General features: G+C 52.1%; 1 protein-coding gene and 1 long non-coding RNA gene across 3 annotated transcripts; one reads left to right on the top strand and one right to left on the bottom strand.

The window, feature by feature from the left end:
- Positions 1 to 24,614: 24,614 nt before the first annotated feature.
- Positions 24,615 to 26,156, bottom strand: LOC113611686 (uncharacterized). Its single transcript, XR_003429553.1, has 2 exons — positions 26,006 to 26,156; positions 24,615 to 25,262 (listed from the first exon to the last, which is right to left on the bottom strand). It is a non-coding gene; the product is annotated as an uncharacterized LOC113611686 (long non-coding RNA).
- Positions 26,157 to 47,796: 21,640 nt separating this feature from the next.
- UMODL1 (uromodulin like 1) lies at positions 47,797 to 108,574 on the top strand. Of its 2 annotated transcripts, XM_027090913.1 has the most exons (22): positions 47,797 to 47,872; positions 51,333 to 51,575; positions 58,631 to 58,792; positions 59,561 to 59,682; positions 62,334 to 62,520; positions 64,197 to 64,337; positions 70,226 to 70,480; positions 73,290 to 73,402; positions 74,817 to 75,036; positions 80,367 to 80,504; positions 81,601 to 81,846; positions 81,976 to 82,194; positions 83,276 to 83,533; positions 85,101 to 85,213; positions 87,756 to 87,969; positions 90,571 to 90,708; positions 92,251 to 92,570; positions 100,236 to 100,381; positions 100,876 to 101,112; positions 101,369 to 101,528; positions 103,320 to 103,404; positions 108,393 to 108,574. In XM_027090913.1, exons 1-22 carry the CDS (start codon positions 47,797 to 47,799, stop codon positions 108,572 to 108,574), a joined length of 3,975 nt encoding a protein of 1,324 aa, XP_026946714.1. The 2 variants fall into 2 exon arrangements, with proteins under 2 accessions (XP_026946714.1, XP_026946633.1); XM_027090832.1 differs by having other exon boundaries at positions 81,601 to 82,194.
- The last annotated feature ends 19,108 nt before the right edge of the window (positions 108,575 to 127,682 follow it).

The following is a 127,682-nucleotide window of genomic DNA, read 5'->3' as shown; positions in this document are numbered from 1 at the left end:
CAGTTGCCACCGATAGTAACTGAATCACGTCAGCACCTCAACGCCAGTTCCTAGCAGCCCTTTTGCCTTCGGCAAGATTGAGAGAGGACTCTGTGTGTGTGTGTGTATGTGTGTGTGTGTGTGTGTGTGTGTGTGTTTTCAATAGCAGTTGTAATTCTGGGTATTTGATTATGAACCGTGCAACAAGAACATGGATTTAGGGCTTCCCTGGTGGCACAGTGGTTGAGAGTCCGCCTGTCGATGCAGGGGACACGGGTTCGTGCCCCGGTCCGGGAGGATCCCACATGCCGCGGAGCGGCTGGGCCCGTGAGCCATGGCCGCTGAGCCTGCGCGTCCAGAGCCTGTGCTCCGCAACGGGAGAGGCCACAGCAGTGAGAGGCCCGCGTACCGCAAAAAAAAAAAAAAAGGAAAAAAGAACATGGATTTAGATGGGTTTTCTCGTGTGCCCTTCCATAAGCTGCTCTCATGAAAGATGGGGAGGAATGCAGTTCTTTTAATAGCTGCACCGTGGGAGTCCTTTGGTAAAGGAAGATGGATCTAGGTCCCTAGGCCGTGGAGCAGGGTGAAAAATGGCGGCCGCTGCTGCACAAATGTCTTCCCTCAATCGTGATCAGACCCACACGGCTCCCCTGCCCTTTAGAATGACCACTGCCGTCTACACCCCAGGAAGGTGAGGTTCGTAAAGGCCAGGCCGTGGAGCAATAGAGGTCAGGACCAGGGCAGACAGCAAAGGCTGAGACCTGCAGATAAGCCGCTCCGAAAATATTTCAGATCTGGGGAAGCATGGTTAACTGGTCGGCCCTTATCTTCTTTCTCTTCTAACGGGGAGGGGTAACCCAGGGCCCAGAGCTGAGGTTAGGTGGTCGGGGCAGGGAGAAAGGCGTGTGCAGCCGGGAGACCTAGAAGGAAGCAGGAAGCTGAGGGGCCTGCAGCCCACGGCCTGTGCTTGATGAGCTACTTTTTCTGTGAAGAGTGAGGCGTGTGAGGAAGCGGATCGGATCCACCCCTCGGCCATCTCTCCTTTTCACCCTCCCCGCCTTCAGTATTATGATTTACGTGCCCGCCGTGCCCCAGGCTCTTGGACTGCAAAGATGAATACCAGGTGGTCCCTGCCCTCAAGGAACTGGCATCCTCTCTGGGGAAATAGATGTGAACTGTCAGTCCAGGTGTAAACGCTACGAGACCCGTGTGTGCTCAGAGCTGTGGAGCCCGAGGCAGGCGGTTCCGCCTCTCCCGGGGACCCAGATGCAGGGCGGGCCTGAGGCAGGAGGTAGCCCTGCCAGCCTCTGTCCTCTCTGTGCCACAATGAGAGCTCTGGAATCAATCAGCCACCCGCTTCCCGTAAATGGCCACGAAGCAAGGCGTTCCAGCTTCATCCCTGAGGGAGCTGACAGGCATTCTGGATCTCTAGACCAAGACACCAGATTGTGGGAGAAAAACGAACTCAGCAAAGGGTATTGGTGGGGCGGCCCTTCCCAAACAGCAGTTTGTTCTGGGTACCTACGAGCGGAATGGGGGTGTCTCACTAGGACATTCACAAATGGCTAACTTTGTCCCATTTGGACCTCCAGCTTTGTGTGTTTCCGTGCACAGAGTGAACAGAGGGCTAAAAACGCTGACTAAATTGATCTGACCCTGAAGCCATTTTTTTTTTATGATTTTTTTTTTTTTTTTTTTTTCATGGTGCGCGGGCCTCTCACTGTTGCGGTCTCTCCCGTTGCGGAGCATAGGCTCCGGACGCGCAGGCTCAGCGGCCATGGCTCGCGGGCCCAGCTGCTCCACGGCATGTGGGATCCTCCCGGACCGGGGCACGAACCCACGTCCCCTGCATCGGCAGGCGGACTCTCAACCACTGCGCCACCAGGGAAGCCCTGACCCTGAAGCCATTTTTAAAAGATCAGAGATGCCACTGTTTTTTGTTTCTTTCTTTTTTCCTTTTTAAAAAAAATCTTGGAGACTTTAAAGCTTTGCCCCTTTTCTTTTAGTAAGAGTCAGCGTCGTTGACCCTGGTCCAGAACGTGAGTCACCCTACTGAAAAAAGCAATACAAACGTGCATTTAAATTTGATTTTGAAAGTACTTACTGTACTTAATCACCTCCAAGATGCCTTTTGATGTTTGTCATGTTTTATGCTATACATTTGACACATTTAAGCGTCTTTAATAGTTCCCCCCCAATTAATATTAAAATAGCAACTATAGAACTAGACTTGATAAAACATTATAGAACTTGGAGTGTGCTTACGAAGCATTCGTAAAAACTGGGTCAAATGATTTGATCTGCTTCCTCCATTAGACAGAATCCCCCCCTCAGTATATGACTCTATTGGTTTGGTACCCTGTCTGGTTCTCTGTGAAATGACTACTTCTGAAAATACATACCCTGTCCCTTTTATGCTTGTTTGCTTTCTTAACAAGGTAGGCAAATCATTGCCAATGTTTCAACACTTCGAACGTTGATAGTTGAGGCTGACCCATGACCGAAAACCACAGTGATGTCATCTGAGGTTTTACCAAGCCTGCGTATTTAATTCACTTGATGTATCACTGGCTATGATACGTCTAGGATTCTCAGAGGATGCTTGGCAACATTCCCAAGAAGTTTTGACTTATAAAAATCGACTAAATTAAAAAAATAAAGTATTCAGAGTATGTGATAGGGAGGTAAGCGTGGAAAAACGTTTGGGCATCCCTCTGAAATCTGATTTCCATTTCAGGTTTAGTCCTCCCCTTGCACTCAATGGACTGGAGTGATTGATTTCGTCCTGATGGCGTGCTTACTGAGATACTCTCACCACTGTATCATCAGCAGTGTAATAATTATTCTAAAATTAAGTGCTCTGATCTTTCTCCTGGGCTTGAAGTTAGCTCATCAGAGTTCTGAATTAAAACTAAAATCCCCTCCCAGTGCTGCAAGAAAGGGGACCTCAGTGTTTTCATTGCCTTTTAGTGCCTGCTAGAGTCAGTGGCCTATCTTGGGCTCAGGTACCAAAAAAATTTAAGTGGCCACCAAGACAATCATACTATAGTATACTATAAGCCATCAGTTGTTTTAGCAGGTCTAAGCTAACTTTCAGGAGAGAATTGCTCAGGTAATGTTTTTAGCAGGGTCCAATCTGTATAAAACGGTAAAGAGATAATAAGCAAAAATTATACCATTGATGCCTCATGGGACATATTATAAAAACAAAATGTCACCAAGCATAGCTGAGCTGTTGTGGAGATGTTACTGAAACTGACAGGGCTGCACGTCTGCAACTTGGTGTCAACCGCACAATAAATGAAGAAGCTTCCCGCCGCTGAGAAACTAGGGTTTAATTCTGCAATTAGGAACGATGAACCTACTGTCACTGATCACAGTGAAAGAAAACTTGAGCTGCGGTGATTTTAATAGGCATGGCTGGTCTGGCTCAGACACAACTGCAAGAAATGCAGGGTGTTGATGTTTTTTCTTTTTATTAAGGAGGGCGCCAAGAGGCAGAGTAGGCGGTGCTGAGAGTGTGGTGGTGGCATTGATCAGTCCTGGGTTCAAATGCCAGCTCTTCAACTGAATAACTGGGTGGCCCTGGGCAAGTTATTAGTACGTAACCTCGGCAACCTGCAGTCCTCATCCTTCAGACGGGAGCGTTGGCAATCCACACCTCCGCGGGTTATGTATGAGGATTAAATGAGACACGTGTGAGGATTAAATGAGATAATGAAGGTCCTCCTTAGCGCTGCCTAGCATACAGTAAGCATTCAACGAGAATTAGGTATTGTTGTTGTCATTTCTACTCCTTCCTTAAAGAACTACGTAAAGCTATTCCAGGGAAAAATAACTAGATCTAGAATAAGTGCAGATAAAAGTGTTCCTGGAGGAGATGGTGAGAATGACGAGCAAGATGCATGGGGTGAAACAGAATCAGCCTGGGGTGATCCTGAATATAAGATTTAAAAACAATGATGGGGCTTCCCTGGCGGCGCAGTGGTTGAGAGTCCGCCTGCCGATGCAGGGGACGCGGGTTCGTGCCCCGGTCCGGGAGGATCCCACATGCCGCGGAGCGGCTGGGCCCGTGAGCCGTGGCTGCTGAAGCCCGCGTGCCTAGAGCCCGTGCTCCGCAACAAGAGAAGCCACTGCAGTGTCGCAAAATACGACACAAATGAACTTATCTACGAAACAGAAACAGACTCACAGACATAGAGAACAGACAAGGAGGAGGTGGGGTGAGGGAGGGGTGGAGTGGGAATTTGGGATTAGCAGATGCAAACTATTATACACAGAATGGATAAAGAACAAGGTCCCACTGTAGAGCACAGGGAGCTATATTCAATATCCTGTGACAAACCATAGTGGAAAAGAATATGGAAAAGAATATATATATGTATGTATAACTGAATCACTTTGCTGTACACCAGAAACTTACACATTATAAATCAACTATACTTCCATAAAAAATAAATTAAAAAAAGAAAACAATGACGCATATTAACAAAAAAGGTCACGAAATAAAGACAGAATCCCTCATGTGATACGACAGGTGTCATAATAAATTGATAGAAGTAATGTGCTCAAAATTGCACATATTACCATTTGAAAATAATAATGGCAATACAAAAGCCAGGGAAATCTATAAATTGGCACATACAGAAAAATGCGAGGAAATTCCATACAAATCTATAATATTTTAAAAGTAGGACCTTAGGAGACGTTGCTAAGTAAAGACGTATTAAGTTTGGGCGAGGGGGGGGAAGTTCCCGGATGTGCTCTGAGCAAAGCCCTGTTAGGGACGCCCGGTGCAGGATCTGAAGAGAAGGTCAGCACCGCGGCGGTGCCTGGCTCCTGCGGTACAGCTTGGAGTGTGAAGCGACCCATGGCAGGTGGGGCGGGTCTGATCCGTGGCACTGGGATGCTTCGCTCCTCTGATGCTTTCCCAAGGTAACCCTGATGCACACCAGCTCAAAATTATTTTTGGTGGTGAAATTTGTTACCGAATTATAGCAATTATAAACTTGACCACGGAGTTGTAATGACAGGGGAAATAGACATTCATTGATAATCAGGAAATTCTAAATTAACTTTCAGGGCAAAGGCCACCTTTGGGTGTTGCTTCTCTGGCCCTCCCAACAAGCAACACCTGGGGGCCTGGGACACTCCTCTCGTGAAGAAATGTGGGATTACATGCCTGTCACCAGGCTGAGGTTCAGAGCTCTGCAAGGGCAGAGCCCACGTCTTCCTCAGCATGCTTGTCTCTCAGCGTGAAGACGCGAGGCAGGTGGGTGCCGGCCCCAGGGGGGCTCCATTGACAGTGGATGGAATGGGGTTCCCTTTTACAGAGCAGCAGAGACTTTCTGGGCTTCTCTCTGAGTCTCCTTCCGACCACCCCAGGGCACTCATGATAATTACATGTCCTGCCCCCTGCCATTAGGGGGCATCAGTTATGGCTGATGGGTTATGAGCAAAAGTGACGTTTCTCACCAACAGCTTTTATTTATTTTTTATTTATTTATTTTTGGCTGCGTTGGGTCTTCATTGCTGCACGCGGGCTTTCTTTTTAGTTGCAGCGAGCAGGGGTTACTCTTCTTTGCGGTGCGCAGGCTTCTCATTGAAGTGGCTTCTCTTGTTGCGGAGCACGGGTTCTAGGTGCGCGGGCATCAGTAGTTGTGGTGCACGGGCTCAGGAGTTGTGGCTCGTGGGCTCTAGAGCACAGGCTCAGGAGTTGTGGCGCACGGGCTTAGTTGCTCTGCAACATGTGGGATCTTCCCAGACCAGGGCTTGAACCCGTGTTCCCTGCATTGGCAGGCGGATTCTGAACCACTGTGCCACCAGGGAAGCCCTCACCAACAGCTTTATCCAGGTGTTCAGTGAGTAAGTTTACTGAGCATGGGCCAAGGGGCGGGGGTGCTTGTGCTGCTGGTGGGGTGCAGAGATGCACAAGGCTCAGGCCCCGTCTTGAAGGAGCTCAACTTGCCAATGGCGTGCATGAGGTCATCAACATGAAATACAGCATGATCAGGACACTTGGAAGGTGTCTGTGTCCCCATTTCTGTTCACAGCCCTCTCCCTGGGTGTTCCTCAGTTCACTCCAGTCTTCCTGAGTCTCCATCACTTGCCAAGGTCACCGGTGACCTCCACGGGACCAAACCCAACGGTCACTTACTTGTCTTCTTTCTTCCTCCATCCCTCCCTCCCTCTCTCTCTCTCCCTTTCTTTCTTTCTGTCTGTCTTTTCCTCTTTCTTTCTTTTTCTTTTCTTTCTTTCTTTATCTTTCTTTCTTTCTCTTTCTTTCTTTCTTTTCTTTCTTTTCTTTTCTTTCTTTTTCTTCCTTCCTTCCTTCTTTCTTTCTTTCTTTCTTTCTTTCTTTCTTTCTTTCTTTCTTTCTGTCTTTCTGTCTTTCTGTCTTTCTTTCTCTCTTGCTTTCTTCTGTACCTACTTCATGCTGGGCACTCTTCTAGCCCTTAGGACAGATCAATAGGAAAAGCAAAGCTCCTGCCCTCACAGAGTCCACACTGCACTAACGTGGGCCCAGCTGGTGCCCACGAGGCTGAGGGCTGAGCATGGACAGGTGCGGGCTCTGTGAGCCCATGCCTTCCCTTGGGTGACAAGGACAGAGTGAGAGATTTTACCATCGGGAGAGACATGCCCAGCTGGTGAGCCTGGGTGTTCTGCAGAGGACTGGAGGGGAGGAGAGGGAAGAGCCTGGAAGCTGTGGGTCTTCTGCAATGTTTGCGATGGGAAATGGAAAGGGCCTGAAATAAGACAGCAGGCATGGTCACTGATGCAAACATCCAGCGGGGTGGTTCTAGGGCACTGTGACTCCCTGGGTTTGCCGGGTGGAGAGGGAGGGAGGTGTTCCCTAGGGCCCAGTCCAGACCTCTGCTCCCCCTTTTCCACTTCCTTCTCATGCCCTCGTGCATGCTATTAGCTCTACCCTGGCCATTGCCCCACAGCCTGGCATCCCTGCCTGTTGAATCTTTGCTGCATTAATCTATCCCGGATTAATTACTAACACTCCCAAACGTGGCAGAGTGTATCCAGTAAGTAGCTTTTGTCTCGGATGGGAAGGGATTCAACTGTATTACACATATGCTAAGAAGGGGTTAGTCATCTGTCGATGGTGCTTTTGAAACCCATTCTGGAGGCACGAGCCCTGCCATGGTCTGGGTGGGCAGCTTCCCAGAGCACGCAGAAGTCCAGGAGATGCACTTTGAACGCACGAATCAGCAGCTCATGGGACATGTGACTTTTTAAAATGGAGAGCGACTGCGTGAAGTCGTGTGCATGCTGGGAACTCAAGGTAGGTTTCCTTGCGTGGTAGATACAGGCCTTCACCTGACAATGTCAGCGGATGCACCCACTTGGGTTTGAGGAAAGATGCAGCCGGAGGACCAGAGAACCAAGCCGGGGCCTGCAAAAGGGGTGCAGCAGAGCGGGCTGGCAACCAGGCAGATGGATTTAGGGCCTTGGGGATAAGCAGGCGGGAGCCAGGCTCTAGCACCCTGGGATTGGGAGCTGGTTCACCCAGGGATGGAGAAGTCCCTCCAGGGTCATCAGCCATTGCGGGGAAGGGGCTCCAGGGACAGGGCAGGCTGAAGCCTTCACACCAGCATCATACACAGGACGGATTACGATGACAAAGTGCAGTCGCCCTGCAGGTGGTCGGAGGAAAGTTATGGCACAGTAGGTACCACGAGGTCTGGCTGGGCTGGGGAAGGGCGGGGTGTTGTTGCCAGGCAACGGGTCCCTGTGTCCTCCGCCTCCCCACCCCCAAGCTGGGTCCCACGCATTCACACATGCCCAGCACTGCGTGGGATGTCCACAGCAGGCCCAAGATCACAGTCCCACTTGCAGTGACCCTACAAGAACTCTGAGAGGCTGCCCCCAGCAGAGCGGCCCCAAGCTATTTGTCTCTCTGGGTCCAGAGGAGGTGAGGAATCATCTGGCAAGAGAACCAGGAACGTATGTTCTATGTATGAATAGAACCTAAAGCGGGGTGGAACTCAACAGTGGCAGTTAGGGATGTCCTGCCATCTCTGGACCTTAGCAAGGCACACGAGGCTGGGCTGTTGCAGCTCAGCCTGTCTCTCCAGCCCTTTGAAGCCTGCAGGTGGGCCAAGATGCCATCAGGTAGAGCTAACTTCAGCTCAGGGAGCTCACACAGCTTCTCCCTCCTCCTCCCTGCAATGTCCTTCTCCCACCTCATGCTTAGCCAGCTCCTTGCAATCCTCCCAGCCTCAACCTGGTGTCACCTCCTCTGGGGAGCCCTCCTTGACCTCTGCACAGAGCTAAGTAGTTTTTCCTCGCTGTTCCATTGGGATTCAGGTGCATTCGGGGCCCAGCACCTATCACTTGGAGGCAATCGCAGGTACCTTCTCACCTGTCCCCGCACCTTTTCTCTCTGCTTGCAGCCCCAGGGTTTAGCATCCTGCCTGGCACGGAGAGGAGCGTCATGCTCTTGGAGACCAGATGAGGCGTGAAGATCAAGGAGGAGGAGTGGGGGATGAGGGTGGAAAGGAAGATGCGGCCAGCGGTTGGGGGTGGCACAATTGGACTAACGTGGGGGGAGCAGATGGGACTTGGGAGATGGTCATAAGCTCTAATGGCGGTGGGCAGGGCCAGGTCGGGCTGGGTCTCGCAGTCAGAGATGTAGGGGGTGGGGCCTGGTCACGTGCACAAGGCAGCTGAGAGCAGGAGGCCTGGAGCAGGGATGGGACGGAGTAGGGAGCTGTTGGGTGGAGGCGGAGCTGAAGGTGGGAGGGCGGGGCTGGGGCGCGAGGCGGAGGGGAAGGGCTGAATGTGTGCAGTCAGGTCTGACCCAGAGTTTTTGACGGTTCTGGTGGTGACGGCACCTAGTAGCTCCTCACTGAATAGTTGCCCGGTGAAGGCACTCACGTCCCTCCTGACACGGCCGACTCACTTTCAAGTCTAGGCGTTGTGCTGCCCGCAAAGTGTCTCATTAGGAATAACCCTGGAGCTTCGTATGGAGACCACGGTGCTGCAGAGAGCGTGCTTCCAGCTCCAGAGGCTCAGCTGCGGCGACAGAAGAGGCCCACATGCTGGACCACTTAGTGCTGAAGAAGGAGGCTCTGGGTCCAAACTGAGTCACATCCCCACCCTGCCAGGGATGAGCTGTGTGACCTTGAGTGAGTTACTTAACCTCTCTGTGCCTTGGTCTCCCCCTAGGTTGTTGAAGGGTTGAGTTAGTGAGTCTCAAGTGTTAGACAGTGGACAGGTGCCCAGCATGATGTAAACCTCTAAGAGTATGAGTTACTTGTTTCAGAATTTGTTTCCTGTTCAGCTCACTGCTAGTGCTGGCTCTCAGGGCATAGCCTTGTTCTGTGCCATTTTACGTGTACTCATTCTATACATCACAGACCGTGTGGCTTAAACAAGAGAACTTTGTGCTCTCACAGTTCTGGGGGCCACAAGTCCCAAATCAAGGAGTCAGCAGGGCCATGCTTCCTCTGCGGACTCTACGGGAGGGTCCTTCCCGCCTCTCCCAGCTTCTGTGGGTGCCGCACTCCATGGCCCTCCTTGGCTTGTAGACACAGCACTCCAATCTCTGCCCCATTGTCACACGGCCTCCCTGTGTGTCCTCTGTGTCTTTATCTCTCTCTCCTTATGACCCCAGCCATTAGATTACAGACCAGCTCATCCACAATGACCACATTTTAACTTGATGACATCTGCAAAGACCCTGTTTCCAAAGAAGGCCACAGTCACGGATATTGGGGTCAGGACTTCAGCGTATCTTTAGGGGGACACGATTCACCCCACCACACTGCCTTTTGTGGAAACTTCTAAAAATGATGGGGACACTATTTTCACTCTAGACACTTGAAATAGCAGATTTTTAAAAATGGATTTCACAAATGAGCATTGGGCAACCACTGAAGTATGTGTTAGAGCAGGTGCTGGCGGCTCCTATGTGAGGTTTCATTAATAGCTGGGGAGAGTACAGGAATTAACCCACCTGTGTGTGCACAGAAACTTCTTATATTTTGACTTTACGGGATTTACTCATTCATTTGTTCATTCAATGAATATTTATTGCATTCCTTTGCATTCTAGAGTCTACGAAACGTAACACGGGATAGGAGGCCCTGGTCCTCAGCACCATCACCTGCTGGGAATTGCTGGTCAGCTTCAAGCAGTGGGGAGCCCTTTCCCCTGTGTATCACTGCACAGTTCCTCTAACTCTGGTCCAGCTTTTTCCGGCTTCAACTTGTCCTGAGCTTCCTTCTCCTCTAAACGTCCCATTTTCCATTCCGAACCAAGCTGGTTTCCCACTCCCTGCTCCCTGTACCCAGGAGGGAGACACACGTGATCTGAGCTTCTGTCTGTGTCTTGCGGGCAGCTGGGTCTGGCAGATGGACCCCTGCCGTGGGTGGACAGGACAGCCACTTTCAACATTGTTCTTCAGACGTACTCACCACTGTGATTATACAAGCTACGCATGCGCACGGTGACCCAGGTACTGGTGGAATTCAGAATCTTCGTGAAGGGAAACTTACAGGTTTTGCACAGCAAAGGAGACTGTAAACAAAATGAAACGACAACCTACAGACTGGGAGAAAATATTTGCAAACGATGCGACCATCAAGGGCTTAATTTCCAAAACATACAAACAGCTCGTAGAACTCAATAATTTAAAAAAAAACAAAACCCAGTCGAAAAATGGGCAGAAGACCTAAATAGACATTTCTCCAAAGGAGTCATACAGACGGCCAAGAGGCATATGAAAAGGCGCTCAGTATCACTAATCGTTAGAGAAACGCAAATCAAAAGTACAATGGGTACCACCTCACACCGGTCAGAAAGGCCATCAGCAAAAAGTCTATAAGTAATAAACGCCAGAGGGGGCGTGGAGAGAAGGGAGCCCTTGTGCACCGTTGGTGGGAACGTGAAGTGGTGCAGCCACGGTGGAGAACAGTATGGCGGTTCCTCAAAAAACTAAAAATACAGTCACCATATGATCCAGCAATCTCACCGCTGGGCGTATATCCACAGAAAACTCTAATTTGAAAAGATACATGCACCCCAGTGTTCATAGCAGCACTATTTACAGTAGCCAAGACATGGAAGCAACCTAAATGTCCATTGACAGATGAATGGATAAAGAAGATGTGGTCTATATATATATACACACACACAAACACACAATGAAATGTTAGCCATAAAAAAGAATGAAATAATGCCATTTGCAGCAACATGGATGGACATAGAGCTTATCATACAAGTAAGTCAGAGAGAGACAAATATCATATGATAGCCCACTTATACGTGGAATCTAAAATATGACACAAGTGAACTTACCTATGAAGCAGAAATGGACAGACATAGAAAACAAAGTTATGGTTGCCAAAGGGGAAGGGTAGGAGGAGGGATAAATTAGGAGTTTGGGATTAGCAGAGCCAAACTACTATATAAAAAACAGATAAACAACAAGGACCTACTGTACAGCACAGGGAAATATATTCAATATCCTGAAAAAAAGAAAAAAAAATCTCTGTGAAGGAAAGAATAGCCAACGTCATGTGAATAATGAAGTGTCAGCCGTTTAAAAATCTCAAACAAGTGCCGTTTTACAAGAAAAATAATAAATGTAGTGTGTTAGGGTTCCCCACAGAAGCATCACCAATAATCAGCAGGGTAACAGGGTGTGTGTGTGTGTGTCTGCGTATCTATATATCTGTTGTATATTGAGAGGGAGGGAAATATTTATTTTAAGGAATTATTTTACACAATTATGGGGGCTGGTAAATCCAAAATCTGTAGGGTGGGCGGGCAGACTGGGGACTCAGGGAAGAGTTGGAGTTTGAGCCCAAAGTCCGTTTTTGGCAGAATTCCTTCTTCTTTGGGGGACGTCAGTCTGTTTTGTCTTCAGCTGATTGGATGAGACCACCCCCCAATACAGAGGGCAACCTGTTTTAGTCAAAGTCTACCGATTCAATATGAATCTCGCCTAAAAAATCACCTTCACAGAAACATCTAAAATCATGTTTGACCAAAATCTGGGTACAGCAGCCTAGGCAAGTTAACACATAAAATTAACCATCACATATGACTCATCTAGTTTTTCATTTAGTTTTATGTTTTGAAAATGAGTTAAGGTCTTGTAAACCTCCCAGTTAAAATGAACAATGCAAGAATGCGAATAGAGAAGCCTCACCATTGAAGAGAATGACACGTGGGTTTCTCAGACCTTGGACGCGACGTCTGTGCAGGACGGATGCGCGGCCGTAACTGTGCGTCATCAACAGACACTTCGCTTCATTCCCACCTGTGTACAAATGATCAGGCATATATGCCACTCACGCCCTCTTCACTTACCTTTGCATTTTCCGTTATTGCTTTTTTCTCTGATGAGGATGAAAATACAATGGAATTAATGATAGTTAATGACAACATGGCAATTCATAAGCATGGCAATGGCCTGGAGTACCACAGGTGTCAATGACGGGCCGGTGCACTGGACACATCTGTCACAGGCTGGCTGGATGCCTGACGGACGTGAATCAGGAAGTGCTGGGGGCTGTTGAATCATTCCTGGGCGCGGGAGCCATCCTGTGAACTGTAGAAGGTTGAGCAGAATCCCTGGCCCCGCACCCATGAGATGTCAGTAGCCCTAAATCCATCTGCCTGGTTGCCAGCCCGCTCCGCTGCACCCCTTTTGCAGGCCCCGGCTTGGTTCTCTGGTCCTCCGACTGCATCTTTCCTCAAACCCAAGTGGGTGCATTCGCTGACATTGTCAGGTGAAGGCCTGTATCTACCACGCAAGGAAACCTACCTTGATTTCCCAGCATGCACACGACTTCATGCAGTTGCTCTCCATTTTAAAGTCACATGTCCCATGAGCTGCTGATTCGTGCGTTCAAAGTGCATCTCCTGGACTTCTGCGTGCTCTGGGAAGCTGCCCACCCAGACCATGGCAGGGCTCGTGCCTCCAGAATGGGTTTCAAAAGCACCATCGACAGATGACTAACCCCTTCTTAGCATATGTGTATGCGGTTCCAGAGGTCCAGCCACGCCCTTCCCGTCTAGAGCCTTAAGGTGGCCTTGCTACAGGGCTCCTGTGAACTTCACTGCCAGAAGAACTTGGTTCAAACCAGCTGAAATCGGCCACCCCTGAGGGCCCAGCAGGCTTCAGGTCCAGGGGATTCTACATGCAACAGCTGCATGGTCCACACTTTCTTTCCCACTCAGGAGAGCATGTGAACACAGAATTGGAGAGGCACTTTACTGAACCATCCCTACAGCGTCCACGAGAGGACTTCATGTGCTCACAAATGACCCACGTGCCCAGGGACTGGGATCTTTACCCCGAGGAGCCTTCCCAGATTGGCCGCATGTGTCCTACAGAACCTCAGGGATGCTCAGGGCATCCTAAAGGTGACATGAAGGAAAGTGATTAGAACTGACAGGTTGAGATGCCTCCCACCCCACCCCTCATTAGCAGCCGGAATAAGAAAATGCAGCTTCTGTTTCTAAAAATGGGCTGAGCGGACTCCAGACAAGAGACAGACCCCAAATGAACACGTGAAGAGCTGCTCAACATCATTAGTCATTAGGGAAACGAAACTTAACATCATAATGAGATGCCCTACACACCTATTGGAATGGGTAACATTTTAAAGGCCCGCAGTATCAGGTGTCAGCAAGGCTGTGGGGGTGTGGGACTCACACACAGCGGGTGGGAACGTGCAGTGTTCCAGCCCCTTTGGAAGACAGTTTAGCAGCTTCTTCTGCAGTTAAACATATGCTGTCCCCCGTGAGCCATCTGTGTCACTCCCAGGTGTTTACCCACGAGAGGAGAAAACATCTAGCAACTTTATCACCCAAACTGGAAACAACCCACATGGCCATCACCTGGCACTTGATAAAGCAGCAGTGTCACCTCCATACAACGGAACACTCCCTCCTCAGCAGTAAACGGTTACCGAGACAGGAACATGACGACCTCAAAAGCATTGTGCTACGTGAAAGAAGCCAGACACTAAAAGCTACGTACTGTATGGTTCTATTTATGCGACATTCTGGAAAAGGCAAAAATATAGGAACGTAAGTCAGGAGTGCTGAGGCGGGGAGGTGATTGACAGGGAAGGGACAGGAGGGAACTTCTTGGGGTGATGGGAAAGCTCTATATCTTGACGGAGAAGAGCTGTACACCTGCAAGTGATGAACGCTTTTATTGAGATATAATTGATATATAACATCGTATTCGTTTCAGGTATACAACATAATGGTTTGATATAGATATATATCACTAAATGAGTAAATTTTATCCTATGTACATTTTACCTCGATAAAATCCATCTTAAAGAGAAAAACATAAAGAATGCCAAACAAGCTCTCCTTCAAAAGTGTGAAGACTCAAGTTCACAGGGTCCTGACGTCTTTTGAAATCGTGCCGTTGAAGGGGGGCACATTTTGCCGCCCCAAAATATGCCACTTTCTCGTGATTATTTTGGGCTAAATGCAATCAAACCCCCAGCAGATTCAGGAAAATTTCTCTACCTCCCCCTCTGCCTGCTTACCTTGCAGAGGGGGAAGGTACCAGGAAGAGAGCGCTCACCAGGGATGCCTTTTTACCTGAGAAACTTATCTGCATAACAGGGCAACCTTTGTTTTCCGAACATCTCCTCTGCCTTCCTTGTGGAGGCCCCTCCTCCCCTTCTTGTCCCCAGACCCCACCCCTTTCCTTAGCTCAAGACGTTATACAAGCTTCAGTTACCTGGCTGCCCATACGTAAGTCATTTTCTTTGCTTGTTTCTCCCGTGAATCTCTCTCATGTGGATTTAATGATCAGACCAGCCAAAGAACCTAGAAGGGCAGAAGGGAAAACTTTCTTGCCCTGTACTCTACTCCCCTGAGAAGCCTAGAGGAAGACAGAGTTTCAGAGCAATCTTTCCTGACTCTTTTCGTTTCTGGGTTTTAGGTCTGGGGCATGAGCCCCCTGATCTGTTTAAACAGAAGACGTAGGAAGGTTTTCTGGGACTGTGCTGGCGTCCGTCACACAAGGATTCTTCCTCCGACTCTTTGCTGAACCTTCAGTACAGACACTTAATTTTTCCATAAACAAGGATGTTAGGAGAGGATATCTTTGGCAAGCGTTGCTTCGGGAGACTTGTCTCCTTTGGATATTTCTATACACAGAAATGTGAATGGTGAGATCACTCGTTTGAGCGAATACTTTTGAACCGAAGAGTCAAAACCGATGCTATGATGTTTATATACCTTGCAGGGAAACATTAGCTGGAAACTGCATCTGTTGGGAGCCCACGTTCAACCCTGAACCTGAGAATGGGGAAAGCGACGTGGTGGTGACTGTGCTGGGCGGGGCTCTGTCTTCCTCCGCCAAGCCTTTGTCCACTGGCTTCTGTCTGCCCCAGGCTGGCCGCACGTGGGAAGAGATGCCCATCCCTTGGTTCCCTGGCACGGCTTACGAGCGGGCCAAGCAGCGGGCGCTGAAGGTCAGCCTGGGAGCCTCGGGCCTGTTCTCGGGAGAGCTCAGGTTGTGGGCCTGCCCCCCTGTACTGGCCCAGACCCCGCTCCTGCCACCTTTGGGATTTTTCCTTGGGAGGTGCAGCCAGGCTGTCCTCCTGGGTCAGGTCAGGAGACGCTGTCCTGGGGCTGGTCGTCCGCCTCTCTCTGAGGGCTTGAGCAAGTCGAGTCCGGGCAGAAGTGGCAGGTCTCAGCCCGGCCTCCAGACCTCAGCTGTGGCCTCTGGACCAGCTTCCTCCAGACGCCTGCACGTGGGGACCCAAGGCAGTGGCGCCTTTCCTGGATGCGAATACAGTGATACGCGGCGTCTGGCCACTGTTCCTTGCGCACAGTTCCCGCCTATGTGGGCGTTCCTGGGTTCCTGTCCACACAGCCCCTCCACAGCCCACGGCCTCACCCCGAGGACCCCATGCTGGGGGAGGCCCGAGATGGAGAGTTTGCAGGGGAGACCTGGGCCTCTGAGAAGCTGATCTGCTGCTGCAGGCCCTTGAGAGCACACGGTCCTGGGCCACGGTCCATCCGGGGTTGCATGAAGGTGGCCTCTCCAGGTTGTCAACTGGGTGTCCTATGGGTTCAGCCGCTGCTACTTTTTAAAAAAAATTTAAAGACATTTGGGGAATTCCCTGGTGACCCAGCGGTTAGGGCTCCGCGCCTTCATTGATGAGGGCTCGGGTTCAATCCCTGGTCAGGGAACTAAGGTCCCACGAGCCACGTGGCATGGCCAAAAATAAATAAATAAATTAAAAATAAATAAATAACTAAGAGATTTTTCTGGAATGGTTTTAAGCTCACAGCGATATTGAGAGATTTCCCATATACCCCCTTTCCCCACACAGGCACAGCCTCCTCCATTCCTGCCACCCTCCACCAGATAGTACATTTGTCACCACCGATGAGCCTGTATTGACACATCATTATCATCCGAAGTTCATGGTTTACGTTAGGGGTCCCTCAGTGTTGTACATTCCATGGGTGAGGACACGTGTGGGAGGACATGTATCCGCCCTAACAGTATTGTACTGAGTAGTGTCACCACCCTGCAAATGCTCTGAGCTCTCCCTGTTCACCCCTCTCTCCTCCCCAGCCCCTGGCAACTTCTGATCTCTTTTTAAAAGAGCACCTTAGCTGGAAATCACTTGAAATTGACAGAAAATTGCAAGTATGGGAAGAGTACAAAGAATGTCCATCTACCTTTGACCCCGTTTGCTTGAGCCTTTGCTCTCCCCCTTTACATACATACATAGATATGGAGCTGAATCATGCATCACGAGCCTTACTCCAGAATATGCCCTCACGTAAGCACCGGGTTAGATTCTCAGTGAGAGTTCACTGGGAAGCTCCTATCCCACCGGAAGACATGCCCTCTCCTTCTCCATTCTGCCTTTCTTCCAGAAACCTTGTCCTACCCCCACCTACCTTTTCTGGGGTCTGCTCGAGTTCCCTGTTCTGTGCCTCTGACGTCTTGCTATCAGATGGCCCACCCTCAGCCTGTAGTCCTGCAGAACTGCCCTGTACAGTTGTGCAGTCTGTGCACTGCATAAAGGCTCCAGGTGAAGGGGGCCACCTTCACTCTGCTCGTGGGCTGGATGCCCATGGAGTTGCATCTGCCCTGAGCAGTGGCTTTTTAAAATCCACACAAAAGCATCACATAGGCCAGGAGAGGTAGGTAAACAAAAGTGTTCTAGAAGGTGGGAGTGATCCACAGTGTCCAATGCTGCTTGCAGAGTCAAGAAAGAGGCCAACTGGAAAACAGTATGGAGGTTTCTCAAAAACTGAAAATAGAACTATCATATGACCCAGCAATTCCACTCCTGAGTATATATCCGAAAAAAAACCCCCCCAAAACCCCAAAACACTAATTCGAAAAATACATGCACCTTGACGTTCATAGCATTATTTATAATTGCCAAGATATGGAAGCAACCTAAATGTCCATTGACAGATGAGTGGATAAAGAAGATGGAATACTACTCAGCCATAAAAAGGATGAAAATTTGCCATTTGTAGCAACATGGATAGACTTGGAGGGCATTATGCTAAGTGAAATAAATCAGACAGAGAAAGACAAATACTGTATGTTATCACTTACATGTCGACTCTAAAAAATTCAACAAACTGGTGAATATAACAAAAAAGAAGCAGACTTACAGAGGTAGAGAACAAATGAGTGGGGAGGAGGGGGAGGGGCAATATGGGGGGAGGGGAGGGACAAATTTGGAGTGCAAGACAGGATCAAGGATGTAGTGTACAACATGGGGAATAGAGCCAATGCTTCTTAGTAACTCTAAGTGGAAAGTAACCTTTAAAAATTGTGTATAAAATTTTTTTAATTAAAAAGAAAGAAAGAGGCCGATCGAGGATTGAGCTCTGCATTGAGCAACAGTGACATCACTGGTGACCTTGAGATTTGCTTGGGGGGAGTAGTAGAGGTGACAGCCTGATTAAAGTTGGTTCAAGAATGCAGGCAAGGAATTAGGACAGCAAGAGTGTGTGTGTGTGTGTGTGTGTGTGTGTGTGTGTGTGTGTGTGTGTTGAGCGGGGCTGGGGAACAGAGGAAGCAGCGTGGTGTCCAGACGGCATGTGAAGGTCAAGGGTTCTGTGGTTTTACATATGGGAAAGAGTCTAACTGCTGGGTGATTATTTTTAAATGAAACAATACACGAGAAAGCACTTAGGACCGTGCTTGGCACATATAAAAGTTCAATCGGTGTGAGCTGTGATTGTTGTAACCACACTGGCAGAAACGTTGGCGGCTTCCTGGTTGCATCGGGGAACTCGGAGCCCTGAGCATCCCGCCTTCAACACCCGTCTCTGCTCCCTAACAGCGGGAGGGACATCTCCCCTTCGCCCACAGCCGCGGAGATGGCTTTTAGCCTTGAAGAGAGAAATCTTTGTCTTTCCATGGCTGGACGGGGACTAGGGGAGGCCAGAGTCCCAGAACCAGAGGCAGGTGAGTGTCTGACAGGCAGGCTGAGATGCCGAATGGGGGAGTGATGTCTGGTCCTGACTCAGGGATGAAACAGTCTCCTGGCAAGACTAGGAGAAGAGGCCATCCCCCATTGACTTGTGCAGGTTTCGGTCAAGAGTCCAAGTATTTCGAGAAAGCGTCCCCATGATCCTAGCTCATCAACCTCCTCCCCGTCTCCACCCCACCCTCGTGTCATCAGTTCCTGGGTGTACGGAGCGACCATGAACTCCAAACACATGGTGACATCATCTCATACTCATCCAGGAGCGACCATGAACTCCAAACACACGGTGACATCACCTCATACTCATCCAGGTTGAAGATGTCCCTAACGACATTCTCCATCCTCCACATGCTTCCAGACGTGATGAACGCCCTGGGTACCAGGCTGCGCGATGCACGACTACGGGCATTAATTTTGTCTCTTTTTTTCACTGTGAAACATCTTTTACCATTTTAACTGTGCAGGCTTAAAAAATTTCTTTTTCATATAATAATTGTCTGAGCTCAGAAGAGCCAACAGTGTTACTCATTGTCACCAGAACCCAGATGGTATTTTTATTCTGTGCTCAAATTGGCTTCTGCGTTTCTTTCCAGGCCCTGTAAGCGCCTTAAAATTTCCATTTATCGGGTCAAGCTGTTCTTTAATCAACCAGAAAGTGCAGGACACACATATGACTTTGTCTCTTTCTAGCTGAGACAAAGGAAGATTTTTTTAAAAAGCATATATCAACGTATATCTATTTTAAGAAGAGGAAAGAAATGAGTTTGCTTCTAATACAGGCATCCCTGGGTATCCTCAGGGGATTCGTTCCTGGACTTTCCTTTGATACCCAAAGCCGAGGTTGCTCAAGTCCCTTACAGTTGGCCGTCGGAATCCGTGGGTTCCGCATCTGCAGAGGCAGAGGGCCAGCTATACTTCCATCATAGCTCACACTTAATAAAGAGCGGTTTGCAGATGGCGGAGGAAGACGGAAGGTAAGCTGAGTCTGGCTCAACCTATGTAGAGCGCGTGTCTCGCCCTTCCCCGTGGGCAGGGCAGGGACAGGGCCCTGAGGAACATGGCGGCTTTGGACTCCTGGATTAGAAAGACACAGTTGCATCCGCGAGGATGGTTCTCAAATCAGTTCCTCTTGGTTCCCAAGAAAAAGTCGTAGGACTCCGGAGACGGACAGGGGCCTGGGGGTCTCTAGGTCCAGCTGCTCACCTTTTAGGTGGGAGCCAAGCAGTCCAGCCCGGGGACAGCTTCAGAACCAGAACTCAGACTTTTGACTCTAGGGCTCTCTCTCCAAGGGTAGGAAAGGCTGCAGAGAGCCACTGCCTGACTCCAGACTGCTGGGGAAAGTCCTCTTCCATCCTGCGATGAAACATCAGCGTCAGGTTAAAGCTGGGCCTCTCATCGGAAGGTGAACTTGGTGGCGGAGGCCACAGTGCTGGGGTCCAGGACTGGGCCGACCTGCTCCTGCACTTGGCTTTCCCTTTCCCAGCTCTGGTTGTCTTTGCAGACACTGGTGGTGGTACCACCTGGCCCCAAAGTCGTGGAGTGTGGGATGTTCTCCCTCAGCCTGCAATACGGCTGCCATCCATTTCCTTCCCAGCATTTGCAACGCATAAACGGTGGCGTGATTCTGTTGCCCACCTTCGATTTCAGGTCTCCTGGGCCTGCACAGGTGAGCTGTGTTCCTATCCCTGTAAACTTGGAGTCCACCTACGGGACTGGCTTTGCATTAAAAGCAAACAAACAAACAAACAAACAAACAAATGGTCAAGATGCCGTCAAAATGCAGCAGACCTGGGCTTCCCTGGCGGCGCAGTGGTAGAGAGTCCGCCTGCCGACGCAGGGGACTTGGGGTCGTGCCGCGGTCCGGGAAGATCCCACATGCCGCGGAGCGGCTGGGCCCGTGAGCCACGGCCGCTGAGCCTGCGCATCCGGAGCCTGTGCTCTGCAACGGGAGAGGCCACAACAGTGAGAGGCCCGCGTACGGCAAAAAAAAAAAAAAAAAAAAAAAAAAATGCAGCAGACCCAGGGCTCTGGATGATCTGAGAGGCCTCAAGGAACGGAAGATTAGTACTTATTTCAGGATAAATGGTCCAAAATGAGAGCTCCTGCACTCACCTAGGAAAACGACAGGGTCCCTAAAATTAGTCCATTTGTTTTTCCAGAAACGCCAAAAGCCTGGTTGTGGAACACAATCACCTTTTGAGGCATTGAAGCTCTGCTCCTTAGAGCTTCCAGGAACCAATCATCTGCAATAGATATTAATGTCTCTCTGCTCTGGTGAAACACAGATGAGTAGGAGAAATAACCTGAGGAAATACTGACGTGTAGGTCCACTAAATTATTAGCAGGGTCTTAAATAGAGAATGGTGACTGGAGTCCTGCTTTGAGGGGTGTTATGGGCTGAATTGCGTCCCCTGAAAATTCATGTGTTGAAAGTCTTTATCCCCAGTATCTCAGAATGTGACCTTACTGGAAATAAGGTATTTAAAGAGGTGATTAAGTTGAAATGAGGTCATCAGGGTGGGCCCTAATCCAATCTGACTCGTGTCCTTATAAGAAGAGGAGATTAGGACACAGACATGTACAGAGGGAGAACAGTGTGAGGACACGGGGAGATGATGATATCTACAAGCCGGGGAGAGAGGCCTCAGAGGAACCAACCCTGCTGGTACCTTGTTCTGGGATTTCCAACCTCCAGAAGCATGAGAGAATGACCTCCTCCTGTTGAAGTCACCCAGTCTGCAGTATTCTGCTGCGGCAGCTGCAGCTGATGGATGGGGTGGGGAGGACAGTCTGAAGTGTCTGACTTAAGTTAAGGCTCCCACCAATGCTGCAAGCTCCAAGCCCAGGGTCACCTGCACAAAGTAACTGCTGATAAACACCTGGTCACTACCGATTAGTCAACAGATGGGGCCATGGATGCAGAAACTCCATCAATGCAAAAAAAAAAAAAATGTAGGTTAAATCTTGCCACGCCTCTCTCCGTCTGCTCGAGCTTTTATCAACCTCCTTATACACCTAGGAAAACGACGCCAGCATCATCTGCAACTTAGATCCTCTTCACATGTTTCCTATGGACGTAAAGGAGAGACCGGCAGTGACCATCACATTTACATCTTTTCAGCAGGGTAACAGGCATCTGTGAGAGATTGCTGGTACCCACCCCCACATCCACCCTCCCTCCCCTTCCTTCTAAGTGATTTTATTTGAGGTGGCAATGTGCTTAGCTAAAGGACTGCCTTTTCCAGCCTTTTCCAGCCTCCAGGCCCTCATGTGATATTCTGCCAAAGAGATGTCCATAGAAAAGTGGGAATTCTGGTAAGTCTCCTCCAAAGGGAAGAGGCACTTCTCTCACATCCCCCTGCTTCTTTCTTTCCACTCCCTGGAATGTGGATGCCACGGCTGGAGGTCCAGCAGCCATCTTGTTCCATGAGTTGACTCTGGCAAGGGAAGCCACGTGTGGCAGGACAGAAAAACAGAAGCAGCACAGGGGTCTGTTGACTTCATGAAGCTGCCGTATCTGCCCTGGAATGTTTGCTTTCAGACTTCTTTTACGGAAGAGTATTAAACCTTTGTGCATTTAAGACACTGTTGTCAGGTCTTTGCTATATTCAACTGAACTGAATCCTAACATTTTCCATGGACCAAGATCAAATGAAGACTCCTGGGTACAAAGACATTAAAAAAGTACATGAACATACATTTGGTGACTAGAAATTCCGCCTTCTTTTCTGCTACCCCCCAGGAGCCTGAGAATCCTTGAGTTAAACGGGGCTGGTAAACTCAGGAAAGTGGGGTGTCCTCCTGGTTCCCGCATTTACCACTTTTCTTTCGGTCCACAATGGAGATGGAAGCCCCAGGAAACTGGTGCGTCAGCAACTCTGAAGCCCCACTCGCCCCCCAGAGGAAGCCCTTTGGAACCGGGGCAGATGCGCCATGAAGCAGGGAGAACGCAGAGCTGCCGCTGGTGGAGCCGTGAAGAGCTTTTTCCTTTCCTTTGTTTTCTTTTCTTGGCTTTCACTCGATCTGAATCCATGTTAGCATTTCCATGTGTTTTCTCTGTAAAATGAGTGACTTTGGAAGTCGGTTGGAGCTTTGCAGTTTGGAAAAATAAGTTGGGGGAAGGAAGGGTGAGACCTGGGTCAGACCAGTCCTGGGAGTGGCCCAGCTCCAGAGCCCTCGGTGCCCACTGCCTGTCCCCTAGGCAGGTGCAAGCTGGGGTGGTGGTGTGGGGTGTGGAAGAGACCCCAAAGGCATCCCAGAAGGTCAGCACAGGGGGCCAAGTTCCCTGTGGCCAAGGTGCAGGGGCTCACCCCGGGCAACAAAGGGACTCTGGCCCAGCTATGAGTAGAGTGGCTACTAGGCCACAATTAAGGGCAGGACCAGAGCCCACTGGGCACTCAGTAACTGCAGCTGATTGATGGAAGGTATCTGTGGTTGAATGGGATGACTAATTTCAAAATAGCAACCAGACCAGGCGCAGCTGGTCTTTTCATACGCGAAGACACTCTCCTTCCCCGTGTCTAAGGGGTTAGATTTCTTCCAGATGCTGTGAGCGCCTGGAGGCTGACTTAATCCAGAGGCTGCTCTCATCTAGCCACGCCCCAGGGGCAAGGGTTTAAAAGGCGAGGGCCTAGGAGGTAGTCCTTGGCCTCAGGCTTTCTTTCGGGGGGTCTCTGCCCAGCTGAGGCTCAGCCCTGGGGGGCTGACTCCATCTCCGGCTGTCCCATCCACCCCATAATAAGTTAGCTCCCGCAGCATGTCCCAGCTGATCCAGGCGAGATGCTCTCTGGCTGTCTGGGCTTCCCAGGACTGGCCTAACCTGATAGGCAGGTGCTGTGCCTTCGTGGGAGTGGCTCACCTTGAACCTGCCCCTCCAGGAGGGTGGCTTGAGGTCCGCCGCCCTCACCCAGCCCCATCCTCGCTCCTGGCTGCGGACCCTCCCTGCTTGGCCTTTGGTTTGAAGCTCATTTTAAAACGTAGCGTCCCGCGAATGACCAGATGGCACGGTCTGCAGACTTTAAATATTTTTACAATTGTGAATAGCTGGTGACTGGCCTGCCGGGCCGCCTTTAGAAGGAGGATGGAACCTCCCTTGCCCTAGCAGCAGCGTGCAGCCTCATCTCAGCAGTGATCAGACTCACCCTGGGAGCTTTCCGGAAGCCTGATGCTAGGCTACACCCCAGACCGATCTTCACTGCGGGCTGCGGACCCGGCTGGGCAGTGGTACAGGGCACAGTTGGGGGCAGGTGGGCATTGAGGCAGCTTCCCTGCTGTCAGTTCACCAAGCCTTCCCCTCCAGGGCCCCGTCTGTGGACTGGGGTGTGCAGCCAGGAGACCTGGGCTGATCTGGGTTCTGCGTGCAAGCTTGGTCCTCTCACCTCCACCTGGGGATGTCAGGAGTCCCCCTCTACAGGTTTACTGTGAAGACCAAGTGTGAGAGCAGCTGCGTGGCCACGTGGAGTGCAGCATAGATGCCGCTTCCGGGTGGAAAGCAGACGGCCCTGGAGAGTGAGGTCTCCAGCCCGGCTCCTACTCCCTCCCCTGGTCTCAGTGTTTTCACAGATTCTCCAGGCTCCTCACAGCACTTAATTTTTTCTTCTAAGGATTCTCCCTATTTTCTCTCTCCGGGTCTCTTCATTTCACGTTAATTTCCCCACCTGCCTCTCACCCACTGGAGATGCTGTAACAGGTGTCTTCAGATTTCTCCTTCCACGGCCTTTTTTTCCCCATGGACATTTCACATTTCCTGAACTTTCAGGGCCTTCCCCCTAATCTGTCCTCCTGTTTAGGTGAAGTTGCTGGTTCCTTTCAATTACCCCTGTTTTTTCCACTCTTTCCTTCCAGGGTGTTCTATAGTCACCAGAACCTCTCTTCCCCCAGTTCCAAACCTCTGGCTACTTTGACTTTGGTGTCCTCCCCGCATGGTTCTGTCCGTGGGGCTGAAACACCCTCCATGTAGCCGTGCCCTGGTCGGGTCAGCTCAGTGAATGGTCCTCAGGACCCACTGCCCACTTTCCCTTCCTTTCTTCGTAACCTGAGGGGACCTTTGGGGGCCCAGACAGACAAGTCAACACCGCACGTGTGTGTGCATGTGTGTGCACGTGCGTGCATGAGTGCACGGGGATGTGTCGGTAATTTGCACACAGTGAGCTGCTTCTCCCCTTTCGTCTGCCAGTGTTTTATTCCCAGTGGGCCAACGGCTTTCGGGTAAGATTCCCACCAATTTCCCAGTGAGAACAGAGGAAGTAATATGTCGATTTCAGTGGGATTTGATCCAGGTGAAGAAAGTGCAGTGAGCAGTTTACATTACTCTGCAGGGACAGGTTTTGCTCCAAGAATATTATAATGATAGTGTTTGGGTGTGGACAGCAACATACGTCATGATGTCTTAATCAAGGTAATGAAAACCGATTCCTGATTTACAGCTGCTAGCACTCATGCATAGCCGAAGTCCAGGGCACGAGGCGACCGGAGCCTAACGACTGTGGTTTAGGTGAGACGGCCATGGCCCTGTGGACGCCACCGTCCTCTCCCGAGCTTCCTGTGGGCCGCTGGGCTGGAGGTGACAGCGAGTGGGCCGAATGGTCTCACCCCAGGAGCCCCAGAGGTCACGGTTAGGCCCCCCAGGAAGAGGGGACCTGCTGAAAATCCTTAAACAGGATGTAACACCATCAAGCGGCAGAACGTGGGCTCTGTACATCCTCAGGCCATACAGTAAAGCAAGGCAGTGCCGGCCATGAATTCCGAGAGATGACTGAAAGCCTTGGGGTGCTTCACAGGGAACTGGGGGGGGGTCCTCATGGCTCCTGCCTAGGGAGACAGAGAAGGGGCCCCAAAGTCACCAGCCTAGAGTTGGTGGGACAAAGGTGCCCTTGCTGCTGCCAACAAACACAATTCTTCTGTGAGCAAGTAGATCTCAACAAGCGGGGGCTGCAGCCTTCTTCACAACAGCCAGAGGTGGAAACAACCCACGTGCTCATCGACAGACGACTCGGGAAACAAGGGTGCTCTAGCCATACGGTGGAGTATTATTCAGCCATGAAAAAGAACAAAGAACCAATGCCTGCAACAGCATGGCTGCAACTTGAAAACATTCTGCTAAGTCAAAAAAGCCAGGCACAAGAGGCCACATTTTGTCTTATCCTGTTTATATGAAATGTCCGGAATAAGCAAATCCACAGGCACAGAAATTAGATGAGTTGTTGCCTAGGGCTGGAGGGGGAGGGGGAAGGGGGGAGAATTGGGGAGGTGATAGCTGATGGGTTTCTTCTTAGGGTGATGAAAAGTATTCTAAAAAGGACTTTGGTGATGATTGCACAACCCTGTGCATATACTAAAAATGCTTGAATTTTACACTCTAAATGGGCGAATTCTATGGCATATGAATTGTATCGCAATAAAGCTATTACAAGAGAAAGGAAAAAAAGAAACAAAAGTGGGTCAGCAGCTGTGGACTGTCCGGGTCTCACCTACTACTTCTGTGGACAGCTGTGGACTGGCCAGGAGCCCTCCTACTTCTTGGATCTGCCAACGGAACAATACGTTGACCTCACCTGTTAAATTCTCGTGCTGTCATTTGGTCTCCAGACATTCAGCCACGATGCCCAATTACAACAGCTCTTCCCAGTGCAAGTGGTGGGAAAAGAGGCCCAACTCACCGGGAGCAGATCAAAGGTCTGTGAGCAGAGCTGCCGCCAGGGACCTGGGCATTGCACAACCGAATGAATAAATGAACGACAGGAGCAGAAGCAGATGCAACATTTTGGCGTCAAGGTTGGTTAGGGACACGAATCTACATGCCAACAAGCTGCGTCTTGAGCTGGCGTGAAGCTTTGTCAATCGCTGCAGTTCTTGGCGTGGGTCTCATTCTTTCCATTCAGAGCCATGTGGTCTGGATCTCAGAGGATGGGAACGGGCGTGATAGCTCGACAAGCTGGTAGGATTCTAAAGTCTTCCTCAAATGAGATACTACTCGTTTCACAGCAACATTTGGAGAGATGACGGCCAGTAGGGTGAGATGACCTTGAAGAGTGTGCCTCCGGAATCCTGCCTCTATCCAAGGTGGAAAACCCAGGCTGCCTGCTGGCTAACCCGCAGTGCCGTTTCTCAGTTCTGCACGGCTCCCTCCTACCTTCCCCTTCCTTCGCTCAGGTCTGGGCTTCCCCCTCCTGGAGGCTCTGCGCTGGCTGTGATGACTCGGTTCCCCTTGGGTTTGCCCGCCACGCCTCCTCTCATTCTCCAATATGGGAGCTGGGTGCAAGCTTCCCGTTGCTTTCTCTCTCCTGCTCGCTTGAGGACAAGGGCGCAGGGGCCCGCATCCCAATCCTCAGAACCCGTGAATATATTTCCTTACACGGCAAAGGGGACTTGGCGTGTGTGATTCAGTTAAGAATCTTCAGAGGGGAAGAATATTCTGGATCATCCAGGTGGGTCCTACGTGTGATCACAAGGGCCTTAACAAGGGACAGAGGGAGGCGGGGGGTGGGGCGGTCAGAGAAGATGTGACCGAGCAGAGAACAGGGAGGAGAGAAGATGCTGTGTCGCTGGCACAGATGGGAGGAGGGGTCAAGCCAAAGATGCACGTGGACCCCAGAAGCTGGAAAGGGCAAGGACATGAAGTTTCTCCTCCAGTTCTGGAAGGAATGCAGCCCCACCGATACCTTGTTTTTAAACTTCTGACCTCCAGATCGTGAAGGTCATACATTTGTGCTGTTCTAAACACCGTTTGTGGTCGTTGTCATAGCAGCCACAGGAAGCTGATACACGAGCTCTACTACTGGCCGAGGCAGGGAAACAGGCACGCTGAACCAAACAGGGAGTTGTCAGAGATCCTACAAGTTACTGGTTGTGGTGGACGCAGGCCTTCCCCAGTAGGAACGGGCTCAGGTCCGTTTCTCCACGGCTTCTTCTCTGACTCTCCTGTTAAAGCTCATCCAGGAGTTTCCCAGTTCTTGCAGGGGCGTCACTCTTGCCCAACCCTGGCCAGATTGGAGCTTGGGCCAGGGGACCCAAACTTGACCCCTGTCCAGCTTGGACTGGGGTGGCCTCACCACCTCTTCGGAGGGGATTCTCAGACTTGCCCTCACCTGTGCTGAGCATGACGATCCGGGCCCCATCCTGAGACTCTGGGTTGCCCCACGCCTTCCTGGGACATCACAGCTCTAGTCGCTGGGGACTCGCCTGGCCCTCTGGAATTTGTTACCTGCGTTTCTGGCTGGGAGTGTGCTCGCGGGCTGGATAAGGAGCCCATTTCCTCAGCTAAGGCTCAGCTTTGCCATCCCTGTCCTAAGCTGATGTCTAGGCCAAGCCTCCCTCCCCGGCCCATGGGTGACAGAACAGGAACCAAGCTTTCGGGTCCGGCTGCCTGAGAGCTCTAGCCCCCACATCCCCCAGCGGACTCCTGTCCCATCTTGCTTCGGAGCTGACGATCTCGGTTCTTGTTTCCACTTGATGGAAGCTCTGGGTTCTCAGCTGATTTGAACACTCCAGTCTCATGAGCGCTGGACGCAGCCCCTGGCTCAGAGGACTAGCCACATCGACCTGAAATGCAGTTTGACACCCTTGTACCATTCACCAGATACGGCGTTGCCTACATCCTTGGCACTAGGGCTGGGGAGTCTGCAGTTATTTTGGCCTCCAGGGAGTTTCCAGTCTTGGGGAGAAGACAGATGATTACCAAATGTGAAATGTTACAATTTTTTTTTTGGGGGGGGGTCATGCCGCTCAGCTTGTGGGAACTTAGTTCCCCGACCAGGGGTGAAGCACCGGCCCTCGGCAGTGAGAGCTGGAGTCCTAACCACTGGACTGCCGGGAATTGCCTGAAATTCTACAAATCTTGAATTCCGTTGTGATAAGGGGTATGATGAGAAAGTCCAGCTTGTTATAACTGGAGCTCCTCTGGCCTCAGAGCCAGACGAAGCATCTGTAAGTGACGTTTAGGCCAAGAGTTGAAACTTGTGAGGCACTGAAGGGTAGTGTGTGTAGGGGGGCAGGTGGTGGATTCCAGACATGTTTGAAAGGAACAGCAGTCCTTTAGTCACTCGCTTATTCACTTGGGGACTTACTCTGGAGCACCTGGACCCCAGGCTGGAGGACAGAGAGTTTGGTGCCTGGAGCGGCCGTGTGCGGCGTGGACCACAGGGCAGTGGACGTTGGAAGTGGCCACTCACATCCGGAGTGGAGGGAAGGTAGTAGTCTGGGTCAGAGTGACAACAGGGGGAGCAGAGCCGGACGAGAAGAGGACTCAGGAGGTCAATTTTCCCTGGACCGGAGGCTGATGGAGAGTGGGGGATGAGGGCGGGGGAGGGTCACGGTGACCCCGTCTCCGGCATGAACAACCATGGGTTGTGGGATCCTTTAAGGAGGAAGCAGGTGCAAAGAGACGAGCTGTGGGGCTGGGACCGGGCCTCCGCCGTGGACACAGGTACAGCCAGCAGAGCCGGGATGCGGGTGGGAAGAGGGGGATGCGATCAACAAGACGGCAGGAGGAAGTGCCCAGATTCTTCAAGCTCCCACACAAACGAGAGTGCTACAGTTTGCAGAGGACAGAACCAAGGATTGTCCCTCCAGCTGGAAGCTGTCGGCACCCCAGCCACTTTGCAGGGTCCCCTCCCCCAGAAAAAGCCCCAGCTGCTCCGTGGGAACAGCATCCGTGACGTTCTCTGGCCTCAGGTGTGAGTCTGCCCTGCTCATGGGACGGGCTGAAGGACGGGGAGGCGAGGTCCAGGAGCGACCCCCAAGCAACAGGGATGGAAGTTGGAGAAAAGCCTCGGCTCTCGCTTTCCTCATTGGGACAGTTCTGCCGTGTGTTCTGCCTGGTTTCTCCGCGCAGCCCCAGAGGGACCAGCTCTCTCAGGTCCCCGACCTCCCTCACCCGCTGTGCTTCCTACCACCACCCAAACCAGCTATTTGCACGCCGATCCTCGTCCTGGGGTTTGTTAGGAGGGAAGTGAAATTCAGGCGTTAATGAAAGTTCTTATGTACTATGGTCAATTATGTTCATTTACTTGGAACATTGATAAGGGTGTGTTATGTCCATTTAATTGAAAAACAAATAAGGGCACGTTTATGTTTTAGAAAGAGAAAATATTATTCTAAGAGTAATGCTCTGTGATACGTTTCATTCCGTTGCAACGAGTCCAATTTATTCATCGTGATCTTTGGATAATAACAAAACATCTGGAGTTAGGTTTTTCTGACATTTAGAAACTTGCTTCTAAATTAATTTGTCCTACAAAATCGATGCATAGCTGCCAGCTGCCATCCTACTCTGATTAAGCATGAGGGGAAGGAGGGGTTCAGCCCAGCAGGGTGTATTTGGGGCAAGGTGACCTTCCTAACCAGTCTGGAATCACACCGTGGAGGAACCATCGGGTGCACTGGGCCTGAACCGGAGGTCAGCTCTGATCTTCCCGCCGCAAACACAACTTTTCCCTCAATTACACCCAGCTGGTCTCTCCTGCACAGTGAGATCTGAAACAGATAAAAACACTGATTCACTTTGTTATAAAGCAGAAATTAACACACCATTGTAAAGCAATTATACCCCAATAAAGATGTTAAAAAAAAAAAGAAAGATAGACCCAATAAAAAACTCATCTACAGAATTTATAATGAGATCACAATTATAACCGCTTTCTCATCTTAATGAGAAAAAAGTATGTAACATACAAAGAAAATCAAAGATTGATATAAAAATATAATACTAGATAAATGATATGACAGCAAAAAAAAAAAAAACACGGCGGGAGCTTCAAATGTCAGGTGGCAGGTGCCTGCAAGCATCCCGTACTCTTGAGCCCGCGGCTGGGAAGCCATTGTGACGGGCCTCAGAGGTTTTTTAATTGACAGCAGCGGTGAATCAAGAGGGTAGATGCTTTGCTGTGACCCACACCAGAGCCAAGGATGGGCAGAGACTCTAGTCCTCGTCAACCTTCCTTCTAATGCTCGTAGAAGGAAACGTAGCAGCTGGATGGCGCTAGTTCAGTTCTGCTGCTGTAGTTGTTCACTGGTGCAGCCTCGCCCGGCCGGCCCTGGCAGTGGCAGGTGGGTCCCTGCCAGCCCCTCACAGCCATCTGTGTTGCCTGAGGATGAGGCAGGAGCTCCCCCCACAAGGAGTCCCAGGTGGCCTGCGTGGGGTGGCAGTAGGGCCAGGGGACGACAGGTTCTAAAAAGCGACGTAATATTTCAGAGCATCTGTTTACCCGTTTGTTAGGGACGTGCTCTCTTGATCCTGATGAGGACTTGGGGGCCAGGCATTAGTCTCATCCTCATTTTACCCACGAGGAAGCAGAGACTCAGAATAGTTAGCTGTAGCCAACCGGGTGGTAGACAGTGAAGCTGGGCCCCGTCAGACCTTTGACCTTAAGGCCTGGCTCAGGCTCTGTTGGTGACAGTGGCTCTTCTTGGGACAGTTGTGCGTGCACGGGAGTGTAGGTGCCCTGCGGCCCCATAGTTTTATCTATGAGCTCTTGTCCTGTCCCTAAGAACGAAGGGCATCATTTGTCAGACGGCTGACAAAGGCCACGTGTAGCTTTGGGACCCCACTGCCATTTGGTTAAAAGCTCAGACATATGAGACCCATTTAACTCATTCCTCTAGGCAGGTACTCCAGCCCATCTCTCATATCCTGTTCCACTGCCCTCCCCACCCAGCCTGCCTCATCTTGTGGGGAGGTTCTTCTGGGCATCTGATTCCAGCTTCGGCTCACCTCAGATACCCCCTGTGCTGTGGCTTTGATCCCCAGAATAGGCTTTTCCAAGATCTGACAGTCCCCTGCATTGGAGGTGTCCATGAAGAAGCTGGACCTCCCAAATTCCATCATCACACGGATTCTGGGTACCTGCTGTGGTCTGAATGTTTGTGTCCCCGCCCCCCAAATTCATGTGTCAACATCTTAATGCCTGATGTGATGGTGTTAGAAGGTGGGGCCTTTGCGAGTTGATTAGGTCATGAGGGTGGAGCCCTCATGAATGGGATTGGTGCCCTTATAAAATGGACCCCAGAGAGCTCCCTGCTCCTTCTACCATGTGAGGCCCTAGTAAGAAGCCACCATCTACGAACCAGGAAGAGAGACCTCACCAGACACAGAGTCCTCTGGTGCCTGGGTCTTGGACTTCCAGCCTCCAGAACTGTGAGAAATGAACGTCTGTTTTTTATTAGCTGCCCGGTCTCCGGTGTTTTGTTTTAGTAGCCTGAGCTGACTAAGACAGTACCTATTTATATTTGCAACCTGGGCCCCTTCTTGGTGGGAAGAAGAGGAAAGACGCTGATTGCACAAGTTGACAATCTGTTGCATAAAATGGTGCTATTTTCTCATTCCCTCTTTCTGACTCTACGGGGCTCCTCTTGGTTACGAGGCGTGGAATTTGTGTGAAGGCGTCTGAGCCCAGCCTTTCTCTGGCTCAGCCTCTGGCGTTCATTGCCCTTGTGAGCCACTGTCCCCAGCCTCAGCCCCACCTGGTGCCTCTGGTTCTGCTCTGCTCAGTTCTGGTCTCTGTCTCGTCAGCCGGTGACCACGGGGCAGGAGGGCACAGACCCCTCTCCTTTCCACATAGGGCAGTCTCCAGGCTTCCCTGGGCCCTCTGAGGTCTTGACCGTGCCTGTTTCATGGCTTGTGGGTGCACAGGCCCCCCAGGGGGCTGGGTGGGCAGGGGCAGTGGGAGGGGGCTGTGGACGGAGGGAAGGTAATGCCCCGGAGGCAGAAATTCAGCCTTGACCCCTCAGTCCTCTAGGCGCTGGGACTGGCCAATCAGTCACATGCCAACTGCACTTAGACCCTGCAGCTAAATCTTGTGAGGGAGATTAACACCTAAATGATGTGTGTCTCCGTGTGTGTGTGAGTGTGTGGCACTGCTATGAATTTTCCCACCTTAAGACTTTCAAGACCCACAGATCCCAAGTGGCCTAGTTTTCACCACCCTTCCCCTCCCCAAACCTCGCCCGCCCCCTACTCCTACCTTGGTAAAGTCCCCGTGGTCCCTGGAGTACACTGACGAGTGCCGGTGTCTGTCAGGGTGCAGGATGAACCTTGGGCACCTCGTAGGAGCACAGACCCGAACAGGTGGAAGGACGGAGAATTCAAATCTGCTTTGTCGGTGCTGAAAATGGGATTCAAATACACACAATTCCTTCTATTCCTGGAATCCCTGGCAGAAATGGTAGCACAGGTACAATAACGATTTGTTTGAACGCAGACTTTCCCCCTGTGGTTCTGCATTTCTGCATGTGATCTGGGCTAAGATAGCCCCTATCTCTCCTGGAACACCGCCAAAGGGAGGCACGCATGGGGGAGGTTGTCTGCTCAACGTGTGGCCATGGACACTCAGGGCGGAGTAAGCAGGTGGGCGAGAGTCACCTCCAGCAGCTGTGAGTGAATGAATACAGGAGCCCCTGGTTTCCATGAGGATCAGAAGTGGCCCTTTCCACGAGTGGGGGAGGGAAGGTAATGGATAAATAAGCCGGAAGACAGCAAGTAGCATTGGAAGTGTTTGCTTTCTACGCAGAACTTGACTGTATTTAGGGAATGCTGCCCATCCCTGCCCTAGCGTCCCAGAGGGTTCACAGGTGGCTTTGTTATCGCGGTCGCCAGACCTGTTAGTAGGTGAGCGGACTGTTTTATTCCTACACGACCACGACAGTCTCCATGTCCACCTTTGCCTAAACGGCGCAGAGACCGGCCACGCAGCGGGTCTGGGAGCCTTGGGAGTTTCCTGCTGGCTCCGCTGAACCAAGGCTGGTCTCTACTCAGCGTCCGCCCTATCTGCCCTCCAGAGACGGGACGTGTGACTCAGGGAGAAACCTCTGCTTCCCCCATTCAGCCTCATTTTAGGACAAGGGTCATCATCTGTGACTCGTCCTCTCTCTGGGCCCCAAAGTGCAGAAGAAAAAGCCCGGCCATTTCAGCAGACTCTGCTGCAGGACAGGGCCAGGGGATCAGGGCTTTTGAAATTTGTGCTTAAAACAGTAAGGCAGGATTTAGAAATTGGAAACTGACTATTTCATGTTTCGTTGAAGCAGGATGGAATCTTTGATGCAGTATTTACTCAAAAACTGTCTCAGTGGAAACAAAGAGTCTGGTTTAACAGAGGCTGTGCTGGGGGGAAGTGGGGGGAGGAATTTTGGGAAACCAAAATTGAGTTTCAGCGTCTCTAGTCCAAACATCTGGGGAGCCGTTGGTTTCCACGTCTGTTGGGGAACCTGATGACCTCACTGTGCTGAATCCAGTGTGCCCTTGCAGCAGGATGGGCTGTGCACTGGGGGAGAAATGCTCGCCATTTCTTATGTATAAGGGAAGGTACCCACTGTGCATGTCGGAAGTTAGGAGGCGTTAAGTAAAGCATATAGCGAGCTGTAAGTTCTAGACCTTCAGAATTTTGTGGCCAAAAGGAATTTAAGATTCTGATGTCATCACCTCGGCACTTTATTTTCTGAGTAGCGTGCCCTGTGTCTTGGAGACGAAGTCGCCTCGCTCCAGCGTTAGGTCATCACCGCCATGCCCAGAGGGAAGCCAGGTGTGAGCTCACTGGCTTCAGCTGTGGCAGATTTAGAGCCCAGCTGCGGACCACTGAGTGGAGGACCCTCCATCCCCGACGCTTTACTGCTCTTACTGGTTCCAGCCGATACTTTCTGGCACATGAGGCGCGGGGTTGGGAGGAGGTGAGGGCCAGGGGACGGAGCTGTACAAGCACACAGGGTGGTGGTGGCTGCCCCCATCCTGCGGGAGCTCAGGAAAACCACCTGATCGTTTTCTTCCCTCCACGGTAACAAGGGGGCTGGGGTCAGGCTGCTCTGGCAACTTGCTTGAGGGCATCCAACTGACCTCGTCTGTAACTGCCCGTTAGCTGCTTGTCCGATGCCAGGGACAGGCCAGTGGGAAGCCGTGGGAGTCTGTGCCTGAACCTCGGCGTTCACACCTGCAGCTGAGTTCATTGCTCCTGGGCAGACGCCCTTGATTAAAACTCCGTCACCTTTTTTTCTTTCCTTTCTTCCCCATAGCAAAGCATCCTCTAAACCAGTTGCTTCTCGAATATTCATGCACACGCGAGTCACCTGGAGGGCTTCTAAAACTGCAGATTCTGATGTAGCTGTTGTGGGTCAGCCTGGGTCAGCGTGACTAATAAGCTCCCTGTGATGCCACTGCCACTGGTCGGGGGACCACGCTTTGAGTAGCCCAGCCCGAAATCTCCTTGGACCTCAAGAGACTTCTAGACCTGCTCCTGATACGGTTTCCTCTATAGCATATCGGGTGCTGGGAACCCACGGGTACTTCTCCACGATTCTGACAGGTCTGACATGTCAGCATATAGACATAACCCCCCTGGCCCGGCTCAAGAAGTGAACATGAGTGGACAGAGACTTTCTATTGGCGAGAAGTGAGGGAAAGATGGACTTATCCGTCAGCTAGGAGGGCATGGATGGGAGACCCTGAGGTTGGGAGAAGAGAAAGCCGTGGGTGGCCTGAGACTTGGAAGGCAGAGGAGCCCTTGCACGGAGGGCAGAGGACAGCAGGGTCCATCTCGAAAAGGAAGAGGATGGACTGCGTAGGGGAGCCGAGTGGGGCCTGGACGCCTGCAAAGAGACCTGGGGGGCCCTGTGAGTGGGCGGCCAGGGACTCACCTGTTGGAACACCAAGTGCAGCCTGGTGATGGATTCAGGCCGAACTCAAGCCTGGGCCTCGAGAACCAGGCAGAGACGACCCTGCTTCCTCAGAGCCCTGAGGAGCCTCGGTTCGAACGGTCACCACAGGGCCTGGGGCAGGCTGGTGGCACACGGCAGGTTCTCAGTCAAAGCATCTTGAACGAATGGAGTGGAAACGGGGCAGGACTGTGAAAAGTGCGGGTCCCATCAGCTCAGGAAGCTGGCTCAGACCACCTGGGGGGCGAGTGTGTGGCTCAGGACTGGTTTTCCTCCTGCTGGCGCTCTGTCCCCAAGCAGGGTCGCTGTAGGACTGGGAGAGGATGCACACTCAGGGTCTGCATCTCTGGAGGAGAAATCAGGGGCTTGATGCAGCCCTTGGGGGCTATCAGCTGTGGGATCCAGGGAACCTACCACGGCTTTGGGGGCTCGGACTGTACTGGGCTCTGACCCAGGCAGTGGCCCAGCTGGGCATCGCTCTCCGCATACTTGGGTCAGAGCTGCCACTTGGATGGCCCAGGACACTGCCCCTTCCGGAGCCTTTGTTGACTTGGGGGCTGGGTGTCCCCGTCACAGAGAGGGGGTGGTCTGCTCTGGTGGAAGTGCATGGGGCTGGGAGCAAGGCCAGGCCTGAGGGCCCCAAGAGGGCCCTGGAGGAGGAACTCGCATTGGGCCCCCGTCCCTTCGACCCTCCCTCCGCTCCCTAGGTGCGTGGCCTGCACATCTCCGCTCATCATGGTCACCGAGGTCCCTGCAAAGCCCAGCTGACAGCAGTCCATGAAGCCTTATTCTAGGCTTTTGACTCGGTAAGTGCCCTTTGAACCCCCTCACGCCTGCGAAGGCCAGGCAGCTGCCTTGGCTTGGAGGAGTCCTCAGGACAGATGGCCCAGGCAGGTCCCGCCTGGCGAGAAACCGCCTTTCTGCTTTCCCAGGTCAACCCTAAGGGATCTAGGCGGTGCGTTGCCATCGTAATGATTTATAAACTTCTCATTGTGATATATAATTTCAGCCTTAGAAAAAAGCTGCAAGAATAGGGCAAGACATTCCTGTACTTTCAACTGGTTCACCAGTTGGTAGAATTCTGCTCCATTCTCTCTAGTTTAATCTCTATGTATATATCTGTTCTTATATATATAGTATAATCTCTCTATATCTTTTCATATGTATGGTATAATGTCCGTCTATGCCTAGATATCTTTTCTTAGATATTTATAGTATAATCTGTCTCTCTATATTTCCTTTTATATATATTGATATGTACAGAATAGTCTGTTGTATATACTTTTCATATATATATATAGTGTAACCTGTCTATCTTTTTATATATATATGCGGATATGTGTATTGATATATATGTTATAACCTCTGTGCTATAGTCTGAATGTTTTTTGTCCTCCCAAAATTCATCTGTTGAAATTTAATCACTAATGTGATAGTATTAGGAGGTGGGGCCTTTGGGAGGTGATGAAGTCATGAGGATGGAGCCCTCATGGATGGGATCAGTGCCCATTCTTCTAAAAAAGAGTATTTCCAAGAGGATAAATCGGATGATCAAAAGGCCATTTTATTTCTAGTTTATAAAAATTGAGAAAAGGAGAATTCGAAATTATTGTGCATTGCTGGGTTTCAGCTCTGCAGGGCCCAGGGGGGTGTGGCAAGGTCCCTCAGTAGACAGATGGATGTGAGGTCCTGCATGGTTTTCAGTCTGGTTTAGACGCCTTTGCCTGTGCACGGCCAGACCTATCCTGGGGGGTCCTGCACCCCCTACCTGGCCACTCGCCTTTCTCGGGTGCTTAGTGACACAATGCCGTTCTCCTCTTGGCTCGTAGGCCAGGGGAGAGGAGATACCTCAGCCTGGAAGCAGAGTCAGAGCTTGATTTCGGAATCCTTCCCTCGATCCTCTGCTCCCACCACTGCCTGACCAACAGTTTCTCTGTCTAATTTTCTCAGAATAGTTTGTGAAAACTTGAGGGCAAACCACTTAAAAATTCTGCACCAGTTCTGTGTCCAGAGGCATCATCTATTGTGAGCAAAGGTATCTCAGCAGGAAAATCATTCCCTTCCTCGTGGTTTGCCTCTGAGCATGCATTAAAACAGGCATCTACATGGACATATATACGCTACCAAATGTAAAACCAATAGCTAGTGGGAAGCAGCCGCACAGCACAGGGAGATCAGCTCGGGGCTTTGTGACCACCTAGAAGGGTGGGATAGGGAGGGTGGGAGGGAGACACAAGAGGGAGGGGATATGGGGATGTATGTATATGTATAGCTGATTCACTTTGTTATACAGCAGAAACTAACACACCATTGTAAAGCAATTATACTCCAATAAAGATGTTAAAAAAGGGCTTCCCTAGTGGCGCAGTGGTTGAGAGTCCGCCTGCCGATGCAGGAGACACGGGTTCGTGTCCCGGTCCGGGAAGATCCCACATGCCGCGGAGCGGCTGGGCCCGTGAGCCATGGCCGCTGAGCCTGTGCGTCCGGAGCCTGTGCTCCACAACGGGAGAGGCCACAACAGTGAGAGGCCCGCGTACCGTAAAAAAAAAGGACAGGCTCATTGGATTCAGGGCCCACCCTGATCCAGCATGACCTCATTCTCTGTCTTTACCTTAATTCCATCTGCAAAGACCCTATTTCCAAAAGAGTCGCATTCTGAGGTGCTGAGTGGACACGAAATTTTTTGGGAGGGATACTGTTCTACCCACTACATCTACCACCTTTGGTTGTCATCTTTGCCTTCTCAAGTGCCCCCCACTTGTTCTTTTCCCTTCCAACACTGTTGAGATCCAAGAGACGGTTGCCCCCAAGACATTGCACGTATCATTTCTCCCTAATTTGTTCAGCAGATTCCCCGGGTGTCGTGCTGGAAACGCTGCGTTGTCTGTTTCCTTCTGGGATGGAAAACGGCTCTCCACGGCCCCACCAGTCAGCGAGACATTCCAGGCCGGTCTTTCCGTTTGGGCTTTCTCATCTGTCTGTCTCTTATTTATGCAAGCCCCAAACCACCGAACGCTGTGGGGCAAACACTCATTCCTTTACTCTGCAAATGCTGGGCTTGGAATTCCAGGCCCTCCCTCCCCCAGAAAGGCCTCAGCAAAGCACTGGGACACTGGTGGACTTTCTTCACATACTTTGAGGTTTTCAGAAAGGGTATGTTTTCCTTAACATCACTTCCAGTGTATCTCTTAAGAACAACAAGAAGAAAACCTCCTAACTTTCGGAAAATAGAAAAGAAGTTACTCATCTGGAAGGAAGTTCCAGAACTTCCATTCCAGTTCCAGTTTTGTAATGGGTTCCAGTTTAAGAACCCATTACCAAACCCTCAGGGTGATTGTGCTGGCCTGGCTGTCCAGCCCTTAGGAAGGCATCGTCCAGCCTCAGGGCTGAGCGTCCAGCAGAGATTTCGGCGTTACGCTGTGCGTCTCTTCCAGGTTCAAATACCGGCCAAGATTTTCCAGAGGGTCTTCTTTGTCCTATGGGGCGATACTCAGAGTCTTTTCTTGGTCAGTGATTTGTGAAGTGGTCTGATTTAAAGGGAGCCTCCCCCCTATGAGAATTTTAAACACGTAATAACATTAAATTTAGATATATTTCTAAGACCACACGCACGATCGGGCATCAGTTTCTCATCTGGGAAGGTCCTCCTCTCACTCTTGGACTCCTTCTCCAGGAGATGAGTGAAGAAAGCTGCCATGATCGTTCCCCCTTTGTAATCCCCGTGGAAAGGGGACCCAACCAACCGAGCCCGATCGCCAGAATGCAGCACTTTCCTGAAGGTCTGAACACCAGGGTGGCCTGGATTACGCTGGGGGGCAAGGCTGTGGTTCTGTTAGAGTGTGTTGACCCGAAAATAAGGTACCCTCAAGGCAGAGGGTGGGGGAAGCTGGCCATGGGGACCTCTGTTCCGTGTGCTTGTCTTGGTGATCCGCTAATGTGCATGTGGGTGAACCCAAGGCCATTCACTTAGTAAGAACTTATTGAGCACCTACTGTATGCCAGGCACTGGGCTGGGTACCAGGAGGAGGTGGTCTTAGCCATGATCCCTCCCGTTGGTTTGCCCCCCGTCCATCAGGAGAGGAGACCTTTATTCACATGGATATAAGGGACAAAGGGGCCAAAAACTTCAGAAGGAAGAGAGATGGGAGGGGGGAGGGCAGGAGGTTACAAGGAGGAATTAGTATTTGAGCTGGTGTTGATTGGACCAATATTTGTTTCCTTGTTGGTCCAACCCTGACCTGATGGCCCTGGTGTCCTTCCCAAGCCCCAGGCCAGGCCCCAGTTGTGATGCCTGACCTTGCCCTCCAGCCCCAGGCTGGCTTGGACCCTGGACCCAGTTCCTGCTGGCTCAGCCTCCGTTTGTGCCTTGGTCCTGTGGTCTCTTCAGGGTCCCTCCCCATCCCAAGGTGGCCCTGGGCATTGTCCTTTGGGGATCAGGAGTTTGTGGCCCAGGGCCAGCCCTGCCACCACTGGTGGACCTTCCCGAGGCCGGCCAGCTGACCCCTGCCCTGGCTCCCTGTCTGTGGCACCCGTGTGCCCACGATCCATGCTGTCCTGGCTGCCACAGTGTCACCTGCTTGCCCTAACCCTGACCGGCTACTGACGTCGCCAGGCTGAGTACCCACACCTGCACCACTAGTGGGGCAGCTTCCCCAGCACAGCCAACTCCCATCGGGTCCACCTCCAGGCCAGGCCTTCACTGCCTGCCTGTGTGTCCCCAGACTGTCCCCAGACCACCAGTGGCAAGGAGTCTATGTGTCCAGTGGGTCTCACGCATAGACGTGACTGCAGCTGACATTGCACTGCCCTTTCCTGCCCAAGGTCATCCCTGTTCTCCACCTTCACGAGGGGCTAGCAGGGACAAGAGCCTTGATGAAACATTGGTCACATACTAGGGTCTCTAGCTCATAGGGCCACCCGTGAGGAGGTGCATTGTCCCTGTGCCTTCCAAGGCTGTTCAGAAAGTAGTGGTGACGGAGAGATGGAGCCAGACCCATGGGGCCCGAAAGCCCAGGGCAAGCTCTTCCTCCCTGGCGGCCGGTGGGTCCCTCTCGCTCTGTATCATGCGCCTCAGAGCTGAGTGCCTGTTCACCCCCAGCTGAAGCCACCCCCTCGTGAAGGGAGCCTTGCCCTGCAGCTGTAATCTCAGACGCAGAGGCTGGAGGCGTGCAGGGGGTGCTCCTGGGTGCGACCCTGGTGGGGTGCACGGGGTGTGGTGCTGGAGCCCCAGCTGCCTCTGCAGGTTCACCAGCGCGAGCGTTTCCTTGTCACAGTGCTCTAGATTCGGCATTCCAGGGCTTAACAGCCCTCATTATCTGACCCACATACCTCCTGCCGAAACTGACGTCGACCTCCTGTGACTTGGCCCTGAGTGACACCGAGGCCCTGTCACATACTCCGTGGAGGTCAGCACCTTGCTCCCAGGTGGAGGTGACACCGGGATGCTTTCCCTGGCACTCTGCCTCAATACCCACTTCAAGAGAGGCACGGCCCTCGGATGCCACGCTGTCCTGGGCTGTGGCCTGAAAGACGGCATGATGTGACGGGCTGGGGCCGCATCTGGCCTCTCTGAGCCCCGGGGCCCTCCCCTCCACCAGTTCCTTGGAGGAACCTAGCTCCCGGCCCCAGAGCCTCTGCAGCCAGTCCTCAACCTCCCGGTCTCAGCTTTCTCCACGGGCCCCGTTGTCAGGACATAATTAATTGTGAAATTATATTTAATGTCAGACTTCTCCACTGTATTTTGTGGGATATCTAGGGCCACCGTAACAAGGCACCACAAACTGGGGGGCTTAAAGCAACAGAAATTTGTTCTCTCACAGCCCAGGAGCCGGAAGTCCAGAATCGAGGAGTCGGCAGGGCTGTGTCCCCTTCTGCGGTGGCCGGCGGTCCCCAGTGTCCCTTGACCTGCAGCTGCCCCCACCCTCGGTCTCCGTCGTCACACGGCCTCTGTGAGTATCCAAATTTCCCTCCTCGGAAGACAGCGAGCAGATTGCATTTAGGGTCCACCCTAAGCCAGGATAACCTCATCACAACTAAATTACAACTGCAAAGACCTCTTTTCCCATGTACTGGGGGTAGGGCTTGAACATATCTTTTTTGGGGATGCGATTTAACCCACAGCAGACTTGAGGGCTTTCTGGATCCGGGTCAGCCCTGTCCACTGCTGAGTCCCCAGGTGGCCCTGGAAGGCACCACGGGGACGTGTGTGGAATGAATGGACGGACAGGCAGAGAGCTGATTGTAAACAGTTTGCGGATGAAAAGGACGGACATCCCAGAGGAGCCTGATTTGTGCAGGCAAGCTCCCTCTCTCTTCCTCTCCTTTCTTGTATGTTTGATTCTTCTCAAATGTGAACTCTCAGTATCAAAGCCTCCCCTCCTCCTTTCTCACTTCCTGTTTCCTACCCCTCCTTGGAGCTGTTTCAGAATCAAACCGTCAGGGCTGGACGTGCCCACGGGAGCAAGACCTGCAACGACGCTTTCTCCTGGGCTCTGGCCCCGCACTTGTCCCCAGCAGCTTCCTGTGTCACCTTGGAAACAGCTGGCTCTTGTTGTGATGTGGACCCGCCTTGCTCCCTTGGACACCAGGCAACCCCTTCTCGTGTCCTCTTGTTTCCACTTGTCTGCAGGCAAAATCCCACCCAGGGTGCCTCGTGAGGCCCCCCAGACTGTGATCTTGGGGGCTTTCTCTTCCCCCAAGAGGCTCTGAGCTCATCTCTGACCTCATCTCAGAAAACCAGCAAGACCCGTAGTGCTGGGCGGCTGCCGTCAACAACACTGTTGCTAGCTTCTCGTTGCACTTAGACAGCTAGGACCACAGACGGCATGACTTAAACAACAGACACTTACTTTCTCACAGTCCTGGAGGCCGGCAGTCCACCATCAGGGTCCAGCAGGGGAGGTGTCTGGTGAGGGCTCTTCTTAGCTTGGAGACTGCTCCCTTCTCGCTGTGTCCTCGCGTGGCAGAAAGAGAGAGAGGAAGAGGGCTCTGGGGTCTCCTCTGATAACGGTGCTAACCCTATCAGATCAGGGCCCCATCCTTTCGACCTCATTTAACCTTAATGATATACTTCCTTCCTTCAGATAGAGCCACAGTGGGCTTCAACCTGTGAATTTTGAGGAGACAAACATTTAGTCCACAACATGCATGCCAGTTTTTTCAGGATGAATCTCCCTTTTCCTTGTGAAGCACAAAGAGAAATGCTGTCGTGTACGACTGGCTGAGGCCATGACAGGCAGAGAGGCAGAGAGGGCTAGGCCTGGGCTGGGGCCCCGGATGCCCTGATGCTGGGGGCTGGGTGTTCTTATGCAGCTCTGCTAAGGTCCCAGTGCTGAATCCTAGGACCATCCAGCAGGATAAAGGCCTCAGGACGAAAACAGCACTCTCTGAAAACCACTCACTGTAGGCAGTACGAGAGACAGGCAATGTGAGAGAATTTCCAAGTGAAAGTGAGGGAAGGTTGCAAAGAAACCAGGCAGGGCCAGTGCCGGGTATGGACAACAAAGTGTGGGCCGCTAGTGAGTCGTCTCTGCAGGGGAATCACCAGATGTGGCTGAGACAATACAGCCCAAGCCCGCGCACGGCTCCCTTGCACCAGAGGATGGAAAAGGTGCTTTCCTAGTGGGATGAAGGCGTTATAGACCCGTTTGATCGCGGCTGGCAGAGCGCGACAGCGGGCTGGGCTGTCAGCGGGAAATGCCCAGCGATGAGACTTAACAGTCACCTCTGGAGACATTTCCGGAAGCTGCAGAAAGCCCCCATGCCTGGGAGGCACAGAACCCGGCTGTGTTATTTTAGGTTGATGCCTACACTTCCTGAAAGAATGAATGTACCTGTCGCTCACAGACCCCACGTGTATCAAATGTCTCTCATTGTTCACCCCAAATAAACTCTGCTGGAAGAGGGGTGGGGCTCGTGGGGGTGAATAAGAGGGGAGGTGGGCAGAGGGCAGGGGGCGGAGGGAAGAGTGCCAGCTGGGGGTTCACAGGAAAGGTGGGTGAGGCTACGCCGCTGGTGTGTGAGTGTCCTGGGGGGACTGGGGCGCCCTACAGCAACTGAACATTATTTTCTCACAGTCCTGGAGGCCAGTTGTCTGAAACCAAGGTGTCAGCGGCATGGTTCCTTCTGAAGGCTCAGACGGAGACTCCTTCCTCGTCTCTTCCAGTTTCTGGTGTAGCCGCCAACGCTTGGCGTCCCTCAGCTTGTGGACGCATCACTCCAGTCTCTGTCTTGGTTACATCTGCAAAGACTCTATTCCCAAATAAATTCAGATTCACGGGACCGGGGTTTAGGACTTGGACATATCTTTTGACATACATTCAGCCCATTACATGCAGTCACCTTGTCCAAGGGCATCTCATTTCCGTTTCCTCGTTGGCAAACCATGCTGGATCTGGACCGGACAAGAGGTTGTCCACCTTGCTGCCCCTTGAACGCCCCCCGCCCCACACCAGGTGCTTTAAAGAAAGAGGGTCCTGCCCCTCCCCCAGAGGTCCTAAGCTCTTTCCTCAGCTAGGGTGGGGACTGGTATTTCTTAATGAGATTCCCAGTAGTTGACAAACTTATCGTGGTTTTCATGGGACTTTCCTGGAGTTCGCAGTGAAAGTCCCACATCCTGAGAAGTACCTTAACCCCGGCAAACCAGGACGGTGTGTTACTCCATCCCTAGGGCAGGCAGGGGTGAAAGCCACCGGAATCGACCCCTCTGAGGAGGGGCAGTGAGGCAGCCACCGGGGACGTCACCCCACCTGCCACTTGCTTACTCCTTCCCTCCGCCTCAGTGATGACTTTGCCCAAATCAGAGGGTGTAGCACACCTGCCTCCAGGTGCTGCAGTTAAAACTGGATGTCCATTTAGAGGCAGCCGGCGGGAGCAGAACGTGCTCAAGCTTTTGTGTGCCCCTGAGGGACCTGAGCCCCTGGGGACCCACCCCGAACAGCCTGAGAAGTTTGGGGCGAGGCTAGCAGGCTCCTGCACTTCCATTAAGCCCGTCCGCAGTATTTGGATGTGGGTGGTCCTCACCGCGCCCCGGGAAACATGGCTTTAGGTAATCGGTGTGACAGAGGGCAACCTGGACTGGGTCAGAAGCTGGGCCCGATTGCCTAGGGTGTCTTCCAAATACAGCATTTTTATAACTTCATCATGGCCATCCATCATGGCTAGTGTCCCTGGAAATACCCACTTAGAGACGGGGGCGCCTCCCCACCTCCAGCATGGCCTCACCAACCGGCAACTAGCAGAGCAGTCTCCAGACTCCACGCTGTCCCCGTCCAGAGCCCCCCAGCTCCCCTGTGCCCCGCAGCAGTTCTCACCTCCATCCCCACACCTCTGCCACCCAAGCCTCTTCTGTGCATCCTCCCCTGCCCCCCACCCTGGGCCAGGTAAGGCAGGCCCTGCACGGCCCCTCCTGCCCGCCCCTCTTGGATGGTGGTCGCCAGGGCTGCGCAGGGAACAGGATTCCAGGCAGCAGGCTGTGAGCAAGGCTGCCCACACCGTCCCTGGCCAGACAATATCTGGAGCCCCTCAATGGCCCTGCACGTCTGTCCCTTGGGACACAATGCCACATCCCAGGATGGCGCTGCGCACGTGTACATCTTGGCCTGCAGGGTAACGACAGATGTGATTTTGTAGTGGAGTCTGTTGAACCACTGTTCATAGGACCACAGAACTCAGAACCAGAGATGAGAAAGGCCCTTTGGAGGTCACCTAGTTCAATCTCGTCCTCTTCCAGAGGAGGAAGTGGGCAGAGTTTGGCCCAGACTCTGTCACCAACGGCAGGGAGCATAGGGCGGGTCCGTGGAGACACCGGTTCCAGGGTCGGGGAGCTCAACCTCATCCTGCATGTTTGTGTGTGTGTGTGAGAGTGCAAAGGTGTGTGTCTGTACGTACACATGCACATGTGAGCATCTGATTGCACAAGCCTGCAAGTGTTGTGAGTCTGTCTACACACAGGTGTGAGTTCACAGATACATTCACGTGTGCGTGTGAGAGTGTAGATGTGTGTGAGCGATTGTGCATAGGTGAGTGAGTGTGTGAGTGTGCACATATGACTGCAGCCATGTGTGAGTGTGTGTATACATATAAGTGTGAGTGTGAATGTGTCTGCACACATCAGTGTGAGTTTGTGAGTGTCAATGAGTGTGTGTGTATCTTTGGGTTTAGCCCGGCACACTGCTGGCTTCCCCCAGTTCCCCAGTTCTTGGACACGGTGTAGGCAAGATGCTGGATTTTCTGCCCCAAAAGAGGGACCTGGGGGCTCTTTGCTGGATGGACCTGTGACCAGACACACCCAGACATGACGTCCTGAAGGGACATCCTTCTCCCCACTGGTTAGAGTGGACGGTTATTTCTCCTCAAAGCATTTGCATGGAAAAGTCAAATGTGGAAAATCCCTGTGGCCGTCATGCAGAAAAAATACGCTGGAGGGAAACACCTCTCTGTGGATGAACTAGAAACAACCCGCACGCTTACCCTTTCTATGCCCGTAGGATATGAACGGGAGGGTGAGAGAGGACAGAGCTAGGAATAGGCTGCCAATTTTGAGGGTTTATTTTTTTAATTCATATGAGTTTCGATATAAAGAGAAAGCATGATGTGACAACATTTTGTGGACACTTTCCAAACAGCAGGAAGTGCCCAGCTGGTAAAATGTCTTGACTTTGCTCCCCTGTCTTGGAGCTGTGGCCTGACAGGGAGTGGAGTGGACTGTGAAGGATGTGCGCTTCGGGGCTGAACCCCACTCATGGGCTGTGTGGCCCCTCAGACCCTCTGTTTCTTTATCTGTACAACGGGGATAGGGAACCTACTTTGCAGGGTGTTTCTGAAGATGAGAAAAAATGGTGCATGCACAGGGCCAATTTTGAGCTTTAAAATATAACATTATCTTTGATTCCACCTTCATATTTTATAGAAGTGCTCATATGCTATAGTAGCAAAAGCCCTAAGAGATGACAGCATACTGTAATACAGATTCATCTCACATTTTAAATGTTCATATTTCCCTTAATTATAATACTTTTCTGATTTATTCTGTTAGAGCGAGTTAAATTTTATTTTTTTTGAATATTATATTATAGCTTTAACATGTTTTCTTTTCTTATTGACACTTTTTTTTTTAACCTCCTTTACAGCAGCAGAGTTTATGAGTCAATCCTGTAGTACTGTTATTCTATAAAGGGTGCTGTCTCCCAGGAGACTTGCATTAAGCCCCTTAGCTGCGTGATTATTTCCAGCTCCTTTTTTTGTCTTCTTGTCCTGGCATCTGTGATCTAGTCATTAACCAGGCAAATGCAGCAGTTAATCATCTCAGAAATTAATCTCCCGAGAATAAAAGCCGTACTGATGTCCTTTGGGAGTTAGGCTAGAAGGACCCTCCTGGCAGAACTGTTTTTTTATTTTGAACACAAGGGAATTATCCTTCTGAAACATGTAGCCAAGGTGGATCTCTGTTACCCTACTTGAAAGTTTTCTCAGTAGAACTAATGAGACCTTCATCTAATGTTAATAATTGTGCCTAGTCTAATGTTAAAAATTGTACCAAGCAATGAAAGACAGCCCAACGGAGGAATAAGGACGTGTCATCAACTAGGAAGTTTTTTTTTTTTTTTTTTTTTGCGGTTCGCGGGCCTCTCACTGTTGTGGCCTCTCCTGTTGCGGAGCACAGGCTCCGGACGCGCAGGCTCAGCGGCCGTGGCTCACGGGCCCAGCCGCTCCGCGGCATGTGGGTTCTTCCCGGACCGGGGCACGAACCCGTGTCCCCTGCATCGGCAGGCGGACTCTCAACCACTGGGCCACCAGGGAAGCCCAACTAGGAAGTATTTGATACGAAATTTAAAAACCCAGTTCACACAACACACGATGGTTATGGAAATAAAACATAAATCAGCTATCATTCTGTCATCCCTCACCGTGGTGTAGTCCTCTGGTCCTTTCTGGGTTGGGCCCAATTTTACAGAATCATAGAGTTGTTGTCTTTTGGGGACAGAGCTGTATGAGGTGCTGTTCTGATTTCACATGATGAGGTGCCGTTTCCACGCCGCTGAACGTCTTCATGGGGAGCACATCTGGCTGATGCTACATCCAGATGCTCTATAACAACTTACTCTCCCCTCCTCCCCCAAAGGCTCACTTCCACGCTTTGCTGGTTTAAATTCTAGCAAGTAATAAACATCTGAGACTGCAGCTTCATGGCCCTCAGACCAAGCCTCGGGAAGGGATCACTGGGTCATAGGAACGTTTTTACGGCTTTTGATCTGTTTTGTCCAATTGTGTGAAGGATGCTTTTCTGAATCTGATGCACCACTTTGATTTGCTGGTGTTTTCTGCTGCCAGTTTGGGACGATAAGGTAAGAGAATACTTTGGACTTGATGGAGGGAGTCAGATTCGGGTCTGAAATGTGTTTTCTGCGTAACAACGAGATGGGACCCAGAGATGCAGCCTGGCAGTTGGGTACTCACCTTTCCTGAAAGATGCCATCTGCCTGGAGGGAGAATGGGCTGTGACACGCAGGTGTCCCGAGGGACACTGCTGCGGCCGTGGTGGGTGTTAACGAGCAGGCATAAGGGAACGCTCCCGGCGAGCGCATCCTCTGAAGCCACTGCCACCGTCGGCGGCGCAGGGAAGGGAAGGGCCCTTTCTCTGGGTCCAGGTGGCCCAGACCCCTTTGTGCTGCCGCTCGGGAGAGGCCAGAGCCACTGCCACCGCCCGACCATGCTCAGGACCCTTGTGCCGGCGCTGCTGGCTCTGGTCACCGCCGTGGGCCCGAGCCAGGCCAGTGGCTTCACAGGTGAGGGGTCTGGGCTCTGTGCGGGGATGGCGGAGGGGTGATGGGCTCCCTGGGAGTGGGCCCCTTGAAGACGGCAGCCCTGCCGAGAGCTGGGCAGGCAGAGATGCACCTGCTTTGAGAGGCAGGGTCTGCCCCTTCTTGGCCATACCTTTTCATAACCACAAAAGAGGTGGTGGGAATGCTTCTGAATCACTTGGGGCTTGGTGGGGTTCAAGTGTGGATTCTGAGTCAGTGGGTCTGGGAGGGGCCCGGAACTCTGCATTTCTGCCTGGGGTACAGATGTTACAGGCCCGTTGGCCACGCTGAGAGTAACACATTCCTGGAGAGTCAGAATCGAACCCTCTGGAACTACAGCCCGTTAGTCTTCAACTTACAGATAAGGAGAGGGAGACCCAGAGTGGCCAGGGCCACAAAGCCGGACGAGGGCAAGGTTTCCACCAGGGCTACCCCTGCCTTTGACCCTGGCTCAGACCTCCTTTGCCCGCCAGAGAGCGGGGATCATGAAGTGGGGCTTCCCGCTCACCTTGGGCTCTGCCAGCCCCGTTTCCTCAGCAAGTGGGGATGCAATTGGCCCACGGGGACGTGAGGGACCAAGCACATGTCCAAGGCCCTTGAGAGACACGTGTCAGCGGCTAAAAACACGTTGGATTTCTGAAGCCCCAGATTTCAGAGAATTGAGATTGCAAACCTTTTACATCATTTTCCTATAGAAATCCATCGTATTCCGTTGGGAATTCAAACAGAGCCATTCTGTTTCTACCATCGACTTCAGTTTTGTACTAATTTAAACATTTTTCACCCATGGGCAGGATTCTGTGATTTTTTTTCTAATGAATTGTGATTAAAAAAAACCCAACTTGATATTTCCTTTGGAATGACTACTATGCAAACCATACAGCTCAGTGGCAGAACAAATGGGAATGTCTGGAAGCCAGAGGAGGCCTTAGGACGCATTTCACGTGTGGGGGGACCCCGGCAGGAGCGCTAGGTGGTCCGTCAGGGCTGCACGTCTGTTTGCTCCCAGGTACCACATGCTCCAGTACAGGCATGATTTCATTTAATTCTCCTACAACCTTAGGCACAGCTATGATTCTACAAATGACAAGGCTGGGGCACTGAGAGGGCATGAAACGTGCTTAGAATCACACGGCTGGTATTAGTGAAGCTGGTGGGACTGCAGTTCTGACCCCAGAACCCCCCAGAGCATTAAGATTTTCTACCTCTGGGATTAGAACCCAGGGCCCCTGCCTCCTGTGCTCCTGAAAGGATTTGTCGAGCAGCAGGATCTGCTGAGCGGTTTCTACTGCGAGCTCTGCCAAGAAGCCAGGCCTGGGGAGGCCTTGGTGGCCACTCACAGAATGTAAAAAACAAAACATGGAGATCCAAGTGCAGTTTCACTTGGAAGGAGGAGCGTGTGCGCGTGCACGCGCGCGCATGTGTGCATGTTCTCGCGAACACATGCAAGGCGCCATCGCTCAACTAGTGACCACGTTTCACTGTGGCGTCTTCTCCAGCCCCTCATCCCAGTCACCTCTAAGCTCTGGCTTCGGAAGCCGCCTTCTCCTGCCCTACCCCACCCAGCCAAGGGCCTCTTACTCCCTCCCAAAGCTTCCTGGGACCCGCCCTTTGGTGAATACAGGTCGGGTCTACTCCCAGAGGCCCTGCCACCCCAGGGGAGGCCATCATGTGGCTCGGGAGTGGGCTTGCTCTGGGGCAGTGGGCTTCAGCACCCGATTCTGCCCAGAGTAAGGCTGCAGGCTCTCCCAGCAGCCTGGGCGTGAGGGCTGGCTTGGCCCCATTTCTTCCTGGGGGTCACCGGCCCCCAAGTCTCGCTTTCTGCATGCTTGTGGGCATCCCTGAGGCCAAAGGTGGAACTCTTCAGGGGTGCTGTCCTGGGGATGGGGATGAAGATGATTTCTCCTGCCCCCTCTGAGTTTCGCCCCAGAAATCCACCTTCTCACTGAAGGGTTTACACTGCAACATGGAGCCCCTACCCAGCGGCTATACAGTCTCCTAAAGCTTAGAGCTCAGAGCTTGAGTATCTGAAAACGTGAATTACATTCAAAGCATTCATTCATCCTTCACTGACAGCCCAGGAACGCAGCAAGTCCCACGCTGGCCGCAGACGTGGGAGGCACCCCACGGCCCTCCTGTCAGTTCCCTGGGGCTGCCTCAGCAAAGCCCCACAGACTGGGGGGCTTAGTGGTAGAGATTTATTTCTTCACAGTCTGGAGGCCAGAGGTTCAAGGTCAAGGTGTCGGCAGGGTTGGTTCCTCCTGAGGCTGGGAGGGAGAATCTGTCCCCGACACACCTCTCCGCAGCTTCTGATGGTTTGTGTTGCTGCCGATTTTAGGGACCCCTGGCTTGTAGCTGCATCACCCTGACCTACGCCTTCATCTCCTATTGCATCTCCCTGTGTGCATTCCTGTCTCTGTGTCCAAATGTTCCCTCTCATAAGGATGCCAGTCGTACTGGATCAGGGGCCACCCTACACCAATATCACCTCATCTTAACCAATTATGTCTGCAAAAACCCTTTTTCCGAGTACAGTCACATTCTGTGGTACTGAGGTTTAGAACTTCAACTTATGAATTTGGGATGGGACATATTTCAGCCCTCTCACGGTCCCTGCTCTATGAGGCAACAGAGGCTCCCCGGGCAGATGGGACACCCCAGGACCCAGTGGCAGGTGGTCCACGACACAGGTGTCTGAGGCTGATGAAGGTAGTAGGTGATATGGGGTCTCGAGAACCAAGTGACAATTCTGATAAAGGCCATGGACGTCGGTGCCCAGGAACCAGGCTCCAGGTGAGAGACACCTAGGGCCTGAAAAGGCCAGCTGGATGTCCCGCCTCGGGCACTGTGTCCTCACTCCCGCTGACCACAGCAACCGTCGGACTGAACTTTACCATCTATGAACTTCTCACATGTATTTGACTTGTGTGTTTATCCTTCCAAAAAAATGGTGTCACTGCCATCGTGCCCAGCACTTAGTGGGCCTTTACTATGTATTCACCGAGGGAACCGCTGTGTATTCACGTCGCACGTGACAGCCCTTGTTGCGGAGATATGAGGTGCGCGCAGGGCTCTCCAGCCCGCCGAGTCAGAGAACACGCAGCAGAGCCCAGGACAAGAGCCCCAGGAGCTTGGTTTCTCTGTGTCCCCTTATGTGTACTGTCAGACCCCTGGGTGTGGGGAGCCGGGGTTGGGCTGGGGTGGCATCTCCTGCTCTGTGGGGGAGGACTGCTCAGCCAGCAGGTGTCATGCTGCATCCCTTGCGTCTATGCTACTGCATCACCTTCTCGGATACGGGCTGGTGGGCAGAGTCCAAGGGGTCCGCCGTGTGCGGGTGTCTTGTTTCACCTGCTCTTGCAGAAGCAGAGGACTTGCAGAGAACCCCTCAGATTGGTTTGATTCTGGCATTTTCTCTTGTTTCTCCATCCTCCTCCCTCCCTCGTAGAAAAAGGCCTCTCCCTGCTGAGCTACCAGCTGTGCAACTACAGCGTGAGCCAGCATGTCCAGAGCGTGGAGGCAGTGCACACATCCCGCCTGACCTACGTTCCCTGCGGCTGGTGGGTCCCCTGGCGGCGCTGCCCCAAGACCGTCTACCAGACCCAGTACCTGGTGGTGGAGGTTCCTAAGCGGAGGAACGTGACCGACTGCTGCGAAGGCTATGAGCAGTTGGGCCTCTACTGCGTCCTGCGTGAGTCCTGCCCCGTCTTGGGATAGTCACTGTTCACGCCCCCTGGCCCTGAACTGACTAGAACACGGGTCCTCAGCCTCAGGTGTGCCACAGGGTCACCCATAGGGCCAGTCGAAGCACGGGTCACTGGCCTCACCCCGGATTTCAGGCCCAGGGGGGCAGGGGTGAAGTACGAGTTCCCAGGTGATGGTGATGCTACCGGCCCGAGCCCCACTCTGGGAGCCTCTGTTTCGGGTGGTGGCTCTCAGACCTGGCTGCACACCGAAGTCCCCGGGGCAACTTCAATAACGAGGACGCCTGGGTCCCCCTTCAGACACTCTGATGGACTCAGTCTGGGGCGTAGCTTGGGGGCCCTGGGATATTTCTTAAAGCTCCCCCAGCCATTCTAACAGGCAGCTGAGTTTGAGAACAGCATTGCGATCTCTTCTGTGATGGCAGCCAGCCTTGTCGTTCTAAAGGCTGTGAGACCCTAGCCTGAGCCCCAATCTCTGAAAGAGATGGAAAGGGTCCCCTAGCTGTCCAGAGCTCCCAAGGCCTCTTACTCCCTCTGCGTGGTTCAAAAGACGCTGGGGCGGCGACCAGCCATGCTGAGGCTGTCCCAGGCTCGTCTGAGGCCGGGCGGACGGGGCTGTGTGGCGTTCAGGGCTCAGTCTCTCGACACGGAGGGAACTTTCCAGAAGGCCTCTTCCGGGGGCCAGGGTGCAGGCGTGTGCTTGTGTGAATACGTAGGGGGGTGGTGGTGATCGTTTGAATCAGTTTCAGAGCTGAGATGAGTTTCTGAACAGGCAGGAGGCCTGCCTACACCCGCCCCCGTGGTGGAGGGGAAGTGGGAAGGGTGGCAATAGGGCACCCTGAGACGTGAGGCTGCCTCCTCTGAAATGCAGAGAGCAACATCTCGCGGAGTGTGGGAGCGGCTCCCGTGACCCGTCCATCCCCGGGGTCCCGGGCAGCAGGACAGCCGCAGGCTAGGGCGTGGACACGGCACACCAGGGGCGCCAGCCCTCCAGCCCTAGGGGCTAGCAGATGTAGAGTCTTGGGTCCCTCAGACCCTGCAGACGGGCTGGACCTGCAGTTATCCTGAGTGCATCTCCCTCAGCCTCCAAAGCCCGCAGAGGACGGGGTGGCTGACATGTGCACTCATGCAGCTCAGAGGGCCAGGCCCCGAGGTGACCGGACCGCTCAGTGTTGAGCAGGTCACAGGAACACGCCTCTTCTGGGAGTGTTAAAACGACACCATGGCCACCAATGCCGCCACCACCAATAAAAACCAGGAAGGGCCAGCTGGCCTCAGGTCCGCGGCTGGGTGCCTGTTGTGTATTCCCGCTGGTTCCCTGAAGGGACACTTGTAGGGGCGGTGCTGGGTCTGAGGAGCCCCTTCCCATGGTGACCACGGCTCTCTGTCTGCCGTCCCTGCCTCCAAGGGCCCCATGCACAGCAGGAGCTGCCCCTGCCCTGGGAGCACGCTCTTCTGGGGCTGGGGGTCCCGGGTCGGGGAGGCCTCAGCTGGGGCACACGGCGCTTGGGTTGGAGCATCAGATCCTGGTAGAAGGAGGGGGCCCCACCCTAGCCCACCCGCCTTCCCCCTCAGAGGCCACACTCTCCCCACCTGCTGTCGGTCTGTCGTGGGGCTGGTGAGGTCACAGGTTCAGAGGGCCAGAGGGGCCCCCAGGAAAGGCTGAGCCCCCCAGCCCCGCCCAGCCTGAGCAGTCACCTGTCTGTGCGGCCTGCTGCCCTCCCCCCAGGAGAGAAGGCGGGAGGCACCTGCTTCCTGGGAAGCAGGGACACAAGCTCATCTTGCTTCCCAGCGAACCAGCCTCCCGTGGGACTCAGCCCCACTTTTAAAGTGTTAGCGCCTTTAAACAGGGGCTCGCCAGGCAGGAGAGGCCCAGAACATTCTAGCTAGAGTCCCGTGGGCAGATCTGCTCTGGGGAAGCGCAGGTCATGGGGCGGCCAGTGTTTGGCGGGGGGCCAGGGTGGGAGGCGCTGGGGGCAAGGGGAGGACTCACCCTGAAGGCCCCCAGGCCCAGCAGAGGGGACTGAATTGGGGTGGGGTGGGGTCCACAGTCCCCCCCGTGCCTTGGAAGGGTCACTCTGGAAGCAGCGTGGAGAGGACGCAGGCAGGATCCCAGAAGGAAGGAGAAGAGAGAGGAAAAGGGGCCTGTGAAAGCCAGTGGGAGATTCCTGGTCGCTACGGGACGGGAGCAGACGGGGACACAGACCTGGGGAGGCGGGTGACTTGAAGCCCTGTCGTATTTAGTTGGTGACGTTTGAGGAAGGGGCTGTGGCGTGCGTGGGAGGGGCACAGTGAGGAGGAACGTCCAGGCACACGGCCCACTGGACACCTGCTTGGGCAGGCCCCGGCTTGCTGCCTGGGCACCGCTTGACACTGCAGCTGCTGCGGGGCTGCCCTGTGACCGCCGGGGAGGGCATGGGGGGCTGCAGCACTTGTTCCTGCAGCTTGGGAGGCCCCCAGTGAGCCTCGGTCTCCCCCACCTCCGAGCTCAGGGACACCACGTGGGCAGCTAGAAGGTGCCTGGTGGGAAGTATTTACACAATGGGCACCAGCAGCTCAGCTTTCTCCACACCTGCCTGGCTCCTCGGATCAAAGCTGGTGCAGAGGTGCCTCACGACGGCTTGGCTCTCTGGAACCAGAAGTGAGAGGTCCCTGTAAGTGATGTGCTGAGACCCACTGGTTGATTGGCACAGAGGAGCCTGGGGCCACAGCCCGGATGTGGCAGGCTGGGCACCTGGGGCGGAGAGGCAGGCAGAAGGCACTCGCCTCCGGGCCGCCCGGGGCTGGGGTTTCTCATGTCTCGGCAACCTCAGCTCAGCGGTCTCATCCCCGGCAGCAGTGAAACCTCAACTTTCCTTTCTTCTCTCTCTTCCCACTCAACAGTCAAGAACCCAAAAAAGGGAAGAGCATTACGTGAGAAGAGAACACATGATTTTTTTTTCAGTCTCGATGCCTTTTTCAATTTTTTTAAGTCCCACATTTGGAAGGCCATGATATAAGTCATATATGATCTTAGTTGTGGGAAGGCCATGATAAGCCATATATGACCTTAGTTAAGTGTATTTTTACAGTACAAAAACGAATACACAAGCAACGTAGAAAATTTGGAAACAAAGAAAAGGGAAATTGCCCATAAGTCTGCCCCCCCCCCCCCCCCAACAACCCCCCTCCTGCAACAATGACCACGGTTAACATTTTCTTCTAGTTTCACTCAGGGAAGACCTTTTACAGAAGGGTGGTCACCCTGCTGGAGATGTTTTGCAGCACACTTGTGCCCCTTGGCAATCTATCTGGAACTCTTCCGAGCCCATAAATCGTGTTCTCCAGCGTGATTTAATGCCCACAAGGCACCGCGTCACACGGATGGGTCAGCACTGAGCAATCTGCTACCACTTAGCATCTAGTGGTTTCCAATTTCTGGTTCTTATAAATAACGCTGCGATGAGTTTCATCTGGTGCAAACACTGCTGCACAAAAGTTGGAATGGATTTAGTCAGGATGGATTCCTCAGAGCAGAACTGAGCATCTCAGTGGGCACTCACCACCTGCTGCGACGCCCCAGTTCCCGCATGGTCCGTCTCCTCTGCACGCCCTTCTGCACGGCAAGCCCAGGACCCCGCTGGACCCAGAGCCTACCCCAAACTTCCCTTCTCCCAGGCTGATGGCCAGGGCCCCTTTGAGGAAAGAGAATTCCAAGGAAGGGTTATTATCTGATTATTCCAGAGCGGATCTGATTCCCCAGCCCTAGAGAGTCCTGGGCTGTGACTCAGACAGAAATCTCCGCCTTATCTCATGAACCGTGACTCACCTGGGGTTGCCAGGCGCTGGGCAGTCCTGGGTCATTGTTTGTGTCGAGTTAGGGAAGGACAGGAGGATTTTTGACTTTCTACCAAGTTGGAACCATTTACTGTTCTCTCTGGCTCTCCGTAAGCCGGCCAGCCCTGAGGGATGGAGGGAGTTTCCCAGCAGCCTCCATATTAAGACGAACTTTAACTCGAAAGCACTTCTGCTGTGATCAGGTCACTGTTTTTGGAAGCCCATTTCTCCTGGTGGCTATTTTCCTTTCATTTAGTTAAACCTCTTGGTTTAGAATAGTTTTCAATTTCCAGACAAAGATTTGCAAAGACAGTAGAGAGAGTCCCCCTTCACCCCTCTCCCAGGGTCCCCAATGTTAGCTCTTACATTACCAGGGAGCATTTTCCCCAATAAGGACCAAAGTGGGTGCATTACTGCTTAATTCTACTCCACACTTTACTTGGATTTCCCTTTTTTTCCCCCTAATGTCATTTTTCAGTCCCAGGAGCCCATGATACATTTAATCTCATGTTTCTTAACCGCCAGGCAGGAGAGGCCCAGAACATTCTAGCTAGAGTCCCGTGGGCAGAGGGACTGCCAACCGAGGCGGCTCGTTTTTACAATGGGAGAGAAAGCAACGTGCTCCCGATCCTTGGCGGGTGGCCCTCCAGGGGTCTCGGCATTTCCATCCCAGCACCGCCTCTCTCGGGCTGCACCAAAGCTGCCCCTGCATAGCCCCTTCTCCAGGACGTCAGCGATCGGAATAGCCATCGGGGCAACTAGGAAGTGAGGAGGGGGCCGAGGACAGCGTGGAGAGGAGAACGCGCTTGACAGTGACCGCCAAGCCCAGGCTCAGCTTCCGCGAGGAGAGAGCTGACGGGGACCCACGCAGCTGCCTTGGGGATGTGTTCCCAGCAGGAGGGGCCGCCACCCTCTCTCTGGCTGTGGAGTATCCTGCAGAGACTCTGGAGAGCCCCAGAGGACCGCCCTTAGGACCCCGGCCCCTCGGCCCTTCCTTTCCACCTGGCGACCCCACGCATCCTCCCGAGGGGCTGGCCCTCCCCAGCTCTGAGGGCGCGTTTCCAGAGCACGGCTGTCACGCCTCCGCTGACTGTCCTGGAGTTTGGGGAGCCCAGAGTGGCACTTCTGAATGTCACGTAGGACACAGAGCTTTACGTGGATCTGGGCAGGAGGCAGATGGGTTTGAGTGACACCCAGTCGGGCCTGGAGCCCTCGTCCCCGGGTGGGTGGGCGGAGCTCACACAGGCCCTTCCTCGGACGCTGGTGTTGGGGTCTTGCCTTCCTTGTGCTCCCTCCCTGCTGCCCTCAGCCCCCGGACGCTCACGGCTGCCCAGCTTCCTGCATCCCATGCTGCCCTGAGCTCCATCCACTGCTGGGCCTGCACAGACCCGGCAGGGGGCTCAGCCCTGCCGCCCCCGACGCCCAGCCACCGAGCGAGTGTCTGGCAGCCTCAGCTGGCGCCCTGGCCGCCTCCCTGCAGAGAGCAGCACGCCCGCTTCCCCCGGGTTCCCGTTCTTCTCTCCCTCTCCTGTGCTTTCCTGTCCCCTGAATGTCAGCACCCTGGCTCCCGGATAGTCCCCTAGGAGCCCCCGGATTCTCAGATGGTTCCTGCTTCTATCAGATCTCTGAAAGCTCTTTGCTTTTTAGAAGCCCATGCCTCCGCCAGCCCTCACCACACCTGGCTGCACATCCCCCGTCGTCTTTGCCTCCTGCAGGCTCCTGTCTGCACGTCTGCATCGTCTGCCCCGAGCTGCGTCCCACCGAGCACGTTGTGAGTGCTGGCCCTGGAGGTGTGCAGCCCACAGCCCCGCTGATTGACCTCAGCGGACCTCCCGGGCATTGACCAGGGGAGGGGACAGGGCCTCGCTGCCCCCCATCTCCATGTGCGCCTCCAGAAAGCGCGCCACACTTCACATCCGCACGGCCAAATCCTGGCTCCACCCAAGGCCACTCTTCCTGCAGCTTCTCCCGGAAATGGTGCCGAGTGGATGCCCAGGCCTGAAGCCTTGGAACCATCTCGAAGCTTCTCTTTCTTTTACACCCTATCCTGTCAACACGTCCTGCGGGCACTTCCAGCTACAGACACTCAGGATCTGAGGCTTCCTGCTTGTTTCCACCCATCACCCTGGTCCAGCCTCCACCAGCTCTCGCCTGGACCATCACAATAGGCTCTCGACAGGCGCGGCTGCCAGAGCACAGCAGGGATTAGCAAGTCAGGCCGCCCTCAGGGAGGCTGTGGACGCAGGACAGGGAAGGGAAGGGGCAGAGGCAGGGGACGATTTCACGGCATTGGCCACGGGTCGGAAGGTACCTGGGGCTTTGCATACGGGGTGCGGCAGCTCCAGCCCCCAAGGGCCACCTGAGGGTCCTAGGAGGTGGGGACGCAGAGCTTGGCAGAGCAGTGAGAGTCTGGGCAGGGCACCACAGCGTCCCCTTCACCACGGACCTGCCCCAAACCCCCAGGGCACCCACCTCAACACCGCGGGGGTCTTTCCGTGGCCCAGCCCACCTGCTCACCCACCGCGCCCTCACCATCCCCGGGGACCTCCTTCTCACCTTTGGGGGGCCCAGCGCATTCCCACTTCCTGGGCCTCAAGCTACAGGCTGTCCCCCCAGTGCCCCGGCCCCTGCAGAGACCCCTGTTCAGGGTGGCCTTCCCTGCCTACCTGCCCCTGGGCCCTGCTTCTTCCCCGCAGCTCTCATTCATCTGAGCTTTTGTAGGCCTGTTGGCATATTGGTCTCTGTCCGACATCTAAGTGTCCTGAGGCAGGGACTTTGCCTCGGGCCCACTGCTGGGTCACGGGTACCTTGCTTTGTGTCTGGCACATAGTAGGTGCTCAATAAATATTCAATGAGTGAGTGAGTGAGCTGTCGGGACACAGAGCAGCAAGGGGGCCTCTACGGGCGTGGTAGAGAGCCCTGTACATGGACTCCTGAGGCCTAGAGGAACAGGATGCCCGGGCCCCCAGCTTCCTGGGAGAAGCTGCCCTCCTCCCAGGAAAGACGGTCAGGCTACGTTAGAGTCAGAGCAAACGGCCTCGATGACTGCTCTGCAGGACAGGGCAAGGCCCTGCCCAGGCCTGGTGGTGGCCCTTGAGTGGGCTGCCCTGTGCGCCTCGGCACCGCAGACAGATCCCAGTGCCAGGAGGCATCCAGACACAGCGCCACGCAGGCCATCCGGGATTCCACAGCCAATAGCACTAATCGCTGCTCGCTTGTCCCCCAGCCCTGAATCGGTCTGAGGAGTTCGCATCTAGACCCGGCATCTGCCCGGTGGTGAGGCCAGAAGCGTCTACCTCGCCATGCACCCTGGATACGGACTGTCCTGGTCTTCAGAAGTGCTGCCCTTCGTCGGGGGGCCCCCGCTGCTCGGCCCCTGCCCCCCGAGGTAGGGCTGAGGCCTGATCTGGGAGAAGGTGGGGGGAGGAGTGAGTTTCTGGTAGCAGCAGCCCGGGTTTGATGGGAAGCCTGCAGCCTGTGCACGGGCCCATTTCACTCATAAAATCGGCCACTGACCCCTCAGGGGGAGAAGTGTGCTCACAGCTGCCCTGAGGGGGTTAGACGTTCCTGGAAAAGCAGGGACCCCAGTTTCCCAAGATTGCCTGGGGAGGCCCTCAGAGCTCCCGGTGAGCTTGCTGGGAGCTGAGCTGTGTCAGAGCTGGGAGGTTTAGGACTGTCTGCTCGTGCAGCCCCACGGGGACCCGAAATCCTTCCCAGGCCCCCGTCTGGCAAGTCAGTGCAGGCCCCCAGGAGAAGAGGTGGTCAAGGTTCAGAGCCAGGGAAACACATATAAACTGTATATATATATATAACGTGCAGTATACAATATATTATAAAACATGAAGTATTAGTATAATATATATCTTATTAGCATAGTATAAAGTAATAGTATACATAATGTAAATATTATGTTACATATAATATATAATGATACTATTATACTGTATACATTATAGTATATATGTTATAAGTAATATGCGTCATGTTATCTAATATACCTTGTGTACAATAGTACATTCTATGGTATAAATAGGACCATAGGTAACATAAGAGAAGCAGGGCAGGGGGTCGGAAGCGTGCCACCCCATTCCCCAGGGGCCTCCTGTGGCCCCCAGCCTGTCCTGGGCCTGAGGCTCATCCCTGTGCCCTCGGGCAGCTCCAGAGGGGAAGCTGGCGAGTTTCTGGTACAACGTGACCGTCCTGGTGAAGATGGACTTCACGGAGCTCCAGCAGGCGGACCCCAGGCTGCTGGATCACATGAGGCTTCTGCACTCCATGGTAGGTATCGGAGTGTCGGGAGGGGTTCCACAGGAGACCCCAACCGACTGACTCTGAACCAAATGTGGATTCTCACTTAAAAACAGCTTGGGGCTTCCCTGGTGGCGCAGTGGTTGAGAGTCCGCCTGCCGATGCAGGGCACACGGGTTCGTGCCCCGGGTCCAGGAGGATCCCACATGCCACGGAGTGGCTGGGCCCATGAGCCATGGCCGCTGAGCCTGCGCGTCCGGAGCCTGTGCTCCGCAACAGGAGGGGCCGCAACAGTGAGGGGCCCCCGTAACGAAAAAAAAAAAAAAAAAAAAAAAAAAACCAGCTTGAAAGAGATACGATTTTTGTGCAATAAAATGCCCTCTCGGAAGGGTGCAGTTTGGTGTGTTTTGAGGTACGTGGCGTGCAAGCCCTACCCTATCACGACATGAAGCTGGAAACTCCTCCTCTTTTCAGGGTCTGTTGCTTAAGGCCCGGGTGCAGCCTTCCCAGGCCCCAGAGCTGTGCCCTTGAGCACCCCTCTCACGCATCCCGAGTTCTGGTTCCCGCTTTAGGGAAGTCCCAGGAGTTCTGGAAGGTGCTGAGATGGGGACCTCTAGACTGGGCTCCTCTGCCTTGGCACTGTCGATGTTTGGGGCTGCATGGCTCTGTCATGGGGCTGCCTGTCCCCACAGGGTTTTGCAGCAGCCCTGGCTCTACCCAAAAGAGGCCAGAAACGTGCCCGGCAGTGACAACCAAAACTGTCTCTAGATGTGGCCACAGGCCCCCTGAGGGGCAAGGCCTGCACCCCACCCCCGGGAGGGAGCCCCAGCCTAGACACAGCTCACGCTTGCTGATGCCTCGGCAGCGCCTTGCAACCAGCAGGACGTCTTCACGCTCTGGGAGTCGCCCCACCCCCGCCCAGGTCCTGGGAGCCCAGCTGGGGGCAGGCACTGCTCACCACCACCTGACGGTGCCTGCCCAGGGTGGTGGTCTGACCTCAGGACCCGCTTCCCAGGTGAGTGCCCTGCAGTCACCCCACGCTGGGAAGGGCCCTGCATTTGTATAATGCTCTGCTGTTGCCTCTTGAAATGCTTAATAATTTTTGAACAAGGGGCTGCACATTTCCTTCCGCACTGGACCCCTCACACTGTGTGCCTGGTCCTTCCTGACTGTCAGGTCCCGTAGATGTGGCCCCTGGGTCATGAAATCAGACCAGAGTTGGCCGGGGTGAGCCCAAAACAGATGGCATACACCCTCACCTTGCTCTGGGCTGTCCAGTAAAACGGCTTGAGAGGTACTCCCAAAGGTCACCTTGACCCAGAAGCCTCTTTAACTGTCCCAGCTAGAAGAGATTTTTGTCTTTTCTTAGCTGGGGATGCCTAGTTGGCCAGTAAGAACATGGCTCTGGAGCCAGACTGCATGGATTCAAATCCCAATACTGTCACTCATCAGCTGTGTGACCTTGCTCAAGTTACTTAACCTCTCTGTGCCTTAGATACCTACTCTATTAAACAGGAATAATCATAAGCCTACATGAGACAGTGGCTGTGAGGTTTAGACAGTACATTAAAAGGCTTAAAATGACGCTGATCCACGTAGGTTCTGAGCTGCTGTGATTGTTGGGTTTTGAATGTTATTGTTCTCGTCACCCTTTGCCTCTTCATGTGTGAAGGTTTCATTCCTCCCCTCAGGAGAGCCTGTCCACATGGGCTCCTGACTGCAGCAGGTGCTGGGCGCCCTAACTAAGGGGTTTGCACGAGGCCAGTGTTGACTTCCTGATCTGCCTCCCCCTGTGAAGGGTTTCAAGTCTGCTGAGGAGGGCGCGGGCTCCAGGGCCCCCAGAACACCTTTCTGGTTTCCAGGGGAGACTTGTGGGTTTGTTGGCAAATCCTGCTTCGGTGATGCCCTTCTGCCTGGTAGTCACGCTGTTTGCCTGTCTTCCCAAGGTAAATATCAATGCTACCTTGAGATTTCGGGATATTAGACTGGAACAAAAAGAATTCATATGAAATGAGAAAAGGGATCATTCAATTTCAGAAAATATCAGATGTGGTTTGACGTCCAGTTCCCCAATTCCAGACCTGATTCTCTGTTGTCAGCTGCAAGGACGGGGACCGGTGGGGGGACCCTGGTTGACCGGTGTCTCTTCCTGGGACTGCGGTAGCAGACCACACAGCAGAGGTCCGCTCCAGGCGTCTCCTTAGCTTCTCCCTGTGTCCTCACATTGTTTCCTCTGCCAGTGTCTGACTGTGTCCAAACGTCTTCTTTGTGGAAGGACACCAGTCATCTTGGACCAAGGCCCACCCTAATGAGCTCATCTTAACTAACTACATCTGCAACGGCCCTATCTCCAAATAAGGTCACATTCTGAGGTTCTGGGGGATTAGGACTCCAACATGGGGATTTTTTTGGGGGAGGGGGACACAATTCAACCCCAAAGTATTTATAATCTGGTTTGCAGGACTTTATTGGAATGACAACAGAAGTAAAAATATTGGAGAGAGTTTTTTGCTGCACAGGAGAATGGTGTGTGGGGTGTGTGTGTGTGTGTGTGTGTGTGTGTGTGTGTGTGTTGTGTGTGTGTGTGTGCAATTAATTTTAACGTCCCTAGGCCTCTGTCTCCCTGTCTGTCCGATGGGCGCGTCCTTCCACCACCTGATGCTCTGACTCTGGTTTCACAGGTCACCAGTGCCCTGCAGCCACTGGACACCGCTGTCCACCACTTGCACTCGGCCGGGGGGGACACCTCAATCACGGTGTCCCGGCTGCTGCTGGGTCTGCCGCAGCCGGAGCCTGTGGCCCGCATCTCCGCGGCGCTGGACGGCGTGGTGAAACGCATCTATGAAGTGATTGACATCCGGGTGCAAGGTGTGGCTTCCCTTTGTTGTCCCCTTGGGGGCAGGGACCGCCGGAGTGGGAGAATCATCCAGTGGGTGAGGGGCGGTCAGACCCACCTTTAGCTCATCCCAGCCCAGAGTTTAAACTCCAAGTTCCGAAGCCGAGATTTTGAGAACTCGTTCTGTGCTAGCATCCCCTTCCCCTCCCCTCCTTCCGGCCTCCTCCTAAGCCTCTCACGTCCAGTTTCTCCTTCCATCCAGGTGGAGGCTGGAGAACAAATCCTAGAACAGCACACAAATAACCCATTTGCTCAGTTCTTGGGTTCCCAAATTTCCTTGTGGCCTCTTTCCCACCCTCGCTAAGGACATCCTTACATCTCGAAGGCTCTTAAAGCAGAGTTGGCACAAATCTGAGTTTGGTGCAGCAGATAGATGTGTTTCTGGAAGAAATTACCTGGCTTTTCTTTTCTTTTCTTTTCTTTTTTCTGTCCATGTCAGGGTTTGGCAAACTTTCTGAAGAAGGCCAGATAGTAAATATTTTTGGCTGTGGGCCACATGGCCTGTTTCAACAGCTCAGCTTTGCAAAGTGGCATGAAAGTAACCTTGGACAGTCCGTGAGCAGACGGCTGGGCTCCAACAGCACTTTCCTTCCCACTACAGAAGGCAGCTGGAGTTTGCTGCACCCTTAGGAGGATGGCCGCTCTCCTGAGGCAGCTCTTTCTATGCCGCTGAAGGTCACACAGAAAGACGCCAGGGTCTGGAGCCCAGGGAAAGCTCTAGTGATGGCATTCCCTTCAACTCTGCAAATGTTCTTGAAAACCAAACCGAGCAGCGCCCTTAAACCAAGTGCTTGTCTCGTCCGTTCTGACAGGTTTCCGTCTGGAGACCCTAGAAACTCCCCAGCAGGTGAACCAGGAGGGGTTAGCTCACGAGGCAGCGAGAGAGAAGACACGCGGCAGGGCCCGCGGGCGCGTCCGCGGGAGGGGGTCAGAGAGACTCCGTTATGGGGTGCGGCTCTGATTGGGTGACTGAGGAGAGGGAGGGGTAAGGGAGTGGGGCTTGTTCTAGGTTGGATGCTGTCAGAAAGCAGAGGCAGTTCTGTGATTGGGTATTTCAATCAATCTCCTCCGCGGGGAGGGGTAACCAGCATGAAGACGAGCTAGGATTAGTAAAGAATGAACAGCCCCTCACTGCGGCCAAGAGAGCGGTTGGTGCTCGGTGGGTGACGGTGGCCTTTTTTTTCCGTCTGGCTTAGATAAAAGGGTGATATGGCCTTGCTCGGTCCTGGCGGCAGAGAAGCCTGGCTTCCTGATCTGGGCAGGTGCACCCGCTCGACAGGAGAGGGCCAGGCCCCTTCTGCAGGTCAAGGGCTGCTCTGCCCTATTTCTCCATCCATACACTGCCGTCCACAGGATAGATGCTTGGGAAGGATGTCTGGACCTCATGATTTCAGACTCAACACAGCCCCAAAGTGATCTGCTCGGGCCACAGCGCCCACCCAAGCACATGGAGCTGTGCCTTGAGCCGTGGGCCAGCTGCTCCGGTGAAGAGGGTTGTGACCGATGGGGCCTCTGAGGCAGGGCATCAAGAGGCCCCTGGGGACCGCAGCCCAAACCACTTCCTCAGCTCGTGCGATACACATCTAGAGGTTAATGGGAAGGACCGATGGCCCTGATGAGTATTCTCACCTGTTCTCCTTTCCCACAGACGTAGATGAATGTTCCTATGACGAACTCAACGCCTGCGCTGGGAGGGGACGGTGTCTAAACATGGAGGGCTCGTACCAGTGCCTCAGTCACCCGGAGTCGCCCACCTCGTCCCCCCAGAAGCTGGATGGCAGCTGTGAAGGTGAGCGACCGGGCTCTCCAGGTGGGGAAGGAAGGCCTTAAGGAAGCCTCAGTTGAGATGCAGACACACCTTATCCCCTTTGGCCTCTAGAATTCTCTCTTCTTTCTGGAACCTGATTTATGGCTTTAACGACATTGTTACGGGAGTGCAAGGATAAGTCGCTCCCAGTCTCAGCACCGTGGCCACTTGTTTTTATTTTCTCCTGTTTCCTTCCGGTGTTTTCGTTTTGACCTTATTTAAATCCTGCCACGTATTCAATTTTGTATTTTGTTTTCTTCACTTCCCATTATGTCATGTAAAGGTTTCCAAGAAGCAACCTTGTCTTCATAATTACGGTTTTCAATGCTCGAGTAACAGTGGTATGCTATAGCAGGGATGCAATGCTCTTAGCTATTTCCCTTGTGGGGGACTTGTATGTCACCTCCAACATTCCTCTCTGAACACTACAACTTTCGCTAGCATTGTGAAGTGGTTGGGGAGAATCTTGTTATAACTGGGTTGGAATAAATTAGTGATTTAATCCTCATGTTCTTTTCCCTTTAAGGGGAGAGGGGTGATTGAGTGGTGGCTATTCCTAGGGTCTCTGGAGTTTTAAAAATGCACCTACCAGCCCCACCTCTGCAGCCAGACTCGCCTGTCCTGTGCCCTGGGGGCTTTGTCCGATTAGAACTGTGCATCTCCTCTGTGCACGATGTACCCACAAAGCTTTGCACAGAATCCCAGCAGCCCGTCCTAGATCTCCTGCGCTGTGGCCTCAGGGGGGAGCAACCCGACCCGCCATGTGAACAGAAGTTTGGAATATACAGTTATTGACAATACTCTGCTCGGTTATCTGAGAAGACATCAGACTCTGTTCACAGGCAGGAGTGCTGCCAAACTGCCACGCTGACAGCTCGACATAAACAGGGAAAGCGCACCACCCCGACCTCAGTTCCAACAGGGCAGAAAAGACAAAGCCGGTGTCTCCCGATCAGAAAGTTAGAGCGAATTCCAATCGCATATGGTGAAGGGAAACAGCACATGTTTTAAATTTAGAAGCTAATATAATAAATGAGCTATCTGCTGGAACGGGTAAGAGGTACAGACCCGTGGAAAATACAGCGCAAATTTCAGATGCTTTTCTTGTGAAATTAGTCACCCAGTTAATGACACACAGGGCAGCTGGATTCTTGCACAAGAAAACCCCTAAGAAATATTGCCCGGTTTGCACTTCACGTTCCAGGAACACATTCTGCTTTTAGGATGGAGTGGAACTGTATTCAAGGGTCATCCTAACTCCCTCCGACATGGTCCCCTACCCAGCTGAAGACTGATAGCTACTCAGCTCCATAAAGAACCATCTTCTGAGGTGGCTGCTTGGTGAGGGCAGGGCCACCGCTGGACAGTCCACTAGGCTGCGAAGGATTACTGCTCAAGTTCACAAACCTGATCTATAGTCAGGTTTTCGACGACTGAATGCTCAGCGTCTTGGCTCAAATGCCCAGTGTTTCTACCTTTACAAGGTTCAGGTGTCCAGCTGACAGGTCCAGGGCTTAAAGAGGAGCAGAGACTGGCACGGGAGATCACGGGAAAGCCCACTGCCCTGGCAGCACCCTTCCTGCCCCGCCAGACACAGGTCAGGGCTGCCTGGAAGGAACAAAGGCCCAGACCCGTGGACACAGCGAATCTGACATGCTTCCCTCAGATCGGTGTCGACTCCTGAATTCAGGTTCACAACCGCAGCCCGGGGAGGGCCGCAGGGCAGTGGCACCCAGGGATCACACCCGGTCAAGAATTGGGCTTATCTTCTGGGGCCGCATTTTCAGAGGGAGGGACGTTGCAAAGCCAAAGGGCAGTGACAGAAAGCGTCCTGGCCAATGAACTGAAATCCAAGTCAGAGGGAAGAAGGAAGGGTCAGGAAAGAAGGATTATTTCCGGCTTGGAGTATCTCAGGTTCTGTCCTCCAGAAGAGGGCTTAGCCTTGGTGTGTCAGAAGTTGGCTGATTTCACAGCAACACAAAGACCTTCCCAACAAGTTGTACCTTCTCACCAATAGCGGCCTTGAAAACTACTTAAAGACGCGTGGGTAGGTGGATTCATTTCCTGGGCCTGTGTAACAAAACGGCACACACTTGGGGGTTTAAGACAACAGAAGTTTATTCTCTCACGGTTCTGGAGGGCAGAAGCCCACCATCGTTATCACTGGGTTCAAGTCCAGGTGTCGGCAGGGCCAGGTTCCCTGCGGAGGCTCTAGGGGAGACCCTTCTCTGCCTCACCCTTCTTCTGAGGGCTGCACGAATCCCCTGGCTCGTGGCCACATCGCTCCCATCTTCAAGGCCAACGTCTTCAATCCTCTCTCTGTTCCCTTTGCACGTGGCCTTCTCTTCTGTGTGTGCGCGTGCATCCTCTCTCCCGACTCTCTCTTGCGATCGCATTTAAGCCCCACCTGGATCATCCAGGACAGTCTCCTCTTGAGATCCTTAACTTCGTCAGACCTGCAAAGACCCTTTTTCCAAATAAGGTCACATTTCCAGGTTCCAGGGATTAGGAGCTGCTATCTTTGGAGGTCATTACCCAGTCTATTGCCGGTGGTGGGACAGTTTAGGAGTGCAGCATGGGAACTTGGTCATGAGTCATTGGACGGCTTTGCCATTGACTCTCGACTTGACCTTTCTAGGCCTCGGTTTCGTCCTCTGTAAAATGGGATCATAGTACAGTAGAACCTAGTACCTGGTATTGTTAGAAGGGCTGCGTGGAATGACACGCCCGCTGCCACAGCCCTCAGCCGACGGCAGCTCTAAGTGTGTCACTGATGGCCTGGCGGGCAGCATGATGCCTGTAGTGGGAGGGGGTGCCCATAGCGCCGTGGGTGTCCCCACAGCCCCGTGTCCCCACTGCTGCTACGACACTGGCCACGCTGGCTTGGACATCCCATGTGTGTGTCTGGCATCGCTGTGGACCTTAATCCATCCTTGTTTCCATCACTGTGCTGGATACCTAGTAGGTGCTCAATAAATGTCAAACCGTATGAAATCGCCACTGTGGTTGGTCAAACACGGTTGGATCCGGACAATTGTAAACGTCTCAAGGTAATCAATTGGAGAAAGAGCTACACAAATGTTCGGCTGTAGCATTCTCTGCAGGGAGGACTTATTTCTATGGATGAGAGGGCCACACGCCCACAGCGCCTTAGCTGCAGGGACCATGGGCAGACGGCAGCTTCTGCAGATGCTTCTGAGGGTTTCATAGCCGTCGAAACCACCCTGTTGGTGTCTCCTTATCCCAGTGTTCTAGGGACCCTCTGGCATCTTAATTTAAACAGTGAATATGTCTCCAGCCAGCCTGATACCCTCTCAGACTTCCTAAACGCCAGTCCCGGAGTTCTTTCCAACACCTAGGGGACCCTTCCTATTTTAATTCCCCTCAGCCTGGAGGCACGCGTGCTTGGCCCATAATACGGATTCGTTTGCCGTTCCACATCGAGTGATGCCTGAATGGCAACCAGGACGTGGGGTTGCAACCTTGTTGCGAGCTGCATGCGGCAACCAGGCCTCAGGCCTCGTTCTCAGCCTCACTGTCCTATTTGCCAGGTGTCGTGTGGCCACCTGCGGGATTGAAAGAATGTTGGGTGTTGTATGGTTTGCGTGAATCAGAACATTCAGTGCTTTTAGCAGATTTTTAGAAAAGTTGTAGCTTTTCCTTACTTTCTCAGTGACACGTTCCTGGGGACACAGACCAAAAAGTTACGTGGTTATTAGACCCCCAGAAGGTGATTGTCTTGATTTCATGGTCCCAGTGGCCGGGAGGTAGGGGTGAGACCCACGGTCTCAGGGCCTGAGCTGCTGTCCAGTCCTCAGCTGAAACAAAGGACAGTGTCATAAAGAATGAAAACCACCTGTGAGACAAAGGCACAGAAAAATACTGGACAATTCAGTGAAAAGGACAAACGCGTCTCCTTCAAAGCACACGCTACCTCTGCATGCAAGGAGAGTTTTCAGGAAGCTGCAAGAATTTAGATGGAGGGAGGGTTGGGTTCACCTGTCTCTCCAGCATCCACCAGTTTATATCCGTGCTTTGCGGGGACCTGCAGGGGCTCACGGTAGGGGAGCACATCCACAGGGCACTGCCATTTCTAAAGGGCAGCTCAGGGAGGACCCAGAAGGGCTGAGCTGCAGGATGAGGCTGGGTCACCAGTCTTGATCCTGAGCCTCTTGGCAGCCAAGGCAAAAAGGGAAATGGGTTGAATTGTGCCAATTTTAATTTTTACTGAAAGGAAGCGTACACATTTGTCGGAAAGACAATTCTTTTGTAATATTAGAAAGCATATATCCTACGAATCCTTACAGGAAGGGCTTTGGAAACTTCACATATATTTTAATTCTTTTTTCTTTACTGTGGTTTTGCAAAAGATTTTTAAAAAATCTCCTCATCGCTTGTTTCTTATAGAAATCAAATTCTGCTGTAAAAATGGTGGTGTCTATAGACTGAGGGCACCCTAGGCTTTGTATAATTCATATTGACCAGGTGCCAGCTGTGAAGCCAGAGTTTTTCTCCCCCAAAAAGACATTTAATTCCATCTGAGCATTAAAATACATATTGGTTGTTGTATTTGCGTATTACTCCCTAAAGCATGAATGTCGATATGAAAACGCAGGACACCTCAGCCTGACTCCGGAGTCCTGCTTCCCCATGGGCCATTGTTTGGGTGACGAATTAGCCGAGCAGAAGACCTCGGGCAAATGATCAAGTACTTGTGGCTCAGAAGAGCAGGCCCTTTGAATCTGTGTTGAGACAGCATTTATAAATGTAGCCCAGAAACATCACACCCTGCGTTAATCTGCTCAGGCTGCCGTAACACACACCACAGACTGCGGGGCTTAAACAACAGGAAGTTACTCTCTCACAGTCCAGAGGCTGGAAGTCCAAGAGCAAGGTGTTGGCAGGCTCGTGCCTTCAGAGGCCTCTTGGCATGCAGACGGCCGTCTCCTCCCCGTGTCCTCACGTGGTCCTCCCTCTACCTGGCTGTGTCCTCATCTCCTGTTCTATAAGGACACGAGTCAGGTCGGATTAGGGCCACCCTGATGACCTCACTTTAACTTAACAAGTTGTCTAATGACTTTGTCTCCAAATACGGCCACATTTTGAGGCACTGGGGGGTTAGGACCCACACACGAGTTTTAGGGGAACACAGCTCAGCCCATCACACTCCATAATGACCACAGCTACAAAAACAGCTTGTTGTTTTCATGGCTTGGCTATTGTAAATAATGCTGTAATGAACATGGGGTGCCGGTATCCCTTTGAGTTAGTGATTTTGTTTCCTTCATATAAATTACTAGGAAAGGAATTGCTGGATCATATGGTAGTTTCATTTTTCATTTCTTGAGGAACCTCCATACCGTCCTCTATAGTGGCTGCACCGATTTACATTCCCACCAGCCGCGCACGAGGGTTCCCTTTTCTCCACACCCTCTCCAGCATTTCTTACCTCTTGTCTTTCTGATAACAGCCATTCTAGCAGGTGTGAGGTGATACCTCACTGCGGTTTTGATTTGCATTTCCCAGATGGTCAGTGATACTGAGCACATTTTCACGTGCCTGTTGGCCATCTGTGTGTCTTCTCTGGAAAAATGTCTATTCAGATCCATTGCCCATTTTAAAATGGGATTATGATTATTGTTTTTATTTTTGCTAATGAGTTGTATGATTTTTATATTTTGGATATTAACCCCTTATCAGATATATGATTTGCAGATTTTCCTCCCGGTGTGTAGGCTGCCTTTTCATTTTGTGGATGGTTTCAAGCGGGACCGAAGTTTTTCACTTTGATGTCGGCCCACTTGTTGACTTTTGTTTCTGTTGCTTCTCTCTGACGTTTTCTATGTCTTCCTCCTTCTGCCCTTTTGCAGACTGCCCTCCCATCAGAGACCTCGTGGTCCTCAACGTCACCAGCAGCAGCTTTCAAGTGTCTTGGAGTTTAAACTCCACCCAGAACTGCACTTTCCAGGTGCAGGTTTACCAGGCTGAGGAGCTGCTCAGGAACGCCAGCACCCGGGGGACGAGCCTGGAGGTGGCTGGGCTGGAGGCCGGAGTGCTGTATGCGGTGAGGACCAGCTACCAGGGGTGCTGGGCCAACGTCACCACCACGGTCACTGTCAAGACTGGTAAGGCCACATGTCTGAAATCCACATGACCTGTGAGTCTGTCTCTCCAGCCTAGTCTGCTGGCCCCGGTGATTCCAATCACGTGCTTCCTACGAGCAGGGCAGGGGCCGTCACTGACCTGGCCCCAACTCTCCTGGGGGGCAGTGAGTGCGCCCTGTGTCCCGGAGCAGTGCCACGGTGCTCGTGGCCCAGCACAGGCTCCCCTCGCTCCCCTGCATCTCATCCTGACTGGGGGCTCTTCTGACACCTGGGGTGATGAGGGCTCTGTGAAGATCCCATCTTGCTGTGGTTTGAAGGACGCATAATGCAGTCAGAGAGAGTGAAGCCCAACGTATAGTAGAGCAGAAGGGGGAGCGGTTCGCGCGCATCGAAGGAACTTTTGCCGCACTTAATTCCACCCAGCTGAGTCTGTATAACTTCCCCAAACCCAAGAGCTGAGCATCTGGAAGATCGTCACGAAGTATGCCTCATTTCCCATGCCGTGCACTTGCAAAGCTAACATGATGCCCACTGCATCGGAGCCCTGGAGAAATTTTTGCCCCAAATAAACACAGCGTAGGCATGAATTGGGGATTCCAGTGTCCAGGAGGCAGCTGGCGTGACCCACGTGACTCTGCCAGGTGGCCGACACTGGCCCTGCCCCGTGATGCCACCTCCCCTCTGCCTGGTCGTGGTGCTACCCTGGTGGTGTAGACCTCTGTCAGGTTCGGCCCGGGGAGTTCCCTCCTAGGCTGGCCTCTGGCAGCGGGACGTGGAAGTGTGCGTACGGACAGTGTGGCTCTGAGACATTCTGGTCTTGGGACCGGAGCTGGGTAGGAGACCCAGCCTGGGGGTTCAGAGCAGGCAGAGGGCAGAAATCACTGTATGAAAGATGCTATGGTGGGGGGGAAGGTTGTGGGGAGGGATAGATTGGGAGTCTGGGACGGACATAAACACACTACTATATTTAAGATAGATAACCAACAAGGACCTGCTGTATAGCACAGGGAACTCCGCTCAGTACTCTGTAATAACCTAAATGGGAAAAGAATCTGAAAAAGAATAGATATATGTATATGTACAACTGATTCACATTGCTGTACACCTGAAACTAACACAACATGGTTAGTCAACTATACTCCAATATAAAATAAAAATTTTAAAAAAAAGCACCCTCTGGGGGTTCTGCCTCACGGGTAGGGATAACGCCAGTGACAGTGATGGTGGCAGTGAATGAGTGAGGGCTGGGGGGGTCTGGCCTACACCCTTTATGCACTGATGGGGGCCGACCCCTGCTAAAGGGCAAACACGCAGAACAGGCCCCCAGAGCCCCCAGACCCCGGCCATGCAAAAACTCGAGCCCTTGACTTTGCACAGCCTCTAACTTCCAAACCTGTGCCACCTTACCCTCTTGTTTTATTTTCAAGTTGCTCCACGGAGAAAATGGGGGAACACTCTTTTCCCTTTGAGGAAACTGGGACCGTGAGGGGCTCCATCCCCACACATCACTTCCACCCTCTGTCCCCCCACAACTCATCTCAGAAGTGAAAATTGGTGGGACCAACATCCCAGCGCGAATTCATCTCAGTTGGGACGGGCGGTAGGAACATGCAGCTCTGCCCCAACCCCATGGACTCTGTGCCCTCAGGAAAAAATACCTACATTCCAACGCAGAGGAGATAATTTGGAAGATTCCATAAGACTCCTGATTACAAGCTGATTCCTTCCCCAGCTGGATTCTCGTTCCTTCTCTGTATTGTAGAAATGCCTTATGTTTGCAGAGCCCTATTTTTTTTTTTAAGAAGCTCGATTCACTTTAAAGGTCTTAGCTAATTCATTTGACATTATTAAATGCTTGCTGTGTTGGAGGCCATAGAGATTATCGTAGCAGTGGAGACCCGGGGCCTCACGGTAAGTCTGGATTCCCGAAGCACTGGTGGATACCCACCTCCTGAGAGGCTCTGTGATGTGGGCAGGACCGGAGCCTGGGAATCCCGGACCCTAAGGGATACTCGTTCCTCTTGCTAAGGTGGGAGAAGGTTCAGAGGGGCCCCCGTCTAGAAATGTACGCTATACAACGTTGGTGTCATTTCTGGGGCTGTGTGCGTGCAGCGGTGATAATCTCTGCCCCACTGGCCCGAAGCTCACTGGCTGGTGGAGAGCCAGGGTGGGACACACTGTGAGTGCCTTCAGATCATTAGAATTTAGATCGTGGCTGCAGGGTCTGCTGTAGACGTGGGTTTCATTCTTGGTATCGAAAGAGACATGCTCCCATGTCCCATCTTGAATCTTTTCCAGGTTTGCTTATGTCCAAAGAAAAGGACACGTCCCTTACAGGCTGACCAACCCTATCGTTTTGTCTGGGACAGAGTAGGTTCTTGAGAGGTGGGACTTCTGGTGGGAAAATGGGAAAGTCCCAGAGAAATCAGGATGAACTTGTCCCCTGAGTGTCAGGGGCCTGGCTGGGGCGTGCGCCAAGGAAAGCAGCGGCCACACTGGGTGAGGAATCGCGGGAGGGGCCTTCGGACCCTACGTGGCTGGTTGAACCCCAGTTCCCGCCGGTGTGAGCCATGTGACGTCTGTAACTTGTCCCCCTGCTTTGGCTCTAAAAGTGTGTGTCTATGTCTGAGTTCCCTTCACTCCAGCGTAGAGGCATATATTCCTCATGCTGATTTCCCCCAATGTGGCCACCAAAACTAAGACTCATGCCTCAATCTGTTTTCCAAAAAATTCTCCTCCAAAGAGTAGGAGAGATTGGAAAACATTGACAGAAAAGCGTGTGACTCGCGCTCCCCGGATTTCAGCTCATTTGTGTCATCGTCTGTCTCAGATGCCCAGGTGTTCGAAGTCACTGTCAGGATCCTAAACCGCAACGTGACAGAGGGGCTGCTGGACCGTGGGAGCCCCGAGTTCCAGAACTTCTCCCAGCAGCTACTGCACGAGGTAAAGCCCGGCAGAGGAGCTTTCTGAGAGTTGGAGCCAGAAACCCGCCCTGTGCCCCCTTTTATGCGTGACTTAAAATAGGTTTGGGGACAAACCAACTTTGATTCAAACGGGCTGGACCACTTGATGGCTCGGCTGGGTTTTTTGTCGAACCTTCTGTTTGGGGGACCTGGGGCCTCTGCCCTCCTTCTTTGGGGCAGCTTCATTGCGTAAGCATTTACCAGTGATCAAAGCATCCGTTCCTCCCTGGGGCTGAAGGCGGGCACCAGCATGAGGCTTGGGGGAACCAGGCCAGTAGCAGCTATCATCTATCCTGGGATGCTGAGCTGGAGAAAAAAGCGACTTGCCAACCTGTCAGTAGCTGGGAGAGGGCTAGGATTTGGCCCTTCTTGCAAGCTAGTAAGTTAGCCTGTGGCATGGATGCTGGCAGAGGACACGAGATGCCTGGGTCAGAGACAAAGGACTCCCTCCCTCACAGCACAGCGGGCGGCACGAGCATCACGTTGGTGCCAGGTCCCCTGCTGGCCCCCAAGTCCCACGGGGGTGATGCAGAGGGAGCCCGGTGGGTGACGCACATGCAGTGCATCTGCATCACAGCTGAGGACCCCCATGCAAACCTGCCTAAACCTTGCTCCAGAGATATGTTATCTTTACCACATCAGACGGTGAACAGATCTGCTCTACTCTGGACGGGGCCATCCTCTCTCTCCCAAGGCTGTTCATCATAGAAACGTCTTGGAAAGATATTCTGAAACAAGAGGGCAGTCCAGGCTTCTACTTGCAGAATGTGTGCACATGGGAGGGATGGAAGGAGGGTCGCCTCTCAATGTTCACTTGCAGAGAGGAGTTGGTTTTTGAACTTTCCTGGAGAATCCTCCCTTGTTTCTAGCAGTAATTCGCCTGTGGGTGCAGGAGTGGTGTAGGAGGAATGTGGGCGAGGCTTGGGTCTCCTTGCTCGGGCACAGGTGCCCCTGATCACCTGGCTGTGCCTGTTTCCTGGGGATACAGCCCAGTGGGAGGGGGGCAGCTCCGAAGAGCCACGGGATTGCTGCTTTCGTCCATCAGTCCATCCAGCCATCTCTCTCACACACACGTTATCTTCGCACCGGTTTCCAGGGCACCCAGAGTGGGCCGTGCATCTAGGGCTGCAGGATGGAGATCCGACTGTCATGGTCTCTGAGTCCTTACCAAGACGGAGCAGGCCCGGCCACCTGTCCCAGGGCTGCAGTGAGCTGGAGGGGGTAACTCTGCTGTCCCCGAGGAGGGTGGCTGGGCGCCCCCTCTTGGTCAGGAAGAGGACACGTGGATTCTGGGAACCATCCACGTGTCACACCCGGGGCCCCGCTGACTGGCTTTGAAGGCTTTGATGGAAAAGTCTGCTGTCTCTGAGCATCTGTTGCCTCTTCTGGGCCAGGTTGCAGCCTCCTTTCCTCCGGCGCTTTCTGACTTGTACCGAAGAGGGAAGCTGAGGATGCAGGTTGTGTCTCTCCGGGCCGGAAGCGTGGTGGTGAGGCTCAGACTGACGGTGCAGGACCCCGAGTTCCCGGTGGGCGTGTCCACGCTGTCCCCCATGCTCCCGCCTCTGTGGGCGAGCACCGTGTTCCAGGTGGACCAGTCGGAGACGCTTGTGCAAGGTGGGTCCTCCTCTCCGTGCCCAGGTTGTGCCACCCCGATGCCCTCCAAAGTCCAGGCTGCGTTAGTCCTGATCAACATTCACTTTGTTCCAAAAGATGAAGCAAATGAAATTTGAGTCCGTATTCTGTGTTCTTCCATGGGGACTGGGGCCTAGGGCTGCCGCCCCGAAACAGTGAGCCCACCTGTGTCCCACACCTCCTATTGCTGACGGGAGAAGCACCCCTCGGAGCTCAGGGACACTTATTCCCTTCGATGGTGTTTCTCAGCTGCCACCAGAACCCAGGGTGGAACCGGGCTGGAGGGTCCACGAAGGGCACAGAGACGGGAGCTTACTGTGTCTGCGTTGGGGCCCAGCCAGGCCTGGCTGCTGTGCGCCTTGTTAACGTGGAGATCTATTTCATTAGCCCAAAGGCTTGTAATTTTACTTGGTGATACAGGAAGTCACAGATTAGGGAAGAGGGGGGAGAGATGGAGAAACAGAGATGGAGAGAGGCGGGGAGAGGGGGTTGGGGGCAGGGGGGCAGTGAGAGAGAGAGAGAGATGGGGACAGAGGGAGAGACAGAGTCAGAGATAAGACAGAGTCAGAGATAAGACAGAGACAGAGACATCAAGAGACAGAGAGAGGGAGAGATGCAGGGGATGCAGAGGGGGCAGTGAGAGACAGAGAGAGACAGACATAGAGAGACAGCGAGCTGTCATGTCAGGAAGCTTTTGCTGTCAAAGCAGGGATGAAGTTCCGTTGTGCGGTGAGGGCACTGCAGTCTCTACATCAAAGAGCCTGTTTGGGGCACAATCTATGGAACGCACCCCCCCCCCAGTGGAGCAGGTCCCAGAGTGAGCGCTGTCAACTCCTTTGAGCCCCGTCGCCTGCCAGCTTGCTGTCCCAAGCTCCCTCAGCCCACAAATGCAGAGAAGGGGCCGTGGGAGTGTCACACCTGAAGTCATGCCTGGGAAACACCTTCCTGCTGAGCCTGGGGTCCCTTCCTCTGTCATTCACCCCCTCGGGGATGGAGATGACGGCGGCCCTCTGCACCTGGTGGGCCTGCCTGCCTGGGTTCAGGGGATAAGTGCTGGGCAGACGCCGGGCAGCCTGTGGGTGGACCCTCGGCCTGCACCCCCAGGGCCCACCTGAGACAGATCTGAGCCGTCTTCTGCAGATCCAGCCCTAACCTCGAGATGCTTCCCAGCCTCATCCCCTGGCATCAGGGCTCAGGTTATTCCAGAGCTTTGTCAAGTGATGCTGTGGGTTGAATGATGGCCCCAAAAGAGAAGTACACACCTAACTTCAGACGTGACCGTATTTGGAAGAAGGGTCTTTGCAGATGAAATTAAGGATCAGAAATCAGTCTGGATCAGGGTGGGCCCAAAGTCCAATGACAGTGCCCTTGGAAGAGACAGGAAAGGAGGTGACCCAGGGACCGTGGAGGACACCACGTGAAGATGCAGGCAGAGGCGATGCAGCCACAGGCAGAGGTGATGCAGGAGCCCAAAGGGCCACCAGAAGCCGGAGGAGGCAAGAAGGACCCTCCCCGAAAGCCCGAGGGCGCCCAGCCCTGCCAACACCTTGATTTTAGACTTTGCGTCTAGAACTGTGAGAGAATGAATTCTGTTTTAAGCCAGCTCGAAAGCTTGGGACAGTCTGTGATGGCAGCCTCAGCAAACTCATACAAAGGAAGAAGAGGTGCCCTGCATTGCTAATATCCCAGGGTTCATCATTCTGAAGCCCCCCCCCCCACGAAGTTCTGGAAGTATCCTTGGAAGTTGGGAGCCCCGAGCAGGCTCTCACCTTGCAGCATCCCTGAAAAACGGTAGGCTGTTTGCTTCACATTCCGGAGCTGAGGGCCAAGGTGGGAGGGTCTCCCAGGGCCACGAGGAGGCCTCAGCTGTTTACTGGTGGACGAGATGGCTCTGCCCTGCACAGAGTCCCCTGATCCAGAGCCCGAGGGGCAGCCCCCGGGCCGCAACCCTCATCCGGGGAGGCCCGAACCGAAGTCCCCCGCCTTCCCCACCGGCCCAGAGCCCCCAGCCCCGCAGGCACAGCCGGGAAACTGGAGAAGCACACTCATTGTCATTCCACAAAAATTCAACAAACCGCAGCACGGAAAGCTCCTCTCCTCAGCGACCCCACAGAAATGGTGGTGTTGGCACTGCTGAGTTTTCCCGGGTTATCTGCGAGCTCTCGCTGCTGTGAATCCACGTGTCCCAGCAGCGTGGCGGTCATGTTGTCACGACCTCATCTTCTCCCCGAGGCCCATACCAACCCCACCCGGGTCACTGGGTGGCCACGCGTCCTGGTCTCCCTCCAGGGGGGCCGTGCCCCGTGCGGGGAGGCTCAGTGCTGAGTAGCAACCCGGGCCTCCGGCCCTGCTTACACCGCCTGGCGGGAGGGGGCCTCACGGGACAGGCTGGAATCCCAGCTCCGACACTCCCTCGCCGTGGGTCCCTGTACAAGGCACGTCGCCTCCTGGGCCTCGGTGTGCTCAGCTGAGAGACAGGAAGGTTGACCCATCCCCCCGGAGGGTAAATAAAGGGACCCTGCAGGTGTGGGGTTAGCGGGGTGCCCAGCGCACGTCTGACAGCGCCGCCAACATTTCAGTTTGAGTCTTCTCTAGGACGCCCTTTCGTATCTCGGGTGAGCTCTCAGGCCCGGAAGGTCCTGCAGGGTCCCCGAGCCCTCACCAGTCCTTCCGTCCCGCCCCACTTCCCTTCGCTCCCCTTGGGTCTCCCACCCTCGCCCCTCCCCTTCCTTAGAATCTGCTCAGGAAGGGCCGTCCTGCTCATTTGCTCCACGTGCAGACGACCCCCTGGGCCTCCACGTGCATCTATGTGGCCCCTTCGTGCTTAGTGCCCTGTGCAGACGCCAGCCAGACGAGGCCTGATGGCGGTGCCGTTCTGTGTGAGGGGTTCCCCTGGGGTCACCACAGTACTGGGGGGCAGCGCCCTCTCTGTGATCTCAGGACTGGCCTAGCCACGCTCCCCGAAGCTTCCAGTCGGCCGCGCACCCCTGACAGCATCATAGGCGCAGTGGACCTTCCTGTGGCCTCTGTGGGCGGTGGGTGGCGGAGGACGAGCCGGGGAGCCTGGCCCCGGGCCTGTCACTGTCTACCTGGCCTGCGGGGGTGGGCCTGCTTCCTCCATGCTCGATGGCACTGCCTTTGGTCCAGCCTCTGTTCCTGCCGCCGTTAGAACCCAGTTCTCTGTGACACCTTCCTCCTTGAGTGAGAATCTGGCCCCCAGGAAGGGCTGAGGGCTCTGGCCAGGCTTCACTTCTGAAGGCCACCTGGGCCCCAAAGACAGTTTGGGGCCTCCCGAGGAGCCTGCCTTTTCAGGGATGGACGGCTTGTCCTTGGGCCTCCCCACCTCATTCCTGGGGGTTTACATGTGCCAGGAGTCCTGGCTCTGTCGCAGCTGCCCCCTCCTCCGGGAGGTGGGCTACATCCTCATCCCAGCTTCAGGGCCGGCAGGAGCAGAGGACAGGTCCTGCACCAGAAGCTTTTGCCCACATCCTTGTCTGGAGGCCCAGGAGGCGCAGAGGCCGCCTGGCAGCTGTCACAGCTCGCAGGCCCGCCTCCCGCTCTGAACCCAGGAACTGCCAGGCCTCGGGCTTCTATACAAGACAGAACAGAGTTGTCTGCATCTTCCTCAGACTTACCCCTGAGCCACGTGCTGGCGGAGCGAAGGGGGTGGGGAATCACCTCCCCAAGATAGCTTCCAGGGCTCTGCGGTTTGAGCTCAGGTCTCCACGGGGGCTTCCGCTCTCCTCGTGGCCCTGCTGCCCGGCGGGCCTGGCTCCAGCCCCGGCCTTAAGCCCCCGGCACCTTCGAGCCACCTGGAGGTCAGGCTGCGCTCCAGGGGGATCTGGGTCAGGGTGTAACTGTTGCATCGGCTGATGAGTCTGCTGGGCTTGGGGGAGCTGCTTCTGTAAAGATCACAAGAAGCGAAACTGAAACCCACGAAACCGGCCTCTGAGCGCTCAGTGGCGGGGTTTTCTCTGCACAAAACTGGACTCATGCCTCATCTTGACTTGAAGTCCAGCCAAGTCCGGGCTTCGCTGGTGCCCTGAGCCTGGCTTGGGGACCCCGCCTGCAGCTCTCGGGAAGCCTGGTAGCCACCCCTCGAGGGTAACCTCACCCCGTCGAGGCACCCAGCCTCCCCCGCTGGCAAAGGCAACTCTGTTAAGAGCCACCTGCTCTCCTGGGCGGGGATGGGACGGGCAGCGACCCGTAGAGCCGGACCTGGGCTGAAGGATGGATTTCTAGAGCTGTGGGAAGACTGCTTCCCGACCCCCGGCTCCTCCCAGCCTGAAATACAGCTCGAGTACTGATTGCTTAAGGGTTTATTTTTATTTGTTTATTTTTTATTGGAGTAGAGTTGATGTACAATGTTGTGTTCGTGTCAGGTGTACAGCAGAGTGAGTCAGTTATACATATACGTATACCCACTCTTTTATTAGATTCTTTTCCCATACAGGTCATTGCAGAGAATCGAGTAGAGTTCCCTGTGCTGTACAGTAGGTCCTCACTGGTTATCTATTTTATATACAGTAGTGTGTATATGTCAATCCCAATCTCCCAACTTATCCCTCCCCTCTTTCCCCCCAGTAACCATAAGATTGTTTTCTACGTCTGTGACTCTATTTCTGTTTTGTAAATAAGTTCAAGTTCAGAGGCCGAGAAAGGACTGTGGCAGGGAAGGGTTTGGGGGGATTTATAGGGTTGGGGGGCTCACTGAGCCTTCCTTGCCCAGGTCAGAAGGGTCAGGGCTTCCCAGGGGCACGGGACTTTGGGGTCTCTCACAATCATCTCCCAGACTCGCGGGGGAGGTATTTACAGCCGTTCTATCTGTGTCTTGGAAAGTTCATGTTATACTAACTGGACACCTCCTGGCTCAGTTACTTTTCTGTTTCTTTCTTGAGACATTAAATATGAGGGGATGTTGGCTCGTCAGAGGGAAGAGAAAGCACCTTATGAACAAAGAATAAACAAGAGGGGAATATATTCACACCTGTGGGTGCTGATACCTCCACAGGAATCCCAACGTCCCCTAACCTCTGCCCCCACATCAGCCAGCCAGCGCTGGAGGTGGGCAAGGGCGGGCTTTTGGTTTGTCGCCTTGGCCCAGAGAGGAGCTGCAGGGAGGGCTCTGTGCAGGGAACCCCACCGCCAGCCCCGGGTGCTGGATGCCGAGGGCTTCACTGACGCCCTGCTCCACCCCTTGTCGTTCGCTGCAAGGACTCTGGTCAGCAGGAAGTTGCCACCATGGCGCTCTGCTTGAGCAGCCCCTGGCCGTTTTCTCACCCGCTCGTGTCCTGTCTCTTCCCCGCCCACAGACTGGGACGAGTGCGCAGACAGCCTGCAGCACGACTGCTCGCCGGCCGCCCAGTGCATCAACCTCGAGGGCTCGTACACCTGCCGGTGCCGGACGGCCAGGGACGCCCACCCCTCCAGACCGGGCCGGGCCTGTGATGGTGCGCCCCGTCCCCAAGCCCCCAGCTCTGGGCTGAGCCCCCTCCCTGAGGACCTGGGGTGGAGCAGGGTTGGCTGTCCTCAAGCAGGGTGGGCACAGTGCCCGGGGCCCACCATACTGTTAGGGGCCCATGAGAATGATTTAATTGCTTTTAATATCAAAAGAAAAAAAGAATCTAATAACCGTAAATATCAATTACGAATCTAGTCTTTATACCAGTGCAGTTTTAAAGTATGATTTTAAATTATTTTTACGAATAAAAGGGTCAGAGAAAGTCATGATGAAACCCCTGGGGGCAGGGGTCCCTCCCTGGGTGGACTGGACCCCAAGATGGTGTAGGAGCCCCGGTGAGCATGGAGAAGGCCTTGATGTGGGGTCTCTGAGCCCCATTCTTGGCGTGTCTCTGCCCCAACGTTTCTGGGGGCAAGTTCTGATCAGTTTGTTAGGGCCACCTGGCGTGCTGAGTTCAGAAGCCGGAGGAGGTCGCATACAGACTTAAAATGCTGTGATCGACTAGCAATGTCTGCTCTGGACACAGGGTGAGCAGCATAGGTGCTCAGCTACCTGTTTGCCATCCCTGCAAAGGCTTTCTGGCTGGAGGAAGCAAGAGAATGGTTCCCTGGGAGAAAGCCTCTAGTCCTTAACTACTGTGTACAGTGTCCCACTTCCTAAGACCCACACAGCTTCTCTTCTCCCATCCTTTTTCTTATACCTGTGTCGCCCAGCAAGCTGATAAGAGTGTCCAGAACCTAGCCCCACACTGAGCACACATTGGTGGGAAATTATCCCAATTTCCAAAGGCCCACGGATCCACGGTCCATCTGAGGCCAGCAAGAGCCAAGCCTCGCACTTATGTCCTGGTTCTGCAGCCTCCCAGGTGGACCCCCTAATCTCAGGGTCACGGCTTCCTCACTGATCAAATGGAGAGGCTCCAGGGCCTTCCGAGAGAGCTCTTGGGAGACCACAAACAAGGGCCGTGGCAAACATTCTTAACCACCCATGGGGATAGCCTGTGCCCCCTCTTAAAGTCACCTGGTGGGGGGCTCTTGACCAGAGTAGACCAGACGCCCCGTCTGAGAGAGGATGTGTCTCGGCAGGTGATGTGGTGAGCCCCACCGGTGGTGCACCATCTCCGGTGACAGGCGAAACAGCCCCACGTCCCAGCACAGAAACAACAGCCCTCGGCCTGGAGACCCCCGCCTTGTCCCCCAGCCCTGGATACCCGCGGCGCACCACTGCAGCAGGCCAGGCCTGGACCCCAGGGCTCCCGCCCAGGACAGGGGTCAGCAGCGTGCTCGGTCATGGCAGGAACAGCACTGGGCCAGCCGTGGAGGGGGAGCCCAGCGTGGCCCCAGGCCTGGGCACCAGCCAGTGGGCGGCCAGCAGAGTGGCTGGCACCTTCTCCTCCCGGGCTCCGGGGCCCACCCACAGCTCCCCTCTTGGGGCCATGGACAGCCTACCAGCCTCCCCAGGATGGCTGCCCCCGAACTCCACCACGGAGCCGCGCTTCCGGCCCACTCCTACCCAGCGCCCCACGGACCATGTTGAGTGGCACGCCAGCCTCCCCACGAGGGACACGCCGCCCGTACCTCTGGACCCCGCGTGGCCACAAAACTCAGACCCTGGACCCTCCGGCTCCCCAGACCTGCCCTCGGCCACCACGCCTGCATCTCTGAAGACCCCAGCCTGCGGTGAGTGGCAGGAAGGGTGCGTCCCAGGGGCCATGGGGAGCTGCTGGTGTGTGAGCTCCCTTCAGCAAAGGCTCACGCAGTCATCCAGTTCAGGGCAGTCCAGTAGCACTGGGTGAGACAAACCCAGTGCCGTGCAGCTCTGTCCCCTGGCGGTCGGCTTCCGGTCTAGTAAGGGTGAGAACTTGGTCTCCCCGCTTTCCCTCCAGCCCAGTCCTCCCCCTTCCTAAGCCTCCCGATTGCCAATAGCTGGAGCAGGAAGCTGGGCATGTGTTGCATTAAGTGCACTGAGCACGGGGCGCATCCCCCCTGCGGGGTTGGGCCCCCAACCTTTCTGTACCTCCCCAGAAGTTCTGCATCCCCAGGCCTGCTGCAGCTCCCCCAGCAGCTCTGTACCCTCCCAGCCGTACTGACCCCCGGCAGTTCCACATCACCCATTACTTGTAGAGGCTTGAGCCATCACCAAGACCCCTGGGTGATACCCCAGGAGACAGGCAGCCCCTCTGTGCAGGGAACGGGCCTGGCCTGTGCCTCCCAAGGAGGGAGGTGGCTTTGGCATCCCCGTGTGAGCTCACGGAGCTAGCTGGCCCTGGATTGCATCCAACTGTTACAAGCAGCTCCGTTGATGCATCTCCTCTGCTGCGCAGGGCTAGATCCGAAACTAAACTCTTCAGCCCACATACATCACCCAAGTCCCCTGTAGGAATGGTCTGTAGCCGGCAAGGCCCACCATGCTGATTTTTGGGAAGTCCGCCCAGGGGTTGAGGGCAGCAGCGCTCTGGAGGAGTCGCCCAGAACCTGCTCAAGAAAACTTTGTTTCCAGAGGTCCCGGGACCTCAGGGGTGGGCACAGAGCAAACCTAAGGGGCAGGGGTGCCGTTCCTGGGAGCCCAGGGCTCAGGGACTGTCCAGGGACTCTGCATCCGCATGTGCAGCTGGAAGCTGGGGGACTTGACTCCCCTGGGCTGGCCTCCCCTGAGGACTCTCATGTCCCCGTGGCGGGGGGGGGGGGGTTCGGTTCTCCTTCCTGTCTCCTGGGAACGTTGGACTGATTTTAATCAGGGCACTTATATTCCACTTCTCAGCTCCCACGCCCATCGGAAGGGTCACCGTCTCCAATGTGACCAGCACGGGCTTTCACGTGGCATGGGTGGCGGATCTCACCCTGCGCCCCACTTTCCAGCTCACCCTGATTTCTGCGCGGACCCCCACTGTGCACCTGGAGAGCCAGAACGCAAGCCTGACACTGTCTGGCCTAGAGCCTGGTGTTTTGTACCTGGTGGAGATCGTGGCCAAAGCATGTGGAAAAGAGAGTTCCAGAGCCCACCTGAAAGTGAGGACAGGTAACAGGCTTCAGAGACGCGTTTGCCACTGGTTCTTAAAGGGATGAGAAAAGGCATGAAAAGGATTTTTGGTGGCTTAAGGTTTAAAATAGCTGCGCGAACTTGTGGATGCTAGGATTCCGTTTTCCTCTCAGTGTAGGAATGTCTGGCTCACTTCAGACTCAGCTGGTGTTCAAAGGCCACACAGGAGGGGGCTTATTTCAGGGACAGGTGGTAGACAAAGAGGCTGCTTTGCAAAGCGCTCCAGACTCTGCAGAAGCTGCAGACGCTTGCCCATCTGGGTCCTCGTGGGTAGTGGCAGGGAAATGGGTGCAGTGCTGGTCTATCCATTTCCTGTGACCATCCTCACTCCTAACAGACCTGGACTTGGCTTTCAGGAAGGATGATGATGGACAGATCTGTGAGTGCCCCCCTCCCCGCCCACTGAGCCTGGGACCCCCAGAGTACAAGGGAGGGGAGTAGAATTGAGCAAGTGAAACGTAAGGTGGAGCTGAGCCTTGTCGATAGCTATATATTCAGATAAAACTCCTTTTTTCTTGGGCTTCCCTGGTGGTGCAGTGGTTGAGAGTCCATCTGCAGATGCAGGGGACACGGGTTCATGCCCCGGTCCGGGAAGACCCCACATGCTGCGGAGCGGCGGGGCCCGTGAGCCACGGCCGCTGAGCCTGCGCGTCCGGAGCCTGTGCTCCGCAACGGGAGAGGCCACAACAGTGAGAGGCCCGCGTACCGCAAAAAAAAAAAAAAAATTCCTCTTTTCTCCTCATTAGCATTTGTCATCCACATATCTTCTTGAATGTCCAGCTTACCTGAACAGCCAAGGGCAGACCTGATGTTGCAGATTAGTCCTCAAATCTTGGGCAACTGTCTAAGAGTTGATAACAGTGGTCTTCGAGATGGGGTGCACGTCCCTTGGGAGATGCCTAAGGTGACCCATTGGGGGATGCCTAAGGCATAAACGTTTAGAACGTCTTTTTATATGCTTGAAAATACGAAGTAGCTGTGAACTGGGAAACTAGAGAGGAGATGTGGGTGAGGAAGGCGAGTGCAAGTTCACGGCCAGCTGGAGAAGTGGAGGTCGCTGCTGGCCGGACGGTCAGGCAGGGCGGCCCCGGAGGAGAGCTGGTGCTGGGCTGTCGCGTACATCTGCCATCTGGAGGTCTCACCCGTGCTTGGAGGGAGGAGTGGCCCGCGCGTCTGTGTGACCCCGGCCTGAGATGGGTCCACCTCTGCTCTCACCTGTGCACCTTCGTGCTCCTGATGGCTTTTAGGTCAGGCCACACCCTCCAGTTGTCGCCATCCTCTCTGCAGGCAGGCAAGAGAGAGATGCAGGGGCTGAGCTGGTTCCGCGGCCCCCGGCAGGGTCTCCCTCTGCGCCCAGCCTCTGTCCCGTCGTCCTCTGGAGCTGGAGGCTGTGTCTGTGCGTACCAGGTGCTGTTCCTTCTCTACAGAGTGCAAATCAGCCTCGGTTCGATGTTCTTCCTGGCCAACGTAAAAATACTCTTATTAAGATAAGATGATGCTCTGCTACCTGATACCCCTGCAAACGTGTTTATTCTCCATCCTGCAGCGGCGCAGAAGCTCAGTGGAAAAGTCAGAATAGTGAACGTCAAGTATTTAGAATCCTTCCGCAACGCAAGCAGCAAGGAGTACCAGGCCTTCCTAGAGCTGTTCTTTCGGATGGTAAGTTGGTGGAATCGGTCCTTATTTTCTCTTGGGATGTGAAGGAGGGAGGTGGTAGCATCCTAGCGGCAGCCAAACGAGACCCAGACCTGCAGGTGCCACAGACTTCTCGCTTCTGAAGGAAGCTGGGACTTCCAGCTCTGGTGTGCTGCCTTTGTGTCCTGGATCTGCCATTAAGCAGACACATCAGCAGGTGGGAGACATGCCTTTTCCTCTGCTGCATCCTTACGTCACGTTGTTTCCTGTTCAGTGAAACTTCTTTATTGACGCGGGACCCTGTAGAGCAGAAAGCCTTCCCCGGCCTTAAAAAGAAAGAAATTTAAAAATTGAGATCGATTTCACATACCATAAAACTCACGCTTTTAACGTGCACGATTCAGTGGTTTAGACTGTATTTGCAGAATTGTGCAACTGTCACCACCAGCTGATTCCAGAAGGTTTTCATCCTCTCAGAAAGAAACCCGTTAGCTCATCATCGGCCCTTCTCTCTGCCCCTGAAGCCAGATGTGTGCTTCCTGTCTCTGTGGATTTGCCTGTTCTGGGTATTTCGTAGAGGTGGCATCATACAATATGTGATTTCTGGGTCTGGCTTATTTCACTGAGTATAATGTCTTCATGGTTCATCCATGTTGTACCAACATCAGAGCTTCATTCCTTCTTATGGCTGGATCGTATTCCACTGTATGGACAGACCACATTCTCTTTATCCAGGATCCATTGATGAACACTTGGGTTACTTCCACTTTTGGGCTATTGTGAATAACGCCACTATGATCCGACCTTAAAAAAATTCCTTTTCCTACTCTCCCTTGCAGTGCCCTCCGCCAACCCACTGGCATTCTTTGGGATGGTATTTTGTTACAATTTAGTTAGAGGAGCAATCTCAATATTCTTTTTGCTGGTGGTTAGATTACCCTTTGATGGATAGAGAATGCACTTGTCATGATCTTGTTTGCATAGAGGACGTCTCATACAGTTTAGCTTTTCCTCGTTCTGGGGGTTTAAGACACAGACTAGAGAGAGCTCGGCAGCGCCACCTATTGGTGGAGTCATAACACGGTGGCGCCTTAGCAATGCCGGTGGCCGCGCTGTTTGGTGATTCCGTTCAATCCCATCAGCGTTCCCGATAAAAGTCATGCTGCCTCCAGGAACTGTCATACTGGGACTCCTCTAGATCTGGGATCCTGCTTGATTTATTCTGAGGTCCCCAGCTTCTGGCCCAGTGTGTGGATTCAAGAGCTGTTGATGATTTCATTCATATGTATATCAAATCTTCCTTAGGTTAAATGATAGTTACACATCTTATTAAACAACAATCACTGAAATCAGTTCACATAGCTCTGGTGGTCACATGAGGCAGCTTCACTGCTACCCCAAGTTCCTTGATTAATCTCTCCTTTTTAAAACGTTTCATCTTTTGCCTATTTAGGGGGACAGTTTTTGTCTGTCTGGAGTTTCAGGAAAGCAAATAATTATGCAATTTAACACCTACGTAGGACATTAGGACACATTTTGGGAGGTTGTGGGTTAATGTGTCACTCTGTTGTTTGTCAGTTCCTAGCAAGGGGCCTGGAACTCCTCTTTGAGACTGGCTTGAGATGCAGATAAAAGTGATTTTAATCCAAGACTCTGGCAGATCCCTCTCTGGAAATCCCAGAGAGAAAGAGAGACAGAGAGAGAGAAGACCAACTCTTCCAATGATAAAGGTGGCAGCCATGTGACTGCAGGCGGCTCTGGGGTCTCCGGGGCATCTGCACCCTCTGATGGGTAACAACAGACTTGCTCACACTGGCTGTCCCAAGGCTGGGAATCCACGAGCCTGTCCCTTGAACCTCATGCAGTTCGGATGCAGACCAGGTTTTCTCTGTGAGGGCAAACCGCGGAGGTGGGCTCTTCCATAGCACATTTGCATTACACGCACAATTTAAGGCTCATTACAAGATTGGTACCTTTCTGGGCATTTTGGCCATGATGGGCTAATGGAATAATATGGTGTGTGATGTAGGATTCTGTCCAGATTGATGGAATAATGAACAAGGCTTTTAGAGGCAGGAACTACCTGTCTCACTAGGATGCCCACGGGGAAGCAGTTTTCGGAAAGGCAGCAGGAAGAAAGGAAGGGGAAATGTTCCGCAGTATGAGGGCCACAAGCACTGTCGCGGAAAAAGTGGAGTCGGAGAGGTGGTGTCCCTCCCTAGGACCAGTTGCTCAGCCCTGTCCTCCGGGGCTCTGAGCTAAGAGCAGCAGATGCTAAATGCCGCTGTGAGCCCCCTACCAAGTTACAAGCCCCGTAGGGTGGGGTTTTGGCACTTAGCCCCACGTTGACCGGCTGGCTCTGGTTGGGGGACAGGGCTCCGTGTCTCAGGCCCCACCGGCATTCGTGCTGGGCCTGGGGACTCGGCAGAACTCACCTGCGGCCTTGACATCTTTCCCAAGGCCAGCGCTGCTGCTGGCTGCGATCCCCAGAGGAGCCACCTTAGGACGAGGACCCCGTTTCCTCTCTCGGCACGCGGTCCTTCTCACCAGACCTGTTTCTCTAAAGGTGCGGAATTCCTTGCCAGCCTCCATGCTTCAGCACCTGGACACAGGTGGGGTGCAGGTGGAAGTGACCCGCATCTCCAGCGGCAGCGTCGTGGTGGAGTTCAACTTGCTGGTCATCGCAGACGTGGATGTCCGGGAGGTGTCTGCCACGTTCCTGGCCGCCTTTCAGAATGCCTCTCTGCTGGAGGTGGTCGGAGGTGACCCCTTCATAGTGGGTAGGCAGAGGCTGGACCCCGGTGGAAGCTCGCTCTGCAAGGGAGAGGCAGTGAAATCCTAGCCACTGGCTTTGTTTCTGAAAGATGCGCCTCCTCTTGACGGCTTCCCTGCATTAGATGAAAATGCGAAACAGATAGGACCCTCATCTCTCTTATTGCTCCTATGGTTTTTTTTTTTTTTTAAAAAGGTTTAAGGGTTGAAAAATCTTCGGGGGAACCTGCAAAGATTCCCGGGGATGCCGCCTCCTTTCTGCAGGCTGCATCCTGCCCCTCCCTCCTTTGCTGCTCTTCCATGGGCTGAGGGCAGACAGGTCCCTCTCTGCTGGCAGATTTCCTCCCAAGCACAGTTTCCAAGGAAACTGTGGAAAATCCTAGGAAAAATAATTGAAAAGAAAAGCCGGGAGAAAAGGCAATTTAGAGTCTCTTCTCATATTGTATTAGTCAGCTGGAGTTGTAACAAAATACCACGGATGGAAACAACAGACATTTATTTTCTCACTGTTCTAGAGGCTGGGAGTTCAAAGATCAAGGTGCCGGCTGATTTTGGTGAGGGACCGCTCCTGACGTGTAGGCGGCCACCCTCCTGCTGCGTCCTCACCTGGCCTTTCCTCTGTGTGTGTAGAGGGGGAGCGCTCTGCTGTCTCTTTTTATAAGGACATCAGTCCTGTCGGATCAGGGCCCCTCCCTAACGACCCCAGTTAACCTTAATTATCTCCTAAAGGGTCCACCTGCAAATGCAGTCACACTTGGGGTCAAGGCCTCAACACACAGATGTTGAGGACACACAGTTCAGACCCTAGCACATAGCATGCCTGAGAATAAATGATAAAAGGCTTACAGTTATATGTATGGATGAAATCAAAGACAATATAGATGAATATTTTTCTGATCTTTGGAATGAGAAGGGTTAAGCCTGCAGAGGAAAAGCCTGGACTATTTGACTCTATAAAAAGTTAAAGCTCTCATGTCAAACAAAACAGTCACCATTGTAAAGCAAGCAGGGAACCAAAAAGTAATTTCAACAATCTGATGAAGAATTATATCCTAAATAAAGAGCGATCACACACATTGGTGATAAAATACTAAGGACCCAATAGACACAGGCACAAAAGACCCAAATAGACCATATGTGAAAGATGACTCCCACGCGACTAACAAAGATGGAAGGATCAAAGGCATTCCCATTAAAATGAGTTACTCTTTTCGCCCATCTACAAGGAATTTTTTTTTTTAAGATAATCCTGATAGCGAAGCAGCCCCTGCACACAGCGCTGGGAGAACAGGATTTGCTCACACTTCCTGGTATTTGTCAAGAGCTGTAAAAATGTTTCATCCACTTTGTTTTTTTGGTTTTTTTTTAACTTTGTGTTTTTGTTTTTTTAATTTTTAGTGGAGTACAGTTGATGTACAATGTTGCGTTAGTTTCTGCTGTACAGCAAAGTGAATCAGTTATACATATATACCTATCCACTCCTTTTTAGATTCTTTTCCCATAGAGTCATTACAGAGTATTGAATAGAGTTCCCTGTGCTCTACAGCAGGTCTTTATTAGTTACCTATTTTATATATCGTAGTGTGTATATGTCAGTCCGAATCTCCCAATTTATCCCTTCCTCACACCCTGGGAAACCATAAGTTTGTTTTTTACATCTGTGACTCTATTTCTGTTTTGTAAATAAGTTCCCTTGTACCAATTTTTTAGATTCCACCGATAAGCTCTATCATATGATATTTGTCTTTCTTCCTTAATGTTTTATCCTGCTCATTGCATGTAGCCCCTGTATCACAACACTTACAGGACTCCATCCTAAGCAAACAGAACTCAGTGTGGACTATAGTTTACATGTAAAGACATTCATCTTTAAAAGCAGAAGATTGGAAATAACCCACAGTCCCGTAATAGGGAAGATAGTAAGTCAATTTTGGTAATCCATGCCATGGACTGTCAGGCAATTATTAAAAATGAGGTTTGCTGAGATAGAAAATATTCCTGACCCAAGGAAATGGGATGGAAGCTGGACTCACATTTGTGTATAAAACGTGATCTTAGCTGCATTGCAGTCTGCCTTTCGAAAGGCTGGAAAGGAATACACCAACATGCAAACACTTACGTCTGGGAGGTGGCCTCAAGGGGTCATTTTATTTTCTTTGCTAAGCTGTCCTGGTTTTTACCCATTTTCTGCAGTAAAGCCGCATTATGGTTCATAAGGTAAGTAACTGAGCTTAGAGGTGAAAGCAAGTGTGTGCCGGGGTCCCTCTGCCTGATACCAGGGTCCAGGTGGGGCCCATTGGTCTCCTGGTCTCCAGGCAGCTGAGCGGATGCTGAGCTGCCTTCACCCTCCCCGCCTCCCATCCGCCCCCATCATCCTGCTTCCAGAACAGCCCCTGCAGACTTCCTGCCACCTGCCTCTCACCCCCATACCCGGCAGAAAATCAGGGTACCACCCTGTCTCCCGAACCCTGCAGAACTGGCCATCTTTGCTATCATTTGATAATTTTAACCTTGGTTCCCGAGATGCAGGCTGCCTGTAAACAGTGGGCAGAGCCGCGATTCTCAGGCCTCCTGTGAGGGTTTCATGTCTTGTTTCCTAAACGCTCCAGATTACGACGAGTGCGACAGCGGGGAGGATGACTGCGCCCCGGGCTCCTCCTGCCGCAACAGCCTGGGGTCCTTCACCTGCAGCTGCGAGGGAGGCACCCCCGACCTCCCCGTGGAATATTCTGGAAGACCCTGCGAAGGTAATAGTCTCAGGATCCCTTGTCTGGAATACGCTCAGGTAGTCTGTTCTTTGAAGGACGTTCGTCCCCAAAGTGCATCTTTTCTAAACGAGATTGGCATATTTCTATGTCTTGGGCAAGTTTCCGTGTGTACGAACACGTGCAAGCATGCATATGTGCCCACGTGCATGTGTGTGCACGTGTGCAATGCCTGTGTGCACGTGTGTGTACACGTGTGCACATGCCTGTGCCGCCCCATCCTTCCACATCCCTCCAGCCTTCTGGGTGGTGCCTCATCTCCAAGTGCTTCTTCTGATGCCCTTGATGAGAAAATATACACATCAACTCAGGTGCGTCCTCTCAGATGCTAAAAGATGATCTTGCAAAACATACAGCCTGTGTGACAAATGACACATGACATGGAAGCGTTTCTACTCAGACCCACTGTCCACGCAGCACTTTTCCCATTAAATGGGGCTTTCGTGGATTCACTGTTGACTCTGAGATGGCCCCTGCCATCCAGGGATCTGCAGTCAAGTAGAGGAGACATGTTTATAGGAGTGAACACAGTGTCTGAAGGAATATGGAATATGCTCTACTTGAGGCAGAAGCAGGAGGCCCCGAGGAGACTAAGTTGTTTCAGTCCCTTGAGTGTGGTCAGGGAAGGCTTCCTGGAAGAGGTGTCTTTGAGCTAGTCTTAAAGGATGGCTCCGACGGCACCAGCAGAGGGGGCTGCGGTGGGGCAGGGTGTGGTGGGTGGGTGCAACAGTAAGAACAGAGCTGTTGAAGGCGGGCATGGTCCAGGCACGCAGCGTGTGCTGGCTGCAGCGTGATGCCTACAGGAGGTGGGTGGGAGAGAGGGGGAGTACCCCGCCCAGCGAGGCCGGGTGAGGCCAGTCGAGAAGGCTGTGAACGCCATGAGCAGGGGTTTGGACTGCATCCTGGGGCTGGGGAGCCAGGTGAGCAGCATCTTGAGATGAGAGGGCAGGTGCCGGGGCGGCAGGCAGCAGAGCCGGGCCATAGAGGAGGCTCAGGGAGGGCTGAGGTGTGTCCTGGGTCTGCCCTCCGAGGACGGTGGATGCTCTTACAGAGGCTCGTGTTCTTCTAGAGGTCGAAACCCAGCATGCTTTAGGGAAGCAGGAAGCTGGAGTAGGAACAAGGGACGCAAGGATCCAGAGAGCGAACTTCATTAACCCACTTTAGAGATAAGACTCAGGGGCCCCCAGGAGTGATGGCTGATCCCAAGCCCATGGGTTCAGCACATGCCCAGTGTCAGCCTGGGAGAGTCTGGGCGGGCAGGGGACCCCTCAGTTCTCCAGCCACAGGGGCCACGGTGAACCAGGGCAGGCCCAGCTGCCTGGGCTGGCAGGAACGTGCAACACGCATGTGTGTGGCTCTGCTGGCATGTGCGGCCCCGGGGTGCGCTGCTGCAGGGTGCGGAGTGGTCCGTCTGCTGTCTGCCCCTTGCCCCGCCCCTGCCTTGTACCACGTCGCTGGCCAGGCTCACATGGCTGTCCCGAAGCACAGACCCACCCTATGCCTTTGTCTCCTCATGTCTTGCAGCCGACTCTCCTGGCAACACAACCCAGGCCACTGGCCCAGAGCAGCCCCCTACCCCAGCAGGACCTGGGGCTGTCTCAGTGCAGGGTGCCCGCCCAGCCCCCCAGGGCCTGTCCCCGCGGCTGAACCTGACCGGGGCTGTCAGGGTGCTCTGTGAGATCGAGAAGGTGGCCATCGCCATCCAGAAGCGCTTCCTGCAGCAGGAGTCCATCCCTGAATCCTCCCTGTACCTGGGACACCCGTCCTGCAATGTCAGCGACCACAACAGCACGCACGTGATCCTGGTGGCCGCGTGGGGCGAGTGCGGAACCGTCATGCAGAGTGTGAGGCCGGGCTCAGACCCACCATGGGGCGCGGGGAGGGGGCTCCGGGAGTCTGGATCTCGATCCGGGGAGGGTCCATGTGTGGCCTGGGGGGCCAGGAAGACCCTGCACCCCGAGGCCTCCGACTGTAAGCGCAGGAGGACCCAGCCGAGGGTTAGAATAGGACCGAGCTCTCACCGGGGACCAGGCTGCACCCTGGTGCAGGGATTCTGGTGGAAAGTCAGGGTTTACAAAAGCCTCCCAGTGATTTTGATGCACAGGCGGGATGGAGAGCCAGTGGGGGAGAAGAAAGGGCAGGAAAGCCGGGAGCCTGTGCGTGAACGTGTGTGCCTGTGTACACATGTGCACGCATATGAAAACATGTTCGTGTGCATGTATGTCGGCGAGCGTGTGTGTGTGTGTGCGTGTGCGTGTGGGAGTGTGTTTGTGCAGAATGTGTGAATGGTTGTGTGTGCCCGTACATTGGTGGGGACGCCTCCCCCACGTGCTGAGGGTCCCGGGCCATGTCAGCATCTCTGGTTTGCAGCGTTCGTCACGTGGTGGGCTGATGGCTCCAGGTCCTGTGTCTTCAAATGCTGCCTCTAGGCCATAGTGACACTCCTGCACCCCTCACCCCCCATCCTTCCCGCTCCCCACGCTTGGCCCCTGCTTTCAAGGCCATGCCAGGCAGACACAGCGCCTTCCATGGGTTCAGCCAGTGCTGGGCATGGGGGAAGCGGGAGCAGCATCGGGCGGTGTTGTCCCTGGAGAGACGTGAGGTCCTGGCACAGGAGGTACCATAACCCAGTAGAGCAGGGTGGGGCTGGGCTTCCTGGGCCCGGGGGTGGGGGGAGGGGCCTTCTGGAAGGAGGCTGAAGTGGTCCCAAGGGGTGTACGGGGGGTGCACCACGACCCCAGGGGGCAAGTGCAGATAGCTGGATGAGGGAGGCCAGAAATGGGGGAGGATTTACAAGGTGGAGGGTGTCTGAGTGGCTCTGGCCAGCAGACGGCTGGGCCCTGGGTGGGACGGCGGCCAAAAGGGGAAGGGTCTCCTGTGGGAGGTGGGCTGGGGGAGGGTCTCAGCAGGGGCCCGGCCGTGGCACTGTGGGGAAGGTGGTCGTCAGGGACGCTGTGCTGCTGGGCTGGGCGGGGGTCTTCGGCCTTGCTTCCTAGCACAGGGGTGGAGAGGGAACCGGGCCTTGAGAAACCCAAGGGCCTGCTGGCTGGGTATCTAGCCCCCTCATCACCCCCAGGTCAGGTATTGTCATCCACGTTTAACCGGTGGGACCTGGAGGCTCACCAAGGTCTATGGGGCCGGTGGTCAAGGTCAAGGTCTCCTGGCCTCCGAGGACCAGCCCTGAGGCCTCTGCGACTCTGCGTCTCCAGGGGCCTCGACGGCACGGGGTGGGCAAGGGACCATCACCCTCAGAGGCTCTGGTTGGAGCCCTGGGTGGGCTCCCTCGTGGGGCAGGTGAGCCCAGGCACTGGATGGGCTAGGCTTGCTGATGACCCCAGGTCAAGGGCACAGGGAGGCGACATCGCAGGCTGAAAGGCTCAGAGCTGGTGTGGGCTTCAGTAGGAAGAGCCCTGGGGAGGGGAGCCAGGGGAGACACAGTGGGAGACTTCTCGCAGAAGAGACCCGGGAAGGGCAGGCAGGGGACACGGGGCACGGGCGCAAAGGCAGCTCCAAGGTACCAGCCTGCCTGGAGGCCAGACCCAGGGCGAGGGCTGGCCGGGCAGCTGGAAGACCACGCGCACCTGTGGGCCCGGCTGGCCGCCCTCAGGCGTGATTCCACCTTCCCCTTGACGGGAGTGGGGTGGCCCTCAGACCCACACACAGGGCCGCTGGGTTGACGGACCAACCGGGACGTTTCCAGTGACCATAGCCTTCGTCAGTCCCCCTCCAACCCCTTCAGCCAGCACAGCTGAAAAATAACCAGGGTTTGGCTTCTCTTTCTTAAAGATGCCTAAGACTCTCACCTGGAGGTGGGCGCACGGAGAGGGGTGAGCAGCCATGGTGGGGGGTGCAGAGTGCGGGGGACCGCAGCTTCTGGGCGACTTCAGTTCTGAGCCAGTCTGCACACAGCTGGCGGGGGGCGGGCACAGGTGCTGGCAGAGCTGCCGCTGTGGTTCTCAGGTCCACGTTGGTGCAGGACCTACAGACCTCAAGTGAGAGATGCTAGGAAATAAGACACTCTTGCCGGCAGTGCTCAGGTGCGATGGGCTGGCCAGGCTGCCCTCGGGGGAGTCAGCACCTCCTACACGGAGGCACAGACACAAGGCTGCAGGGGTCAGCTCTCCCACTTGCTTGTTTTTCCGAGCTAGACAAACACCTGGTTTAGCAATTAAATTCAGTAAAATTCAGGGTCCTTTCAGAGCAGAGGGAAATTCATCTTTTATGAGTCATCCAGGCCCTGGAAACCACAGGAGCTCTTCTGTGTTTTGAAATTTGTCAAAAACTGAGATTCCCCCTGGAGACTTACTTATACAAATACAACAGATTACGTACAGTTAGCAGGTTCTTCCTCCTTTTTGGGGAGAAGGGGGTTAAATTTTATCCACCTCCTTGTTTTTAAAAAAAGTTAAATTTAAGGTCTCATGTCTCAGTTTAATGTACTATATACATCAAACTATGTTTCATACTATCTATGTTTACGATAAATTTAAGGTCTCATCTCTCAGTTTAATGTACTATATACATCAAACTATGTTTCATACTATCTATGTTTATGTTAAATTTAAGGTCTCACTTCTCAGTTTGATATACCATATTCAGATGGCTTAGAGTATATCTAGGAAGAGAGAAATTAGCCCGTGCCCCAAAGAGTCACGAAGTACAGAATCATCTTCATAAATACGTGTAAAAGTCTTGTGAAGATAGCAGGGGACTGTCCAGGTTTTCTGAGGCATTTTTCAAAGTGAGTCAAGGCACATAATGTCCACCACTGTGAGGACACATGTTCTAAACTTGGTGTCTCTAATACAGCCCATCCGAGATGTGGCTTCATGGCTATTGGAAAACTAAATGTGCTGAATGAGGGTCTGCTTCTGAGCTGAAGAAACCACAGGACCTGTAAACATCATGCAGATAATTAAAAATATGAGCTATGAACACAAGCGCTTTATTTTAAAAAGCAAACAAAGAATATAGCATCAATTCAAGTGTTTCAATGTTCCCATTTTGGATCGTTCAATTAAGAACCTATACACCTTTGTGCCCAGAAGCTAATGCATTAGGAGTCTCTACCAAGGAAAATGAACTCTAAAAATTATCATGACTGTCAATCATTCTAATTTCAGCATTTGTATAAAAACTTAGAGAGACTAATAATAACCAAGAGCTAAAGATTCTTTTTAAAAAAGCTTTTATTCCCGTTTTATTGAGATGTAATTGACACACAGACTGTATAAGTTTCAGGCGTACAGCCTGATGCTTTGACTTAATACATCATGAAATGATTATTGCAGTTTAAATGAACATCTGTCATCTCATATAGATACAAAATTAAAGAAAGAGAAAAAAATTTTTTCCTTGGGGTAAGAGCTCTGAGGATTTACCCTCTTCACCACTTTCATGTATAAAGTACAGCAGTGCTAATTATATTTATCGTGTACATGACATCCCTAGTAGTTCTTTATCTTATAACTGGAAGTTTGTACCTTTTGACCACCTTCATCCAATTCCCCCTCCCTCACTCCCTCCTCTGGTGACCACAAATCTGGCCTCTTTTTCTGTGGGTTGGTTTGTTTGTTTCTGAAGCATAATTGACCTGCAACACTGTGTTAGTTCCTGTTACACACATAGTGATTCATGTTTCTATGCATTTCAAAATGATCACCACGGTAAGTCTAGCTCCGATATATCACCATGCAAAGATATTACATGATTATTGACTATATTCCCCACACTGTACATTTCATACCCATGACTCATTTATTTTGTAACTAGAAGTTTTTACCTCTTAATCTCTGTCACCTATTTCTCTCATCCTCCCCCCCTTCCTTCTGGCAACCACCTGTTCTCTGTATCTATAACTGTTTCAGTTTTGTTATGTTTGTTCATTTGTTTTGTTTTTTTTAGATTCCACATATAAGGGGTAACATACAGTATTTGTCTTTTTCTGTCTGACTTATTTCACTTAGCATAATACCCTCTAGGTCCATCCATGTTGCTACAAATGGCAAGATTTCATTCTTTTATATGGCTGAGTAGTATTCCATTATATATATATGTATAAATATGTATATATTTCAGATCCTCTGCCCATTTTTTAATTGGGTTGTTTGTTTTTTGATGTTGAGTTATATGTGCTCTTTGTATGTTTTCGATATTAATCCCTTATCAGATATATTATTTGCAAGTATCTTCTCCCATTCAGTAGGTGGCCTTTTTTGTTTTGTTGATAGTTTCCTTCATTGTGCAAGTTTTAGTTTATGTAGTACCATTTGTTTATTTTTGCTTTTGTTTCCCTTGCCTGAGGAGACATATCAAAAAAAATATTACTAAGACTGATGTCAAACAGCATACTGCCTATGTTTTCTTCTAGAAGTTTTATGGTTTCAGGTCTTACATTTAAGTCTTTAATCCATTTTGAATTTATTTTTGTGCATGGTGTGAGTGAGAAGTCCAGTTTGATTCTTTTGCATGTAGCTGTCCAGTTTTCCCAACACCATTAATTGGAGAAGCTGACTTTTCCTTATTGTATATTTTTTCCTCCTTTCTTGTAGATTAATTGTCCATATAAGTGTAGGTTGATTCCTGGGCTCTCTGTTCTGTTCCATTGATCTGTGTGTCTGTTTTGTGCCAGTACCATGCTATTTTGATTACTGTAGCTTTGTAGTATAGTCTAAAGCCAGGAAGTGTGATACTTCCAGCTTTGTTCTTCTTTCTAAAGATTGTTTTGTCTATTTGGGGTCTTTTGTTTTTCCATACCAATTTTAGAATTTTTTTGTTCTAGTTCTGTGGAAAATGCCATTGATATTTTAATAAGGATTGCACTGAATCTGTAGATTGCCCTGGGTAGCATGGTCATTTTAACAATATTAATTCTTCCAATCCATTAATACGTATATCTATCCATCTATTTGTGTTGTCTTCAGTTTCTTTCATCAGTGTCTTACAGTTTTCTGAGTACAAGTCTTTTTACCTCCTTAGTTAGATTTATTCCTAGGTATTTTGTTTTTTTGATGTGATTGTAAATGAGGTTCTTTTCTCTTTCTGATAGTTTGTTGTTAGTGTACAGAAATGCAACAGATTTCTATATATTAATTTTGTTTCTGCAACTTTACCAAATTCATAGATGAGGTTTTTTGGTGGTGTCTTTAGGATTTTCTATGTATGGTATCATGTCATCTTCAAACAGTGACAGTTTTTTTGTTTGTTTTAATGAGAGCCCTGGGTCACACAGCTGTCTTCTTGCTATAACCTCACATGGCAGAAGGGACAAGGGAGTTCTCTGAGGTCTCTTTTGTAAGGGCACTAATCTCCCCCAAAGGCCTTACCTCCGAATACTATCACACTGGGGATTAGGTTTCAACAGACAGGTTTTATGGGGACACAAGCATTGGGTCAACCCAGCAGGAAGCTTGCAGGACAAAACAGCCATTCCTTTATATGTCCTCATCCTTTTAGCCCTGAAGCAGCCTGCCCTGGGAAGGGCATGATCTCTGGTGAGGCTGACCCTGAAGAAGCTGACAGTTGGAGACCATCTGCTGACTGCACAGCTCACAGCTGGGCAGCAAGTCTTTCCTTGAAGAGGGATCTGAATGGGACATCTCTGTGTCTACCAGAGTCTACCTCTCGAATAGTGACAGTTTTACTTCTTCCTTTCCAATTTGGATTCCTTTTATTTCTTTTTCTTTTCTGATTGCTGTGGCTGGGACTTCCAATACTATGTTGAATAAAAGTGGTGACAGTGAGCATCCTTGTCTTATTCCTGACCTTAGAGGAAATGCTTTTAGCTTTTCACCATTGAGTATGATGTTCAAGAGGCATAGACTCTTTGATGTAAACAACTTTATCAGTTTGTCCAGGTCTGTTTAATATGCACACAAGGAAAATGCACTTGTTCTATAATTTCTTAAAAAACAGCAAGTAAGGAGTAGATGCAGTAGCTGTAGAAGGAAAGAGAATCAAAAGGTCCTTCTCTTCAGGGACTTTCAGATCATTGGAGAGTAGACAATTCCCTTCCTGCTCCTCCAAGCTTTGCCCTACAGACGATGTTTTGTTCTCAGACCCACTCACGTCAAGGCTTATTTGGCCATTAGATTTCTCGTCTGTCAGATGCACAGGTTCCATTAGCATTGTTAGTGTCAAAATGTCTATTTTCAGCAAACGTTCTCCTGGCAACCTTATCGGGATTAGACCCTTTGTCATATAGCTCGTACTCTGCTTTGCTCTTTCATCCTCCAAGAAGTCCAATAACTTCTACTTTACTTGGCTGTGTATTTCTACAAACTCTAATCCACACTTCTTTACTGGCGTAATTTTCAACCATGCCTCTTGTTTCCTCTTCATTCGATGGCTCTGATTTACCTATTTCACACAAATTTCCCCTTGTCTAGTTCTAAACTGTTAAGGCCAGTGACTTTAACAGAAGCAGGGCAATGCCCACTACCAGTCGTTATGCATAGTAAGCATTACAACGGCAGGTCATCTAGGCTGTGCTTGACTGGCCCTGTGCTCTGTTCTTCTAGTGACACTTTTGGAGATGTCAGTAAGGGGTGTTGATCTTGCAGAAGCCACCACCAGGACAATCAAACTCCAAGCCACTAGCAAGTAAAGCACTTCAAATGGGTGGTTACAACTTCAGGCATTTTGTCAAACAAAATGTTTAGCTTCAGTATAATGGTGGCAATTTTCACAGACATTTTAATCTCTTCCTACAATGCTCTCCACTGAATCCAATGATGAAATTGCCCATCCCAGGGTCTTCATCACTATTTTTGGCTCTGGAGAAATTTTGGAGCTCTCTTTGATGTTGGCAAGCCCATCTTCTTGTACTGGTATACAACTGCGTGAAAATCTTCTCTTTTTCCTGATAAACGTTCACATTCTGAGTATCCAGGCCTTCATACCAGCTGACCCTGGCAGCATTTCTCTAGCATGAAACTGATTAGCTCTGCACTTTTTTTTAATGGCCTTAACCTCATTAACGCTAACGGGCATCACAATTCTCCCTGGAGACTTGTGTCCACAGGCAAGAGCTGTGTTATCATTTCACACCCCTGAGTCCTCTTCCAGACCACATTCATTTTCTTTAGGTTGCCCTCGGACCCCTGGTTCTGTGTTAGTGTCCCTAGAATTAGAAAGAATGCAGTTTGATGAGTTGCAGACTTTAACCGATTTATTTTAACTCGATTTCTTTGGTGAGGGCTTGCTCTCTAATTTTCAGAAGTGTACCTGGGGATTATTTGGGGAAGAATCTAATCTATTGTTTGGGGTATCGTCTGATCTAGTTTGTCTCTGGTTCTCTTTTAATGAAGAAAGCGGGTACAGGAAGTAGGCTAAACCAGATGTCACGACGTTATGTTCTCTTTTGCAATTTGTACTGGGAAAAAGTTGTCAAGGTTTTCATATTTGGGGGGATAAGCTTTAAACAACCCCTGCACCCAGAACTGTGGTCCGTAGACATGTTGGGGGCCTGCTGGGGCCCGGGAGCTCACTCATGTCCCGTCTGCGTTCAGAACATGACGAATACGGTGGTGAGGACCACGCTGAGGAACGACCTGTCCCCAGAGGGCATCATCCATCACCTGAAAATCCTGAGCCCTATCCACTGCGCCTTCCAGAATGACCTCCTGACGTCATCGGGCTACACCCCGGAGTGGGGGTGAGTGCAGAGGCGTCTCCCCAATTCCCTGCAGCTCACGTTCCTCCCAGCACCATCACTTGGGGGTTTCTTTAGGGTTTTAATCACTTGAGGACGCTTCTGAGAGACTGAACATACCAAAGGCAGTGGCCAAGACCTGATTAATAACTGGCAGCTTCCCTAGGTTTGTCCCCATCTCCAGTTTAGAGCCAACCAGGGAAAGCCACATCTGTTCCCCTTGCCAGTCACGTAGGACGCCCCCATCAAGGCACGCCTCTCTCCCCCTTTCCCCTGTGAAGCTCACCCCTTCTCTTCGTGCTTTTGAGTCTCCACCAAACTCTAGTAACCAGGGCTGACCCCAGCTCTAGCCAGCTCAAAAAAAAAAGCCTTTCTTTTCTTATTCTCATTTGGGTGGTCTTCTTTTAATTCCATCTTTCTTTGGAGTATTTTGGGGAGAAATGGGAACAGGAGGGTCACAGAAGCAGACCCCCGCCCGCAAACGCTCCCTCTTGCAGAGTTTACACCGTCATCGAGGACCTCCATGGCGCTGGAAGTTTTGTCACCGAAATGCAGTTATTTATTGGAGACTCTCCTATTCCTCAAAATTATACCGTGTCTGCCAGTGATGACGTCAAGATTGAAGTAGGGCTCTATAAACAGAAAAGCAACCTCAAGGTGGTCCTGACCGAGTGCTGGGCAACGCCATCCAGCAATGCCAGGGACCCGGTCATGTTTGGCTTCATTAACAACAGGTAGGGGCACCCACCCCCTCTGTGTAGCCTTCTTTGGACCCTCTGAATTTCCAGACATGCATGGATGCAGACCCGGGTTTTAGGTGACGCCCTCAGGAGAGCCTCCTCTTGGGAACCAGAGATCTAGCCATCCTTGCCTTCTTGTATCCTAGTGGGGATGCTCTGTGTGCACTCAGGTGCACGGTAAGGAAACTCACCTGGGAACAAGGACAGGAGGGCCAGTTTAGAACTAATGAGTCGCTTTGTCTCTTCCCAGCTGCCCTATCCCCAACACACACACGAATGTGATTGAGAACGGGAACTCCAACAAGGCCCAGTTTAAGCTGAAAATCTTTTCCTTCATCAACAACTCCATAGTCTATCTGCACTGCAAACTCCGCATCTGCATGGAATCCCCTGGAACCACGTGCAAAATAGTAGGTGTTTTGCTGTTCTAAACCTCTGGACTCACCCTCTTTGTTATGAGGAGGGTTGCTCTGTGATCAGAAGCCCAGGGCCTGGGCATTTCTGGGGCCAGACTTCAGGGAGGAGGTGCTGGGCCCTGCAGACTTGGCCCTTAAAAGACATGAAATGAGGTTTTAATGGTGGGCAGTCCTGGGTGAGGACCAGTGTCGCTGGGGGGCTAACTTGAGTCCTTCCTTAGACCATACCATTCCACTGGCCATCACATCAGACCTTCCTTGTCATGGTGCTGTCATGCTTCTCCTTCGAGGTGATCGAATGCATACTTAGGTGTAAAAAATGTTATTTTAATTTGAAATTATTTTTAGCAAGTCGGTGGCACACTGTTGAATCCTAGCCACTAGGTTATTTCATCAGGTTTTTGTTCTTTCCCGTTCAGCATTTATGCTGGGATTATGAATAACTTTACATTCTCATTTCCTCAGAACTTTGAATTTGAAATGTGCTTTGCACTTCTGGGTTGGAGAGTTATTCTTCATCCACAGACAAGTATGTGAAGTGACTGTCATGTGTCACCTGTGGCTGGGGAAGGCATGGAGGGCTCTGTTGGCCTTTGGTTCAGCAACCGCATATTTCTCTCTCCTTTGGGGACACGTTTGTTCCTGTGCTCCTTACAAAAGTTGGGCAGTTTTCCTGGGTGATCAGGGCCAGCCATCACTCAGGATGCACAGCAGAAGAAATCCAGTGAGCCCTCATTTTGCTGTCACTTTTTCTCAAACAGCAGGTCTACTGGAAAGGAACACAGACTCCTGGTGCCTGCCCACTGAGGGGCTCCGAGCCTGCATCAGCCCCTTAGAAACCCTAGGGTGTTAATGACCACGACAGCTTTGACAGGGAGCGGCCGGTTCTCAAATTCTCTACACTATGAGCTTCACGTATTTCTTTCCAAGCTCCTCTAGGATGGGTGTTGTATTGGTTTCCTGCGGCTGCTGTAATGAAGTACCGCAGGCTGGGCAGCTTAAATAACATAAATCTATCCTCACACAGTCTGGAGGCTGGAAGTCCGAGATCAAGGTGTCGGCTGGGCTGTTCCTTGTGAGGCTGTGGGAGAATCTGTTCCAGGTCCAGCTCCCTGACTGATCGATGTCACCTTCTCCCTGTGTCTTCACATGTCTTCCCTCTGTGCATATCTGTGTCTGTGTTCAAATGTTCTCTTTTTGCAAGAACACAGCCCTATTGGATTAGGGCCACCCTACTGACCTCATCTTAACGCGATCATCTGCAAAGGCCCTATTTCCAAATAAGGTCACGTCCACAGGTACTGAGGTTAGGACTGCAACATCTTTTGGGGAACACGATGCACCCCATAGCAGGTGTATGGTAGACAGATTCTATCATGTCATTGAAACTTTTCATCAGGCCCAGGTGTTAAAAGGAGCAGGTGTCTGCCGCGGGCTGTGGAGAACAAAGGGTGACTCTGAGACGATGCCCCCAGGGGCCAAGGGGCCAGAGCTGGAAACTGGAGACAGCACAGGGGGCTACATCTTGCTTCCTCCAACCCTCCTGCTGCCCAGCCCTCCCCCATCCAGTTGGGCACCCTGCCTGCACAGCCCCGAGGCCCAGGTGGTCCAGCCTCCCCCTTCCTCCTTCTCCCCTGACCAAGCTCATCCAGGATGCACAAACGTGACTTGACGTTTCCGGCAGGAAAGAACATGTGCGAATCAGAGTGTCAACCCTGATAGTGGATACATTTCTCATAAACATTGTTCAGCTAATTTGTACTTCTTCTCCTTTTAAAATTACAGAACTGTGACGACTTTAGGTCGCTGAGAAACGGCGAGCCCTCTGCAACGCACCAGATGTCCTGGGGACCCCTGATTCGGTCCGAAGGTGAGCTGGTGACTTGGTTTAGACAACTAAACTTGGGTATTGATTCAGAAACTGCTAGCTGTCCCCAAATATCTGTTCTCTTCTCCTTCCATGGTAATAGAACCCCCAGTTTTTAGGGGACAGGTGGCTGCCAGGAATAAACACTATAATTCCCAACTGACCTTATAGCAAGAGTGGCCATATGGGTGAGCTCTGGCTAATGAGATGCAAAAGAGAGTGTCAAGTGACAACTTTTTTTTTAACATCTTTATTGGAGTATAATTGCTTTACAATGGTGTGTTAGTTTCTGCTGTATAACAAAGTGAATCAGCTATACATATACATATATCCCCGTATCTCCTCCCTCTTGCGTCTCCCTCCCTCCCTCCCACCCCTCTAGGTGGTCACAAAGCACTGTGTGCCTGCCTTGTAAACATCCGGTACCCACCCGGCTGCCTGACATTCAGGGGAGGCGGCTGCAGGCAGCCGCCATCTGGGGGCATGAGCACCGTGGAGGCAGGAGCCGGGAGCCCCAGGACACCGTGGAGCGAAGCTGCAGGGCCAGGCCTGGGCTCTGACCTCCGATGTTTATGCCAGAAAGAAATAAGCTTCCATTTTCCTTGTCGCTGCTTTTTTGGGGTTTTCTCTTCCTTTCGGCTAAACCTAATCCCAGTTGACTTTCCTTTTTTATTGTTTTTCTTCCTAACTTGGATGGCCCTCCTTGCCTCTCTATTTTCCCATACAGGAACTTCCGGGTTTTGGATGCAGGGTGTAAACCGGGATGGGTGTGCTAACCAGGGCTTGGGAAGCGGGCCTCTCACTGTTGTGGCCTCTCCCATTGCGGAGCACAGGCTCTGGACGCGCAGGCTCAGCAGTCACGGCTCACCGGCCCAGCTGCTCCACGGCATGTGGGATCTTCCCGGACCGGGGCACGAACCCGCAGCCCCTGCATCGGCAGGCGGACTCTCAACCACTGCGCCACCAGGGAAGCCCCAAGGGAGGTCTTCTTAGCCAGTGATATTCAACTGCTGGTTCTCATGCAGAGGATTTTGGAAATGAAAACAAAAGTCCCAGGTCCCAGGCCATGCCCCAGGCCAACCAACTCAATGTCTCTGGAGCTGGATTCCAGGCCCTGGCGTTTGCACCCGTCCTCGGATGATCGCTGGCCTGGGTCCTGGGACAATGTGCTTTTCCTATCCTCTTCATTGTCTTAAATGGCTGAGAACTGATGGATCTAATATGAAAGAGAATGTATGTGAATTGCATTCTTATTTATAGAAACAGAACTTCTTTTTATTCATAGATATTACAGATAATGTCAAAACCAGAGTGGAAAAAACACTGGGTTTGGAGTCAGGAGGGCTGTGTTTAAATATAGGCTCTCATACTTCTGAGCTGTGTGCTCTTAGGAATATTCCTGAGTCTTCTGAGTCCCGTCCAGCCAGCCATCATTCCTCCATCCATCCACTCACCTACCCACTTATTCATTATCTCCTCTAACTACTGTATGCCAGGCTCTGTGCTTTTTCTCTACATCATAGGAGTTATTACAACAGTCCTACATACCTGGCCAATAAGATTACAGTAAATAAAAATCCTCTGTGAGGCTAAAATTTGTGATGCAGGAGCTAGGTTGCCTGGAGACAAAACTTGGGTCTGACTTTGGGCATGCTGCCTTTGCGTCATTTGCCTCATCTGTAAAATGGGGACAACAATAATGATGATGGTACTTCCTAGTTCATACAGTGCCTTGTCCATAGCAATCACTGGTAAGTGTTATTTATTATCCTTCCTAACCGGTAGTGCACTTCACTGACACAGCCATTGCAGAGAACCCCAAACACAGTAAGGGTATAGATGGTCAAGCTCAATGACAGGATTATAATTATTCATTTTGTTCATCATTCTTTCTCATTGTATTATTAGCTTTTTTGCTTCATAACTGTGTCATACAAATATACAGAAACATCATTTAGAAACTTGGAATCTCTCAGCTGGTAGGCAGGTGATTGCATTTTAATAGTGCGTAGTAACAGAAATACTGCTGGAGACAGAGTGAAAAGAGGCTGGCAGACAAGTACCTCCGGGATTTTATCTCTGCCCCTCCCACTGGGCACCCATGACCTCTCCCCTGCTATCACATCACTTCTACTCTGGGGAAGAATGAGAACTCTGGGAGATCTCAGGGAACTTGTCCAAGCTCACACAGCTATCACCTGGACAAGCTGGGCCTCTCCCAGCAGTTCCAGCCTTTTCCTAACCCACCCACCCTTGGTCTCCAGGGGCTGCCCTGGCTTGCTTTCCAGGCATCAGTCCACCCCAGCCTTCACACCACGGGTGTTAGTTTTCTGGGGCTAGTGACGCAGGAAACTAAGAATCACAAACCGGGTGGCTTAAAAGAACAGAAACTACTCTCTCAGAGTCTGGAGACCCAAGTCCAAGGTCATGGCGTGGGCGGGGCTGGTTCCTTCCGAAGTCCCTGAGGGAGAGTCCGTTCCAGGCCTCTCTCCCAGCTTCTGGTGGTTCTGGTCTGGCAGCCTTGGCTTGTGGTTGCATCCCTCCAGCCTCTGCCTCTGTATCCCATGGCTTTTCCTGAAGGTCTCTGTCTTCTTACAAGGACACCAGTCGTTGAATCAGGGGCCTCTTCTGCTTGAGTATAACTTAACTAAAGATGTCGGCAATGACCCTATTTCCAAATAAGGTCACATTCTCAGGCACTGGGGGTTAGGACTCAACATACGTGTTTTGGAGGGATACACTTCAACACATAACACTGTGTGTTGGCAATTTTAAGGCAGCATCCAACTGGTAATCGTTCCTGAATCTGTGCTACCGACAAATCGTATATCGGCACTGTAATTCTTGCACTTCATTTTTGGAAATCATCCGTGGCCATCTGCTTTATAGAGAACATTATTTCTCACTCACTAGAGTTTTTTTGTGTGAAGAGGTAGAGAATGTTTGAGATTAATGTCCGTGGGATCCTGAAATGTCCCAGGGGGAAGGGTCTGGAACAATTATTGAGGCAGCTCAGAAGTGAGGGGCCTGGGTGCCCCCAGAGAACAGCTGAGCTGGACCTCAGACCTCTGGAAGGACCTGGACCCTCTGCAAGGGGCCGGGGTTATACGTACCCTGCTCCTGGGTTATTTGCGTGCCAGGAGGTCCTCCATCACTCTCCCTCACCAAGATGTGTCCCCTTCACAAGAGCAGCGATAGGCTAGTGTCTTTGTGAAAAGGTTGATCATGGGCGTCACCGCCGTGATGTCACGGCAGCCCTGCTCCTGCTATCCTGGGGGACGACCAGTGTCTTTCATTTAAGCATCTCGTCTATCGTGGACTGACAGGTGGTTACTATGTTTAAGAAAATACCCCCAATGATGACGCGGGTTGCATTGCGACACAGGCTCCCTCTCTAGTTGTAAGCATCTCTCCTGGACCAGTAACCATTCCTGGACCATGGTAACCAGTGGACGGCACCGGCCTGTGGACCCCACTCGGAGCAGCTCTGAGTCAGTGGCCAGTGAAGAGTGCTCGGCTGCAGGGAACAGAAACCCAGCTGGAGAGGCAGCGACCGAACACGTTCGGTCATCTCTGTAGCTGCCAGTCTGGGGCTGGGGCTGGGCTCCACGGGGCCAACAAGGGGGCCTCTTCTGCCTTTCTGCTCCAGCATCCTCAGGGCAGACAGCCCCCCTTGTGCTCACAAGTTGGTCCCCTACGTGAGGCACAGGAGGAGGGGGAAGGGTTCACTGTAGCACCCACTGGAGGATGGATTTAAGATCCAGCCATGAAGGGGTTGTCAGGAAGCTGGTGCCCCAGAGTCTGGAGGCCTCAGGTTCCTTGGGAGGTTGCAGCCGCTCCAGCAACTGTCCCCAGTATCCCTATCCCAGTGTGGTCCTCCCTCTGTAGGAGGGGGTTGCCCGGTTCCAGCTGGCCCACCATCCAGGCAGTCGGGTGGGAGCCTCTTCTAGGCCATTGCTGAATCACTTTGGTGTCTGCACTCGTCTGATCCATGACTGGGAGACCTGGAGCAGCGGCCACTTCCGGAAACAGCCCCAGAAATGGAAAACGGGATCTCCAGTGTCCCTTATTGTCCAGGAATGCTTTCCTACCCAGACCTTTCTGATAAGCTCCTGTGGTGAAATTGAGATAAAATTCACCTAATATAAAGTTAACTGTTTTAAAATAAATAATTGGGCAGAATTCAGCACCTTCACCACCCTTCTCTAGCTTCAAAACATTTGCATCACCCGAAGCAGCTCCGTGCCCACAGGAGGGAGTGACTCCCCAGCCCTTCCCCTGCCCCTGAAACTACCTGGCTTGGCTTCCTGTCTCTGGTCTCCCTAGAAACAGGGTCACACGACAACGTGTGGTCCTTGGAGACGGATGCCTGTCACTCAGCACAATGGGTGTTTTCAAGACTCATCCATGTCATAACCTGTGGCCGAATCTCGTTCCTTTTATGGCCGAATATTATTCCACTGGGTGGATGGACCACGTGTTGTTTATTCATTCATCCTTTGATGGATTTGGGGGCTGTTTCCCCCTTTCGGCTGTGCTGGATATGCTGCTATGTGGCCGCGTGTATGAGTGTTTATTGAGTCCCTGTGTTCAGCAGTTTGGGGTCCAGGCTCTCCTGTGCTTTCCTGTCCCTGAGTGCGGGGAAGGCCAGCTTCCCGGTGCTGTGCAGTGTGTGGGCACCGTGTGTCTCTGTGCAGCGCACGCTGAGCGCTCTGCCCCGACCTGGAGATCCTGGGGCTCCCGCATGGCCTCCTTCCTCTTGGCCAGTGATTATCCAGAACGTGGGCAGGCAGACCTGTCCTGGCTGCTGTGCTCTCCCGGGCTTGGGGCGGGGGCACGGGCACGCTGAACGTCTGATGCGTGAGAGCTTGCTCCATCGCGGGTGCGTCCCGTCCCGAGCCCTCCATCCAGGGGCAATGCCGGGACCCCGCTGCGACAAGGCCGAGCTGCTTTGGGCAGACCACCCACCTGCGCCTGTTTCATCCCTGCAGGAGAACCTCCAGCTGCAAAGCCGGGCCTGCGAGCCAGTTACCTGGTCCTCATGCTGGTGGCTGCCTTTGCCTTGGTGGCGGGGCCAGCTGCCCTTCTCATCATGCGCTACCAGAGAACGACCGGAAAATACAACCTCAAAACCCAGTCCGACAACTTCCGCTACCAGGTGTTCCACGAATAAGGAGCCCGGCTGCCCGCAGGTGGGTGAGGAGGGAGGCCCGTCTCGTCTGAGGCACCAGTCCTGCCTTTGCCGCCGAGGTGCCTGCACAGTGCGTCCCGCGGGGTTTGGCAAAGGGTAGATTTGTGGGTTTCGACGGCTCATGCCTGGGATACTGTGATTTATAATCAGAAATATATACTTGGTCTTCACCCACTGCTCCTGGCACAGAGCTCCTGAAACCCTTGGAATTTCCTAAGTGCTGAGGGCGGTAAAGGTGTTTTTGTTATATTAGTGAGGGGACCTTTGGCCTGTGCCTTAGAATGGGGGCCGGTTGCTGGGAGAGACTGCCGCGTGATTAGAGGGCTAGATGTGCTCTGCTGAGGCTCCAGATAGGGGGCGAACGGCAGTAACTTCAGTTCAACTTTCCTCCAATAATAACGATAACAGCTGCCTTGGCGGGGTGCCTTCCAGTCTGGTTGGGGGCCCGCCAGGTTTGGTCACGAAGACCCTCCCACTTCCCCACCCTATTCCATCCTGCCCCCGTCGGGGGTCCTGTCACGTGGACACGCCCCACAGTGGCTGGCCCAGGTCCCTGTTTCCTGCCTGGGTCAGCAGCGTCCCCCGCTGGGCCACCTTCCCCGCGTTCAGCTCTTCATTCTCTCGAGATAACGGACCTTTGATACAACTCCTCAAAGTGTGGCAGTTCCTGGCTTCATCCCTTAAATGAGGAAAGGGGGCTCAGAGATCTCAAGTGAATCACCCCCATCACACAGCAGAGGTGGGTTACAGCGCACTTCCCCACAAGGCAACGTCCCTTTCTGGGTGACTTCAGCGTCGTCAGAGAAAATGTCACCTCCTTCAGGGGCTGGTCCTGCAGACACTGGAAACGTGATGTCTTCGCCCTGTCTCAGCCCCCTTTGCTCCAAGGACCCAAGAGCTCACGTGATTCCAGGGCCTCGGAGCCCTTACAGCCTGGATGGGGAGGGTTGGACCAGGGCCACTCACCTCCCTGCATAGAATCGCAAGAGAATTTCAGCAACTTTTACTTAATATTTAGAAAATGAATTCCAACAAGGAGGCCAACACTTGTCCTGGAGAATTTCTAAGGAAATCTTGTGTGTTGGTGCCTCAGCCGTGCTGGATGGCCCCCTCCTCGAAATTAAAACACTACAGGGAAAATTGGTCCCTTTTCTTTTCTTATTCTCCTGAGACTTCTGTCTTCCAAAGTAAAAAATATCTATATCTGGTTCTCAAGTTCCTGAAAAAATCTGCTTTTTGAAAATCTCAAACAAATAAACATCCCCAAGGTTGGCAGTTGGTACAACCCCACTCGGTGATGAGCCCCGTATCCGGGTGGGTGGTCCACAGATAGCACAAAGGCACAGAGCCCCGAGGGTGTGGCCGTCTGGCTCAGGTGTGTGTACCTGTCTCACCTGACTGCTGACCTGCGGGAGCTGCACTCACCGGAGACCGGGGTTCCTGTGCCTCCTGGGATTCGCTGCCCTTTTATTTGGGCTCAGTCTCTCACCATTCGGCAAGCACAGATGTCATGTCCTGGGGGTTGGCGGTAACCTCTGCGACCCACTCTGGGCTTTCCAGCATCAACCCCACCTTTCCTGCTGCAGACTGACGCAGGCAGTCTCCTTCCCCACACAGGTAGCCGTGAATCAAGCTCCAGTCTCCACTCAGGCGTCGATGGCAGCCTGCTCTGTCCCTCATCCAGAGCCTGGATGAGCTCCAGAAGTGGTGGAAACACAGCCTCTGCCTGCCCCCAGGAGGCCCGTTCTCTGCCCGGGTCCCAGACAAGGCAGCACCAGGTGGGCGAGCGGAGCTGGTGGAGAAGCAGGCCAGGAACTGAATGCCCAGAGCCTCAGACACGGGGGTCTTCGAACCAAGCTCGAACGCAGCTCCGCCGTCACGCCATCGCCTCCACCACACAGAGCTCCCAGGCCCCTCACCACCCTAAGCGGTCCAGGCGGCCCTTCCTGGCTTTGCTCACCATCGACATCTATCACCTACCACCCACCCCTCCATCCATCCATTTGACCCTCTGTCAAATACATAACATTTCACATTTTCGAAACTATTGGACAGTGTAGTTGAAGTTCTTTTTAAAATAGGTGAGTCATTGAAATTGGGTCATTTGTGGAGACGTGGATGGACCTAGAGACTGCCATACAGAGTAAGTCAGAAAGAGAAAAACAAATATCGTATATTAAGGCATGTATGTGGAACCTAGAAAAATGGTACAGATGAACCGGTTTGCAAGGCAGAAATAGAGACACAAATGTAGAGAATAAACATATGGACACCAAGGGGGGAAAGCGGGGGTGGGCCGGTGGTGGTGGGATGAATTGGGAGACTGGGATTGAACATGTATACACTAATATGTATAAAATAGATAACTAATAAGAACCTGCTGTATAAAAAAATACAATTAGATAAAAAATAAAAATAGGCGAGTCATAAAAATACTGCCAATGTGATTTTTAGTAGACATATACACTCTTTAACTTTTTTTTTTTCTTTTTTTTGCGGTTCGCGGGCCTCTAACTGCTGTGGCCTCTCCCGTTGCGGAGCACAGGCTCCGGACGCGCAGGCTCAGCGGCCATGGCTCATGGGCCCAGCCGCTCTGCAGCATGTGGGATCTTCCCGGACCGGGGCACGAACACGCGTCCCCTGCATCAGCAGGCGGACTCCCAACCACTGCGCCACCAGGGAAGCCCTGTACTCTTTAACTTTTGTCCTGCATTACAAGGATATTATTTTTATTTCCACAGCAGTGACTCAAAAGGCACTCTATTAATATGAAAATTTTTATAGCAAGTAGAAATAGCATTATATATATCCTTATTTTATATTGTTCCAAGCACTTTCACAGATATTAAAATAAATAATTTTACCAGGGGTGAGGCACTATTTACCCACTGCATAATGGGAAACCGGAGAAGGAATGGGTGAGCTATTTACATAAGTTTACAAAATGAGTTCATGAGGAAATAGGTCTAGAATCTAAGTATTTTAGTCTAGAAATTTCTTCATTACACCATGCTAACTGGTAATGCTTTTCACTTTATTTAAAGCAAATGGAGTTGTATTTGATACCTAACACCTGAGAGGATAGTGTTTTTCCATGATGAACTTAGACAGAATTATATCTAGCAGGGTTTTAGTATTTTTTTTCATTTCTCAAGCTTTTATTTTATTAAAAAGAATTTTTTAATAGATCTTTGTTGGAGTATAATTGCTTCACAATGGTATGTCACTTTCTGCTGTATCACAAAGTGAATCAGTTATACATATACATATGTCCCCATATCTCTTCCCTCTTGCGTCTCCCTCCCACCCTCCCTATCCCACCCCTCCAGGTGGTCACAAAGCACCGAGCTGATTTCCCTGTGCTATGCGGCTGCTTCCCACTAGCTATCTATTTTAAATTCGGTAGTGTATATATGTCAATGCTACTCTCACTTCGCCCCAGCTTCCCCCTCCAATCCAATGTCCTCAAGTCCATTCTCTATATCTCTTTATTTCTGCCCTGCAACTAGGTTCAACAGAACTTTTTTTTTTTTTTAGATTCCCTATATATGTGCTAGCATATGGTATTTGTTTTTCTCTTTCTGACTTACTTCACTCTGTATGACAGACTCTAGGTCCATCCACCTCACTACAAATAACTCAGTTTCATTTCTTTTTATGGCTGAGTAATATTCCATTGTATGTATGTGCCTCATCTTCTTCATCCATTCATCTATCGATGGACATTTAGGTTGGTTCCATGTCCTGGCTATTGTAAATAGTGCTGCAATGAACATTGTGGTACATGTCTCTTTTTGAATTATAGTTTTCTCAGGGTATATGCCCAGTAGTGGGATTGCTAGGTCATATGGTAGTTCTATTTTTAGTTTTTTAAGGACCCTCCATACTGTTTTCCATAGTGATTGTATCAATTTACATTCCCACCAACAGTGCAGGAGGGTTCCCTTTTCACCACACTCTTTCCAGCATTTACTGTTTCTAGATTTTTTGTTAATGGCCATTCTGACCAATGTCAGGTGATACCTCATTGTAGTTTTGATTTGCATTTCTCTAATAATTTGTGATGTTGAGCATCGTTTCATGTGCCTCTTGGCCACCTGTATGTCTTCCTTGATGAAATGTCTATTTAGGTCTTCTGCCCATTTTTTAACTGGATTGGTTGTTTTATTGATATTGAGCTGCATAAGCTGTTTGCATATTTTGGAGATTAATCCTTTGTCTGTTGTTTTATTTGCAAATATTTTCTCCCATTCTGAGGGTTGTCTTTTTGTCTTGTTTATGGTTTCCTTTGCTGTGCAAAAGCTTTTAAGTTCAATTAAGTCCCATTTGTTTATTTTTGTTTTTATTTCTGTTACTCTAGGAGGTGGGTCAAAAAAGATCTTGCTGTGGTTTATGTCAAAGAGTGTTTTTCCTATGTTTTCCCCTAAGAGTTTTATAGTGTCTGGTCTTACATATAAGTCTTTAATCTATTTGGAGTTTATTTTTGTGTATGGTGTTAGGTAGTGTTCTAATTTCATTCTTTTACATGTAGCTGTCCAGTTTTCCTAGCACCACTTATTGAAGAGGCTGTCTTTTCTCCATTGTATGTTCTTGCCTCCTTTGTCATAAATTAGGTGCCCGTAGGTGTGTGGGTTTATCTCTGGGCTTTCTATCCTGTGCCATTGATCTATATTTCTGTTTTTGTGCCAGTACCATACTGTCTTGATTACTGTAGCTTTATGGTATAGTTTGAAGTTGGGGAGTCTCATTCCTCCAACTCTGTTTTCCTTTCCCAAGATTGCTTTGGCTATTCAGGGTCTTTTGTGTTTCCGTACAAATTGTGAAGTTTTTTGTTCTGGTTCTGTGAAAAATGCCATTGGTAGTTTGATAGGGATTGCATTGAATCAGTAGATTGCTTTGGGTAGTAGAGTGATTTTCACAATATTGATTCTTCCAATCCAAGAACATGTATATTTCTCCATCTGTTTATGTCATCTTTGATTTCTTTCATCAGTGTTTCATAGTTTTCTGAGTACAAGTCTTTCACCTCCTTAGGCAGGTTTATTCCTAGGTATATTATTCTTTTTGTTGCAATGGTAAATGGGAGTGTTTCCTTAATTTCTCTTTCTGAGTTTTCATTGTTGGGGTATAGGAATGCCAGAGATTTCTGTGCATTAATTTTGTATCCTGCAACCTTACCAAATTCATTGATTAGCTCTAGTAGTTTTCTGGTGACATCTTTAGGATTTTCTACGTATAATATCATGTCATTGGCAAACAGTGACAGTTTTCATTCTTCTTTTCCAATTTGTATTCCTTTTGTTTCTTTTTCTTCTCTGACTGCTGTGGCTAGGACTTCCAAAACTATGTTGAATAATCGTGGCAAGAGTGGACATCTTTGTCTTGTTCCTGATCTTAGTGGAAATGTTTTCAGTTTTTCACCATTGAGTATGATGCTTGTTGTGGGTTTGTCATATATGGCCTTTATTATGTTGAGGTAGGTTCCCTCTATGCTCATTTTCTGGAGAGTTTTGATCATAAACGGGTGTTGAATTTTGTCAAAAGCTTTTTCTGCATCTATTGAGATGATCATATGTTTTTTCTCCTTCAATTTGTTAATATGGTGTATCACGTTGATTGATTTGTGTATATTGAAGAACCCCTGAATCCCTGGGATAAACCCCACTTGATCATGGTGGATGATCCTTTTAATGTGCTGTTGGATTCTGTTTGCTAGTATTTTGTTCAGGATTTTTGCGTCTATGTTCATCAGTGATATTGGTCTATAATTTTCTTTTTTTGTGATATCGTTTTCTGGTTTTGGTATCAGGGTGATTTTGGCTTCATAGAATGAATTTGGGAGTATATCTCCCTCTGCAATTTTTTGGAAGAGTTTGAGAAGGATAGGTGTTAGCTCTTCTCTAAATGTTTAATAGAATTCGCCTGTGAAGCCATCTGGTCCTAGACTTTTGTCTGTTGGAAGGTTTTTAATTACAGTTTCAGTTTCATTACTTGTGATAGGTCTGTTTATATTTTCTAATTCTTCCTGGTTCAGTCTTGGAAAATTGTACCTTTCCAAGAATTTGTCCATTTCTTTGTGGCTGTCCATTTTATTGGCATATAGTTGTTTGTAGTAGTCTCTTATAATCCTTTGTATTTCTGCAGTGTCAGTTGTGATTTCTCCTTTTTCATTTCTAATTTTATTGATTTGCGTCCTCTCCCTTTTTTTCTTGATGAGTCTGGCTAAGGGTTTATCAATTTTGTTTATCTTCTCAAAGAACCAGCTTTTAGTTTTATTGATCCTTGCTACTGTTTTCTTTGTTTCTATTTCATTTATTTCTGCTCTGATCTTTATGATTTCTTTCCTTCTACTGACTTTGGGTTTTCTTTATTCTTCTTTCTCTAGTTGTTTTAAGTGTAGGGTTAGATTGTTTACTTGAGATTTTTCTTGTTTCTTGAGGTGAGATTGAATTGCTATAAACTTTCCTCTTAGAACTGCTTTTGCTGCATCCCATAGGTTTTGGGTCATCGTGTTTTTGTTGTCATTTGTTTCTATGTATTTTTTAAATTTCCTCTTTGATTTCTTCCGTGATCTCTTGGTTATTTAGTAGTGCATTGTTTAGCCTCCATGTATTTCTGTTTTACAGTTTTGTTCCTGTAACTGATTTCCAATCTCATAACGTTGTGGTCAGAAAAGATGCTTCATGTGATTTCAATTTTCTTAAATTTTCCAAGGCTTGATTTTTGACCCAAGATGTGATCTACCCTGGAGAATGTTCCATGTGCACTTGAGAAGAAAGTGTAGTCTGCCACTTTTGAGTGGAATGCTCTATAAATATCAATTAAATCTTTCTGGTCTACTGTGTCATTTAAAGCTTGTGTTTCCTCATTTATTTTCTGTTTGGATGATCTGTCCTTTGGTGTCAGTGGGGTGTTAAAGTCCCCTACTATTATTGTGTTACTGTCGATTTCTCCTTTCATGGTTGTTAGCATTTTACCTTATGTATTGAGGTGCTCCTATGTTGGGTGCATAAACATTTATAATTGTTACATTTTCTTCTTGCATTGATCCTTTGATCATTATGTAGTGTCCCTCCTTATCTCTTGTAACAGTCTTTATTTTAAAGTCTCTTTTACCTGATATGAGAATTGCTACTCCAGCTTTTTTTTGATTTCCATCTTCATGGAGTATCTTTTTCCATCCCCTCACTTTCACTCTGTATGTGTCCCTAGGTCTGAAGTCGGTCTCTTGTAGACAGCAGATATATGGGTCTTGTTTTTGTATCCATTCAGCCTGTCTGTGTCTTTCGGTTGGGGCATTTAATCCATTTATATTCAAGGTTATTATTGATAGGTATGTTCCTATTACCATTTTCTTAATTGTTTTGGGTTTGTTTTTGTGGGTCTTTTTCTTCTCTTGTGTTTCCTTCCAAGAGAAGTTTCTTTAGCATTTGTTGTAAAGCTGGTTTGGTGGTGCTGAATTCTCTTAGCTTTTGCTTTTCTGAAAATCTTTTGACTTCTCCATCAAATCTGAATGAGATCCTTGTTGGGTAGAGTAATCTTGGTTGTAGGTTTTTCTCCTTCATCACTTTAAGTGTATCCTGCCACTCCCTTCTGGCCTGCAGAGTTTCTGTGGAAAAATCAGCTGATAACCTTATGGGGATTCCTTTGTATGTTATTTTTTGTTTTTCCCTTGCTGCTTTTAATATTTTTTCTTTGAATTTAATTTTTGTTAGTTTGATTAATATGTGTCTTGGTGTGTTTTTCCTGGGGTTTATCCTGTATGGGGCTCTCTGTGCTTGCTGGACTTGGGTGACTATTTCCTTTTCCATGTTAGGGAAGTTTTCCACTATAATCTCTTCAAATATTTTCTCAGACCCTTTCTTTTTCCCTTCTTCTTCTGGGACCCCTATAATTTGAATGTTGGTGCATTTAGTGTTGTCCCAGAGGTCTCTGAGATTGTCTTCAATTCTTTTCATTCTCTTTTCTTTGTTCTGCTCCTCAGCAGTTATTTCCACCATTTTGTCTTCCAGCTCACGTATTCATTCTTCTGCCTCTGTTATTCTGTTGTTGATTCCTTCTAGTGTATTTTTCATTCCAGTTATTGTGTTGTTCCTCTCTGTTTGTTTGTTCTTTAGTTCCTCTAGATCTTTGTTAAACATTTCTTGTATTTTCTCAATCCATGCCTCCATTCTATTTCCGAGATTCTGGATCATCTTTACTATCATTCCTCTGAATTCTTTTTCAGGTAGATTGCCTATTTCCTCTTCATTTATTTGGTCTTGGAGGTTTTTACGTTGCTGCTTCATCTGTGACATAATTTTTTGCCATCTCATTTTATTTTTTTATTTTATGGGTGGGATTGTGTTCCTGTGTTACTGGTTGTTTGGCCTGAGGCTTCCAACACTGAAGTTTGTAGGCTGTTGGGTAGAGCTGGGTCTTGGTGCCGAGATGAGGATCTCAGGGAGACCTCACTCTGGTGAATATTCCCTGGGGTCTGAGGTTCCCTGTTAGTCCAGTGGTTCATACTCAGAGCTCCTGCCACAGGAGCTTTGGCCCAACCCCGGGCTCATGAACCAAGATCCCACAAGCCACGTGGGGTGGCCAAAAAAAAAAAAAAGAACAATAACAAAGTAAAAAATAAAATTAGACTAGGAAACTAACAGATATGTTAGAAAGAATATGAAAATAAAAATATAGATGAATCAACAACTAGAAGGTACATCAGTACCACAATAATAAAAAAGGGAAGGAGGGGACTCCCCTGGTGGCGCAGTGGTTGAGAGTCCACCTGCCGATGCAGGGGACACAGGTTCGTGCCCCGGTCTGGGAGGATCCCATATGCCGCGGAGCAACTAGGCCCGTGAGCCATGGCCACTGAGCCTGCACGTCTGGAGCCTGTGCTCTGCAACGGGAGAGGCCACAACAGTGAGAGGCCCGCATACTGCCAAAAAAAAAAAAAAAAAAGGGAAGGAGGGAAAAGAAGAAAAAGTGGGGGAAAGGCCTTGGCTGTGTAGGGCGGGGCCTAAGCGAGGGCAAGGTTTGGGTGGTGGGTGGGGCCAATGCTCAGGACCCACAGGGGTGGAAAAAGCGCTGGGGGCTGTGGGGGGCGGGGCTTAGGCTCAAGGAAAAGATGGGGCCCAGGCGTGCCCCCCAGCCCTGGTCTCAGAGGGCAGGGACCTCACCTGGGAGCCCAGCAGGCTCCCTGGGCCGAGTGGGCGGGGCAAACGCCCTCTTCTCCTCTCCTGCTCCTCCCGTCTGGGAGGGCCCCTCCCACCTGCCTCTCCTGATCTCCCCGGCCTCAGGGGCGCCGATCCGGTCTGGCCTCCACTTCTCCCCGCTCTGTCCCCCCACATCCTACCGGTTCACTCGGGGGTTCCTCCCGTCTCCTTGGGCGTCAGAGTCCCCCACCAGCAGCTGGCAGGCGCCCTAGTTGTGGGGAGACGCCAACTCCCCATCTTTCCTCACTGCCTTCTTGACTCGGCCTCCACCTGGCCTTAGTTTTTAGTTGATGAGATTAATTTTGTCAAATGTAATTAACTGCCATTAATACGGAACGTTTGGGAAACGTGACTGTTTTGATTTATTGGATAGTCTCACAGTCAGTGCAGAATGACGATATGTAATACCGTGGATACCAATTCGGAGCAAGGGGAATAAATTGCTTTGACACTGAAAAGGGACCGTGCTGACTGCTCTGTCTGGCTCCATCCACGTCACGTGCTCACCCAGCATCCAAGAGGGCGGACGCTGTGCTGTGCGTTTCAGGGAGACCAAGAGCCCGTCTCTGGCTCTCCCTGAGCTGCGTCCACTTGTTCGGACGTCAGCTTGGTACCTCTCACTTACCTTTCTTGAGGAAGAGACAGTAAGTATTCAGTAAACCCAGGCTTGAGCCCCATCACCGTGTGGCCCTTTGGATCTCAGGTAAAGCAGTTGATGTGCATTTAAAAACTCCATCTACAGTGTTCATGTAATCTCAGTAACTACTGTGTCCATCCATTTGTGTTTTCTGTAATTATGAAAATTTGGTCTCCCCCGCAACCCCCTTTTCCCTCCACTGCCCCAGTCTCTTTTTCAACAAATATTTCCTGAGCACACACCATGCACCAGGCCCTGGGCTCAGTGCTACAGATAACTGTGAGAGAGGCAGGCTTGGTTCTGCCCTCACAGAGCACGTGGTCTTGTGGGGGAGAGAGAGCTACTCAGATCAACAGGTGATGGGGGTCATGTGCTGAGAGGGACAAGTGCATGTGTGCTGTGAGGTACTCTGACCTGGTTCACCCCTCCACTCATCTAAGCGTCCACCATTCTCGTCTCTACCCATCCACCCATCTGCCCACCTATCCGTCTACTCATCTGTCCATCCATCCATCTGTCATCCATCCATCTGTCATCCATCCATCCATCCATCCTTCCTTCCATTCATCCATCCAACCAAGGAATGTTGTTGAGTTCCAGTTCTTAGGCTGACATTAGGAAGACAAAAAGAATGAGGTAGGATGCTTGCCCTGGGCAACTCAAAATCCAGCTAAAGAAAACCCCTGTGAATACTACATGCAGTAAAGTCAGGGAGGCCAAGAAGGGAGGGAGGGAGACAGACTTCTACAGGAGGGCTCTGGGATGCTGCTGTGTCAAGGCTGCTGTGTGGGAATAGACTCCGCCTGCATATTGCTTGTAGTTTAATGCCTCTGATCTCAGACTCTTTCTGCTGCCATGGCTCCGGAGTTAGATTGAAAGCATATTGAAACAGAAGAAGGAAGGGAGGGATCCAGGGTGGCCCTGGACGTCTGTAGAGGTTGTTCACTGCTCTCCAATGCAGAGGTCACCTCCAGGGCTGTGCAAGGCAGAACCTGTGAGGCCAGACTTGGGAGCCGTGGAGACCCTCCAGAAGATCCCTTCACGGACTGAGTGGGCTCTCCCGCCAGTGAGGGGCGGGGATCGCGTGCGCGCTCTGCCCTTACCTTCCAGATATTAATTACTCGCCTTCTCACTTTAAAATGGAGTCAATGGGGACGTTATGCAACTTTCCCAAAGTCAAAGAGCTTATAAGTGGAGGAGGCGGAATTGAAACCAGGCCTGCCTGCTTGAAAGCGCTGCGATCTGCTCTGTGGCGGAGGGTCTGATGGAAACGGAGGGTCGATGGAGACCCACCGGCGCCTGCCTCGCGGTCTCCGGCCCAGGCTGCACTACCCCTGGGCCACCACGAGATGGCGCCGCAGACCAGGGCGGGAGTCCTGTTGTTTCCACAGCAACCAGAGCCCTGCCTCTCCGGTTTGTTCTTTTTCGCCCAATTTGAGCCTCTTGCCTGCAAACGAAGGGAATCCGAAATCATTCCACAGAGCTTCCCAGCGCACGGGTATGCTGGCGTAAGGCTCAGATAACCACGCTGGTGGTAACAAGAAAAAGTAATCAACATTCTAAGAAATAAATGAAAGAAATGAAAACTCTTATTCCAGCCAACCTGAGGATTATAACCCAGGAGACAGCCTTTCAGGAGCTCTGGGGACTGTTCCGGGGAGGTGGCAGGGAGGTCAGCATATGTGTGATTTGGGGGAAGGGGTACGTGCAACCCAGCACGCATGTCGGTAGAAGGCTGCCGCTGGTCACCGGGAACACACATCTCAGTTAATGGTTTGGGTGCTTTTCTAAGTACGGGCAGAGGCAAGAATCCAGGATCAGACAAAATTTCTCCTGAAATACCTATCCGAAGGCCGGTTCTGCAGTTTTCCCAGAGCCCAGAGGGCCTCATTCCTGATCTCCACCCCGAATTCCTTGGAGGTTAGCGACTGCAGCGGCTGAGGGCTTGATTCTTGTAGAACCGGAGGGTGGGCAACGTTCTTTATGTTATAATTCCCTCCCTTTCGGTCTTAATTTCAACCGAAGTGTGGGAGGCATTTCCGGACCAATTTATCCCACGGTGCTAGGAACGCTCGTTCCCAGGTCAGGCGAGGACTTCGTTGATCGGCCCCTCAACGTGCTCTCCCTGAACTAGACCCTGTTAGCAGAGGCTGAAAGCCTCTGGACCACCTGTCTTACTGGTCTGTTATGGTCCAGGAAATGGTCCCTCTTGCTTTTTCCCACATCTAGAGCTACACTGTTGCAATCATTGATCTCATAGGACTATATATTTGTCAATCATTTTAGGTCACCTGGTCATCATTAGTTTTATGTGAGGCTCAGTGACACATTTGGTGATGGAAGAAACGATACTCTTACAAAACAGACAGAACACAAGTAATACAGCTAGTAACATCAATAAGGTCATGAGTAAGTATTTAAGCTAAGAACTTCCATGAAGTGCGGCCCAGTATCTCCCCAGGTCATCTGAGCAGTCTATTCTAATCGCTATCTTTAAGGGAAATGATACATTGGCATTTTACATAAAAGTCACCGAAGATGTCTGCGTGTACAAGCTGAGTGGCGGGTCATCGTGACCCCTTACAGGATTAAGAAAGGAATGCTGTCTTCTAAGGAGTTATGTGGCTCGTGTCAGGAGAAGAAAATTTGGTCTTTATGGTTGAGCAGGTATTTCTGCTCTGCGGAGGTCTGGTTAACACACAATGCACGTTGGAGGGAAGGGAGGGAACAGGCCAAACAGCAGAGAAAAAGGTTTATATTTAAAGTTTACTTGTCTTGCCTCAAAAGGGGAATTTTTAATTTCATCACTGGCCTTTCAGGGTGGACAGACCCGGTGCCTTCAGAGGAGGGGCACTAGAGGTGCCGGTCTGGGCAATGGTAGGGCCCGAGCCCGCGTGGACTCTGCTTTCCTGCCTGGACTTCCCGAGGGAGGGGACGCCTTCTCTCTCATCCGTTTTGTCTCTGGGAGGAAAAGGGCAGCCACAGTAGGAAACGGTGTCTCTGTGCCGTGGAACCGGGGGTGGGTGAGTGAGCTTCCCTGGACCAGGACCGGGGTGTGGTGGGGAAAGCAGGTTCTCGGGCCGCCAGCAAAGCTGGGGGTCCAGCCGGCGTGAGGAGGATAGCGTTTGTGTCACAAGTGGAAGTGCTTCTGGCCTGGACATTGTGCCCTTGTGGGCAGGGAAAGGTCATTCCATCATCACGGACTGTGGGTTCTTGCTTGTCGAGATCCCGGACACCAAAGCGATTCTGGTGGAAAGAAATGGACAGTAAGGGCTTGGGGTTCCTCGGCCCAGGCAATAGAGTTTGCACCTCGCAAGGTAGCAGGGACTGTGGGAGTCAGGGTGCTGTCGAGGCTGAAGGCACCTGCTCTGCCTTGCAGGCCTGTCACCTGATCTCTCTGAGCCCCAGTTTTCTCACCTGTGAAATAGGGATGGTACTAGCATTAATGAGGGAGTGTGAGGCTACAAGTCATAGAAGCATCGCCTCGAACGGGCTTTAATGATAACGATAATTTACGACCTCTTGCAAGTGAAAAGTCCAGGGCAGGGTGGACTTCAGGTGCTTCCAGTGACCCGCTCAGAGAGAGACCTGGGATTGCCGTCGAGGGCTCTGCCCCATAGTCCCCACCCCTGGAGCATCCTCCCGGGTGGCAACCCCTCCCCCAGGCCCACCCTGGGGACGAGGGTCCTGGAGCCGGGCAGGCGTGGGCTAAGCTTCACCCAGCCCCACAAAGACCAGGTGAGGAGTGGGCGTGTTCCTGGTTTCCTAGGTGAGGAACTTGATGCTAAGACACTTGACATGTGCCTAGAACTCGGATAACGACAGCCGGCTTTTATTGGAGACGCACTTCGTCTCAGGTGTGTGTCGGGGTTCATGGCCCCCAACAGCAGCGCTGTGCAGGAGCTGTTACCGTCCCCGTGTCGCAGGTGGCACAGAAGCCGGTGGAAGCTGAGTAACCTGGGAGGGTGTGACAGATGCCAGCCCTGCTGATTGGGGTTCAGGGCTGAGACTGTACCCCTGACACCATTTCCAATGCTAACACGGACATGCTGGGCACTGAACCATGTGCTTCGCATAGGTCGTACGGTTTCATCTACCCTTTGAGGCAGGAACCCTGCCGCTCATTCTTCAGGTGGAGAAACTGAGCCCAGAGAGAGGAAGGACCTCGCACGAGGCCCATGGGTGGTGGGGACGTCAGGCTTCCGAGCGGCCGACCACCATGCGCGGCTTCAGTGTAGGAACCCAGCTTGAGAGCAACACCGAGGCTGTTAACAGGACGGGCACCACGCTGCTCTGACTGTCCTAGAACTCGGGACAAGAGGCCCAACACCCTCCCTTGGGATTCACGCTGGGCACTAGGGCTGGGCTGGATCTGCTGGACCTCAAGCCTCAGTGGCAGCCAAAGGAGGTGACGTCATTTTCCTCCCCTGCACAGCTATCCATCCATGCTCCTGTTACGAGAATTTTAGAAGGTCCCTTTCTCCCATGAAGGGCAGGAATCATCTTAATCCTGCTCTGACGGAGGCTCCAGTGGGGGACGTTTCTGGGGAGAAGGATGTGCCGGGGTCCCCAAGACCACCTGTAAGTTTGATGACCCTCTAGAAAGACTCACAGGACACAGAGGTTACAGTTTATTATAGTGAAAGAATGCAGATGAGAATCTACAAGCGAGAGGAGTGCAGAGAGGAGGCCAGGAGGCAGCAGGCTGAGCTCGCCTTGGCTCTCCCAGTGGAGGCTTGCGGACGCTGCTAATTCTCTGGCAAAGGCTTGTGACAACCCGTGTGGGGCATTGCCAACCAGGGAAGCTCATGTGCCTTGGCGTCCAGGGTTTTACTGGAGGTCAGTTGCGTAGGTGTGAGGCACCCACGTGGGCGACCTGAACTACTCAGACCGCAGCTTCCTCCCGTCGCCAGGTCAAACTTATGTGCTCAAGGGCTTCCCTGGTGGCGCAGTGCTTGAGAATCTGCCTGCCAATGCAGGGGACACGGGTTTGAGCCCTGGTCCGGGAAGATCCCACATGCCGCGGAGCAACGAAGCCCGTGCGCCACAACTACCGAGCCTGCGCTCTAGAGCCCGCGAGCCACAACTACTGAGCCTGTGTGCCACAACTACTGAATCCCGCACGCCTAGAGCCCATGCTCCGAAACAAGAGAAGCCACTGCAGTGAGAGGCCCGCGCACCACAACGAAGAGTAGCCCCCGCTCGCCACAACCAGAGAAAGCCCGCGCACAGCAACAAAGACCCCACGCGGCCAAAAATAAATACATACATAAGTTTATTTTAAAAAAAGAAAAAACGGATGTGCTCAGTCCCCCCACACCCCGCCATCAATCGCACCATTAGCACAAATACCAGGCAGGGTCCCAGGCCCCAGGTGCACAGACACCCTCTTAGCAGGCTGGACGTTCCCAGGACCCAGCAGAAACGGGCCCTTTGTAGCAAGGTGCAGGGTTTAACACCCCACCTCCGCTGAGCTAACCCTCTACTGCACAGGGACCAGGGGTGCCAAAGGGCGTAGATGTCTGAGGGCACCCGTGGGCCCCTCTGAGGGCTGAGTCCTCCTAAAGAGGTGCCCAGGCTACTGGGAGGCCGGCCCCTCCCTGCTTCCAGCTCTGATTTCCTTACAGAGCAGGGAAGTCACCGCAGGACCCAGGCAGCTCTGGGCTAAGGGGGTCAGGGGCCTCAGCTCAGAGACCCCCGACCCCGGCCATGTGTGACAGCCAGCACCGACCAGTGAAGGCAACAAGAGCGAGCAGGGGAAGACGTTCTCTCCACCGTTTGGGGCTGCGTCGTACTTTACACACCTCACAAAGTGCTTACAAATACGCTTTTGAGCGTAGCGGAGATCGCCATCAGCTCAGCAAAATAGACATGTCAGTCACCACGGGGACTCGGGTGCGTCAGCGCAGGGGTAGACACCCCCTCAGGCAGACCGAGGATGTAATATGTTCATCCTGGGGTTTGATTCCGGGTGGAATCGATCGGATTGAGACTTTCACAGTATTTCTCATCTTCCTGCAGGGTGTCCGTCCCATTTCACAACCTTTGAAGCCCCACGCTGGTCCCGCGAGGCCACACCCGGCTCTCTGGGCGCCAGCTTTGCCTACCTGGGCCCAGAGTCCTGCACACAGCACAGTCAGGCTTCCTTCCCTGTGGCCCAAACCAATGATCTGTTTGCGTTTCTTTTTCACGAAGTGGTTGCCGGGAAGCCCAAGTATTGCAAAGTTGACCAGCTCACTCCAGTATTCTCTCTGTGGATTTTGTGATTACAGAAAAAAGAGAGAATGAGAAAAAGAACAACGACAACAAAACCCCACGGAACCAAGAGGGAGAGAAAAATATAATTAGCATATGCAGAATTATCATTGGTAAATGTCCCCCAAATCATCGACAACATGCACCTCCACAAATCGTGCAGCTCTAATTACAACCGTCGGTAAAGGTTCTAACTAGCTCTCAGCTCATCATATTTACGCCAGCTGAGGTAAGAGAGAGGACACCCCTGTGGGGTGACTCTGAGTTTGGACGCCGTGTCTGTATGAAGATGCAGTGGTGTGTCCTCTGCACCCTGTCATGAGACACAGATGCAGGAGAGCCTTAAACAACGGTGGGGCAGAGAAGCTAGGGGACAGGGAACACGACAGAGGCCGGGGAGGGAGGACAGAGGGGCCAGGGCGCAGCCCTGGCTGGTCCGAGGGTTCAGGGCCGGGCACGCACGCACTGTTGGCGTCAGCTTACCTGGAGCTGGCAGCCTTAGAAGAAATGTTTTGTGCAGACTATCTCAGGATACTTAGAAAATGCAGACAGCAAGGCCCACAGTCTCCTTCCTATGGCTTTGCCCTCTCCTTCCAATGCAGTCTAGAAAGTTCTGTGGCCTCAAATGAGCCAAAGGCTGGGCGTCAGGAGAGCACAGCCACGGAGGCCAAGCTGCGGGAGGGCCAGCTGATGGGTCCTCAGCATCAGCGACCCTTGGTGGTCCCTGGGGCCCAAAGGGGCACTGGCAGCCCCTCCCGCCGCGAAGCCCTCTCACAGGCACGGGGTAGAGCGTGAACTTGAACCAGAGCGCAGGGCAGGGAGCCTGGCTGTGCTGGAGGTGAGGGCGGGCGGCCCTCGGTGGAGGGAGCCTTTCCTGGGGGTGGGTCTGGGGGTCTCCCCTCTTCCTGGCAGCCAGCACGTCGCCCTCGGCAGGGCTGAAGAAATGGGAGGCCGAGGGGGTCCCTGTGGCTGTGGGTGACACGGACACTGGGCCTGGGGTCCCTGAGCACGCCTCAGACCCTGTCCAAGTGTCAGACGGTCCCGAAGCCCTGGCGGCGCAGCCGGGGTCTGACCTCAGCACAGGCACCGTCCCGATGTCTTGCCAAGCGGAGCCTTGTCTTCCCCCGAGGCACACGCGTCCCCCGAGGAAAGCAGTCGTGGGGGCTGAGGGGGCAGAGGCAGCCCAGGCCCCAGGCCCCCACGCTCGGTGGCGAGGGTCTTGCCCCCCCCCCCATCCGTCGCGATGCTCCTCAGCCTGGAGGGGGAGGGACAGTGGATTGAGACCCCCGAGCAGGCGGGAGGGGGAGCCTCGCGCCCCAGCACTCTGTCCCCCACCTCCCTACTTCGCCCTAAGTCGGCCCTGCAGCAGCAGGTCCATTCTGTGGATTTTTCCAGACTCGGAGGCCTGTATCTTTTTTTTTTAATTGAAGTGCAGTCGACTTACAATGATGTGTCAGTCTCTGCCGTAAAGCCAAGCGGCTCCTTTATACACATGTATCCATTCTTTTGTCAATATTCTTTTCCATTAGGGTTTATCCCAGGAGACTGGATAGAGTTCCCTGTGCTCTACAGCAGGACCTCGTTGTTTATCCATCCTGTATCTAATAGTTTGCATCTACCAACCCCAAGCTCCCAATCCATCCCTCCCTCTCCCCGCCTTACCCCTTGGCCTGTATCTTTGAACCCGGAGGGCCTCTGACTTGGCCGAGACTAGAGTCTGTTGAGGCCTGGTGTAGGTGCTCTGGTGACCATGTGACGCGCTCGTTCACGTCCCAGCCTTACACCTGCCCTGCCTCCCCCACCTGCTCTCAGGTGAGGCCACACAGGGCTGGAGGTGGGCACCTCCACATGAGCACTGGGCACCCAGGACGTGGGCTCAGAGGCTGGGGGGAAGGCCTGGTACCCGCCACCCCACCCCTGTGTCACCCAGCCGTGGCTGAGAAAAGGAGCATTTTCTGCTCTGTTGATCTGTTTGAGGGACGTGTTGCCCAAAGGTGGCTTTTTCCCAAGTCATTAGGGGACTAAAGGCAAACAAACACTTCGCTGGCCTTGCTGGCCTGGGGCCAAGCCGCCGTCAGAATTAGGCAGATCTGGCCGTCACGTCTGTTGGGAAACAATGAACAGCCCAGGACTTGCTTTCAACTGCTGCTGTTTCTGGGCAAAGAGGAACAGTTTGCCCAGAGGGGCTGGATTAATAAAGACCGGCCCCTTCCTGCCTCCGGTTTCTGCAGCCCTGACGATAATTAAGGACCACAGGCCCCGGAGCTTCACCCGCCTTGAACTTCCTTATTCCTCATAACAGCCCAACCAGATCAAGACTGCTCTCCTTGGTCCTCTTCCGGAAGCTAAGTCCCACCCAAGGCCCTGGTGGGTCAGCTCAGACCCCCACCTGTTGCCCCCCCAGGCCGTTCACAGAGGTCACAGAACAGGACCTAGAAATATGGCAGGTTGTGCGCTAGTTTCCTGTCGCTGTAACACATCAGCACAAACTTAGCGGTTTAAAACTACACAAATCGATCGTCTTACATGCCTGGGCATTAAAAGTCTGACACGAGTCTCACTGGGCTCAAATCAGGGTGTCGGCAGGGTTGGTCCCTCCTGCAGGCTCCGGGGGGACCCCGTCTCCTGCCTATTCCAGCTGGAGGGGCGCCGTCGGTTCGTGGCTCGGGGTGGCTTTTACTGTGTCTGCGAGGGCAGAAGGGCGGCTCACGTCTTCCTCACATCACATCGCTCCGAGCCCCTCTGCTACCTTCCTCTGCCACGTTTAAGGACGCTGGTGATTACTCTGGGCCCACCCCGATAACCCAGAATCATCTCCTTATTGTAAGGCCAGCTGATTACCGACTTCACTTCCATCTGCTACCTTCAATCCCCTTTGCCATGTAAGATGATACATTTACGGGTTCCAGCATCAGGACCCAGAGAGGCGTCAGCGGGAGGGCGGCACATTCAGATCTGCGCCCTCCGCGGCCACCTTCCACTCCGTTGCTCGGACTGG

The sequence above is a fragment of the Aethalodelphis obliquidens genome, unplaced genomic scaffold, assembly GCF_003676395.1.
Source record: "Aethalodelphis obliquidens isolate GAN/ISIS:26980383/991018 unplaced genomic scaffold, ASM367639v1 scaffold1, whole genome shotgun sequence".
Classification (NCBI taxonomy): Eukaryota; Metazoa; Chordata; class Mammalia; order Artiodactyla; family Delphinidae; genus Aethalodelphis; species Aethalodelphis obliquidens.
This window is presented reverse-complemented; position numbering and strand designations above follow the sequence as displayed.

What these genes read in the sequence shown, in the direction of transcription:
- UMODL1 (XM_027090832.1), top strand. Translation starts at nt 47,797, where the DNA reads ATGCTCAGGACCCTTGTGCCGGCGCTGCTGGCTCTGGTCACCGCCGTG. An exon ending in TGAGGCTTCTGCACTCCATG is followed by an intron (nt 59,683 to 62,333) that starts GTAGGTATCGGA and finishes CTGGTTTCACAG; the next exon opens with GTCACCAGTGCCCTGCAGCC. An exon ending in TTTGGCTTCATTAACAACAG is followed by an intron (nt 101,113 to 101,368) that starts GTAGGGGCACCC and finishes GTCTCTTCCCAG; the next exon opens with CTGCCCTATCCCCAACACAC.